This window comes from Symphalangus syndactylus, chromosome 10, assembly GCF_028878055.3.
Source record: "Symphalangus syndactylus isolate Jambi chromosome 10, NHGRI_mSymSyn1-v2.1_pri, whole genome shotgun sequence".
Classification (NCBI taxonomy): Eukaryota; Metazoa; Chordata; class Mammalia; order Primates; family Hylobatidae; genus Symphalangus; species Symphalangus syndactylus.
In genome coordinates this window covers 88738923-88841007 of record NC_072432.2, presented here as the reverse complement: position 1 = coordinate 88841007, position 102085 = coordinate 88738923, and the positions used below count along the sequence as shown (strand labels likewise).

General features: G+C 43.0%; 1 protein-coding gene, 1 non-coding gene and 1 pseudogene across 10 annotated transcripts; 1 reads left to right on the top strand and 2 right to left on the bottom strand.

Moving 5' to 3' along the window:
• Positions 1-8968: 8968 nt before the first annotated feature.
• TFCP2 (transcription factor CP2) lies at positions 8969-88063 on the bottom strand. 9 transcript variants are annotated; one of them, XM_063610584.1, is made up of 16 exons: positions 87233-88046; positions 61620-61664; positions 34129-34280; positions 33176-33252; positions 31198-31303; positions 25802-25908; positions 24043-24195; positions 22187-22297; positions 21393-21481; positions 18430-18478; positions 17944-18037; positions 15902-15992; positions 14859-14983; positions 13980-14122; positions 11191-11242; positions 8969-10480 (listed from the first exon to the last, which is right to left on the bottom strand). In XM_063610584.1, the coding sequence occupies exons 1-16, from the start codon at positions 87352-87354 to the stop codon at positions 10446-10448; spliced, it is 1551 nt and encodes a 516-aa protein (XP_063466654.1). In that variant the 5' UTR covers positions 87355-88046; the 3' UTR covers positions 8969-10445. The 9 variants fall into 9 exon arrangements, with proteins under 9 accessions (XP_063466654.1, XP_063466653.1, XP_055150823.1 ...); XM_063610583.1 differs by having other exon boundaries at positions 8969-10483; positions 87233-88041; XM_055294848.2 differs by lacking the exon at positions 61620-61664 and having other exon boundaries at positions 8969-10483; positions 87233-88063.
• Positions 37853-41532, bottom strand: LOC129491080 (prohibitin 1-like; annotated as a pseudogene).
• Positions 78350-78456, top strand: LOC129492343 (U6 spliceosomal RNA). Its single transcript, XR_008660805.1, has one exon. It is a non-coding gene; the product is annotated as a U6 spliceosomal RNA (small nuclear RNA).
• Positions 88064-102085: the final 14022 nt, after the last annotated feature.

Sequence of the window (102085 nt, the reverse complement as noted above, 5' to 3'; positions counted from 1 at the left end):
TTGAGACCAGCTGGGCAACATGGAGGGAGACTCTGTCTCACAAGAAATTTTTAAAAATTAGCCAGGTGCAGTGGCATGCACCTGTGATCCCAGTTACTTGGGAGGCTGAGGTGGGAGAATCACTTGAGCACAGGAGGTCAAGGCTGCAGTGACAGCTGTGTTCATGCCACTGCACTCCAGCCTGAGGGACAGAACAAGACCCTCTCTCTCTCTTTTTTTTAATTAAAAAAATAATAAAATAGAGATGGGGGGTTCTCCCTGTGTTGCCCAGGCTGGTCTCGAACTCCTGTGCTCAAGCAATCCACCAGCCTTAGCCTCCCCAAGTGCTGGGATTACAGGCCTGAGCCACCACACCCAGCAGAGACTCTGTCTCTAAAAATAAAAATAATAGGCTGGGTGCGGTGGCTCAGGCCTGTAATCCCAGCACTTGGGGAGGCCAAGGTGGGTGGATCACTTGACGCCAGGAGTTCAAGACCAGCCCGGCCAACATGGCAAAACCCCGTCTCTACTAAAAATAGCTGGGAATGGTGGCACGAGCCTGTAATCCCAGCTACTTGGAAGGTTGAGGCATGAGAATCGCTTGAACCCAGGAAGGCGGAGGTTGCAGTGAGCCGAGATCACGTGACTGAACTCCAGCCTGGACAACAGAACAAGACTCTGTCTAAAACAAAAAACAACAACAACAACAACAACGAAAAAAACCATGTCCTGAGCAGTGTTTTCTTTTCTTTCTTTCTTTTTTTTTTCTTTTCTAATAGAGACAGGGGTCTCATGTTGCCCAGGCTGGCCTTGGACTCCTGGGTTCAAACAATCCTCCTGCCTTTGCCTCCCAAAGTGCAAGGATTACAGGCATGAGGCACCACACCTGGCCTTGGGAAGTGTTTTATACTTTGGTCTTGCAGTTATGTCTGTGTGTGAAGGTGACCTTATAATCAGTAGTATCCTTAGATTATTGAGCTAATGAACAGGTGTATAGTATTCAGTATGAACTGTTTTACACTCATAATCCCTTTAAAACTCTCAAATAACTCTATGAATTAAGTATTACCTCCTTTTTAATACTTAATTCATAGGGTTAAGATGATAAAATTGAGGCTTGAAACATTACTCTGTCCAAAGTCATATCCAGGAAGAGAAGGATCTGGGATTTGAATGCAGGCCTATCTGACACCAAAATATATACTGTATCAGCTACCTCTTACCACCAAAAGATAAATAAGAACACACTCCCCAGAGAGGTGAAAATAGGACAGAGGATATAATATGTTGAAATTCTTAGAGAAAAAGAGTTAAAAATCTAAGGCATTGTGTTTGTTTTTCTGAAAAGGAATCTGTAGACTTAGCCCTAAAGTTGTTATGTTACTTCACTAATTTACATTTAATTATATTCCAGATCTAGAGAGACAGGCACCTCTTTGTGACTAATTCCACGCTAACAAAAAGAGAACAGTATGTGTAAATCTGAGAAAAAGAGTGCCACAGCAAACTGAAAGCACAAACACCAAAGAAGTCATATGCGCCATTGCACTCCAGCCCGGACGACAAAAGTGAAACTCTGTCCTCCCCCCACACAAAAAAAGGAAAAGAAAACAAGAATCTACATTAATTAAAATGCGCACCTCATCTTAAACAAATCTAATATATGAAAACAGAGATTCGCATAATAGGTAAACCAGTTATAACTCATGTCCCAAAATATCATATCAGTAAAAAACAGTACAGTAAGACAACAAATAATACAATAATATTAGTTTAAATAGCAAGTTCCCTTATAATTTATATTAATCCAATTGAAAACTTTAATTCATATAAACTTTTCAGTGTCTGAATTTGAAAATGCAAATGCTAGACTTACTTGAAATTTTTTTTTTTTGGTCGGGCGCGGTGGCTCACGCCTGTAATCCCAGCACTTTGGGAGGCCGAGGCGGGCGGATCATGAGGTCAGGAGATCGAGACCATCCTGGTTAACACGGTGAAACCCCGTCTCTACTAAAAAAATACACAAAATTAGCCGGGCGCAGTGGCGGGCGCCTGTAGTCCCAGCTACTCGGGGGGCTGAGGCAGGAGAATGGCGTGAACCCGGGAGGCGGAGCTTGCAGTGAGCCGAGATTGCGCCACTGCACTCCGGGCTGGGCGAAAGAGCGAGACCCCGTCTCAAAAAAAAAAAAAAAAAAAAAAAAGAAATTTTTGGCCGGGCGCAGTGGTCACGCCTGTAATCCCAGCACTTTGGGAGGCTGAGGTGGGTGGATCACAAGGTCAGGAGTTGGAGACCAGCCTGGCCAATATGGTGAAACCCCGTCTCTACTAAAAATACAAAAATTAGCTGGGCATGGTGGCAGGCACCTGTAATCTCAGTTACTTGGGAATCTGAGGCAGGAGAATCACTTGAACTCGGGAGGCGGAGCTTGCAGTGAGCCGAGATATCGCCACTGCACTCCAGTCTGAGCGACAGAGCAAGACCCCGTCTCAAGAAAAAAATAAATAAATTTTCAAGCAAGATAGATTTTAGCTTAGGCCTATGTTGACAAGGAATGCTACAGGGGAAATGCTGTAGAGAATGTGTGAAGAAAGACGTGAAAAGAAGAAGGAAGAAGTGGAAATAGATGAAAATTCAAGGTTGAAGATAAAATACAAGGTCACTAAAAGAACCAAGAAGGAGAAATAAAGCATGCAGAAAAAACAGTGCTGGTGGCATTACTCCCATGTCACAAAGGGCAGCTTTCCCAACTCGCTCCATTTTGCAGTGGTAGGATATTCTTCCTCATTTAAGTTTTGGAGTTGGTATAATCAAACCAAAATTAATTACAAACTAAAAGTAAGCATTCTAGCAGGGAAAGCCTTAACTCACAACTAAGAAAATAGAGCATTTACAGGAGAAGCAGAATGATGTAGGATTACTCCTAATGAAATAGTATATAGGCTGGGTGTGGTGGCTCACGCCTATAATCCCAGCACTTTGGAAGGCTAAGGTGGGAGGCTCGCTTGAAGCCAGGAGTTCAGATCAGCAAGGACCACATGGCAAGATCCTGTCTCTACGAAAAATAAAAATTAGGGCTGGGCACAGTGGCACATACCTGTAATCCCAGCACTTTGGATGGCTGAGGTGGGAGAATCGCTTGAGCCCAGGAGGTCAAGGCTGCAGTGAGCTGTGATGGTGCCACTGCCCTCCAGCCTAGGCAACAAAGTGAGATCCTGCCTCAAACAAAACAAATTTGCTGGGTGTGGTGGCACGTGCCTGTAGTCCTACCTACTCGGGAGACTGAGGCGAGAGGATCACTTGAGCCTAGTTCAAGGCTACAGTGTGCTATGATCACACCACAGCCTGGGCAACAGAGCAGGACCCTGTCTCTTAAAAACAAAAAAAGAGGCTGGGCGCGGTGGCTCACGCTTGTAATCCCAGCACTTTGGGAGGCCAAGGCGGGCGGATCATGAGGTCAGGAGATCGAGACCACGGTGAAACCCCGTCTCTACTAAAAATATAAAAAAATTAGCCGGGCTTGGTGGCGGGCGCCTGCAGTCCCAGCTACTCGGAGAGGCTGAGGCAGGAGAATGGCGTGAACCCAGGAGGCAGAGCTTGCAGTGAGCCGAGATCGCGCCACTGCACTCCAGCCTGGGCGAGAGCGAGACTCTGTCTCAAAAAAAAAAACAAAAAAAAAACAAAAAAAAAACACAAAAAAACAAACAAACAAAAAAAGAAGCTAAGAAAGAAAGAAATAGGCTGGGCGCAGTGGCTCATGCCTGTAATCCCAACACTTTGGGAGGTCAAGACTGGTGGATCACTTGAGGTCGGAAGTTTGAGACCAGCTTGGCCAACCCAGTGAAACCCCGTCTGTACTAAAAATATAAAAATTAGCCGGGTGTGGTGGCACATACCTGTAATCCCAGCTACTGAGGAGGCTGAGGCAGGAGGTTCGCTTGAACCCAGGAGGCAGAGGTTGCAGTGAGCGGAGGTCATGCCACTGCACTCCAGCCTGGGTGACAGAGACTTCTCAAAAAAAAAAAAAAGGAAAAAAAGAAAAAAAAAGAAATATATATAAATGAGGCAGCTAGGTGGGACAATTGTGCCACTCCTACTGAGACTGGAGTTCTCATAAGACCCATGGGGGCCATAACAGATCAAATTCCTGTAGAGGAACCGTCCGTGACCAATGATTCAGTAAAATGATTAAATGGTTATTTCAGTTCTCCAGTCCCCCCAAATCTGGAATTGTTAGGTTTGGCCAGAGAAAAAAGCTACAAGAGGAAGAAGCTCAATCCTGACTTCAAATATTTGGACTCTAAATTGCTTTCAAGACTGAATACCGAAGCTCTGTTCAGCCCTTCATGGTGATTTGCAAGACAGTTCAAATCTCTGCAGTAACCCTATACAAAACACTTTCTCAGAATATGTGGGGATACACAGGGTTTTGAGAACACTCCTCCATTATGCATACATTAGAAATGGTTGGTGCCATTACCCCACACCTTCTTGACTTGCCAAGCTTCCCCCGAAACCTCCAGCTCAGAGATCATACTGTGCCCTCACAACATACCCAGTACCTGGACTTCCAGGAATCAGAACTTCAGCCCCTTCATGTGGACCTTACTTTTTTGTCATGTCTTGGGTTGTCTTTTTAAATATTTTTTTTTTTTAGATAGAGTCAGTTTCTTTCTCTCTCTTTCTCTCTCTTCTCTTTTCTCTCTCTCTCTCATACAGGCTGGAGTGCAGTGGTGCAACCTCGGCTCATTGCAACCTCCACCTCCTAGGTTCAAGCAATTCTTGTGCCTCAGCCTCCAGAGTAGCTGGGATTACAGGCACCCACCACCATGCCCGGCTAATTTTTTTTTTTTTTTTTTTTTTTTTTTTTTTTTTTTTAGCAGAGACGGAGTTTCACCATGTTGTCCAGGCTGACCTCAAACTCCTGACCTCAGGTGATCTGTCCGCCTCAGCCTCCCAAAGCGCTAGGATTACAGGCATGAGCCACCATGCCGAGCCCCGTTTCCTCCCTTTATATGGCTTCTTAAATAAATCATTTACGTGGGCAAACATTCTCATTAGGCCATAACATTGAACAATCTTATTACTCAACAGCCACATTTCACGTACTGACTACTCAATCCTTAGAGTCCTACAATGACTTCCCTCCCCTTTTATTAATATTTCCCAATAACTCCCTTTTAATTATCAAGTCTTTATACAGCAGATTTTTCTACATGGAACCTATTATACTTCAAGGGAGTACAGGCAATGGTAAGTGAAATAGGATGCTATGTCTCTTCTCTAAAGGGCCTAGGCCAGTATGGTGGGTGGCTCACATTTGTAATCCCAGCATTTTGGGAGGCTGAGGCAGGAGGATGCTTGAGCCCAGGAGGTCAAGACCAGTATGGGCAATATAGGGAGACCCTGTCTCTACAAAAAAATACAAAATTAGCCAAGTGTGGTGGCACACACCTGTAGCCCCAGCTACTTGGGAGGCTGAGGTGGGAGGATTGCTTGAGCCTGGGAGGCAGAGGCTGCAGTGAGCTGAGATGGTGCCACTGCGCTCCAGCCTGGGTGACACGCACACACAAAAAAAGATGCATGTTCAAATATATGTGACCTAAATGGCATCCATACAGAATAACCAGTTTTTTTGTTTTGTTTTGTTTTGAGACGGAGTTTTGCTCTTGTTGCCCAGGCTGGAGTGCAATGGCACGATCTCGGCTCACCGCAACCTCCGGCTCCCGGGTTCAAGCGATTCTCCTGCCTCAACCCCCGGAGAAGCTGGGATTACAGGCACGCACCACCACGCCCGGCTAATTTTGTATTTTTAGTAGAGATGAGGTTTCTCCATGTTAGTCAGGCTGGTCTCGAACTCCCAACCTCGGGTGATCCGCCCACCTCAGCCTCCCAAAGTGCTGGGATTACAGGCGTGAGCCACTGCGCCCGGCCAGAATAACCAGTTTTTAAAAAGAATGATGTAGAACTAAAAATTCTAATATAGTAAGATATTCAAGATACACTAAATACAAAAATCAAATTGCAGGTCATTGGTATAATATGAGCCCATCTGAGTGCGTGTGTGTGTGTGTGTGCGCATGTGTGATGGGGGAAATTCTTTGCAATGATTACCTCTACAGAGTGGGACTAAGAGGTAAGGGGAAAAGTTACATGATACCATTCTTTATTGTTTGAGTTTATCATTTTGTGTATTACTTTCATAATGAAAAAGCTAGTATAGCTGACTCTCTTTTCGGACTCAGCCCGCCTGCACCCAGGTGAAATAAACAGCCATGTTGCTCACACAAAGCCTGCTTGGTGGTCTCTTCACAGGGACGAGCATGAAATTTGGTGCCGAGACTCGGATCGGGGGACCTCCCTTGGGAGATCAATCCCCTGTCCTCCTGTTCTTTGCTCCGTGAAAAAGATCCACCTACGACCTCAGGTCCTCAGACCCACCAGCCCAAGGAACATCTCACCAATTTTAAATCGGGACCCCACTGGAAATCGGACTGTCCAACTCACCTGGCAGCCACTCCCAGAGCCCCTGGAACTCTGGCCCAAGGCTCTCTGACTGCTTCCCAGATCTTCTTGGCTTAACGGCTGAAGACTAATGCTGCCCAATCACCTCGGAAGCCCCCTAGACCATCACGGACGCCAATGCCAAGCTTCGCGTAACTCTCACAGTGGAAGGTACACATCCAGATGGCCGGTTCCTGCCTTAACTGATGATATTCCACCACAAAAGAAGTGAAAATGGCCTGTTCCTGCCTTAACTGATGACATTGTCTTGTGAAATTCCTTCTCCTGGCTCATCCTGGCTCAAAAACTCCCCCACTGAGCACATTGCGACCCCCACTCTGCCCGCCAGATAACAACCCCCCTTTGACTGTAATTTTCCTTTACCTACCCAAATCCTATAAAACGGCCCCACCCCTATCTCCCTTCGCTGACTCTCTTTTTGGACTCAGCCCGCCTGCACCCAGGTGATTAAAAGCTTTTTGCTCACAAAAAAAAAAAAAAGAAAAAGCTAGTATAAAATTTTCACTTAATTGAAAGGATTATTAGTGAACATATGCAAGGTTTTAAAGCAAACTGAATAATTACAGTGTTCTATCACTATGCCAGTTCCTACCAATTATACATCACTGGCACAATACAAATTTTTCGTAGCTAAAGAAGCCTAAGAGAGTTTCTGGTAAATTTAAGGATCTATAATTTCAAAGTTGTATAAGTTCATTTCCATAAATTTGAAGACTACTCTAAAAAACCCTGACTTCAGGTAAAAATAGTTAAGTGTAATTTATAGTCAATATATTAATAAAGGCCAGGCATGGTGGCTCATGCCTGTCATCCCAACACTTTGGGAGGCAAAGGCAGGAGGACTGCTTGAGGCCAGGAGTTCAAGACCAGCTTTGGCAACATGGTAAGATCCTGTCTCTACAAAAAAACATTAGCAGGGCTTCGTGGTGTGTGCCTGTAGTCCTAGCTACTTGGGAGGCTGAGGCAGGAGGATCACTTGAGCCTGGGAGTTTGAGGCTGCAGTGAGCTATAACTGTGGCACTGCACTCAAGCCTGGGTGACAGAGGGAGATATAATTCTTGTTTTGTTTTCTTTGAGATGGGGGTCTCACTTAGTCACTTAAGATACAGTGCAGTGGCATGATCACAGCTCACTGCAGCCTCCAACCCTGGGCTCAAGTAATCACTGCCATGCCTGGCTAATTATTTTAACTTTTTGTAGAGATGGAGGGGGGGGGTCTCACTTTGTTGCCCAGGCTGGTCTTGAACTCCCGACCTGGCCTAAAGTGATCCTCCCATTTTGGCCTCCTGAAGTGCTGGGCATACAGGCATGAGCCACTGTGCCTCGTCTATATATATAATTTTATGCATCATTTGCAGTAAGAGTCACAAATGCATAGATTTGGAAGAAACCTTAAAAGTCACCTAGCCTTGGGCCAGGTATGGTGGCTCACGCCTGTAATCCCAGCACTTTGGGAGGCCAAGGTGGGTGGATCACGAAGTCAGGAGTTCAAGACCAGCCTGGCCAACATAGTAAAACCCCATCTCTACTAAAAATAGAAAAATTAGCATGGCATGGTGGTCCGCACCTGTAGTTCCAGCTACTCAGGAGGCTGAGGCAGGAGAATCGCTTGAACCCGGGAGGCGGAGGTTGCAGTGAGCCGAGATCAGGCCATTTAACTCCAGCCTGGGCAACAGAGTGAGACTCCGTCTCAAAACCAAAAAGGCACCTAGTCTTGGCCAGGCACAGTGGCTCACACCTGCATTCCCAGCACTTTGGTAGATGAGATAGGAGGATCACTTGAGCCCAGGAGTTCAAGACCAGCCTGGCAGGCAACATAGTGAGACCTCATTTCTATATTTTATTAAAAAAAATTTTTTTTGAGACAGTCTTGCTCTGTCACCCAGGCTGGAATGCAGCAGCCTGATCTCAGTTCATTGCAACCCCGCCTCCCAGGTTTAAGCAATTCTCATGTCTTAGACTCTCAAGTAGCTGGGATTACAGGTGTGTGCCACCACGCCCAGCTAATTTTGTATTTTTAGTAGAGATGGGGTTTCACCATGTTGGCCAGGCTGGTCTCAATCTCCTGGCCTCAAATGATCTGCTTGCCTCAGCCTCCCAAATTGTTGGGATTACAGGCGTGAGCCACCATGCCCAGACTCATTTCTATATTAAAAAAAAAAAAAAAAAAAAAAGGCATCTAGTCCAACTTTCCTACCCAAACACCTAGACATTAAAAAAAAAAAAAAAAAAAAAATCCAAACCAATAGCAGCCTGCTGAGGAAAGAACTGAAGTTAAGAACCAGTACTAGGAATATAAGACAACCAGAAATGTCTCCTCCTCAAAATGGAGACATCTGGTAATCATTCACTAAAAAGCATTTTGGTGTAATAGAAAAAGTTGCTCAGGTCAGTTTTAAACAAGTCATTGACTTAATTTTCTGGTTTCAAAGTTTTCAATTTGTTTCAAACCAAGAGAAATTAGACCATGATGCAGATTGAGTTTAATGAACAAAAATCTCTGTATAAAAAACATTTAAACCTTATCAAATGCTTTAAACACACACACACACACACACACACAGACACACATCCAAATCCAATACACAATCTTAGAACATTATCTTTGTGTACCTCAACATAACCTGTAAAAGTATTTCTAGATAAAACTTTACAAGTGAAGAAAGAAAATCCATGATGTTACACTTACACACACACACACACACACACACATTCTTAAGGAAGAACAAAAACATGGTAAGAGTGTGAACAGGAAGGGAATGCATCTTTTTTTGTAAAGCTTATATTAAAAAACACAGCATGAGTAAAATAACTTCCTATACCAAGAGAAGATGCAGAGAGAGGAAACAGAAAGCAGGGATGAGACTAACTCATTAATTAATAGTTTGAGAATGTCATTCAAGAACAGTAAATTTGGGGAGTTACAGATAATCCCCAGTTGTCACCACCTCAAATTCTTTGATTCCGGTAACTAATGACACCTAAAAAGCATCTATGTGTTCATTTTTTGTAGGTCTTGATTTGCTCATCATTATTTAGGTGTGCTTTGTCTCTTTCAGTGGTTAATTCCTCAGTTCATACTCAGTGTTATGTCGTAGCCACAGAAGGGCCACAGTAATAAGTGAAGTGAACACAGGTTATGATGGGTGGCACTGGTGGTATGAGAGGGTGAATAAGGAGGGCCAGATTGCCTGGTTTGGATTTCAGCATCACTGCCTGCCAGCTCCTGGCACCTAGCAAGCTACTTAGCCACTGTGTGTCTCCATTTCCTCATCTTCGGTTGGGGGTCACTATAGCACCTACTTCAGATAGTGTGATTAGGGGGTTAAACAAGATAGTCATTCAAAAAGTTTATCACACTGCCTGGTCAATAAATGTTAGCTGAAAATACTATTAGTCGTGGTATTACAGGGGAACCAAAAGGAAAATTCTGTCTCTGTATTTCTCCTCACTGATAAAGTTTTCAGGGACAAACTGTGGCAAAAAGCAGAGATACCAGTACATTTGAGACCAGTACAAAGAGATTGAAGATCTAGTCTTATGAATATAGATACCCATTTTTATGTAAGAAAAAAATTACAGGGCTCCATATCACAAAGTTTAAGATCTTCCTGTTAAACATCACACAATTCCCATCATCATTATGCCCTACATACACTCTAAATTATGTAGAGTTTCTACTAATATTCAACAACAACAAGGTCCAGAAATTTTAACTAAAACAGTTGCAGAACTGCATGTTGGGCAGTAATCTGTGTGTGCCACAAGAGCTTGGGCCAACAAGGAGGGCCAGGATTCTGCCTCCATGGCCTGGACTCCTCCACACACAGTCAGATGAGTCAGGTTCTTGCAGACCTTCAAATCTCCATTCATATCCCCCTTCAAGAGGGCCGTTTTCAGAGGTGAAGGAAGCAGCAGCCACTAGGCATGAAACGCCGCACTCCTACTTCAGTATGATATGATAGCTATCATTGGTTTCTGCTGTTAAAAAAAGAGAGCGAGAGAGAGAATCACCTTTAGTCACCTCTAAAACACAGCAGGAGAAACAAAGTATAGTAAGATTCTCATGAGAAGGGGAAAAAAGGGAGGTGGAGGTTGCAGTGAGCTGAGATCACGCCACTGGACTCCAGCTTGGGCAACAAGAGCGAAATTCTGTCTCAAAAAAAAAAAAATGCATTATAAAAACAACATGCCTCAATTTCCTCATCTGTAATGGAAGATGGAAGAGAATGGCAAAAAGCCGGGGTGGGCACGGTGGCTCATGTCCGTAATCCCAGCACTTTGGGAGGCCGAGGTGGGTGGATCACTTGAGGTCAGGAGTTCGAGACCAGCCTGGCCAACAAGGTGAAACCCGTCTCTACTAAAAATACAAAAATTAGCTGGACATGGTGGCACGTGTGTGTAATCCCATCTACTTGGGAGGCTGAGGGAGAAGAATCACTTGAACTTGGGAGGCGAAGGTTGCAGTGAGCCGAGATCATGCCACTGCATTCCAGCCTGGGCAACAGATCGAGACTCTGTCTCCAAAATAAAAAGCCGACTTAAAAAAAGGAACAATCTCTAATATTGTCACTTTCTTTACCCAAATATGGTTACTTTTCCTATCTCTCCTCAAAGAAGTATGTACTTTGCCTAGTAGTAGTAAAGCTGTTAAACTGCTTAGAGAAAGATGTTTGTCTTACTATTACCTTTCATTGTGTCCAGAATAAAACATGCTTCTTCCTGAAAGTTCTGTATCATCTGAAAAAAGCAAGAAAATTTGCGATTATTTAAATGAAAAATAACCCCTTTATATTCCTGTGTCCCTAAGGACTACCCCACATCCAGAGAGATTTAGGTGGGAGGCTTTACAGGTCACAAATAATGTATTTCTTGAATATCTAGGATCATAAAAGTTTTTTCCTCCCCTCCCGTTTGGTTTTTAAATATTAAAAAACTAAGCAGATTAGAAGAGTTGTCTTAAAGCCTGGTATGCATTTCCCTGGGTTAACCCCAAGACTCTCCAAGGAGCACACGGACACTAATATGTGCATACAGGAGAACTGACTTCCATGTCTTCAACTCCCATATGTGCTCTTTCCTAAAACCTCTTTAATTTTCCTTCCCCACTTTCCCTTCTCAAACTCCCTTCTCCCATTTTACAAGATAAAGGCATGAGTTTCACCCTCCCAGGATCCTAATAAGGTGGCCCATGATGTGAAAGCTTCAGGTGGCAAAGTGGAACGGCAAAGGTGAACTCTAATAACTGGGCAACAGACCCTTTTATGAGCCACATGGTTTCTAATGCTTTCCTTTCACCAGAATTAAAGAGCAACCTAATCACAAATTGTCATAAGATAGAGGATTCAAAATGATTTTTTGATAATATCACTATGTAATTTCTGGTATATAATTCTGAAGTATAATCTAATGACATTGTCATTACAAAATTCCATCCATTCCTATCAATTTATGGGAATCAAGTCCCTCAGCATTTATATCTAGAGAAAAAAACAGAATGGAATTGATGCTGAAATACTATGTCATTCTAGCAATCAATAGGCAGTATTCATCTACAAAGGAAATAATTATGTGCAAGGGTACGGATAGTGAATGAAACAATTTCATCGAACTCATTCATAGATATACCTGTAATAATTTTTTTCTTAATTTTTTTTTTTTTTTCTGAGACGGAGTTTTGCTCTTGTTGCCCAGGCTGGAGTGCAATGCCCCCATCTCGGCTCACCACAACCTCCACCTCCTGGGTTCAAGGGATTCTTCTGCCTCAGCCTCCTGGGTAGGTGGGATTACAGGCATGTGCCACCACACCTGGCTAATTTTGTATTTTTAATAGAGACAGGGTTTCTCCATGTTGGTCAGGCTGGTCTCAAACTCCCGACCTCAGGTGATCCACCTGCCTGCCTCGGCCTCCCAAAGTGCTGGGATTACAGGTGTGAGCCACTGCGCCTGGCCTTTTTTTTTTTTTGGATGGAGTCTCGCTCTGTCGCCTAGGCTGGAGTGTGGTGGCGCAATCTCGGCTCACTGCAACCTCTGCCTCTCGGGTTCAAGCAATTCTCTGCCTCAGCCTCCCAAGTAGCTGGGATTATAGGCACCTGCCATCATGCCCAGCTAATTTTTGTATTTTTAGTAGAGATGGGGTTTCACCATCTTGGCCAGGCTGGTCTTGAACTTCTGACCTCGTGATCCACCTGTCTCAGCCTCCCAAAGTGCTGGGATTACAGGCATGAGCCATTGTGCCTGGCCAGCCTTCTTAATCTTTAATAATTACTTATTAAAACGTGGCATATTTACATTATTTTAATCAATTGTATAATTATGATAATTCCATTCAAAATAATTTTTAAATTTTTATTTAAAAACTTTGTTTCAAACAAATATAGTAGGATAATCAATGAAAGATGTTTGTGCATAAAAATATGTTACGGTAAGATGGCCAGGCGTGGTGGTTCACATCTGTAATCCCAGCACTTTGGGAGGCTGAGGCGGGTTGATCATTTGAGGCCAGGAGTTCGAGACCAGACTGGCCACATGGTGAAACCCAGCCTCTACTAAAAATACAAAAATTAGCCGGGCATGGTGGTGGGCGCCTGTAATACCAGCTACTTGGGAGGCTGAGGCAGGAGAAAGGCTTGAACCTAGGAGGCAGAGGTTGCAGTGAGCCGAGATCACACCACCGTACAACAGCCTGGGCAACAGAGTGAGACTCCGTCTCAAAAAAAAAAGTTACAGTAAGATAAAATTCAATGGGGGAAGTAAATGAAAATAAGAGTTCAAGGAAACAGAGGAATAGTATAAGAATTCTCACTGTTAAAGAAAAGCACAATCGTGTTTTTTTTTTAATGGATGGTGGTGGTATTAAATCATTTTTGTATTAAGGTTACATGGGATGCAATTAGAATAATGATGTAACCATTTCACTTAAAAATGTCATTATATATGCCCAGAAGTGACATCTTTTACAACTATTTAAACTTTAACAAAAAATTTTAAGTCAACCTAAAAATGTGCATGGGAATATGTGGTTTTTAAAATATTTTAGGACCAGGTGCAGTGGCTCACATCTGTAATCCCACCACTTTGGGAGGCCAAGGTGGGTGGATCACTTGAGGCCAGGAATTTGAGACCAACCTGGCCAACATGGCAAAACCCCATCTCTACTAAAAATACAAAAATTAGCCAGGCGTGGTGGCGAACGCCTGTAATTCCCACTATTCGGGAGGCTGAGGCAGGAGAATCACTTGAACCCAGGAGGAGGAGGTTGCAGTGAGCTGAGATTGGGCCACTGCACTCTGGCCTGGGCAACAGAGACTGTTTCAAAAAAAAAAAAAAAAAAAAAAAATTAGGAGGAAAGCAAGCAAAAAAGTATGAAACCCTCTGATCTAGAAAACAGAACACTCTGCCCCAGGAGAACTGCTCTTGCTCCATGCACTGACAAATTAATCATCATCTGGTAATTCAACCGTACTGAAAAATCTACCTCATCACTGATGAGCACATGAATTCCTGTTGGCCCCTGCTTATAAATCTGGCTGATCTGGCAAGGGGAAATGCTGAAAAGCTGAGCAATTTTTTCTGTCAATTCAACAGCTGTCAGTTCTTCTAGATAGATAGCATGGTAAACTGCAAAAGGGAGAGAGCAACAGCAGTCAGTACAAAGCTTGTCCACTCTTACAGGTAACTTGATCACTAGGAATGCCCACTTCTCTGAAGGACTGAGAAATCACACTGCCTGTTCAAATCCTGGCTCAACCACTTGCAGCTGTGTGACCTAGCGCAAGTTATTTAACATCCCTAGGCCTCATTTTTCTCGCATAAATACTGGAGATAACGGTAAAATCCTCCGCAAAGAGGAGATATTCGTTGTAAATATTAAAGCATATAAAAAGTGTTAAGAATAGCACCTGGCTGGGCGTGGTGGTTTACACCTATAGTCCCAGCAATTTGGGAGGCTGAGGCAGGGAGATCGCTTGAGCCCAGGAGTTCAAGACCAGCCTGGGCAACATAGGGAGATCCCATCTCTACAATAAATAAAACCATTAGGCAAACGTGGGGTGCACACCTATAGTTCTAGCTACTCGGGAGGCTGAGGGGAGAGACTCACTTGAGCCCAGGTGGTCAAGGCTGCAAATGAGTCATGATTGCGCCACTGTACTTCAGCCTGGGTAACTGAGTGAGCCTCTGTCTCAAAAAAAAAAAAGAATAGCACCTACCATGTATTAGGAACTTAAATGCTAGTGATTATTGTTACTTCTAGCAAATACTAAATCTGCTGTTTGATAGTTTCCCATCACACATGCCCGTAAGTTATCTCTTCACCTTTCTTCATATCTGTCCTGGTGTGTCCAGAACAACCTACCGAAGAAAGTACCATTTGAGTCTCCATCCTCATGCTTCTGCTGCTGTTGCTGCTGCTGTTGTTGCTGCTCCCTCAACTGCAGTGATTCCTGACAAACATAAATGGTTAACCTTGGACGCACCATCCTAAGGGGAGGAAAAAGGCTAATTAGTCTTACATTCTTTATGGTAAGCACAATAAAAAGGGAGAAATTGTGTTTCTACATTAATCATATAGAGCAGATGAAAATTGGAAGCTCATTGGCCAAATGCAATTAATTTGCTGTTTTATTAGTTCCCCAGTAGTAGGGTTTTTTTTTCCTTAAGTGGAATTAGTTCCAATATGAGACATCATATAAACCTCTGAACTTTTGGCTTTTCCTGAAGACTCAGATCTAGCAATCTTAGGCCCGCATTCTCACATGAAAACAATCAGCTGCTCTTCTTACATGATGCATATATTCTTCACTATATCCCAGTCTTGACTGCCATTCATTTACATTACCTGTATGTACTCCATAGTCATTTGAGTTTGTGGCCTTTGGTGTAAAAGTTAGAAACAGTCAAAATATAAAAGCCACTGTCTAATGGGTCAGGTTCAAGATATACTTTTTACTAAAAAATGCCTACACAGTAAGCTAGATCAAAACACCTTGTTTTTTGCTTATTTGTTTTGTTTTCCTTCAAAGCTCTTATCACTATCCACAATATTTATTTGTCTTACTCCCCATTAGAAAGTAAACTCCCTAACAATGGGCACCCTGTTTTGCTCACCAATATATTAATATTCCCAGAGCCTACAATAGTACCTGGCTCATGAAAAGGATAATGAATTTTCATTGGAAAATTCATTCACCTGGAAATGAAAAATGGAATATCATGGGGAATTCCTTGGACAAAGTGCAAGAAAACATTTTTTTTAAATCTTTATTTGGTACATAGCTGACATTTAAAAGAAATGTTTTGAGAAGGTGTATTTAGCTGTGTAGAGTATTGTGAAGAATTCCTGAATCCAAATCCATTTGGAATCCCAACCTCACTGATATTTTAACGCTAATTACATACCGGCCTTTTAATGCATTAAAAAGTCTGATTCCATCTGCAGGGCCACAGATTTGGATCACATCATCTCTAGTTAATTTCAATAAATCTGCCCCTAGAATAAATATAAGAAAATGGATGATAAAGGCAAAGATTCTCTTTTTTAATGACTATTAAAATGGGCTCTATTATAAGGACACCTCATTACCAGAATGTTACAATCCATAATTTTCTTCATGGCATATAAGGCCCTTCATGACCTGGCTCCTACCTCCTCTCCCATCTCAATTCCCCCCAATTAACCTCCCCACTTAACCCTATGCTTTCATCATACTGATGATGTCTAATGAGCAAGTTGTTCTTTCTGCCTGAAATAACCTTCCACTATCTAAGCTGGGCACAACATGCCTGTAGTCCCAGCTACTTGAGAAGCTGAGGTAGGAGGATTGCTAGAGGCCAATCGACTGTTAGGAGTTCAAGACTGTTAGGCGTGGGCAACATAGCAAGACCCCATCTCTTAAAAAAAAAAAATCCTGGGCCAGGAGCAGTGACTCACGCCTATAATCCCAGCACTTTGGGACGTCGAGGAGGGTGGATCATTTGAGGTCAGGAGTTCAAGACCAGCCTGGCCAACATGGTGAGACCCTGTCTCCACTAAAAATACAAAAATTAGCCGGGCGTGGTGGTGGGTGACTGTTATCCCAGCTACTCGGGGGCTGAGGCAGGAGAATCGCTTGAACCCAGGAGGCAGAGGTTGCAGTGAGCTAAGATTGTGCTTCTGCACTCCAGCCTGGGTGACAGCGAGACTCCGTCTCAAAAAAATAAATAAATAAAAAAAACCTCGATTCACCTCATGTGTCACACATGTTCCCTAACACCAGATCCTCCCATGAACATCTTACTGTCACTATCAGAACACTTATCTACAGCATCATAACTATTTATCGTTTTTTCAGTTTTATTTTGATTTGATTAGTTGTGTTTTGTTTCAGTGCTTTTTTTTTTTTTTTTGGATACCAGATGATTAATGGGCTATTTGATCAGGAAGTATGCCTCATCCATTTGTGTATTCCTACCACATCAAAAAGTGCCAAATAGGCCAGGTGCTGCAGCTCACACCTGTAATCCCAGCACTTTGGGAGGCCAAGAAGGGTGGATCACTTGAGGTCAAGAGTTCGAGACCAGCCTGGCCAATATGGTGAAACCCTGTCTCTACTAAAAACACATAAATTAGCTGGGTGTGATGGTAGGCACCTATAATCCCAGCTAATCAGGAGGCTAAGGCAGGAGAATCGCTTGAACCTGGGAGGCGGAGGTTGCAGTGAGCCGAGATCATGCAACTGCGCTCCAGCCTGGGTAACAGAGTGAGACTCCATCTCAAAGAAAAAGAAAAAAAATGCTAAATTAAAGTGTATTGTGTAAATGAATTATAGTGATATTAAGGGGAAAATTTCAGACTACCTGCAAATGCCCCCTTGATAAAACTCTACAAAATATACATTTTTTAAAGTGTTGTATGAAATAAGCATTTTTTTTTTTTTTTTTTTTTTGAGACGGAGTCTTGCTCTGTCTCCCGGACTGGACTGCAGTGGCGCGATCTCGGCTCACTGCAAGCTCCGCCTCCCGGGTTCACGCCATTCTCCTGCCTCAGCCTCCCGAGTAGCTGGGACTACAGACGCCCACCACCACGCCAGGCTAATTTTTTGTATTTTTTTTAGTAGAGACGGGGTTTCACCGTGGTCTCGATCTCCTGACCTCGTGATCCGCCCGCCTAGGCCTCCCAAAGTGCTGGGATTACAAGCGTGAGCCACCGCGCCTGGCCTGAAATAAGCATTTTTAAATTAAATTGAATTTAAACTAAAAGGTGTTTGTTTATAAGTATTTCACAGCACAGCTGCAGCTAGTGAGAAAGTCTTAAGGGTTCTGTGAAATTCATTTCATCAGAAAAATGCAGTAAGATCTCTCATACACATATATACACGCAACTCTCCCATGGATACCAGGAGGCCCTAGAATGCAAAGGAAAATCTCATGCTAGGGAAAACAAAAGAAAAAGAAAATTTAACCTGAGAAGTTTGTGAAAAGCCTTGTGAATGTAGAAAAACGATTTCGATGCAACCACTGCTGAGCTTCCTGAGGTGTGGTTGTTGGTAAGAGGTTCTGAAAGGGAGAGCGCATTTTTTAGGTAACCAAATAGATTTGTCTGTTACCCCATTAGGTAACACAAAGCCAAACACACCCACACAACCTCATACTCAGACCTAGTTTGTGAAAGTTGTTTTCTCTTTCTCCAACCATGCAAGATGCTCAAGGAGTTCCATTCTTTTCTTCCCCACTAGACTGTAAGCTGCTCAAATGGAAGGGTCCTGCATTACTTGTTTCATATCTTTAGTCCCTAGCACAGTATCTGGTTCATAGTCAAAATTCAATAAATGTTTGTTTAATGAATGAATGAATAATACTCCCTAAAAGTTGGGCATTTCTACTGAATTGGACAGTCATCAAAGTATTACCAGACATTGCAAGTAACTGACATGCAACTTTAGACTTACATCTGTGACTGGAGGGGGTGGCTCTGGCTGGTGGTTTGGTGAACCATTTCTAAAGAAACATTTAAAATGAAAGGATGAGTCCATGACACATGCTGGGGCTCATTATTTCATTCCTCATCTTCACAATAAATCTTATGCTAGAGATTAAAAAAAAAAAAATCTGTGCTCTCTCATAAAACATTCTTATTCTTTGACCCAATACTTTAATTTTCTATTAGTTTAACCTAAAGACATTACGGGGAGAGGGAAAAACTATATCATTAGCAACATTTTCTTATTATTGAGGAAACTGAAGAAAATATCAACATTTCAATAAATTGGGACTGATGAGATAAATTGTGGCATAAAAAATATTTAACCGGCTGGGCGCAGTGGCTGACGCCTGTAATCCCAGCACTTTGGGAGGCTGAGGCGGGTGGATCACAAGGTCAGGAGATCGAGACCATCCCGGCTAACACGGTGAAACCCTGTCTCTACTAAAAAATACAAAAAATTAGCCGGGCGTGGTGGCAGGCGCCTGTAGTCCCAGCTACTTGGGAGGCTGAGGCAGGAGAACGGCGTGAACTTGGGAGGCAGAGCTTGCAGTGAGCCGAGATCGTGCCACTGCACTCCAGCCTGGGCAACAGAGTGAGACTCCGTCTCAAAAAAAAAAAAAAAAAATTTTAACCACAAATTTACTAAGATGAAAAATTATGAAATAATTATCAAGATAAAAATTTAAAAATAAAATGAAAAATATCAGGATAAAAATTTTTATCAATACGTTACTACTGTAGGAAATACATAAATATGCACACATATACAAGAAAAATATTAGAAGAAAATTTATGCAATGCAATATCATCACCCACATTTAGAATTTTTTTGAGACGGAGTCTCGCTCTCTCGCCCAGGCTGGAGTGCAGTGGCGCGATCTCGGCTCACTGCAAGATCTGCCTCCCGGGTTCATGCCATTCTCCTGCCTCAGCCTCCCGAGTAGCTGGGACTACAAGCACCCGCCACTACACCTGATTAATTTTTTTGTATTTTTAGTAGAGACAGGGTTTCACTGTGTTAGCCAGGATGGTCTTGATCTCCTGACCTCATGATCTGCCCGCCTCCACCTCCGAAAGTGCTGGAATTACAGGCGTGAGCCACTGCGCCTGGCAAAAAAAATTATTTTTAAAGCAGCCTCAAAAATTAGTGCTGCCTAATTTATGATCCAAAGGTTATCTCCACACTCCAGTTTTTCTTTTTCTTTTTCTTTTTTTTTGAGACAGAGTTTCGCTCCTTTGCCCAGGCTGGAGTGCAGTGGCATGACGTCAGCTCACTGCAACTTCTGCCCTCTGGTTTCAAGCGATTCTCCTGCCTCAGCCTCCCAAGTAGCTGGGATTACAGGCGCCCGCCGCCACACCTGGCTAATTTTTTTATTTTTAGTAGAGAAACATGGGGTTTCATCATGTTGGCCAGGCTGGTCTCAAACTCCTGACATCGTCATCTGCCCACCTCGGCCTCCCAAAGTGCTGGGACTGCAGGTGTGAGCCACCGCGCCCAGCCTGTTTTTCTTTATACGTTCTTTGTCTATGAATTGTCCCTCTTCCCTAATGCCTACTTTTTTTTTTTTTTTTTTTTGAGACAGAGTCTCGCTCTGTCGCCCAGGCTGGAGTGCAGTGGCGCAATCTCGGCTCACTGCAAGCTCCGCCTCCCGGGTTCACGCCATTCTCCTGCCTCAGCCTCTCCGAGTAGCTGGGACTACAGGTGCCCGCCACCGCGCCCGGCTAATTTTTTGTATTTTTTAGTAGAGACGGGGTTTCACCGTGGTCTCGATCTCCTGACCTTGTGATCCGCCCGCCTCGGCCTCCCAAAGTGCTGGGATTACAAGCGTGAGCCACCGCGCCCGGCCCTAATGCCTACTTTTAAGGAAGAAAAAGTTTAACTAGTATGAAGTACATGACAAAGAGAAGAGAAAAATTTTTAAACACAGCTCTTAAACCCTATATCATATTTGGAATTACCTATAAGTAGAATGTATCATCTATGTGGATGTTAAGATTTTTTTTTCTTTTAAAAAAAAGATCTTTTTCCTTTTTTAGCCTTAGCTGCAAAATTCAAATTTGGTATTCGAACTTAGTAATTATCTTAGGGCCCTAGTTATATGTATTCCTTCTACAACTAATACCTACTTTTATTCTTAATTGTTACGTTTTAAATATTTAAGCTACCTTAATTAAATCCTTTAAAAAGTAGGTCAGACATAGAGCCTAAATAAATCCAAAAACACAAACATTGCAACCAAACAATATGCTCACACATTTGGTAGCCTAACTATTTCAAGTTTCAATATAGTTATGTGAAATACATGTTAAATGCTCGGACTATAATACAGCTACTTTTTAAAATTGGAGTAGGCGTCTGTACCAACTTTCAATTATCTCTTATGGTAAAAGATAATAAGCCAAGATTAAATGTATCCCATAAATAATTCCAAAACTTCATTTTAGCCATCATCTTCAAACTTATTTCCTCAATTATCAAAGATTCATGATAATTAGGTGTTAGAAGTATTCCTAACAAGTAACAAAACAAATTTTAGTGTTTGTACAATTGCTTCCACTTCCCAAAGACCACTGTCTGGTGCAAGTACGATCAGGAAGTGAAATAACCACAAGATGTGCAGTAATAGGGAGAGGCAAAAAGCCCAGATCATCAGTCCCTGAACCACTAAAAATTGACCATAAATGCTACTTTCTAGTGGGGGGAAAAAAGAAGAGGAGGGAGAGGGGAGATCACAAAGAGAAGAAAGGGCTATATAAAACTCTTTCAATCTCTTTTGAAGCTACTCCAAATCTCAGTTAATATATAAATCCATCAAAGCACGACCAAATAGATGGACTTATTGATTTAAAAAGATCTTGTTTATGAACAGGTAATGAAAGAATATATACTTTGGACAAATACAAGCCAATTTTATTTCCCAGACTTACCCTTCCCCAAGAGAAAAACTGCTATGGGAACTGTTGAAGCCAGGTGATGGGGAGTTATTGACATACGTGATCTCGGGCCATGGAGAACACTAAAAACAAAGGATAAGTTAGATAATGAACAAGCACATTTGACCCTAGGATTTGACTAAAACATTGTTACTTGAATAGCACATCTTGATTAGTAAATCTTAACTCCTCAGAGACTCCCATAAGCAATAGAGAACACTGCTTCTCTTTCCGCCATCTTGGAGCCTGTGGAGGCCTGCTGAGAATAGGACTTCTAAAAGGAAATATGTCTAGAAAACTGTGGTCCCGGGCCATTTTTGTTGGTTATAAGTGGGTTCTCCAGAACCAAAGGCAGCACACAGCTCTTCTTAAAATTGAAGGTGGTTTATGCCCAAGATGAAACTGAATTCTATTTGGGCAAGAGATGTGCTTATGTATACAAAGCGAGGAACACCACAGTAGCTCCTGCAGCAAACCAAACAAAACCAGAGTAATTTGGGGAAAGATAACTTGGACACAGAGACAGTGGCATGGTTCGTGCCAAATTCTAAAGCAATCTTCCTGTTAAGGCCACTGGACACAGGATCCATGTGATACTGTGTCCCTCAAGGATTTAAACTAATGAAAAATAAATAAAAGTAGACTTGTGCTCTGGTTTAAAAAAAAAAAAGAGTGAGACAGAGAAAGAATATTGCTTAGGAGAAGTAAATTCTGACCAGTTTGGAAGTGATGAAATTTTAAGATTAAAAATTATGAACTGAAATTGTCACCAAAAGAAATCTTTTTACCTCTGTGAGTATGGTCGTCTCATAGGAAGGTTGATATTTCTCCTTTTCATGAGGTGTTCGTTTCTCCATTTTTTCCCTATCCGTTTTTTGCTTTCTGTCTGCACCTTTGGGCTGAAATGAGAAATATTTTGTTTTAAATTCAGGTACTCACCTTTTAACCCAAAACATTGCTTCCAAAAACTTAAATATTCACGTATGAAACAAAATTGCATGTGCAGTGATGTAAAGGCAAGACATATCACTTTAAGTTTGAGAATAGGAAATTTAAATGTTTATGTTTGATGGAGTTGAAAAGAATCAGATCTATAGCTACTGACACGGAAAGATCTCTAAAGCACATAGTTCACTGAAAAAAACCAAGTCTCAAAACATTTCTTTTTTTTTTTTTTTTTTTCGAGACGGAGTCTCACCCTGTCACCCAGGCTGGAATTCAGTGGCGTGATCTCGGCTCACTGCAACCTCCGCCTCCCAGGTTCAAATGATTCTCCTGCCTCAGCCTCCCCAGTAGCTGGGACTACAGGCGCCCGCCACCATACCCAGCTGATTTTTTATCTTTAGTAGAGACAGGGTTTCACCATGTTGGCCAGGCTGGTTTCAAACTCCTGACCTTGTGATCTGCCTACCTCGGCCTCCCAAAGTGCTGGGATTATAGGCATGAGCCACCGCGCCTAGCCTCAAAACATTTCAAATAGTAAAATCTCATTTATGTGTCAAAGAAAATATGTATATAGCTATGTATGTGTGTGTATAAAAGCATAGAAAGGAACTAGAAGAGCTGGGCACAGTGGCTCACACCTGTAATCCCAGCACTTTGGAAGGCCGAGGCAGGTAGATTGCCTGAGGTCAGGAGTTCAAGACCAGCCTGGCCAACATGGCGAAACCCTGTCTCTACTAAAAAAAAAATTAGCTGGGCATGGTGGTGTGTGCCTGTAGTCCTAGGTACTGGGGAGGCTGAGGCATGAGAACAGCTTGAACCCAGGAGACGCAGGTTGCAGTGAGTTGAGACTGCACCACTGCACTCCAGCCTGGGTGACAGAGTGAAACTCCGACTCAAAAAAAAAAAGAAAAGAGAACTAGAAGAACACATACGAAATTATGAAATTATGACAGTGGTTTCCTCTGGGAAGAGGTTGTGGAGGGGTCGCTGTAAGAATAGGAAAGGGAGAATTTCAGTGTTGCTCTGAATAGTTCTGTATTATTCAGTCTCTTACAGTAAGAACATATTTATTCATGTGATAAAAATAAACAGGACCCTGGCTGGGGCACAGTGGCTCACACGTGTAATCCCAGTACTTTGGGAGGCCAAGGAGGGCAGATAACTTAAGCCTGGGAGTTCAAGGCCAGCCTGGGCAACATGGCAAGCAAAAAATACAAAAATTAGCCCGGTGTAGTGGCACATGCCTGTAGTCCCACTTACTGGGGAAGCTGAGGCAGGAAGATCGATTGAGCCCAGGAGGTTGAACTATGATTGCGCCACTGCACTCCAGTCTGGGTGACAAAATGAGACCCAGTCTCAAAAATAAATAAATAAACAAGACCAAATAAGAAAAGATCAAGTATGAAAATAACCAAAACTAGTCAATTTTTGTGAGCTTTAATAGTCTTTAAGAGCTTTCAATGAGAATCCATGTTCTTGCCTCTAGCCCTCTTTTCCAAGTTCCTATTATCCTATGACCATGTAAATTTCTTTACCAGGCATCTTGGTAATTATTTCAATGACTCTAGCTTAGACTTTTTTTTGTGTGTGTGAGTTTTCAAAAAAATAAGACAAGTTGATTTTCTGACTTGGTAACTAATGTTAAAATAGAATGATGAGGTAAAAGAATCCAAAGGGCCAGCACACTGCCCAGGAATACCTTGAAAACTTTGATCTGGCAGCTGGCCGAGTGTAAGTGCTCAGTATATTCCCCGTTTTCATTCTCCTTGAAGGTATCTATTTGTACTCGGAATGGCACCCCCTTTTCTCCACCATGTTTCCTCATAGTGAACTCTGTACTAATACAGTGCACCTGAAAAGAATACAACAGCAAGGCTTCAGTACCGCTAGCTAGCCAAACCAGTTGGCAGTATTTTTTTTAGCAACTATTAACAGCAAAACCTTTACCAGGCATTATGAATACCTACAAAAAACACTTTTCCTCTTTTTGATCTTGAGGAACTTACAATCTGATAGAGAAAATAGAAAAACTTAAATGCTTTACAAATGCAAACAAAATAAAAGTACAGATCTAATGCTAACAAAAGCTAGTGTGAGGAACTAAATTCATTAACTGCTTCAAAGAACACAGAGCCAGCAAAAGAGAAATGATTTATGTTAGTTAAAGTTTCCTCAATTTTAAGGAAGATTTTAGAAAGAGGAGTCACTATCCAGTCTGGGAACATAGTAAATATGAAAGTTCACAGCAATAGTGGAGAAAAAGGTTTGCTTGGCTACTGCATAAAGTCTAAGAGTGGTGAATTTTTTTTTTTTTTTTTTTTGAGACTAAGTTTCACTGTTGTTGCCCAGGCTGGAATGCAATGGCACAATCTCGGCTCACTGCAACTTCCACCTCCCTGGTTCAAGCAATTCTCCTGCCTCAGCCTCCCAAGTAGCTGGGATTACAGGCACGCACCATCACGCCCTGCTAATTTTTGCATTTTTAGCAGAGACAAGTTTTTGCCATGTTGGCCAGGTTGGTCTCGAACTCCTGACCTCAGGTGATCTGCCTGCCTCGGCCTCCCAAAGTGCTGGGATTACAGGTGTGAGCCACGGCACCCGGCCTGGTGAATCTTAATAGAAGAACCTTGTCTGATTGACTACTCCACAAGATTATAGCTGAAAGTCTTAAAATCATATATATAAAGTGTTTACTTAACATAGTGACTATCTCATGTGAAGTACTCAATAAACTAGTGGTTATTATAATTACTACAAATAAAGATTTTCAAGGACTCTACCCAAAGAACATAATCAGATACGCAAATCAAATTTTAAGTATAAAGATGTTCAAAATAACATCACAGATAATAGTAAAAGATCAGGCCAATCAAGGCCAGGCATGGTGGCTCACACCTATAATCTCAGCACTTTGGGAGGCCAAGGTGGGCGGATCACCTGAGGTCAGGAGTTCAAGACCAGCCTGGTCAGCATGGCGAAACCCCACCTCTACCAAAAATACAAAAATTAGCCGGGCATGGTGACATGCGCCTCTAATCCTAGCTACTGGTGAGGCTGAGGCAAGAAAATCGCTTGAACTGGGAGGCGGAGGTTGTAGTGGGCCGAGATTGCACCACTGCACTCCAGATTGGGAGACAAAGCCAAGACCCTATCCCCCCCAAAAAATTATGCCAATCTAAATGCCAAATAATTGTTATGTAAATTATGGTAAAACCAAGGAATGAAATATTATGCAGCCATTACCAAGCAATTTCGGGAGACACAAATAAATAAACTGGGGTATTAGAAGAGCAATTCAGAAACTCCTCAATGCTGTCAGGCACAAGTTAAAGATCCTGGGCTTGACAGGCTAGAATCCTGTAAAGATTTCAAAGTTAACATGTTTTATCCTTTAAGAAATAAACTGGTAGTAAGAGATGCTCTTCAAAACTGGAACCCTATCTGCAACGCCTTATTACCTGAATAAACACAGATGTCCTCTTTGCAGGGTCCCACAGGAACTCCACTGTATTTAGTTGAGTTGGATTAGCCCTAGGATCGATTATACCCACAGACATTGGGATATCTGAGAAACAAAATGGTAATCATTGAACAATTCTGAGGGCTACTCAGTTTTAAATAAGAAAGCATTGATTCTTATATTACTCAGTGTAGCTACCAAGATTTTTGTGCATCACATCCTAAATTTCTTTTTTTTTTGTTTTTTTCTTTTTTTTTTTTTTTTTTTTTTTATGGAGTCTTGTTCTGTTGCCCAAGCTGGAGTGAAGTGGTAACAGGGCTGGAGCACGGTGGCACCATCTCAGCTCACTGCAACCTCCGCCTCCAGGGTTCAAGCGATCCTCCTGCCTCTGCCTCCTCAGTAGCTGGGATTACAGGCCCGTGCCACCACGCCCGGCTAATTTTTTTGTATCTTTAGTAGAGATGGGGTTTCACCATGTTGGCCATGCTGCTCTCAAACTCCTGACCTCAGGTGATCCACCCACCTTGGCCTCCTAAAGTGCTGGGATTACAGGCTTGAGCCACTGTGCCCAGCCCACACCTTAAATTTCTTTTTTGTCAATGAAAATATTTGATTAGAGTAAAATTGATTTAAGTACTTTGCTTCTGAGCATCTTTTTTCCTCTTTAAAAAGTTTTTAAAATACGGCAATTAAAAAAATTATTTGGCCAGGCACGGTAGCTCACACCTGTAATCCCAGCACTTTGGGAGCCCAAGGCAGGTGGATCACGACGTCAGGAGTTCGAGACCAGCCTGACCAACATGATGAAACCTCATCTCTACTAAAAATACAAAAATTAGCCGGCTGTGGTGGCACACGCCTGTAATCTCAGCTACTCAGGAGGCTGAAGCAGGAGAATTGCTTGAACCCGGGAGATGGAGGTTGCAGTGAGCCGAGATCGAGCCACTGCACTCCAGCCTGGGTGACAAAGCAAGACTTCATCTCAAAAAAAAAAAAAAAATTTTTTTAGGCCAGGTGTGGTGGCTTACACCTGTTTCCCAACACTTTGGGAGGCCAAGGTGGGCGGATCACCTGAAGTCAAGAGTTCAAGACCAGCCTGGCCAACATGGCGACACCCCGTCTCTACTAAAAAATACAAAAATTAGCCAGGCATGGTAGTGGGCATCTGTAATCCCAGCTACTTGAGAGGCTGAGGCAGAGAGAACTGCTTGAACCAGGGAGGTGGAGGTTGCAGTGAGCCAAGATTGTGCCATTGCACTCCAGCCTGGGTGACAGAGCAAGACTGTCTCAAAAAACAAAAAATCATTTTTAAATTGACAAATAATAATTGTACACATTCATGGGCTATATAGTGATGTTTCAATACATATAATGCATAGTGATCAGATCAGGGTAATCAGCATACTCATTGTCTCAAGCATCTGTCATTTCTTTGTGTTGGGAATGTTCAGTATCCTCCTTCTAGCTTAAAATATGGCAATTTAAAGGCAGTTTCCTTTTAATTTGCTAAAATCCTATATAAGGTGGATTAAGTCTACACTATCATGAAAACTGTAACTTATAATCTATTTCAACTACAGTTTTAAAATTAGTTTCATTGCCAAAAGCACATTAAGAGGATTGCTATTGAAGGGGTGCAGCAGAGTGTCTATATGAAGGTAGAAAGCATTATATCACGAATGGAAGTGGGAAAATTTTAACATAAAGATTGATGCAGGCCAAGCATGGTGGCTCACGCCTGCAATCCCAGTACTTTGGGAGGCCAAGGCGGGTGGATCATTTGAGGTCAGGAGTTCGAGACCAGCCTGGCCAACATGGTGAAAACTTGTCTCTACTAAAAATATAAAAATTAGCCGGGCGTGGTGGCAGATGCCTAGAATCACAGCTACTCAGGAGTCTGAGGCATGAGAATGGCTTGAACCCGGGAGACAGAGGTTGCAGTGAGCCGAGATCGTGCCATTGCACTCCAGCCTGGATGACAGAGTGAGACTCTTTGCCTCAAAAAAAAAAAAGATGGTTGATGCTGACTTACCAAGTCATCAAATAATCCTATAACAGAGTGACAAATCTTTACTCAAAAGGGAAGCAAAAATTAATGGGTTTGAGTAGAACTTTTCTTTCCATTCCACACAGCAGGTATTCAAATAGCATTCCCTGATTTCTCCTATTAATGATCAAACTGGGGAGTTACGGCCAGGTAATATGTATTATCAGAACTGTGGTATAACTATAGTACTGTTTTGGTATCAATGATTTAAACAATAAAGCATCAAGTGGGTCCCACTCCACAATATTAGTTGTGTTAGATTCATCTTAAGGTCAATTTATCATACAGATTATCAGGATCACTGCATGAGAACCAATGTTTTCTCAGGTAAAATTAGTAGCAGTTAAATTTTTTTTAACAACTATATTTACCAAAAGGAAATTTTAACCAGTTAGAAATCAGAGATGCAGATACTAGGAAAAGTGACTGCATGTGTATTTGTGAAGATCTTTCCTTTATACCCTATGACTTAAGAAAAACAAATTCTACTCTGTGTAGCAACGTGGGAAGACAAAACTTAACTGCAAACAAAGTGACATAGCTTCTAATACCAGAACTCCCACTTTAGTGCCTGGTTCTCAGGCACTAGTAAAATGAAGGAACTTTCAGCATGCTGGGGAAAAACGTCTGCCCCTCTTTACAAACACAAAACAAAATATCAGATCCTGAGCAGCCAAAACAATCGTGAAAAAGAACAAAGTTGGAGGTCTCATGCTTCATGACTTCCAAACTGACTATAAAGCTACACTTAGCAAAATAGTGAGGTATAGGCATAAAGACAGACATTTAAACAAATGGAATAGCATAGAGAGCCTAGAAATAAGTCTTCAATTATATGGTCAAATGAGTTTTCACAAGGGCGCAAGACCATTCAGTGGGGGAAAGAACAGTCTTTTCAACAAATGGTGTGGAGAAAACTGGGTATCCACATGCAAAAGAATGAAGTTGGGCCCTTACCTTGTACCATATACAAACATGAACTCAAAATGGATCTGTGACCTGAATATAAGACCTAAAACTATAAAACTCTTAGGAGAAAACATATGGGAAAAGCTTCTTGGCAATGAATTTGGCAATGATTTCTTGGATGTGGCACCAAAAGCACAGGCAATTAAAAAACTTAGATAAATTGGACCACCTCAATGTAAAACTTTACTGCATGAAAGGACAGTATCAACATAGTAAAAAAGCAACCCACAGAATAAGAGAAAATATTCGCATGTGATACATCTGCTATGGGGTTAATATCAGAATATTTTAAAAATTCCTTCAACTCAATAACAACAAAAAAAAAAAATCCAATTCGATAATGGGCAAAAGACTTGAATAGACATTTCTCCAAAGAAAATACATAAATGGCAGGCCGGGAGCCCTGGCTCACACCTGTAATCCCAGCGCTTTGGGAGGACAAGGCAGGTGGATCACCTGAGGTGAGGAGTTCAAGACCAGTAGAGACGAAACCCCGTCTCTACTAAAACACAAAAATTAGCTGGGTGTGGTGGCGGGCACCTGTAATCCCAGCTACTCGGGAGGCTGAGGCAGGAAAATCGCTTGAACCTGGGAGGTGGAAGTTGTAGTAAGCCAAGATCATGCCACTGCACTCCAGCCTGGGCGACAGAGGGAGACTCCATCTCAAAAATAAATAAATAAATAAATAAAAATAAATAAATAAATAAATAAAATACATAAATGGCCAATAAGCACATGCAAAGATGCTTGACATCACTAATCACCAGGGAAATGCAAATCAAAACCACAATGAGATCCTACTTCACAACCATCAGGATGGATATTATCAAAAAATAGAAAGCAACAGGCCAGGTGCGGTGGCTCACGCTTCTAATCCCAGCACTTTGGGAGGCCGAGGCGGGCAGATCAAGAGGTCAAGAGATTGAGACTACCCTGACCAACATGGTGAAACCCCGTCTCTACCAAAAATACAAAAAAGCTGGGCATGGTGGCGCATGCCTGTAATCCCAGCTACTCGGAGGCTGAGGCAGGAGAATCACTTGAACCTGGGAGGCAGAGGTTGTGGTGAGTTGATATCGCACCATTGCACTCTGGCCTGGGCAACAAGAGTGAAACTCTGTCTCAGGAGAAAAAAAAAAAAAGGAAAGCAACAAGTGTTGTTAAGGATTGGAGAAACTGGAACCTTTTTTTTTTTTTTTTTGAGACAGAGTCTCGCTCTGTCACCCAGGCTGGAGTGCAGTGGCGTGGTCTTGGCTCACTGCAAGCTCTGCCTCCTGGGTTCACACCATTCTCCTGCTTCCGCCTCCCAGGTAGCTGGGACTACAGGTGCCCGCCACCATGCCCGGCTAATTTTTTTGTATTTTTAGTGGAGACGGGGTTTCACCGTGTTAGCCAGGATGGTCTCGATTTCCTGACCTCATGTTCTGCCCACCTTGGCCTCCCAAAGTTTTGGGATTACAGGCGTGAGCCATAGGGCCCGGCTGAAATTGGAACCTTTCAGTACTGCTGGTAGAAATGTAAAATGTGTAGTCACTGTGGAAAACAATACAGTGGTTTCTAAAAAAAATTTAAGATAGAGTTACCATATGACCCAGCAATTCCATTTCTGGATATCTATCCAAAAGAATTAAAAGCAGAGACTCAAACACATATTTGTACATCCATGTTCATAGCAGCGTTATTCACAATAGCCAAAAAATGGAATCAAATTAAATGCCTATCATGGGATGAATGGATAAACAAAGTGTGATATATACACACAATGGAATATTATTCAGCCTTACATGGGAAGGAAATGCTAATGTATGCTACACAATGAACCTTGAAAACATTATGCTAAGTGAAAAATGCCAGTCACAAAAGGACAAATACTGTATGATTTCATTTATGCAGTACTTAGTAGTCCAATTCATAGAGACAGAAAGGAGAATAGTGGTTACCAGGGGCTGTGAAAAAGGGAGAATGGGGAGTTGTTGTTTAACAGGTACAGACTTCCAGTTTTGCAGATGAGAAAAGTTCTGGAGATGGATGATAGTGATGGTTACACAATAATGTGAATGTACTTAATGTTACTGAACTATCCACTTAAAAATGGTTAAAATGATAACTTTTATGTAACGTATATTTTACCACAACTTAAAAAACAACAAAATCAACCTGTAGTTGCTATGGAACTAAAGTGTTTACACTTCCGACTTCAATTTTGATATCATTTTAACTTGTATTTCTTAAAATTTTTTATGCTTAGTAAATAATTTCAAGGTTTATGCTAATTGAGCCTCTCAAGCATATGAATCAAGGTAAATGTCAAATAAAGAAAACCAACTCTGGGTCCATAGCTAAAGGCATTTCCTAGGCAATAGACTCTCTTAACTCACCTATGTCAAGAATTCTGTCTCCAGGTCGGTTCCATCTCCAGCCCTCTAGCTGCTGATGCTCAGTGTACTGAAGCCTTCTGTCATGGAACACCACACGGAATATACTCTAAAAGGATACAACAAAATCAGATGATAACAAGACCTCTTGAAAATCAGTGCTGACAAAGAAAAACTAGCAGGACTCACTGCCAGTTGGTTTCTAAACACAATCTAAAATTATTTTTCTTAAGATCTGTTTCACTCTAAAACCAATATCATACTAAGTGCTATTTCAGGATAAAATTTTATAATTTCTCAGATATAATCTTTTATTTTTATTTTATTTTATTTATTTTTTTTTTGAGATGGAGTCTCGCTCTGTCACCCACGGAGTCTTGCTCTGTCACCCAGGCTGGAGTGCGGTGGCGCAATCTCGGCTCACTGCATGCTCCACCTCCCGGGTTCACGCCATTCTCCTGCCTCAGCCTCTCCGAGTAGCTGAGACTACAGGCGCCCGCCACCATGCCCGGCTAATTTTTTTGTATTTTTAGTAGAGACAGGGTTTCACCGTGGTCTCGATCTCCTGACCTCGTGATCTGCCTGCCTTGGCCTCCCAAAGTGCTGGGATTACAAGCATGAGCCACCGTGCCCAGCTCTTTTATTTTTTTTTTTTGAAACAGATTTCGCTCTTGTTGCCCAGGCTGGAATGCAATGGTGTGATCTCGGCTCACCGCAACCTCCGCCTCCTGGGTTCAAGGAATTCTCCTGCCTCAGCCTCCTGAGTAGCTGGGATTACAGGCATGTGCTACCACACCTGACTAATTTTGTATTTTTTGTAGAGACAGGGTTTCTCCATGTTGGTCAGGCTGGTCTCAAACTCCCAACCTCAGGCGATCCGCCCGCCTCAGCCTCTTAAAGTGCTGGGACTACAGGTGTGAGCCACCGTGCCCAGCCAATTTCTCAGACAGAATCTTTATAGTTAACTGGTACCATATTTAAAACTTGGCTTAAACTTCAGTCCGATGGTAACTAGGAATAAAGTACTCCTGTCTGAAGTATTTCTGCACGCCTCTTCTGTTATACCACGGCCTATCTGGCTTAGCTCTTCAGATGCATATGAAAAACTCACCAAGTCCCCTGCTTGCTAACCCACCATACAACCTGTAAACACTGAGGGTAGGTAAAGCCTGTTTCCATCAACTTTCATTTTGTTACTCTTACTTTGTAGAAGTGCCTATTAATTCCTCCCACCACCTTTTGACAAAACTCCTCTGTTTCAATTGTGCTGTGAATTATCAAAATCCAAACTGTTAATCTAGACTAAGAGAACTGCTCTTCATCAAAGTAGCTTCTGTTTTCCTCACTATAAGACTAAGTATCGGCCGGGCACGGTGGCTCACGCTTGTAATCCCAGCACTTTCGGAGGCCGAGGCAGGCGGATCACGAGGTCAGGAGATCGAGACCACGGTGAAACCCTGTCTCTACTAAAAATACAAAAAATTAGCCGGGCGTGGTGGCGGGTGCCTGTAGTCCCAGCTACTCGGAGAGGCTGAGGCAGGAGAATGGCGTGAACCCGGGAGGCGGAGCTTGCAGTGAGCCGAGATCGCGCCACTGCACTCCAGCCTGGGTGACAGAGCGAGACTCCGTCTCCAAAAAAAAAAGACTAAGTATAAAAAAGACACTGAGGCTTCTCTAAAGATCTCAAGGAGGTTACTTTACTCCACCCAAAAGAACTTCACTGAGCCAGGGGTGATTACCCTGGATGGGGAGTGGTAAGTGTCCTATTTCTGCAGCTCTGAAAAATTCATGTGAATAGTGGGGCTTACTCTGACCCCAAAGAAATAACACATCAGCTTACTACTCTGCCAACAAATTACTGCAGGCAAGAGATACCATTAAGCCATTGGAAGCAAAAGAACATTAACAACAACAACAAAATTTAAAATCCCAAAAGGATTAGTCAAAAATATTGTACAGAAGAATGATTTATTCGTTTTACCTTCACCAATTTGCCATTAATTTCTGGAAGTTCTCCAAGTTTCCTATTGTCTAGCATTCGAATTTCATAAGACTGTCCTAGAAGAAAAAGTAATTACATATTATATTCATCACAAATTAACTTTGCTAGATTCAGAAAGAATAAAATTCAGTTGGTTGAATATACAACAGTATAATAATATTATTAGTATTAGTAACAACAACTAGAAGCCTTTACTAGATGCTCAGCACTGTGCTAAGTATTGTCACACATTATCTCATTTAACTGATATACTTTTCTAAGGTATTATCAATCCCATTTTACAGACAAAGAAATTGAAACTTAAAAGAGTTTTAGCAACTTGTCCAAGGCCACACAACTGGTAAATAATAGAGCCAGGTAGACTAATACTTCTCAGACAGTAACCAATGGGAGTGTCTAGGGAACATGATGAGGAAGAGGAAGCTGGACACTAAAAATGGATAGCTAAGCAAAAGAAGCTAGTAATAGATATCAAGTATGACATTAGAACTCAAATCTCTGAAGTAGGACTTCTAGTTTGATAGGCCACACTAGAAAGATCTAAGTTTTTACATGTAAGTGTACCTAATAAAACATCATAAATGGCCAGGCACGGTGGCTCACGCCTGTAATCCCAGCACTTTGGGAGGCCGAGGCAGGCAAACCATGAGGTCAGGAGATCGAGATCATCCTGGCTAACACAGTGAAACCCTGTCTCTACTAAAAATACAAAAAAATTAGCTGGGTGTGGTGGCGGGTGCCTGTGGTCCCAGCTACTCGGGAGGCTGAGGCAGGAGAATGGTGTGAACCCGGGAGGCGGAGCTTGCAGTGAGCCAAGATGGCACCACTACACTCCAGCCTGGGCGACTCCGTCTCAAAAAAAAAAAAAAAAAAAAAAAATTCATAAATACAGTAGGCCTGCAACAGTACTAATGAATGAGGAAGCATCTAACCTTGATTGAGATATGTTAGGGTTTCATCATGGAGTTTCACTGCTGGAGAGGTAGCAGCACAAAGCACATATTGAAAAGGCAGGATTTTATTCTCATTATCAGGAGGCAAACTCGACTCTTCTTGCTTAAAAATGGGCAATGCGAGGACATCACTAAAATAAAACAAATGACTCACATTAATACCTGGCAGTGGTGCAAGGGCAGGTTTATTGCTGAATAATTTAACTGCAATGCTTTGGAAAGTCATAAACATTACTCACCTTGGTGGAGTTTCATCCCAACAATTCCATTTAGATTACCTGCTGTGATATCCCCCTGACCACAACAGTGTGGGTGATGACAGATATTCACTGCTAAAACCACTAAGTGTTAAAGAGAATATTTCTAGGAATCATAGACAGGGGTTCCTAAAAGGACTCTGGAAATTATAAACAGAGTTCTAAAATGTATAAATCTAGGACACTCAGTAATGTCTTCATTCTCAGAAAGGCAACAACTATACTATCTATATAATCATATCAGCTGATTTACTATAAGGACTAAAATAACTTCTACAATTCCTTAGAAGCCACATGAAAAGGACAAATCAATAACGAGTATGTATTTCAAGGTCATCTTACATTCTGTGGAATAACAACTAATATTGAGATGTTCCTACAAACCATTTCCTCTAAGAAAAAGCTTTTTGTATCTATCAGTTTATCTAAACTTGCAAACCAAAGACACACACCCATCCTTTGTCAGTGGGAATATAAAACCACACTCTCATCCTTTTGTCAGTAGGAATGTACAATGACATAAAACACTTTAGGAAAAGGTTTGGCAGTTTTTTATAAAATTAAACATGCAGCCAGGCACAGTGGCTCACGCCTGTAATCCCAGTAATTTGGGAGGCCGAGGTGGGCGGATCACCTAAGGTCCAGAGGTGGAAACCCGCCTGACCAATGTGGCAAAACCCTGCCTCTACTAAAAATACAAAATTAGCTGGGAGTGGTGGCGCATGCCTGTAATCCCAGCTACTCGAGAGGCTGAGGCAGGAGAATTGCTTGAACCCAGGAGGTGGAGGTTGCAGTGAGCCGAGATGGTGCCATTGCACTCCAGCCTGGGCAACAAAGGCGAAACTCTGTCTCAAAAAAAAAAATTAATTAAAAAAATTAAATTAAATTAACTATGCATCTATTGACCCAGCAATTCCACCCATTGGTACTTATCCAAGAAAAATGAAAATGTAAGTCCACTCAAGACTTGTTATAAATGTTCCCAGCATAAAAGCAAAAACTAGGCCAGGTGCTCACGCCTGTAATCCCAGCACTTTGGGAGGCCGAGGCAGGTGAATCACCTGAGGTCAGGAGTTTGAGACCAGCCTGGCCAACATGGTGAAACCCCGTCTCTACCAAAAATACAAAAATTAGCTGGGTGTGGTGGCGCACGCCTGTGGTCCCAGATACTTGGGAGGCTGAGGCAGGAGAATCACTTGACCTCAGGAGGCAGAGGTGCAGTGAGCCGAGATCGCGGCACTGCACTCCAGCCTGGGCAACAAAGCAAGACTCTATATCAAAAAAAAAAAAAAAAAAAAAAAGAACAACAACAATAAAAAAAAATAAAAACTGGAAAGAACCTAAATGTTCATGAGTAAGAGAACGGATGTACAAACCATGGTATATCCATACAATGGACTACTCAGTGAAACAAGGAATGCAACACGAATGAATCTCACAGATATAATGCTCGACAAAAAAAGCCGGACACAAAGAATGCATAATGCATGGTTCTGATGACAGCCTAAAACAGGCAGAGCCAAAGAGAACAATGGTTTCCTGATGGGGCAGGGGATGACTTGGAAGGTATATAAGGGAACTTTGTAGGGAGATAAAAATGTTTTATACTATGATAGGTCTGCTACACAGTTGTAACTGTAACAGCTTATTTTTGCATCTCATTGTATATGAATTTTACCTAAAAAAAAAAATTTTTGAGTAGAGGATGGGGAATAGGTAGAAGTAAAAATAAAAGAGGGCTAGGTGTGGTGGCTCATGGCTGTAATTCCAGCACTTTGGGAGGCCAAGGCAGGTGGATCACTTGAGGCCAGGAGTTCAAGACCAGCCTGGCCAACATGGTGAAACCCCATCTCTACTATTAATAAAAATACAAAAATTAGATGGGTGTGGAGACACACACCTGTAATCCCAGCTATGTAGGAGGCTGAGGACGAGAATCGCTTGAGCCGAGATTGTGCCACTGTACTCCAGCCTGGGTGACAGAGTGAGACTGTGTCTCCAAAAAAAAAAAAAAAAAAAAAAAAGGTAAAAAGAGTAGTAACATGTTAATGACTTTTAAAGCAAGGTGATGAGTACAAGAGGGTTCATCATATTATTCTGTTTACTTTATATATGTTTGAAATTTTCCACAGTAAAGTTTTTTTAAAAAAATAAAAAATATATATAGGCCACAGAGTACTTCTGGGTACAAAAGAAAAGGAACAGGGTACATGAAATAAAAGAAATAATTAAGATTATTATTTAGGCACGGTATGGCTCATGCCTGTAATCTCAGCACTTTGGGAGGCCAACGGGGGCAGATCACTTGAGGTCAGGAGTTTGAGACCAGCCTGGCTAACATGGTAAAACCCCGTCTCCACTAAAAGTACAAAAATTAGCCAGGCGTGTTGGCACGCGCCTAGTCCCAGCTACTTGGGCGGCTGAGGCAGGAGAATCGCTTGAACCTGGGAGGTGGAGGTTGCAGTGAGCCGAGATCGTACCACTGCAGTGAAGCCCGGGAGACAGAGTGAGACTCCATCTCAAAAGAAAAAAAAAATATTCTCCCAAAAGATCAGAAGTCAGGAATCCAGTTATTTATTTATTTTTTTTAGATGGTCTCGCTCTGTCTCCCAGGCTTGAGTGCAGTGGCACGATCTCGGCTCACTGCAACCTCCACCTCCCAGGTTCAAGTGATTCTCCTGCCTCAGCCTCCCAAGTAGCTGAGACTACAGGCGGCCGCCACCACACCCAGCTGACTTTTGTATTTTTAGTAGAGATGAGGTTTCACCATGTTGGCCAAGCTGGTCTCAAACTCCTGACCTCAAGTGATCTGCCCACCTCAGCCTCCCAAAGTGCTATGATTATAGGCATGAGCCACCACACCCAGCCCAGTGATTCTTGTTAACATTCCCCATGTTCAAAATGGAATACATTGAAACCTTTACCTAAAATTTAAATATTAAGCTTCTAAAGAGACAAAAATGCTTTTTTTTTTTTAACCATTCACAGATGAAAAAGCAATTCTTTATATGTACCTATATCCTTCACCTGTATACACATTTTCCCCAATACATCAGATTACAGGGTCACTACCTTCAGGCAAAGACACTATTGACAGAAAGTTGACTACACTCTTGTGAATTTTACAGACAATATTATAAATTATTACTGGAAAATAAAACAAGTAGCAAATGTTCTGATTATTGACTTCACACACAGGTATAATACAAATTTACTGGCATGAACACTAAAAAATGGAGGGGTGGAAGAGAAGAAAATTTTTCTTTCTGTTGATGTCTGAATATAAATGTTATTATTTGAATCCAGAAAGACTAGATGCAAACCAGTTTTCATGAAACAGTTTTCTTTTTTTTCTTTTTTTTTGAGACAGAGTCTCCCTCTGTCACCCAGGCTGGAGTGCAGTGACACCATCTCGGCTCATTGCAACCTCTGCCTCCTGGGTTCAAGTGATTCTCCTGCCGCAGCTTCCCGGGTAGCTGGGATTACAGGCACCTGCTACCATGCTCAGCTAATTTGTATATTTTTAGTAGAGACGGAGTTTCACCACATTGGCCATGCTGGTCTCGAACTCCTGACCTCAGGTAATCTGCCCACCTCGGCCTCCCAAAGTACTGGGATTACAGATGTGAGCCACCACACCCAGCCTATGAAACAATTTTCTAATCGTTAAAAAATATTTCAAAGGCCAGAAACACAAAAGGCACTTTCTTTTGCTTAGGCTTTGCTCACATGAGTTAAGAGTGGAGAATGTTGAGGGAATCCTTCTTCCTGTCCATATTAATTTTTTTCCACATGAAACATATTATTGTTCCCTTGAGACTATTTACAACTGTAGAAACATAGAGTTTTCTAAAAAATTACTCTGTTCTAATTATTTTATTTCTCAAGATCAGGAAGTTACCAGTGCTCTCATAACAAAAAGTATAGAAAATAAAGTAAAACACCACAAAACTTAACACAATGTTGGCACTTCTAAGCCTTTACTACCTTATCATTCTCAAATATATCACATCTGATGATTCCTTAAAAAGATTAGTAAACGATTACCAGATTTCAAGGCAAACAGGATTTTGAAACATAGCAATAGTTCAACCTTTATGAATGTAGGGTGGTTATTTTTTCTTCTCAAGTATCACTACCAACCAAGGTTAATAAACAGCAACCATTCCTAGTCTTCTCAGGATCATGTGGCATTACACCTAACCCATGACTAAGCAAAGGACTGTCATCTGGGGCTGGAATTCTAAAACTGATTGTCAAAGTTACCCCTAAAATTAACTCAAAACAGTACAGCCAAACCAAATACACAAGACTGTATTTCCTCATCAAACAGTTTAAGATCTATAAACCCCAAACATATTTCAGTTATTCATATTCTTGCTACACTGCATTTCTTTCAGTCTGCTGCGGGAGCAAACGTACCATTCAGTTCCACATTCCTGGAGATAGAGGTTAAAGGTCACTGTAAATATAATTCTAGGCCCCTATTTATACCAAAACAAAAACAAGTGCATCTAGAAAGAAACAACTTTGGAAATACAAAAGTCTGCTCTTCCTCAGAGGCGAGTTTAGAAAAGGAAAACCCAAACCCATTCTGGTAGATTCTAAGTAGTTGCTGCCAATGTACAATTTAACATTTTATTATATTTTCTGATTGCTTTATGTATTTAATTCATTTCTTTTTAATTTTTATTTTTTGTAGAAATGGAGGTCTTGCTATGCTGCCCAGAGTGGTCTCAAACTCCAAGCCTCAAGTAGTCCTCCCACCTCTTCTCCCAAAGTGTTGGGATCACAGGCATGGGCCACTGTGCCTGGATTAATTCATTTCAATGAACCATAAGCTATTTGAAAGGAAGACTTCTCTTTCCTGTTCTTAGTGAATATTCACTGGTATGATGTATACTTTTGTTCTGTGAAATAAAAATTATAGGAGGTCACTAAACTCCTATACTAGGCCCCAACAAGGCAGACTAAAAATAAAAATGGAGTCATTCACCTTAAGGTCTACATCGCTAAACCTAAATTAAGCTGTGTTATCTTCTAAGAAATCAGGAGAGAGAGAACACCTAATTTCCCAAACAGGACAGTTTAAATCTTCAAACAGCATGACAATGAAGTTCCCTCTGCTTTAATCCTCACACAAAAACAGTAGCCTGAAGTAACCTGATGTTAACCAACGAGCTACTTTTTTTTTTTCTTTTTTGAGGGGGTCTCACTCTGTCACCCAGGATGGAGTACAGTGGCATGATCAAAGCTCACTGCTGCCTTCAACTCCTGGGTTCAAGGGATCCTCCAGCCTCAGCCTCCCAAGTAGCTGGGACTACAGGTGTGCACCACCGTGTCTGGCTAATTCTTAAATTTTTTATAGAGATGGGGTCTCATCATGTTGCTCAGACTGGTCTTGAACTCCCGAGCTCAAGCTCTTCTCCCTTAGCCTCCCAAAGTGCTAGAAATTGCAGGCATGAGCCACCTGGCCCAACTAATCGGTTATTTTTTTCTTTTCTTCTTTTTTTTTTTTTTTAAGAGTTCTGAAGTGATTTTACTTTTATTTCCTTCACTTTAAGCCAATTACAAAATTTCAGTGATTTCTGGGGTGGGGGGATAAGGCAGTGTTAAGAATCATTGGGGCTGTGGCCCAGTCAGCCTGCGGAGGTGCAGGCAGGGTGGGCCCTCATGGGGCAGCCGGAGGAGCACGGACTGCCCCGCCGGCAGGGAGGTCATATTCCGAGAGCGTGAGGGCTGTTATGCAATGTCCTCTGCGGCTTCCAACTTGCACAGCTCGATCAGGCCGTCCCCTGCGGCGGCCAGTGAGTTGGCCATCAGCTCAGCTGCCTTGGAGTCGCCCTCAGCAGAGATCATGGCCGCCTCTTTCCGCTGCTCAGCCTTTTCCATCACAAATCTGGCCCTCTCTGCTTCCTGCTGAGCCACCTGTTTGGCTTCCACTGCTTCTGTGAACTCCTTCCCAAAGGTCAGATATGTCAAGGACACGTCGTCCAGGATGAGCCCAAAGGTGGCTGCTCGCTCCGTAAGGTCGTTGCTCACCTGCCTGGAGACCAGCTCTCTCTGGGTGATTACTTCTCCAGCATCGAAGCGAGCCAACACTGACTTGAGGATCTTGGTCGTGATGGACGTCAGCACAGGCTCATCATAGTCCTCTCTGATGCTGGTGAAGATGCGAGGAAGCTGGCTAGCAACAGGCTGGAAGATGATGTGCAGTGTGATGCTGACATTCTGTAAATCTTTGCTACCAGTGATGACTAGTACATTACGTGGTGGAGAAAGGCAGTCAAAGATAATTGGTTTCTGTACCCATGGGATGAGAAAGTGAGTCCCCTACCACAATGTCCTGTCATTTTTGTCCTGGAATCAGTCAAAGATGACAGCTATGTGCCCAACATCCACATTATATAAGGCAGAGTTCACAGGCCTCCTGCGACAGCTAAGGCCAAGCCAAACTTACCATGGACTCAAACACTTTGGCTGCCGTGTTTTCTTCTGCGGGACCCTCTCACACTTGCTTTCCACTCTGACCTCCATATGAATCAATCAGTTATTTTTCTATTGTTCTGTCTCCCTCTCCCAGCCTTATAAGAAAAAGTAACTTTGAAAAGTAACTAATATACTCTGTTCTTTGCTTCTGCTTTCTTTAGCCCTTCTGTCTAACCTCTTCTGCTCAGCTCACTGGAACAATTACTGTATTTTATGGAATGATGTCTTGCTCAATTCTAGAATCACAAAGAAAGCCAATTGAGATCTTTTAAATTTGCTGTAATTCTGTCCTTTGACAGGTTGTTTGCATTCACCAGAATACTCAGCACTATATACACTATGATCATTTTGGAATTTTTGATGTTACCCTATCTCTGATCAAAATATAAAGATATAGAAATCACAGGCTGGGCGTGATGGCTCACGCCTGTAATCCCAGCACTTTGGGAGGCTGAGGTGGGTGGATCACGAGGTCAGGAGATCGAGACCATCCTGGCTAACATGGTAAAACCCCATCTCTACTAAAAAAGACAACAAAAATTAGCCGGGTGTGGTGTTGGGCACCTGTAGTCCCAGCTACTCGGGAAGCTGAGGCAGGAGAATGGCGTGAACCTGGGAAGCGGAGCTTGTAGTGAGCCGAGATTGCCCTACTGCACTCCAGCCTGGGCGACAGAGCGAGACTCCGTCTCAAAAAAAAAAAAAAAAGAAAGAAAAGAAAAGATATAGAAATCATACCTATTAAAAGGATAAGTTGAGTATATGTTAAAAATGTATACCCCTAAATGGAAATCCACACCTGAGCATGGAGGCATAGCGGAAAGCAATTGAGTGAAAGTAAGAGGAATAGAAGCAATATCAGGAGTGATCTTTCTGGAATGTAACTAGGATTCCACAAAGAGCTGCTTCATGGTCCCCTGAGGTATAAATTACCCTTTTGAGAAAAGGCAGCCCTGAATGGTCTCTACTAATTCATAACTGTGGTTTAGCTTTCCTCCTTCAGGCCTACCAGCTGCTTGAGATGCTCTGTTTTAGAAAGAGTCTAGAAAAGGGAGAAGGAGAGGGTTGAAGAGTGTTACCTTGAGTAAGAAAGGCAGTAGATAGCATCTAAGGAACTTAGAAACTAACTTGGAACAATAAGATGTCATGAACTTCAACTTTCCTATTTGTAACCCTCATTTAGCCTCCACTAAATGAGAATAAGGCATTTGAAACAAAAGCATGCTAACATCCCTATGTTAGCTACAGCACGAAAGGGCAACAGCTGAAGAGACTACACTCTACTCTGAGGCCAGCTTCAAAAGAAAAAAAATCTCCAACAACAAACAATTGGCCATAACAACTTTAAGAAAATAGATAGATTTTCTGGGATTTGTGGGAAGGATGTCAGGTCAGATCAGGGAGGAGACCTGGCAAGAAGAGATGGCCCTGTGGTTTTACCATAAAGCCAGTGATGATAAAAGATCTCTGCTACTGAAAAATCTCATTCAACTAAAAAGCAGCACATATGATTTTTAAAATTTGCCTTGCTAATTATTCTATCATCCAGAAGGTAGAAGAAACGAGTAGAATTATAATTTGGAACCTAATCTGAATAAGAAGAAATAGATCAGAAAAGAAGTAATGGATGCCTCAAAAGAAAACCACCAAGACAGACAGGCAGAAGGGCAAGGGGCACAGCTAGAGGTAGCAACTAGACTCTGAACAGGCTTCAACCAGTCAAGGAGGCAGGACCTAAGGCTGAGGCGCTAAAGACAGGACCTAAGGCTGAGGTGCTCAAAGGGAAGACAACAGGATTGAGGTTCTCAAAAATGAAATTCTGGCAATCTCACATTATTTAAGTTAGAGGGGGAAAAAAGAGGGGGCTTATCTAAAGAGACTAGCTGGAAAGCTCACCGATCAACTCAGAATTAGACAGACATACACAATATATATAAAAAGAAAGAAACTATTTTTTAAAATTGCACTGATGTGTCATCAAGAAGGAAGCTGAAGCTGAAGCCCAGACTGTGCTGAGACTTGCAAAAAAGGTAAGGAAGGCACAGGCCCACTCTATGATGTAAAAGGCATGTTACTAATTAATATAAAGCAGAGAAAGAACATCTCAATTCTTGTTTTTCTTCTATCTTTTCTGTCAAGAAAAATCATCTTGAAAGTAGAAAGAAAAGAAGAAATATTAGGAAAAGTGGATTAGTGACCAAGATAAATAAGGAGACTGTCAAAGGGTGTCTATCTCTCTAAATGAATAAAAAATTCCTGGATGAATTCTACACCAGAGAACTTGAAGAATCTGCAGATGAGACCCATGAGTGACACTTTGGAAACCCAGACAAATCTCATGATTCTAATAATCCCAAATATCACATTAGCTTTGTGTGTCTGCAGAAGCAATTTTCTTTTCTTTTCTTCTTTTTTTTTTTTTGAGACGGAGTTTCACTCTGTTGTCCAGGTGAGAGTGCAGTGGTGCGATCTCGGCTCACCGCAACCTCTGCCTCCCGAGTTCAAGCAATTCTCATGCCTCAGCCTCCTGAGTAGCTGGGATTACGTGTGTGCACCACCATGCCCAGCTAATTTTTGTATTTTAGTAGAGATGGGGTTTCACCATGTTGGCCAGGCTGGTCTCGAACTCCTGACCTCAAGTGATCCACCCAACTCAGCCTCCCAAAGTGCTGGGATTACAGGCATGAGCCACCGTGCCCAGCCTGCAGAAATAATTTTCAAAAAGAAGGGAGAATATATTCCCCGTACCTTATACCAGAGTTGATGTGACGTGCAGGACAAGCAAGACTGAAGAATAGGTTACTAAAAGAATAGTTCATTAATAAAAACTAGTATCGGGAACATCTAGAAACCATAACCAAACTCCATTTTCCTTTTTTTATATGGTTAGGCCAGCAAACGCTATAGGCATAAATATAGTATCTGGATTTCAGCAAGGCATAAAATAAAGTCTCTCTTGATATCACTGTGCAAGGTGAAAAAATATGAATTTTTTAACTTAAAAGTTAAGTGGCTTCACAGACAACTATACAACTGTACCTAAAGAGTGCAGATAAATCTGGAAGAAGGCTCAATAGTATGCAACAGGGGCCCAGAGCAACCTGTCCTTTGTAACATTTTTTATAAATGACTTGGATGAGAATACGAAAGGAGGACGATCAAATGTGAAAATGACAGGAATCTGGGATGGGAAAGTAAATACCCTGTATGACATAATCAACTTTTTAAGTAATTCTAAGTGGCTGGAACAGGAGGCTAAATTTAAGGGGATCATATTTAATAAGGATAAATATAAAGTCATAAGCTTAGAACAAAAAAATCAACAATAACAACAAAATGGCACAGGACAGTGAGAAATGACTAGGCTTTTAAAAAAGTCTATTTCAAAGAGACAAACAGTGTGTTACAGCTGCCAAAATCACTGATATCAGGTTTCATTAAAAACAAAGTCTGAATGAAGAAAATGTCATTCTCTATGCAAATCAGACATTTGAATATACTTAGCTCTGAGTGTACAAATTTGAGAGGACTTAAAAAATCTAAGGAGAGGCCAGCCATGGTAGCTCACGCCTGTAATCCCAGCACTTTGGGAGGTTGAGGTGGGCGGATCACGAGGTCAGGAGTTCGAGACCAGCCTGGCCAACATGGTGAAACCCCATCTCTACTAAAAATACAAAAAATTAGCTGGTCATTGTGGCAGGCGCCTGTAATCCCAGCTACTCGGAAGGCTCAGGCAGGAGAATCTCTTGAACCCGGGAGGCGGAGGTTGCAGTGAGCCGAGATCATGCCACTGCACTCCAGCTTGGGCAACAGTGCAAGACTGTCTCAAAAAAAAAAAAAAAAAAATCTAAGGAGAGAGATAAGAATAAGTGAGGTGACCTAAAGTCATGTCACATGTAGAGTAACTGAAGGGAAAGAGGATCACTGAAGCAAATAAGTCTTTTTAGTTCTGTTCTGTAAAGAGATTTCAATAGCTCAGGGTTGGATGAGTTGACCTCTTTAAAAGGGCCTCCCAATCAGTTCTATGATTTTATTATTCTAAAAAGACTAAATGTTGTGAGACTGTTCAGGTATTAGAAGCTGCACTGGAAGGAAAATGGGCACAAGGAATCTTTTTGGCAGGATAAAAATGTTCTAAAACTGGGGGAAAAAAAAAAAGCAGCAGCAGCTTCATTGGGGCCAGGCACAGTGGCTCACACCTATAATCCCAGCATTTTGGGAGGCTGAGGCAGGAGGACTGCTTGAGACCAGTAGTTTGAGACCACCCTGGGTAAAAAATAAGACCCCATCTCTACAAAAAAAATTTTTTAATTAGCTGGGCATGGTTCTGTGCATCTGTAATCCCAGTTAATTGGGAGGCTGAGGTAGGAGGACTGCTTGAGCCTGGGAGGTCACAGTGAGCCATGACTGTGCCACTGCACTCCAGCCTGGGCAACAGAATGAGACCCTATCACAAAAAACCTATAAACACAAAAATAACATTAAAAAAAGAAGCTGTTGGCCGGGCGCAGTGGCTCACGCCTGTAATCCCAGCACTTTGGGAGAACGAGGCAGGTGGATCACCTGAGGTCAGGAGTTCAAGTCCAGCTTGGACAACATGGTGAAACCCTGTCTCTACTAAAAATACAAAAATTAGCTGGGCATAGTGGTGTGTGTCTGTGATCTCAGCTACTCAGGAGGCTGAGGCAGGAGAATCACTTGAACCTGGGAGGCAGAGGCTGCAGCAAGCCAAGATCATGCTACTACACTCCAGCCTGGGTGATAGAGCAAGACTCCATCTCAAAAAAAAAGAAGCTGCATTGGTCTGTGTTTAGGGATCCTATTTATTACTAGAAAATGCGAACTGGCATATAGCGTCCTCTGATAGGAAATATCACTAGTTCACTGCTATTACAAAGTCCAAAGCATATTTTCCATCTGCTATAGAAGGCAGAGCCAAATGATAACTATAAAAGCCTATATACTGGCTAAACTAACTGGCTTATAAATCTGTCTATACTTAAAAAAAAAAAAAAAAAACTGGCCAGGCACGATGGCTCACGCCTGTATTCCTAGTACTTTGGGAGGCCGAAGCAGGTGAATCACCTGAGGTCAGAAGTTTAAGACCATCCTGGCCAATACGGCGAAACCCTGTCTCTACTGAAAATATAAAAACTAGCTGGGCATGGTGGCAGGTGCCTGTAATCCCAGCTACTCGAGAGGCTGAGGTAGGAGAATCATTTGAACCAGGGAGGCAGGGGTTGCAGTGAGCCAAGATCGCGCCACTGCACTCCAGCCTGGGTGACAGAGTGAGACTCCATCTCAAAAAAGAAAATAATTATTTGTATGTTTGTGTACTTGCCATGACAAAACAAGGACTAGATGTAGGCCGGGCGTGGTGGCTCACACCTGTAATCCCAGCACTTTGAGAGGCCGAGGCGGGCAGACCACGAGGTCAGGAGATCGAGACCAGCCTGGCCAACATGGTGAAACCCCATCTCTACTAAAAAACTTACAAAAAATTAGCTGGGCGTGGTGGCGGGCACCTGTAGTCCCAGCTACTCGGGAGGCTGAGGCAGGAGAATGGCGTGAATCCGGGAGGCGGAGCTTGCAGTGAGCCGAGATCGCGCCACTGCACTCCAGCCTGGGTGACAGAGCAAGACTCTGTCTCAAAAAAAAAAAACAAAGACTAGACAAATTAGACAAATTATAATAAAGGTATAGACAACATCTAGGCATACTAAATCTTCTGTATACCAAACATAACAGGCCCATCGGTATAGTTTTTTTCTATCACAAACAATTCCTAAAAATGGTATTCTTGGTTAAAGTTAAGATATAAAAGGTTTTCAGTTTTCAGAGAATGTCTACATCTTATGAACATCCACTTGGCCAAAGATGAACTATGCTCTCAGTATAATGAATGAACTCTCAGATCTTCTAAACTGTCTATGAACAAGCTGAGTAAAATATGTATTTCCTGAAATACCAATAACTTCCCTTTAAAAATAATTTTTTTCACTCAAGGTGGCCTTGAATAACTCCTCTTTTGAAAAGAAAACTTCAGTCATTCAAATATTTATTACCTACTAAGTACCAGCTACTATTCTAAAAGTTTGAAAAACCACACACTGATTTTTAAAAATAAAATTATTTTATTTTCCTTCTTTCCTCTCCTTTTTCTGTTCTTTTGGTCTTCAGTGTTTCAGCAGCAGTAAATAATTGGTATATCTTTTTAAGTTCTTACTACTTATTTAAACACAAAGTTTATGACATCATCTATTCTCTATTTTGTACTCACTTCTCCCTAACCAATTTACAACTAAGTTCTTTTTCATTTATGCCTAACTTTCAGCTAAACACTTGCTAGACAGTTCCTATCTAACTGTAATAGAACAAATGCTAAAACAGAGGAACAACTGGTTGGGGGGGAAATGAATATAAATGAAGTCTAAATAATCCAAATGTAGTCTTAAGTTTTAAACATCATAAAAACCACCCGAGATTTCATCACTAGGCTGCTAAATGTGCCTTTGGGAGCTAATCTCCAAAGATGGTCTCAGATGACCCACAGTTCTTTGTATTCACCACCCTTTCGCAGCACTCCTTCCACACTGGATCTGGGCTGTAATTTGCTTTAACAACAAGAATGTGGAAGAATTAGCAGTGTGCAAGCTCTGGTTTAGGGATTAGTCTTTTTTTTTTTTTTTTTTTTTTTTTTTTTTTTTTTTTTTTTAAGACAGAGTCTCGCTCTATCGCCCAGGCTAGAGTGCAGTGGTGCCATCTCGGCTCACTGCAACCTCCATCTCCTGGGTTCAAGTGATTCTCCTGCCTCAGTCTCCCGAGTAGCTGGGATTACAGGCATGTACCACCATGTCCGGCTAATCTTTTGTATTTTTAGTAGAGATGGGGGCTTCACCATGCTGGCCAGGCTGCTCTCGAACTCCTGACCTCGTGATCCACCTGCCTCTGCCTCCCAAAGTGCTGGGATTATAGGCATGAGCCACCGTGCCCGGCCGGGTCTAGTCTTTAAGAAGGATTTCTAGCTTTTACCTTTGCACTTTTGGGAACCCTGAACTGCTAGTAAGAAGTCTGGCTACTCTGTTGAAGCAACCACATGGAGTGGCTCAGTGGAGAGGGGGAGACCCTGAGGCTACATGGAAAGAGAGCAAGCTCCAGCCAACCCAGTGTCCCAGCAGAGCCCAGCATCAAACATGTAAGTGAGCCATCTTGAATGTCCCAGCCTAGGCCTCAGAATGACTGCAGCCTCAGCCTGCTGATACCACATGAAGGAGAACTGCACAGTCAGTCCACAGATTCATGAGATGTCGTTGTTTGAGCCACTAAGTTTTTGTGTGTGGTTTGTTATGCAATAAGATAACAAAGCTTCTAAAAAATTTGTTTGTTCTAAAACAAAACTTAATAGTAATGGTGAATATGTAAAGGAAAATATTAAGTCAACCTTACTTAGAACAGTTCTACTAAAAAAAAAAAAGGTACATTCCGAAAGCCACTGTATGACATTTAAGAAAAAATAACAAAGCACAAAACCATCTCAGATTACAATATAACTCATCTGAACTTAAATTACCTTTTAGAACAAGTTAATGCTATAAAACCTTGAACTACACTGCCAATAAAATATACCTATTTTCACTCTCTCTCTTTTTTTTTTTTTTTTTTTTTTTTTTTGAGACGGTCTTGCTCTGTTGCCCAGGTGGGGTACAGTGGCGCAATCACCACTCACTATAGCCTCAGCCTCTTGGGCTCAAGCCATCCTCCCACCTCAGCCTCCCGAAAAGCTGGAACTAAAGGTGTGTGCCACCATGCCCAGCTAATTTTTGTATTTTTTGTAGAGATGAGGCTTTGCGATGGTGCCCAGACTGAGACTGGTCTCAAATTCCTGGGCTCAAGCAATCTACCGCCTTGGCCCCACAAAGTGCTGGGATTACAGGCGTGAGTCATCATGCCCGGCCTTTGTTTTCACTCTTTGGGTAAAGAAACAGTGTTGGCTGGGCACAGTGGCTCACGCCTGTAATCCCAGCACTTTGGGACACTGAGGCGGGCAGATCACTTGAGGTCAGGAGTTTGAGACCAGCCTGGCCAACATGGTGAAACCCTGTCTCTACTAAAAACACAAAAATTAGCCAGGCGTGGTGGCAAGTGCCTGTAGTCCCAGTTACTTGGGAGGCTGAGGCACGAGAATCACTTGAACTCGGGAGGTGGAGGTTGCAGTGGTGACCTGTGATTGCACCACTGCACTCCAGCCTAGGCGACAGAGCGAGACCCTGTCTCAAAAAAAAAAGAAAGAAAGAAAGAAACAGTGTTAAAGAATTTGAACGATATGGCCAGATCTAAAAATTAAGCAACTGGATAAGAAAACAAACAAAAAATGTATAAGAAACAGAGAAAAAAGGAGAAAATAAATGTGTGTAACAATCAGTGTAGCCCCGTTAAAGGAATGATGGGATGACTATCTTCTTTCCTCCATCTTGTCACATATTCTTTAGTTTTGTGGTTTTCAACATCTTGAAATACCATTCGTATTAGGTAAGCCATTTTATATTCAGACCCAGTACACACGTACATATGTTTGTGCGTCTACAGAACTGAAAAGTTTCATGAAACAATACTTACTAATTTTGGTATTTTTTCTTTTTTTCTTTTTTGAGACAAGATCTGGCTCTATTGCCCAGGCTGGAGTCCAGTGGTGCGATCTTGGCTGACTGCAACCTTCACCTCCCAGGCTGAAGCCATTCTCCCACCTCAGCCTCCTGAGTAGCTGGGACTACAGGCATGCACCACCATGCTCACCTATTTTTTTGTATTTTTAGTAGAAATGGGGTCTCACCATGTTGCCCAAGCTGGTCTTAAACTTGTGAGCTTCAGCAATCCGCCAGCCTCAGCCTCCCAAACTCCTGGAATTACAGGCATAAGCCACCCCGCCTGGCCTTGGTATTTTCTATTTGACTTCATTTTAAATTTTTACCACAACCTGAAGTTTGGAAAAAATACTGCTCTGCTCTTTTGTGCCCCTTAGAACTTTGTACCAAATTAAATCAAATTTATTTACAGTTCCTTTAACAGTATTTTAAAAACAAACATAATAAAAGATAAGTCTAAAAGATCATACTGTAATTCAGCTACTTAAGTACAGGAATAATATCTACTTAAATAGATAATCAAACAAATACAGGTTGGGCACTATGCCTCATGCCTATAATCCCAGCACTTGGGAGGCCAAGGCAGGAGGATCACTTGAGCCCCGGGGTTCAAAACCAGCCTGGGCAACATAGTGGGATCTTGTCTCTAAAAAAAAAATTTTTTTTAATTAGCCAGGCGTAGTGGTGTGCACCTGTAGTCCCAGCTACTCAGGAGGCTGAGGTGGGAGGATCACTTGAGCCCTGGAAGTTGAGGCTGCAATGAGCCGTGACTGTGCCACGGCATTCCAGCCTGGGCAACAGAGCAAGACTCTGTCTCAAAAAGAAAAAAAAAAAACCTACAATTCAGAGCCAGGTGCAGTGGCTCACACCTGTAATCCCAGCACTTTGGGAGGCCGAGGCGGGCGGATCACTTGAGGCCAGGAGTTCGAGACCAGCCTGACCAACATAGTGAAACCCCATCTCTACTAAAAACACAAAAATTAGCCAGGGGTTGTGATGGGCGCCTGCAATCCCAGCTACTCGGGAGGCTGAAGCAGGAGAATTGCTTGAACCTGGGAGGCAGAGGTTGCAGTGAACCGAGATCGTGCCACTGTACTCCAGCCTGGGCGACAGAGCCAGACTGTCACACATACACACAAAAAAAACTACAATCAGATCCTGCTTTTTAAGTCAGAAAGTATTTAGAAATAAAATAGTTTTCAAGTCATCTTCTACTGTATTTGTATATTACATTACTAAATTCAAGTCAGGTCTGTATGAAAGGCATATAAATAGCAGTGGCTCTCAATCTTAGCAGCTACACATTAGAATCACCTGGGGAGCTTTAAAAAATCCGTTCCAGGCCATATCCCACGTCAACTAAATCCAAATGGGGAGGAGGGATTGGTGAGCTTGATTACTCAGTGCTATGTATTAATAAACTAAGACAACGCATGGGTTTGATCTCTATGTCATCTAGGATGACCATCTTTTTAAAGCAAGACTTGACTTTACAGAGGTCCTCAGTGAGCTATCTTGAAACATTACCACAAAGGGTGAGGGAATTTGTTCAGGTCTATACATACTCATCACCACTACTGGGGTGAAAACACTCAGTCTGACACTGTCACAGTAAATCCCTTCAAAACCTTTTTTTATTTTTTGAATTCATCGAATAGTCTTTGAGCACTTGCTATGTTCTATGTTCTAGGCCCTGTTTTAGGTGGCAGGAATATAACAATAAACAAGTTAAAGAAGGTTCCCTGGCTGGGCGCAGTGGCTCATGCCTGTAATCCCAACACTCTGGGAGGCCGAGGTGGGCAGATCACGTGGTCAGGAGTTCGAGACCAGCCCGGCCAACATAGTGAAACCCCGTCTCTACTAAAAATACAAAAAAAAATTAGCCAGGTGTGGCGGCAGGTGCCTGTAGTCCCAGCTACTAGGAAGGCTGAGGCAGGAGAATCTCTTGAACCTGGGAGGTGGAGGTTGCAGTGAGCTGAGATCGCACCATTGCACTCCAGCCCAGACAACAGTGCGAGACTCTAAAAAAAAAAAAAAAGGAAAAGAAAAAGAAGGTTCCCTGACAGAGCATAACATCACTGTCATCTAAATTTCTATCTCTTCACAGCAATACCATACTAAATTATTCTGCAAGCCCCTCATGTTTTCTTCCTCTCCAGTTCACTGTCTTTACAGTATGAATGATAATAAAGGAAGCAGTATTACTGATAATAAAGGAATTATTTTAAAATATATAGTAAAAATGATGTAACTTGAAAGGGCCTAGTATGTTTACAGCAGGTGTTTTATGCAACTGCCCTGAGTAGCTTACCTCTATTCCCGTCCAGTTTCAAAGCAGGAACATGGAAACACAAGTGAGCAGTAGATAAAAACTACACCATAGGCTGGGCACAGTGGTTCATGCCTATAATCCCAGCACTTCGGGAGGCCAAGGCAAGTCGATCACTTGAGATCAGGAGTTTGAAACTAGCCTAGCTAACATGGTGAAACCCCATCTCTACTAAAAGTATAAAAAATAATTAGCTGGCATGGTGGCACACGCCTATAGCCCATAGTCCCAGCTAGTTGAGAGGCTGAGGCAGGAGAATTGCTTGAACCCGGGAGAGGAGGTTGCAGTGAGCTGACACTGTGCCACTGCATTTCAGCCTGGAAGACAGAGGAGACTCTGTGTCAAAAACAAACAGCAACAAAAAAAACTACACCACATCTCGATTTTATGCTGTCCCTGAGAGAGATACCTGTCATTTGATAGTCTTTCTCTGGGAATACTTGTTCTGGAACTGTTTCCCAGATGTCAAAACTGGGCTTAATGTTCTTTAAGCACTTTAAGAAATGCTTCTGGAGTACAAATCTTTCTATTTCTTCAGCATGATTTATGAGATCAGTTTAGATCACTTGTGAGATACCAGATGTACATTTCATTATGTACACCTCAAAGTTTACCAAAAAATGGAGCTGATTTCCCTTTTTTGCCTCAAGTCTTTCAGTCTCTCACATTTCTACTCTGCTGAATTATTTGCCAACTACCAATTATTTATACCTGCCAGAAATGTGCTTTTATTTTCCTTTAGCTTAGAAAGTCACTAAACACATCTAATTTTTGCTAACCTTATTTATTTTGGAAGCTGAAAAGTATCTGTGTCAGATACAAATTTACTTCCAGGGAGCTTGTAAGGTATTCAAAGTTTAATCAAAGAAAGCTGAATCAGCAAAGCCCTCCCTCAGGAGATTGATCAGATATAGACCCACCTTCTTAGTTTTTTTCCATACATTATAGGATTAGCATTTCCCAGCCTACAAATCTCATTAAAACACTGCTAATTGAAAACATCACCTGTGGCATCATTAGTACTAGGCTCTTTTATTAAATTTCTGAAATCACTGACTCTTTCCAGTTAGGCAAAAAATGGCAACTCGCAGCAATATTCATAGGTTATATGTTGAAGGGAATCTGACTATTTTGATATAGAAAATAGAACTCCCATTTCAGTATTCAAAGATCAAATGTGTATCATCATAGTATGGCATAACTGGGAAAACACCAACAGTTTTTTTTGTTTTGTTTTCTTGTGACTAAGGGAATCCACACTTAGCCCTTTATAGTGTTGAGCCTCAAAGCTTCTTTTCCGATCCAAAATGTCTACCAGCTCATGCTTTTCTTCCCCCTTGCAGTTAGGCTTCCATCTTCACTGGCAAGCATCACTATTACCTCTCTACACTTGAGAGTTCTTATGTCTTGCTCATCCTGTACTCCCTACCATGCCTGGCTTCAAAGTAGGACAATCTCTCTAGTCCCTCATTCCTCCCCATACTGAAAGGCAAGCACAGACACTTTTCTGTGTATTTATTTATTTTCAATTTCTCTGTGTGTGTGTGTGGTGTGTGTGTGTTTTGTTTGTTTGTTTGTTTTTTGAGATGGAGTAGCACTCTGTCGCCCAGGCTGTAGTGCAGTGGCGCTATCTTGGCTCACTACAACCTACGCCTTCCACGTTCAAGTGATTCTCCCACCTCAGCCTGCCAAGTAGCTGGGACTACAGGTGCACTCCTATAATCCCATGTAAACCATGCCTGGCTAATTTTTGTATTTTTAGTAGAGATGGGGTTTCACCACATTGGCCAAGCTGGTCTCAAACTCCTGGTCTTAAGTGATCCAAACGCCTCAGCCTCCCAAAGTGTTGGGATTACAATTGCTGATGACTATCAGGAAAATCCTGAAAGTACCAGAATAGTTAGTCCTATGAAATGGTAAATAGGCTCTAACCATCTCTTCTCTTTTATGCTAAAAGTGATAGGATTTATGAACATTTCTCCTCCTTCAGACCACATTTCTTTTTTCTTTTGAGACCAAGTTTCGCTCTTGTTGTCCAGGCTGGAGTGCAATGGTGAGAGGCTGGAGTGCAATGGTGTGATCTTGGCTCACCACAACCTCCACCTCCTGGGTTCAAGCGATTCTCCCACCTCAGCCTCCTGAGTAGCTGGGATTACAGGTGTGTGCCACCACACTTGGCTAACTTTCTATTTTCACTAGAGACGGGGTTTCTCCATGTTGGTCAGGCTGGTCTCGAACTCCCAACCTCAGGTGATCCACCAGCCTCAGCCTCCCAAAGTGCTGGGATTACAGGTGTGACCCACTGTGCCCGGCCAGACCACATTTCTGATGAAGGAAAGCCTTTTCTTCTAAAATGGCCAGCAAATTCCCTAGAGATGTAACCAGTTAGACCTGATGATGCAATCAAAGCAGAAATGTTATTTGCCCCTTGTTTTTTATAGATAGAGAGTAAATTTGTATTTCTAAGGATATGCAGAGCAGAAGACACCCAGTTTACCAAGCTTCAACCCTCCTCAGGCATGATAACTAGCTTTTTATCATTATCCTCCAATCTGCAGCCAGAGTACCTTTTTAAAAATGTAAATCTAGAAATGTCCCTTCTCTGTTCATAAAGCTTCAGTGGTTTCCCAACGCAATAATGATAAAGTGCTAACTCTTCAACATGGCTCCCAAAACCCTTCAAAACTGGGCCCAGTTTACCTTTTCAGTCTCATCTCTCACCATACTTCCCATCTCTCTTTTCCCTTTATCTACATATGCATAGTGAGACGGCGTCTTGCTCTGTTGCCCAGGCTGGAGAGCAGTGGCGTGATCATAGCTCACTGCAAGCCTCAAACTCCTGGGCCCAATCAATCCAACCACCTCAGCCTCAGCCTCCCAAGTAGCTAGGACTAAAGGCACGTGCCACCTCACTATGTTGCCCAGACTGGTGTTGAACTCCTGGCCTCTCGGGATCCTCCTGCCTCAGCCTCGTAAAGTGCTGACATTACAGACAGGAGACACTGCACCTGGCCTCTTTGCCCTTTTTAACAGATTCAGCAGACAAACTGCAGTTCCTTCCCTTGCCCCCAGGCCTTGGGGTCCATCTGCTCTCTTCTACCTCAACTCAACTGCTATGATTCATTTTTCGTACATAAATTTCCATTTAATTCGTACAATAATGCTGTGAGGTGGGAGGAATTGTCTCCTCCTCACCATTTTCCAACTGAAGGAACTGAGGCTACAGTAATTAGAAACGTTAAATGATGTGCCCAAGGTTACACAGCTATTAAATACTGGATTTACAAATGAGTTTATTCATTCATTCAATAAATACATTATGAACACTGACATGCCTGGAACTATTTCAGGCAGTAGGGAAATAGTAAGCAAATAAACTCATTTTATTATCTAAGTTTTATCCTTGTTTATCAACACTCAATGCCTCATATTAAGTAGCAACTGTTCAAAACATTCCTGAGGGGAAAAATATATTATCAAAAGCTCCCACTGAGTGCGCCAAAGATATTTCTAAAGGTGTTGCACTCTAACACTTATGCATGGATACTTGCACAACTCATACTAATGAAATGATAGTATCAATTAACTATGATTTCACTAAAAGAACCTGAAAAGGACTCAAAGGCCAGGCATGGTGGCTCCCATTTATAATCCCAATACTTTGGGAGGTTGAGGCAGAGGATCGCTTGAGCCCAGGAATTCAATACCAGCCTGAGTAATATAGTGAGACTGTCTTTCTTCCTTTTGTCTTCTTTCCTTCTTTTCTATCTTTCTTTACTTTTCTTTTTTTTTTTTTTTTTTTTTTTTGGTAGAGATGGGGTCTCAAAATGTTGCCCAGGCTAGTCTCAAAATCCTGGGCTCAAGTGATCCTCCCACCTCAGCCTCCCAAAGTGCTGGGATTATAGGCGCGAGCCACTGCACCTGGGCCCTCCCTTCTTTCCTTCATTTTTTAGAGACAGGGTCTCACACTGTCACCCAGGCTGGAGTGTAGTGGTGCTATCATATCTCACTGCCGCCTCAAACTCCTAGGCTCAAGGGATCCTCCTGCTGTAGCCTCCTGAATAGCTGGGACCACAGAGGCACACTACTGCAACCATCTAATTTTTAAAGTTTTTGGTTGGGCGTGGTGGCTCACACCTGTAATCGCAGCATTTTGGGAGGCCAAGGCAGCTGAATCATCTGAGGTCAGGAGTTTGAGACCAGCCTGGCCAGCATGGTCTCTACTAAAAATACAAAAATCAGCCAGGCGTGGTGGCAGGTGCCTGTAATCCCAGCTACTTGGGAGGCTGAAGCAGGTGAATCGCTTGAACCTGGGAGGCAGAGGTTGCAGTGAGCTGAGATCACACCACTGGACTCCATCCTGGGCGACAGAGTGACACTCTGTCTAAAAAATATAAATAATAATAACAATAATAATAATTAAATAATATTTTTTACATTTTTTTTTTTTGTAGAGATGGGGTCTCACCATCTTGCCCAGGATGGTCTTGAACTTCTGGGTCTAAGCAATCCTCTCACCTCAGCCTCCTGAGTAGCTGGGACCAAAAAAAAATAAAAATAAAAAAAATTTAAAAAAGCAGGGGGAAGTGGAGGAAGAACTAAAAGATTCTGCAATATAGCTGATCTTTCTGCCCAGAAGGCTAAATAAATTTCCAGATTTCTGTATGGTTCTTTTTATTATTTAGGTCTGCGTTCAAGTATGTACCTCTGCAGAGAGACATTCACTGGTCATTCTACCTAAAGAAGACTCCATATATTTTCATTATGGCACTTCTTTCTGAAATTTCCTTATCTTTCTGTTTACAATTTCTTCTCTGTACTTCTCCCGTAGGAATGCAAGCTCTATTCTTGCAAGGATCTTCTTTGTCTTGTCACTCTATTATCAACAAGACCTGGCCATCCTAGGTACTCAATAAACACTATTTTTTAAAAGACTAAAATACTAAGAATATGCCCATATAAAAAATAGGGGTCTTTAGCTGAGCAGGGTGGCTCACACTTGTAATCCCAGCACTTTGGAAGGCCGATGTGGGCAGATCACTTGAGGCCAGGAGCTAGAGACAAGCTTGGACAACATAGTGAAACCTCATCTCTACTAAAAATACAAAAAAAAAAAAAAAAATAGCTGGGCATGGTGGCGCACGCCTGTAATCACACCTAGTCAGGTGGCTGAGGTACAAGAATCGTTTGAACCTGGGAGGCAGAGGTTGCAGTGAGCCGAGATGGTGCCACTGCACTCCAGCCTAAGTGACAGAGAAAGACTCTGTCCCAAAAAAAAAAAAAAAAAGGCCAGGTGCTGTGGCTCACGCCTGTAATCCCAGCAGTTTGGGAGGCCGAGGCGGGTGGATCACGAGGTCAGGAGTTTGAGACCAGCCTGCCCGACACAGTGAAACCCCGTCTCTACTAAAAATACAAAAATTAGCCGGGCGTGGTGGCACACACCTGTAATCCTAGCTACTCAGGAGGCTGAAGCAGAAGAACTGCTTGAATCCCCGAGGTGGAGATTGCAGGGAGCCGAGATTGCGCCACGCACTCCAGCCTGGGTGAAGAGCAAGACTCTGCCACAAAAAAAAAAAAAAGTCTTTATAATTAGGCTACTCAGCAAACATGATTGGGTTATACGGTGGATGAATAGTCAAGACAATGCTGCTACCATTTATTATCAAATCTGTATTGAGTACCTGGCTGTCTACGATCCCTGTGAAGATCTCCTGAATATTCTTCTTTACGGGTCTGCATGTTACTGCAATTACTTCTTCATGTACAATTTAATTAATTAAATATCTCATACATTTTTAAGCATCTTCTTTCCCTATCAAACCTACAAACCTATCTGCCCTTGAAACCATCTTCTCTTTTGCTCCTGATGCAATGAGGGCTAAGTTCCTCCTCCTGGGAAAGGCTAATCCTTACCCACAGACTTGGATCCCATCCCTTCTCAAGTCTCAAGAATCTTTTTCCTCTGATTATCCCAATACATGTACCATCAATCTTCCTCCATGGATCATTTCTATTAGCATACCATGACATTTGAGTATTTCCCATCTTTTAAAAAGAAAGTCTTCCTACATCCGCCTTCAACTACTGCTATACTTCTCCGTACCTTTCCTAACTAAAAGTCTTTATACACAGAATCTCTATTTCCTCACCTCCAATTCATTCCTTCAACCAAGACAGTTCGGCTTTCACTACAACACACCATGGCAAGTACTTGTCATGGTCACCAATGACTTCCATGTAGCCAAACTCAATGGTCAATTCTCAGGGCTCAGCTTACTTCTGTTTTCAGGAGCACTCAACACAACTGTAACTCCTAAATTTACCACTCTCTTCTCTGGATCCTGAATACTCTTACCTAATTTTCTTCCTACCTCACTGGCAACATCTTCTCAACTCCTTTGTGGCAACCCTCCTCCTCTACAAAATCTCTGGACTTGATTTTTGGCTCTTCTCTTTCTACACTTTCAGAAGGTCTCATTAACTCCCATACATTTAAGTATCTCTTTATTCTGATGACTCCCAAATGTGTCTACTAGGGCTAGACTTATATATTGATTTGCATATTTAATACCTACCTAACACTGCCTTTTTGATGTCTCTCAGAGATACCAAATGGACCAAGTCCAATATAAAAACTCTTGATCTTATTCCAAACATACCCAGCCTATCCCCCTTTCTCAGCAAATGGCAACACCATCCAACAAAATATTCAAACCAGAACTCTTGAAGGCATCCTAGATTGATCCTTTCCTCTTATCCTCATGTCCATTAGCAAGTCCTATACATTTTTATCTATAAAATATATCTTGAATTGACATTCTCTTCAGTAGAGGATAGAAATTTAGAGGACAGGCTCTGGAGGTAAGCTACTAGAATTTATATGACAGTAATAATTGCTAGCATTTATTGAGCACTTACTAGTTACCTGACACTACCCTAATTATTTTACATATATTTAATCTTCATAACAATCTCACAAGGTAAGTACTATTATTATTACCTCCATTTTAAAGAGAAGCATGGAGATGTTAAGTAATTTGCCCAATCCTGGTGGGGCCAGAATTCAAACCCCTAAGTTTGGTTTCAGATGTCACTATGCTAGGCTGTCTCTTGGAAAAAATAGACCAAAGATGGGGAGTTGAAAGCTATTCAACAGTCCAGGTAAGAAACAATGAGAATTTGACCCAGCAACGAAAATACAGATCCAAAGCAGACAAATTCAAGAAATATTTAGATAAGACCTAAATAGAGAGTTACATTATGTTCAAGGATTGAAAGGCTGGATACATATGCCAATGATGTCAATTTATCCCAAATTCATCTATAGGTTCAATTCCAATAAATATCGCAATAGATTCAACTTGACAAGATGATTCTAAAAAAAAAAAATTTTTTTTGAGACAGGGTCTCATTGTTGCCCAGGCCAAGTGCAGTGGCATAATCATGGCTCACTGCAGCTTCAACTGCCGAGGATCAAGCAATCCTCCCCCAACCTCAGCCTCTTGAGTAGCTGGGACTACAGGTGTGCACCACCACACCTGGCTAATTTTTCAATTTTTTTGTAGAGATAGGGTCTGTCTATGTTGCCCAGGCTGGTCTCAAACTCCTGGGCTCAAGCAATCCTTCCACCTTAGCCTTCCAAAATGCTGAGATTACAGGTGTGTGCCACTGCACCCAGCCATTCTAAAGTTTCTATCAATAAGCAGAACCAAGAAAAGCCAAATACTCCTGAAAAAGAATAAGATGAGGGCTATGCCCTGCCAGATACCAACAATTACTTAAAAACTTTAGTAATAGGACAGCATGGTATTGACACAGATAGACAAATTAACTTATAGAAGAGAATACAGAACCCATAAACCGACCCCACATATATAGAAATTTGATTTATGACAGCTGGTATAGTTGATCAGTGGCAAAAGATGGACTTTTCAATAAATTATGCTGGAAAAATTAGACATTTGTAGGTGAAAAAAACGGAATTGGAGCCTTAGCAACACCCAATACAAAATCAACTTTAAGTAGATTAAAGACTAAAGTGTGAAAAGCAAACACAGAAAACTTTAAAAAGACAATACAGGAGAATATCTTTACGGCCTCAGCATAAGCAAGAATTTCTTAGACAACACTGGACACGGTGGCTCATGCCCGCAATCCCAACACTTTGGGAGGCTGAGGCGGGAGGATCACTTGAGGTCAAGTGTTTGAGACCAGCCTGGCCAACATGGCAAAATGCCGTCTGTACTAAAAATGCATAAATTAGGCCAGGTGCAGTGGCTCACGCCTATAATAATCCCAACATTTTGGGAGGCTGAGGCGGGTGGATCACTTGAGGTCAGGAGTTCGAGACCAGCCTGGCTAACATGGTGAAACCCTGTCTCTACTAAAAATACAAAAATTAGCTGGGCATGGTGGCGGGTGCCTGTATTCCTAGCTACTTGGGAGGCTGAGGCAGGAGAATCGCTTGAACCCAGGAGGCAGAGGTTGTAGTGAGCCAAGATCGCACCACTGCACTCCAGCCTTGGGGACAGAGTGAGACTTTGTCTCAAAAAAAAAACACTAAATACAAAAATTAGCTGGGTATGGTGGTGCACACCTGTAATTCCAGCTACCTGGGGGGCTGAAGCAGGCGAATCGCTTGAACCTGGGGGGGTGGAGGTTGCAGTGAGCTGAGATCACATCACTGGACTCCAGCCTGGGGGACAGAGTGAGACTCTGTCTCAGAAAAAAAAAAATACAAATACAAATACAAAAATTAGCCAGGTGTGGTGGTACACACCTGTAATTCCAGCTACTTGGGAGGCTGAGGCAGGAGAATTGCTTGAACCCAGGAGGTGAAGGTTGCAGTGAGCCAAGATCACACCACTCACTGCACTCCAGCCTAGGTGATGGAGTGAGACTAACTCAAAAAAAAAAAAAAAAAAAGAAAAGATTTTCTTAGACAAGACTCAAAAATCATATACCATAAAAGATTCATAAATTATACTAAGTTAAGAACTTTAGGCCAGGCATGGTGGCTAATGCCTGTAATCCCAACACTTTGAGGTAGGTCAAGGTAGGAGAACTGCCTGAGCCCAGGAGTTTGAGACTAGCCTCAGCAACATAGGGAGACCCTCGTCTCCACAAAAAATACAAAAAATTAGCCAGGCATGGTGGTGCATGCCTGTGGTCCCAGCTCCTTGACAGGCAGAGGCAGGAGGATCACTTGAGCCCAGGAGTTTGAGGCTGCAGTGAGCTGTGATTGCGCCACTGCACTCCAGCCTGGTCGACAGAGCGAGACCCTGTCCCTTCCCCCTCCCCACCAAAAAAGGAACCTTAGAACCAAAGACACACAAAGAGAGGGAAATGACAAGCCACAAACCGGCAGAATATACTGACTACATACAAAACTGACAAAAGATGAGTATCTAAAATATATTTGAGACTGGCCACAATGGCTCACACCTGTAATCTCAACACTTTTGTAGATTACTCCGTCTCTACAAAACTAAAAAATTAGCAAGGCATGGTGGCATGCCCAGCTGTTGTCTCAGCTACTCGGGAGGATAAGGTAGGAGGATTGCCTGAGCCCGGTAGTTTGAGGCCGCAGTGAGTCAAGCTTGTGCCACTACACTCCAGCCTGGGTGACACGGCGAGATCCTATCTCAAAAAAAAAAACAAAATTAATAAAATCTATTTAAGGTTCATATAAATTAATATGAAAAGGGCCAAACCTCCCTCCCCCACCCCGTACCCCCAAAAAACTCAAATACTTACTTCTTAGGAGAAAACATCAGTGGCCCACAAACATATGAAAAGGTGCTGGCCTCATAAGAAATTAGGAAAATATAAATTAAAACCACAATAAAATACTACTCCACACAAAAATTACAACAGTGAACAATGAAAATAATGGCTAGGATGCAGAACTGAAACATCTGAACTCTAAGTATACTAGAACAATAATTTAGCATTATCTTGTAGGAAGATATAGCAAGCTCATAATCCAACAATTCCATTGTTCCTATAATCCCTCTGCCTGGAATATCTTTCTCCTCCACCTTTGCATGGCCAAATCTTACCCTTCTTTCAGATACCACCTTAGGAGGTAGAAGTAGTATTTCTATGTTCTTAATTCCTATAGCACTTCAAGTGCTTTTAGCATATTTATTTCCAGCCTGTATCACATTTATTTATATACATGTCTTATCTTCTCCATCAAATTGTAAGCAAATGAAAGACAGAAACCTGTTCATTTAGATTCAGCACCTGCATATGGGAGCATATGGTGAAGACAAAGCTACAGAATCAAGCTGTACAAAACCAAGTACATAGTAGGCACTCAAATGTTTGCTGAATGATAGAGTAAAAATGTGCTTAGTGACTGAGGGAATAAACCAGGATTCGCTGTGCATATAAAACATTAGGCCGGGCACAGTGGCTCACGCCTGTAATGCCAGCACTTTGGGAGCCCAAAGCAGGCAGACCACCTGAGGTCAGGAGTTCGAGACCAGCCTGGCCAATATAGTGAAACTCCATCTCCACCAAAAATACAAAAATTAGCCGGGTGTGGTGACACGCGCCTGTAATCCCAGCTACTCGGGAGGCTGAGGCAGGAGAATCGCTTGGACCCAGGAGGCAGAGGTTGCAGTGAGCCGAGATTGCACTACTGCAGTCCAGCCTCAGCAACAGAGTGAGACTTCATCTCAAAAAAAAAAAAAGAAAGAAAGAAAATTAAACCATTGGTTAAAGGAAAACCAGAACGCCAATTTGTGTACCCAAAGTCCCAAGTTTATTCTGTTAGGTTCTACTTGAGGCGTAGTAAGAGTTGACTATCAGCAACAAATGGAAACTACTATGAACAAGGCAGATAAAGGAGACCAAGATAGGAAGAGGTGGGGGGGAAAAAAGAGAGAAGGTGACAAAGTAGAGGGAAGGCTGGGATAACTGGCAAGCCACATGTAGGAGAATGAAACTGGATCCTCATCTCTCACCTTATACAAAAATCAACTCAAGGTGGAGCAAAGACTTAAATCTAAGACTTGAAACCATAAAAATTCTAGAAGATAACATTGGAAAAAGCCTTCTAGACACTGGCTTAGGCAAAGACCTCATGACCAAGAACCCAAAAGCAAACGCGACAAAAACAAAGATAAACAGATGAGACTTAATTAAACTAAAAAGCTTCTGCACAGCAGAAGAAATAATCAGCAGAGTAAACAGACAACCCACAGAGTGGGAGAAAATCACGATCTATACATCCGACAAAGGACTAATATCCAGTATCCAAACAAATCAGCAAGAAAGAAACAAACAATCCCATCAAAAACTGGCTAAGGACATGAATAGACAATTCTCAAAAGAAGACATACAAATGGCCAAAAAGCATATGGAAAAATGCTCTACATCACTAACTATCAAGGAAACGAAAATCAAAACCACCATGCAATACCACCTTACTTCTGCAAGAATAGCCACAATCAAAAAATTTAAAAAAAATAGATGTTGGCATGGATGTGGTGAAAAGGGAACACTTTTATACTGTTGGTGGGAATGTAAATAGTACAACCACTATGAAAAACAGTGTGGAGATTCCTTAAAAAACTAAAAATTTATCTACCGTTTGATCCAGCAATCCCACTGCTGGGTATCTACCCAGAGGAAAAAGATACTTGCACACGCATGTTTATAGCAGGACAATTTGCAATTGCAAAAATATGGAACCAGCCCAAATGCCCATCAACAAGTGGATGAAGAAAATGTGGTGGCCAGGCATGGTGGCCCACACCTGTAATCCAAGCACTTTGGGAGGCGAGGCGGGCGGATCACAAGGTCAGGAGTTCAAGACCAGCCTAGCCAATATGGTGAAACTTCATCTCTACTAAAAATACAAAAATTAGCCAGGCATGGTGGCGGGCGCTTGTAGTCCAGGCTACTTGGGAGGCTGAGGCAGGAGAATCACTTGAACCCGGCAGGAAGAGGTTGCAGTGAGCCGAGATTGCACCACTGCACTCCAGCCTGGGCAACAGAGTGGGACTCTGTCTCAAAAAAAAAAAAAAAAGAAAAAGAAAAAGAAAAAGAAAAGAAAATGTGGCATACAGGCCAGGTGCAGTGGCTCACATCTGTAACCCCAGCACTTTGGGAAGCCGAGGTGGGCGGATCATCTGAGGTCAGGACTTCAAGGCCAGCCTGACCAATATGGTGAAACCCTGTCTCTACTAAAAATACAAAAATTAGCCTGGCGTGATGTCAGGCGCCTATAATTCCAGCTACTCAGGAGGCTGAGGCAGGAGAATCTCTTGGACCCAGGAGGTGACGGTTGCAGTGTGCCAAGACTGCGCTGCTGCACTCCAGCCTGAGCAACAGAGCAAGACTCCATCTCAAAAAAAAAAAAAAAAAAAACAGAAAGAAAGAAAATGTGGTATATATACACCATAGAATATTACTCAGCCATAAAAAGAATGAAACAATGGCATTTGCAGCAACCTGGATGGAACTAGAGCCCATTACTCTAAGTGAAGTAACTCAGGAATGGAAAACCAAACATCGTATGTTTTCACTCATAAGTGGCAGCTAAGCTATGAGGTCACAAATGTTTAAGTATAATACAATGGACTTTGGGGACTCGAAGGGAAAGGATGGGAAGAGGTGAGGGATAAAAGACTATACATTGGGTACACTGTACACTGCTCAGGTGATGGGTGCACCACAATCTCAGAAATCACCACTGAAGAACTTATTAATGTAACCAAACACCACCTGTTCCCCAAAAACCTTAAAAAAAAAAAAGTAGAAGGAAGGAATGGCAGCACTGTTGCTTTGTAGGCTGTTTTCCATAATAAGAGGAGGGCAAGAAAAACGTAGGAAAGGAAATTTATGAACTTACAGTAAAAAGGAGTAACGGCATAACTTAAAAGAATGAAGAAATAGATTACGTGTTAGATAAATTTTTTCTTACTTTTTTTTCTTTTTTTTCGAGATGGAGGCTCGCTCTGTCACCCAGGCTGGAGTGCAGTGGCACGATCTTTGCTCACTGCAATCTCCGCTTCCCAGGTTCAAGTGATTCTCGTGCCACATCCTCCTGAGTAGCTGGGGCTACAGGCATGCATTACCACACTCAGCTAATTTTTTGCATTTTTAGTAGAGACGGGGTTTCGCCATGTTGGCCAGGCTGGTCCAAAACTCCTGGCCTCAGGTGATCCACCTGCCTCAGCTTCCCAAAGTGCTGGGGTTACAGGGTGAGCCACCGTGCCTAGCCTTTAATTTGTTATAAGGTATTTTAGACATAAAAAAGATAAAACAGGCCGGGCGCGGTGGCTCACACTTGTAATCCCAGCACTTTGGGAGGCCAAGGCGGGCGGATCACGAGGTCAGGAGATCGAGACCATGGTGAAACCCCATCTCTTCTAAAAATACAAAAAATTAGCCGGGCCCGAGTGGCGGGCGCCTGTAGTCCCAGCTACTCAGAGAGGCTGAGGCAGGAGAATGGCATGAACCCGGGAGGCAGAGTTTGCAGTGAGCCAAGATTGCACCACTGCACTCCAGCCTGGGCCACAGAGCGAGACTCCGTCTCAAAAAAAAAAAAAAGAAGAAAAAAAAAAAGATAAAACAGTAGAACAAATGACTGTGTACACTCTAGGCAGCTTAAGATACAGCATTAACCGTTGAAGCCCCCTTTATTTTTCCTCAGTTATATCCCCTCCAACTCCCAGAGGCAACATTATCCTGAATTTGCACTTAATCATTCTTAGCATGTCTTTATATTTTTACAGCAGTGCCATCTTTTAAAAAGTAGTGAAGTATGGCTGAGTGCAGTGGCTCACGCCTGTAATCCCAGCACTTTGAGAGGCCAAGGCAGGCGGATCACCTGAGGTCAGGAGTTTGAGACCAGCCTGGCCAACATGGTGAAACCCCTTCTCTACTGAAAATACAAAAATTAGCTGGGCATGGTGGCAGGCGCCTGGAATCCCAGCTACTTGGGAGGCTGAGGCATGAGAATCGCTTGAACTCGGGAGGCGGAGGCTGCAGTGAGCCGAGATTGCGCCACTGCACTCCAGCCTGGGCAACAGAGCAAGCCACTATCTCGAAAAAAAAGAAAAAAAAAATTAAAAAAAAATAGTAATGAATGGGCCGGGCGCGGTGGCTCACGCTTGTAATCCCAGCACTTTGGGAGGCCGAGGTGGGTGGATCACGAGGTCAGGAGATCGAGACCACAGTGAAACCCCGTCTCTACTAAAAAAATACAAAAAAAATTAGCCGGGCGTGGTGGCGGGCGCCTGTAGTCCCAGCTACTCGGAGAGGCTGAGGCAGGAGAATGGCGTGAACCCGGGAGGCGGAGCTTGCAGTGAGCCGAGATCGGGCCACTGCACTCCAGCCTGGGTGATAGAGCAAGACTCCGTCTCAAAAAAAAAAAAAAAAAAAAAAAAAAATAGTAATGAATTAAAAATTCTTTTTAATTTTAAAATTTAAAAAGTAATGGATAACCTTTGCAGCAAAACAGGGCGAATCTCATCTAAATACACTGTCCATCATAAGAGACTTAGAATGAAAGGGAAAGTAAAGAACAGTAACAACTGACCAACTCTGAGACAAAGAGAGAAGATTTGGAAGATAGACAGGTGATAATTGAAGTGGGGAGAAATGAAGAAAAAAAGTACTGAAAAAGCACAGCAAACAACAACAACAAAAGGGCAAAAATCAGTCTCAAGAAAGAGACTTAGGTCTCAATGAAGAGAGATTGTTGCCTCAGGAACTGCTATAGTACTTGCCTTTTTTAACAAAATGGAGAGATAGTGAATTCATTCATTCAACAAATCAGCGCAAACTACTTATTAGGCACTATTCTAACAGTAGGCAGAGGACAGAGAACAAAAGAAAATCCCTTCTTTTATGAAGCATGAAGTTGGGGAGAGAAGCCAACAAATGATTTACACATCAGATGTTAGGGAAGAAATAAAGCAGAGAGGGTAAAGAAAGCAAGGAGTGCTGGTGAGGGGCAGGAGGCTCTTGCTATTTTACGTGAAGGACATTAGAAGGCCTCTCTGATAAAACGACATGTGAGCAGAAACCTAAAGGAAGTAAGGAACATACAGGAATGTTTCAGGAAGAGTAACTCCAAATGCAAAGACACTGAGGTGAGACTGGAGCCCTAAGACCAAGTGCGGCTGCAGCAGAGCAAGCCAGGGGAAGAGTATATTAAATGGCTGGAGGAGCAGACCGTATGGATCCTTGCCAGACCTGTGGCTTTTATTCAAAGTGAGATGTGAAACCACTGGACAGTTTTCGGGAGAAAAGTAGCACGATCTGATGAACACTTTAAAGAAAGTGATCACATAATTTATCACTAAAACAGGGACACCTTAGTGAGTGAAGAAGGGTAATATTAATAGTTACCTTAGGACAGTATTAATAAGACCTAATTTTAAAAGGCTTCTCTGTGTGCAAGTCATTTTGAAGGGATTCCTCCTGGCCAAACCTGGAACACTGTCATCAAAATATATAGTGATAGAAGATTGCATTGTATTCAATAAAGTAAGAATCTATGAGTCTACATTGATTAAAAATAATAGGAACAGAAAGCTCTTTCTTACAGTAGAAAGCCAACTAATAAATGTAGAGGGAAGGTAAAAAGAGAAAATCACTTGGCAACGATCATAAAGATAACTGATTAGGGCAAGAATCATCTGAATGCTAAAATTAACAGGTGAAAGTTTGAGAACAGGGTATTTACATAGTCTCAAAACATCTCCCAAGACTTTATTACAAAAGGCAAATGAATAACTTTATGATGGAGAAAACTGGACCCTACCACTCAAGTAACACTGCCAGTAATAGGAGCAATAAATAGCATGTGCATCCTAATATGATACACAGAGAACTCAGCATCACTTCTTAGGTATTAATGCCCAACATGCATAACCTGAATCTAACCATGAGGAAACAATAGACAAAAACAAATTGAAGGATGCTCTACAAAATAACTACCCTGCACTTACCAAATTGTCAGTGTCATAAAAACACAAAGACTCAAGAACTGTTCCAGATTAAAGAAGATGAAGGAGACAAGGTCACTGAATCAACACATGATATTGGATATTCTTTTACTATAATGGATATTATTAGGACAACTGACAAAATCTGAATAAGGTCTCTAGATTACAGCATTGTGTCAGCGTTAAGTTCCCGATTTTGATCATTATACCATAGTTACGTAAGAGAATTTCTTGTTTTTAAAAAATACAAACTGAAGTATTTAGGTGTTTGGGGCATCACATCTGCCTTTTACCTTTAAATCATTCAGAAAAAAATAATTTTGAGTGTGTGAGAAATTCTGAGAAAGAGAAGGATAAAGCAAATATATTAAAATATCCTTTGGGGAATCTAGGTGAAGAGTTTTCACAAATTCTTTGTAGCATTCATGCAAATATTATACAAGTCTGAAATTATTTTTTCCCAACTGCTTTTTATCGTGATAAAATACACATAACGAAATTTACTATCTTAATCACTTTTAAGTGGACAGTTCAGTGGTATTAACTACAATCATGTTGTTGTACAACCATCACCATCATCCATCTCCAGAACTCCTTTCATCTTGCAAGGCTGAAACTCTTCTAGCCACTGAACAGTAACTAGCCCCTGGCAACCATCATCGGTGGTGATACTTTCGCAGCTAGCTGAGGGATCAGGACTTGGGCAAAGGAGAACTATTTGCATTCTTTTTTCCATTTTTAAAATCTGTAGTAAAATATACATAATACAATGTTGGCTGGGCACAGCAGCTCATGTTTGTAATTCCAGCACTTTGGCAGGCCAAGGCAGGCGGATGGCTTGAGGCCAGCTCTAGACCAGCCTGGGCAACATAGCAAGAACCCATCTCCCCAAAATTTTTAAAAAATTAGCTAGGTGTGGTGGTGTACACCTGTAGTCCCAGCTACTCAGGAGGCTAAGGCAGGGGAATAACTTGGGCCCAGGAGTTTGAGGTTGCAGTGAACTGTGATTGCGCCACCGCACTGCAGCCTGGATGACAAAGCAAGATCCTGTCTCAAAAAAAAAAAAAAAGTTATCATTTAACCTTTTTTTTGTTGTTGTTGTCTATATCAATGCTTCAATCTGTAATATTTTAACCATTTTTAAGTGTACACATCAGTGCTATTAAGTACGTTCACAGTGTACTTAACCATCACCACTATCCATTTTCAGAACTTTTCATCATCCCAATCTAAAATTCTGTGCCCATTAAACAAGAACTACTCACTCTCCCCTCTCCTGGTTAACCACTGTTTAACATTCTATCATTATGAATTTGACTACCTGAGGAATTTCATGGCAGTGGAATCATATATTTATCATTTTGTGTCTGACATTTCACACACCATAATGTCCCAAAGTTTATCCATATTATATTACACATCAGAATCTCCTTCCTTTTCAAGCCTGAATAATCTTCCATATTCTATACATTTTGTTTATCTAGGTTGCTTCCACCTTTTGGCTGTTGTGAATAATGTTGCTAAACATGGGTGTACAAATAGCTGCTCAAGTCGCTGCTTTCAATTGTCTTAAATATATACTCAGAAGTGAAATAGCTGTATCATAATTCTACATTTAATTTTTTTGAGGAACCACCATACTGTTTTCCACAGTGAATGCACTTGACATTGCCACCAGCAATACATAAAGGTTCCAATTCCTCTACATTCTTGCCAACACCTGTTACTTTTTTTTACCAGCAGCCATCCTAAAGGCTGAATAATATTCCATTTTATGTACTTACAACATTTTGCTTATCCATTCATCCCTTGATCAATGGGCTATACTTATGAACATTAAGTACACAAATATCTCTTAGAGACCCTGCTTTCAATTATTTTGAGTATACATTAGGTCATCCTTATCTGATGGGAGGATCCAAGACTCCCACGGATGTCTGAAACCAGGGAGAGTATCAAACCCCACGTATAGGGTGTTTTTTCCTATACATATATATCCATGGTAAAGTTAATTTATAAATTAGGCAGAGTAAGAGATTAACAACTAATAATAAAATAAAATAACAATATATGGTAATAAACTATATAAGTGTGGCTAGGCACAGTGGCTTACGCCGGTAATCCCAGCATTTTGGGAGGCCGAGGCGGGTGGATCACTTGAGATCAGGAGTTCGAGACCAGCCTGGCCAATATGGTAAAATCTCGTCTCTATTAAAAATATAAAAATTAGCCAGGCATGGTGGCAGGTGCCTGAGGCACAAAATTGCTTGAGCCTGGGAGGTGGAGGTTGCAGTGAGCTGAGATGGTGCCACTGCACTCCAGCCTAGGTGACACAGTGAGAGTCCATCTCTAAATAAATAAATAAAAGTGGTCTCTCTCTTTCTCTCAAAGTATCTTATTGCACTATACTCACCTATTTTCTTATAGGCCACAGTTGACCTTGGGTAACTGATATCTCAGAAAGTGAAACCTAGGATAAGGGGGAACTACCAAACCTCCACAAGCAGAATTACAGGATCATAAGATGTGAGGAATTTTAGGTGTCAACTTGACCGGATTAAAGGATACTTAAAAAGCGGGTAAAGCATGATTTCTGACTGTATCTGTGAGGGTGTTTCCAGAGGAGACTGGTGTGTGAGTAGGTTGACTGAGGGAATAAGATCCATCCTCAGTGTGGGAGGGCAACATCCAAAGGGCTGGGTGCCCACCCAGACAGAACAAAAAGGCAGAGTAAAGGTAAATTCATTTTCTCTCCTGGGGCTGGGACATCCTTCTCCTGCCCTTTGATATCAGTATTCCAAGTTCTCCAGCCTTTGGACCCCAGGACTTACACCAGTAGCCTCTCAGGTTTTCAGGCCTTCAGCCTTGGTCTGAGAGTTATGCCATCGGTTTCCCTGGTCCTGAGGCTTTGAGACTTAGATTGAGCCATGCTACTGGCATCCCTGGTTCTCTAGTTTGCAGATGGCCTATCACAGCCTTCTTAGTTTCCATAATTGAGTAAGCCAATTCCCCTAATAAATCCCCTCTCATTCACCCATCCATCCATCTATAATCCTATTGGTTTTGTCTCTCTGGAAAATCCTGATATATATGGTAATTTTATTTTTAATTTTTGGAAGAACCACCAGTTTTTCACGTAGGCTATGCCATTTGACACGACTACCAACAGTGTACAATGGTTCCAATTTTTCCATGTCCTTCCCAACAATTATTTTCTGCTGTTCTTGATAGCAGCCATCCTAATGGGTGTGAGGTAGTATCCTGGAGTTTTGACTTGCATTTCCCTAATGAGCAATGTTGAGTATCTTTTCATGTGCTTATTGGTCATGGTGTATAATCCTTTTAATATGCTGCTAAATCTGGTTTGCTAATATTTTGTTGATGATTTTTACATCAAAGTTCCTAAGAAATGTTAGTCTATAGGCCAGGTGCAGTGGCTCACGCCTGTAAAGCCAGCACTTTGGGAGGCCAAGGAGGGTGGACCACTTGAGGCCAGGAGTTTGAGACCAGCCTGGCCAACATGGCAAAGCCCTGTCTCTACTAAAAATTTAAAAATTAGCTGGGCGTGGTGGCACATGCCTGTATCCCAGCTACTTGGGAGGCTTTGGCACGAGATTCATTTGAACCCAAGAGGCCCAGGCTGCAGTGAGCCAAGATTGCACCACTGCACTCCAGCCTCAGTGATAAAGTGGGACTCTTTTTTGTCTCAAAAAAATAAAAATAAAAAGAAAGAATTATTAGTCTATAGATTTCTTATAGCATCTTTGTAGGGCTTTGGCATCAAGACTATTCATCCATTTTGCATTGCTATAAAGGAATACCTGAGGCTGGGTAATTTATAAAGTAAAGAGGTTTATTTGGCTTATGGTTCTGCAGGCTGTACAAGAAGCATGGTGCCAGTATCTGCTTCTGATAAGTACCTCAGGAAACTTTCAATCATGGCAGAAGGTGAAGGAAGAGCAGGTATGTCACATGGCAAGAGAGGAAGCAAGAGAGAGGGGGGAAGTGCCACACTTAAACAACCAGCTCTTGAGTAAACTAATAGAGCAAAAATGCACTCATTACCATAGGGACCACACCAAGCCATTCCTGAGGGATAAACCCCCATGACCCAAACACTTCCCACTAGGCCCCACCCACCTCCAACACTGCAGATCAAATCTCAACTTGAGATTTGGAGGGACACATATCCAAACTATGTCAAAGATAATACTGACTTCACAGAATGAATTAGTGAGTGTTCTTTCCTCTTCAATGTTTTGAAAAGTCTGAGATGGATTGGTGTCAGTTCTTCTTGAAATGTTGATAGAATTCACCAGCGAAGTCATCAGGTCCAGAGATTTCTTTGTTGGGACATTTTCGATTACAAATGCAATCTCCCTATGAGTTATGAGACTATTTACATTTTCTATTTCTTAGTAGTCTTGGTAGGTTTTGTGTTTCTAGGATGTGACCATTTCATCTAGGTTACCCAATTTGTTGGCGTACAATTGGTTTATTAATCTTTTTCCCCAAAAAACTAGTCAAGTGCAGTAGTAAGGATGGGGGAAAGAGTAGAACAAGTTCTATCTGTCAACAATCAATTAAGACAATTCACTATCTCCAGATCAGCCTACAATTGCTTATCGTACTCTATTATAATCTCTCTTTTTTTTTCTTTTTTTTTTTTTGAGATAGAGTTTTACTCTTGTTGCCCAGGCTGGAGTGTAATGGTGCAATCTCAGCTCACTACAACCTCTACCTCCCAGGTTCAAGTGATTCTCCTGCCTCAGCCTCCTAAGTAGCTGGGATTACAGGCATGTGCCACTACGGCTGGCTAATTTTCTTGTTTGTATTTTTAGTAGAGATGGGGTTTCACTATGTTGGCCAGGCTGGTCTCAAACTCCTGACCTCAAGTGATCCGCCCACCTCAGCCTCCCAAAGTGCTGGGATTACAGGAGTGAGCCACTGCGCCCGGCTCATGATCTCTCTTTTTAAGAGAAAGGCTCTGTCACCCTAGCTAGAATGCCATGGAACAATCATGGTTAACTGCAGCCTTGAATTCCTGGACTAAAGCAATCCTTCTGCCTCAGCCTTCTGAGTAGCTAGGACTACAGGCATATGTTATTTTTTTGTATATACAGGGTCTCAGTATGTTGTCCAGGCTGGTTTGAGCTCCTGGGCTCAAGTGATACTCCCATTCCGGCCTTCAAAAGCATAGAGATTACACATGTGAGCTGCCATGCTCAGCCTACCCTTTCCATTTCTGTGGAATTGAGGGTAATATTCCCACTTTCATTTTTATCTTTAGTATTTCAGTAATTTGAGTTTTTCTTTTTTTTCTTTTCTTTTTTTTTTTTGAGACAGAGTCTTGCTCTATTGCCCAGGCTGGAGGACAGTGGCGTGATCTTGGCTCACTGCAACCACTGCCTGCCTCCTGGGTTCAGGCGATTCTCCTGCCTCAGCCTCCAGAGTAGCTGGGATCATAGGCATGCACTAATTTTTGTATTTTTAGTACAGACAATATTTTGCCATGTTGGCCACGTTGGTCTCGAACTCCTGACCTCAGGTGATCCTCCCACTTTGAACTCCCAAAGTGCTGGGATTATAGGCATAAACCACTGCACCCGACCCATTTTAATTTTTTTTCCACTATAATCTTAATTTTTTTTTAGAAACAGAGTCTTGTTCTGTCACCAAGGCTGGAGTGATGTGGCATGATCATAGCTCACTGCAGCCTCAAGCAATCCACTCACTTCAGCCTCCTGAGTAGCTAGGACTACAGGCATATACCACCATGCCCAGCTAATTTTTCTTCTTTTATTATTTTTTGTAGAGACGAGGTCTTGCTATGTTGCCCAGGCCAGTCTTGAACTCCTGATCTCAAGAGAGCCCCCCATTCCTAAAGCACTGGTATTACAGGTATAAGCCACCATGCCTGGCCTCCATTATAATCTTATAGGACCACTGTTATCTATGCGGTCTGTCACTGACCAAAATATCATTTTGCAGTACGTGACTTTACTGAGCCTTCTGCCCACCCCGGGCATGCACAATGACTTCTTAATTTCTCCCATCTATTTGGTTCCTTTTGATCATCCTAGTCATCAGTATCTGTTTTTTTGTTTGTTTGTTTTTTAAGATAGAGTCTTGCTCTGTTGCCCAGGCTGGAGTGCAGTGGCATGATCTCGGCTCACTGCAACCTCTGCCTCCCAGGTTCATGTGATTCTCCCGCCTCTGCCTCCGGAGTAGCTGGGACTACAGGTATGAGCCACCATGCCCAGCTAATTTTTATATTTTTAGTAAAGACAGGGTCTCACCATGTTAGCCAGGCTGGTCTCAAACTCCTGACCTCAAATGATCTGCCAGCCTTGGCCTCCCAAAGTGCTGAGATTACAGGCGTGAGCCACCACACCCAGCCCCTAGTCATCAATATCTGGCTCTCAAAAGGGAAAAAAGAAAAAAAAATGGAGACGGGGAGTATGGTGCCAGCGCTTTAAATCTCCTGGACATCGGCCAGGTGCAGTGGCTCAAGCCTGTAATCACAGCACTTTGGGAGGCCAAGGCGGGCGAATCACAAGGTCAGTTCGAGACCAGCCTGGCCAACATGGTGAAACCCCATCTCTACTAAAAATACAAAAAAAAAAAAAAAATTAGCCAGGCATGGTGGTGGGCGCCTGTAATCCCAGCTACTCGGGAGGCTGAGGCAGGGGAACCGCTTGAACTCAGGAGGCAGAGGTTGAAGTGAGCCAAGATCACGCCACTGCACTCCAGCCTGGGCATCATTGTGAGACTCTCAAAAAAAAAAAAAAAAAGAAATCTACTGGACATCACTTCAGTGGTGGTAATGCGGGGACTTGTAACAAAGTGGTGAGATGCAACAATAACCATTGCCTCTTTGCAACTCTGTGATCAAAACCAGCAATTCTTTCTTTTATTTTTAATTTATTTTTTATTTTTTTTGAGACGGAGTCTCTCTCTGTCACCCAGGCTGGAGTGCAATGGCATGATCTTGGCTCACTGCAAACTCCGCCTCCCAGGTTCAAGCGATTCTCATGCCTCAGCCTCCCAAGTAGCTGGGATTACAGGCGCCCACCACCATGCCCAGCTAATTTTTGTGATTTAATAGAGACGGAGTTTCACCACATTGGCCAGGCTGGTCTCGAACTCCTGATCTCAGGTGATCCACCCACGTCAGCCTCCCAAAGCGCTGGGATTACAGGCATGAGCCACCGCGCCTGGCCAGAAGCAGCAATTCTGATTGCAGCACAGATTTCTGAAATTTGGGTTTTTGTTTTTAGAGACGGGGTATCACCATGTTGCCCAGGCTGGTCTCAAACTCCCAGGCTCAAGCAATCCTCTCACCTCAGCCTCCCAAAGTGCTGGGATTACAGGCACCAGCCACTGCACTTGATCCAGATTCCTGATATTTGGAAGAGATGGTCCTTTCTGCCCACCTTAGGTTCCACCAACTACGTGCAAGCTGCTCCAGGAACATGTGCACAGCTGCCTGCCGTGGGGCTCAGGGATGTGGATGGGCAGCTGCTATTGTGCTAAGCGCTGAAACTGACTGAAATTAACCAAAATTTACCATCCAGGATTGGATGGTAAATTGCAGTTAATTCCTCACAGTTGTAAGATTTCAATAAACTCCAGAGTTCCAAAGGAGATGCATCAGACAGATTCTGCCAGAGCAACTGTTATCTTGGTGGTGGGGAGACAAATTTCTGGTACCTCCTACTTTATCAACTTCCCAGAATCCTCTCTGAATTTTTTTTTTTTTTTTTTTTTTTTTGAGACGGAGTCTCGCCCTGTCACCCAGGCTAGAGTGCATTGGCACAATTTACGCTCACTGCAACCTCCGCCTCCAGGGTTCAAGCGATTCTCCTGCCTCAGCCTCCTGAGTGCCTGGGATTACAGGTGCCCACCACCATGCCCAGCTAATTTTTTGTATCTTTAGCAGAGACAAGGTTTCACCCTGTTGGCCAGGCTAGTTTCAAACTCCTGACCTGGTGATCCATCTGCCTTGGCCTCCCAAAGTGCTGGGATTAAAGGCGTGAGCCACCGCGCCCGGCTGTGAATTTTTTTTTTACTCTGCTTTTTCCATGTTGAGAATGAAATTATCTTTTAAGTGAAAAAAACATAGGCACTGGCACTTACAAAGGGTTCTTTCTGTGTAGAGAACAGATTGGATGAGTGTGTGTGTGCGCATACACTGAGTCAGAAGGAGGGGTGGATCAACTAAATGGGTGCTGAAAATCAGGGACATCGGTCATGGAAGATGACAGAGCAGGAACTCCAGGAGTTAGTACCTTCACCAAAATAACTATTGAGATGGCAAGAACTGCTTGAGGTGACTATTTTAGGACTCTGGGGTCTAATGAAACACTTGCAGTGTCCAGAAGAGTGCTTGATGAAGAAAAAAGTTGGTAAATTTTAGTGAATTTTGGCATTTGGAATAGCATCTATCATTCTCTAACTCCCATCCCTGTGGTACGCAACTGTTGGGATGGCAGTTCCTGTTGCAGCTTGCTGGTGCTAAGGTGGGAAATAGGGGCTTTGTCCTCCAAAAATTGAAGTTAAGTGTTTCGTTCACTACCTTTGATTGCTGAGGAGCTGCCAGAGCGCTGGCCACTGTTTCACACATGCACACCCCCAACTGAAGTTGCCTCCCTAGTGGCACTAGACAAGTGAACTTAAAGAGAGAGAACACTCTTTTTTTCTTTCTGTTTTCTTTTCTTATTGGAGCTAAGCATTTAAGGAAATCTCTGTCAAGTCACTGAAAGACCACAGAGATAAAAGAACAGAGACTTCAGTGACCGCATGCAACCAGATATACACTCTTTGCAAAGACAGTTTGGAAAAGTCACTAAACAAATGCAGCTTTCATAAACAACAACAGTAATCCCTAGGGAGGCAGTGGAATCTGACTTTCAGAGTTACCGTATTACAACACACAAAATGTCCACTTTCCAACAAAAATTTGTAAAGCAAACAAAGAAACAGGACTATATGGCCCATTCACAGGAAAAAAAAAAAAAAGAAATTGGCTGGGCACAGTGGCTCACGCCTGTAATCCCAGCAATTTGGGAGGCCAAGGCGGGCAGATCACGAGGTCAGGAGATCGAGACCATCCTGGTTAACACGGTGAAACCCCATCTCTACTAAAAATACAAAAAATTAGCTGGGCGTGGTGGTGCATGCCTGTAATCCCAGCTATTCAGGAGGCTGAGGCAGGAGAATAGCTTGAACCCGGGAGGCAGAGGTTTCGGTGAGCCAAGATCATGCCACTGTACTCCAGCCCAGGCAACACAGTGAGACTCTGTCTCAAAAAATAAATAAATATTAATACTTTTTTTTATTTGCACCACTGCACTCCAGCCTGGGAGACAGCAAGACTCTGTATCAAAAAAAAAAAAAAAAAGAAATTGACAGAAACCACCCCATAGCAAGCCCAGACAATGGACCTACTAGACAAAGACTTTAACTGTCTTGAATATGCTCAGAGAGTTGAAGGAAACCATGAAAAACAAAAACAAAACAAAACAAAAAACTAAAGGAAATCAGGAGAACAATGTATAAACAAGTAAGGAATATCAATAAAAATATTTTAAAAATATAAAAATGAATGAAATAGCAATTCTGGACATAAAGATACAAGAGCCAAAATAAATATTTCACTAAAGGATTCAATAGCAGAGTTGAACAGGCAGAAGAAAGAATCAATGAACATGAAGATAGAATTGAAATTACTTAAGCTAAGGAGCAGGAAAAAAAGATGAACAAAGAAAAAGGAACAGAGGCTGGGCACAGTGGCTCACACCTGTAATCCCAGCACTTTGGGAGGCTGAGGTGGGTGGATCACCTGAGGTCAGGAGTTCAAGACCAGCCTGGCCAACATGGTAAATCCTCATTTGTACGAAAAATACAAAAATTAGCCGGGTGTGGTAGCCCATGGCTGTAGTCCCCACTACACAGGAGGCTGACGCAGGAGACTCGCCTGAACCCAGGAGGTGGAGGTTGCAGTGAGCCAAAATGGCGCCACTGCACTCGAACCTGGGTGACAGAGCTAGACTCCATCTCAAAAAAAAAAAAAAAAAGAAAAAGGAAAGAGCCATGGGGTCTACTAGGGTACCATCAAATGTATCAATGGCTAAACCAACCTAATTAATACATGCATTACCTCATATGCTTCTCTTTTTTGTGGTGAAAAACACTTAAAATCAATTCTACTCTCTTAGCAATGTTCAAATATACAATATATTGTATTAACTATAGTCCTCATGATGTAAAAGAGCTCTTGAACTAAATCCTGATTTTTTTTGTGGTTGGGTCTCATTCTGTCACCCAGGCTGGAGTGCAGTGGCACAATCACAGTTCACTGACACATTTACAACCCTAAATTTCCCTCTGAGTTTTTACTACATCCCATAAGTTTTGGTATGTATGTTTTCCTTTTAATTTGTCTCAATGTATTTTCTTATCTCCCTAATGATTTCCTCTTTTTATTCATTTGGTGTTTAAGTGTATTGTTTAATGCTCACTTCAGCAACACATATACTAAAGTTGGAATGATTCAGAGAAGATTAGCATGGCCTCTGAGCAAGGATGACATGCAAATTTGTGAAGCATTCCATATTTTAAACATTTCAGGGCTGGGTATGGTGGCTCATGCTTGTAATCTCAGCACTTTGAGAGGCCAAGGCAGGAGGATCACTTGATCCCAGGAGTTTGAGACCAGCCTGAGCAACATGATGAAACCCTGTCTCTTCAAAAAATACAAAAATTAGCCAGGCATGGTGGCACGAGCCTATGGTCCCAGCTACTTGGGAGACTGAGGTGGGAGGATTGCCTGAATCTGGAAAGTTGAGGCTACAGTGAGCTGTGATGGTGCCATTGCACCCCAGCCTGAGCAACAGAGCAAGACCCTGTCTCAAAAAATAATAGTAATAAGGCCAGGCGCGGTGGCTCACGCCTATAATCCCAGCACTTTGGGAGGCCAAGGCGGACAGATGACCTGAAGTTGGGAATTCAAGACCAGCCTGACCAACGTGGCAAAACCCTGTCTCTACTAAAAATACAAAAATTAGCTGGGCGTGGTGGTGTATGTCTGTAATCCCAGCTACTTGGGAGGCTGAGGCAGGAGAATCGCTTGAACCCGGGAGGCAGAGGTTGCAGTGAGCCAAGATCATGCCACTGTACTCCAGCCCAGGCAACAGAGCGAGACTCTGTCTCAAAAAATTAAAAAGAGAGATTAAAATAAGAAAGACTTTAAGTCAATACTTTAACTTCAGACCTTAAGGAACTAGAAAAAGAAGCACAAACTGGACCCAACCAAAAGGAGGGCATAATAATGTTTAGAGCAGAGATAAGTGAAATAAAGAATAAAAATAAGGCAGGTGCAGTACCTCACACCTGTAATCCCAGCACTTTGGGAGGCTGAGGCAGGAGGATCGCTTGAGGCCAGGAGTTCAAGGCCTAGGCAAGACAGTGAGAACCCATCTCTATGAAATTAAAAAAAAAATTAGCTGGGTTTGGTGATGCATGCCTGTAGTCTCAGTTACTCAGGAGGCTGAGGTAGGAGGATCACTTGAGCACAGCAGTTTGAGGTTGCAGTGCATATGATCACACCACCGCATCATTCCAGCCTGGGTAACAGAGCACGACCCCATCTCTCAAAAACAAACAACAACAACAAAAACCAAGAAGAATAAAAATAGCAGAATCAACAAAACCAAAAATCTGTTATTTAAAAAGATCAACAGAATTTACAAACTCTTGGCCGGGCATGGTGGCTCACACCTGTAATCCCAGCACTTTGGGAGGCCGAGGCGGGCAGATCACGAGGTCAGAAGTTCAAGACCAGCCTGGTCAACATGGTGAAACCCTGTCTCTACTAAAAATACAAAAATTAGCTGGGCACGGTGGCAGGCACCTGTAATCCCAGCTACTGGAGAGGCTGAGTCAGGAGAATTGCTTGAACCTGGGAGGCGGAGGTTGCAGTGAGCTGAGATCATGCCACTGCACTCCAGCCTGGGTGACACAGCAAGACTCCATCTCAAAAAAAAAAAAAAAAAAAAAAAAAGAATTTACAAACTCTTGCTAGACTGACTGGCAGAAAAAGAAAGAAGATGAAAATAAATAAAATCAGAAATGAAACTGGGGATATTACTACTAATTTTACATAAATGAAAGGATTATAAGAGAATACTGTGAATGACTATAAACCAGCATATTAGATAATTTAGATAAAACAGACAAATTTTTAGAAACATTAAAGTACCAAAACTGCCTCAGAAAAAAATTAAAAGTCTCAACAAACCTATAACAAGAGATTGAATTGATAAACAAAAACCTCCCAACAAAGAAAAGTCCAGTATCACATGGCTGCATTGGCAAATTCTACCAAATATTCAAAGAATTAACACCAATCCTACTCGAACTCCTTCAAAAAACAGAAAAGAACGGAACACTTCCCAATGTTCTATGAGGCCAACATCACCCTGACACCAAAGCCAGAAAAAGATACGATAAAATTCAGGCTGGGCATGGTGGCTCACACCTGTAATCCTAGCACTTTGGGAGGCTGAGGCAGGAGGATTCCTTGAGTCCAGGAGTTCAAGACCAGCCTGGGCAACATAGGGAGACTTGGTCTCTTAAAAAAAAAGATGATAAGAAAACTATAAACCAATATCCCGTAAGAATATAGAAACAAAAATCCTCAAGAAAATAACAGCAAACTGCAAACTGGATCCAACAGTACATTAAAAAGATTATATACCATGACCAACATTTATCCCAGGAACGCAAGAGTGGTTCAACATAAGGAAATCAATCAATGTGATGCACCACATTATAATCTCAATAGACACAGCAAAGATATTTGAAAAAATTCAATACCCTTTTATGATTTAAAAAAAAAACAATCAGTAAAAGTTCAAAGACATTATGCTAAGTGAATAAGTCAGTCACAAAAGGACAAATCTATGATCCCACATATATGAGGTTCTTAGAGTAGTCAAATTCATAGACACAGAAAGTAGAATGGTGGTTGCCAGAGGCTGGAGTGAGGGGAGATGGGAGGTTAGTGTTTAATAGGTACAGTTTTTCACTTTGGGATGAAAAAGTTCTGGAGACAGATCACGGTGACGGTTGTACAACAACGTGAATGTACTTAATTACACTGATCTGGACATTTTTAAAGGGTTAAAATGATAGAATTTTATGTTATGTGTATTTTACCACAATAAACACACACATACACACATATTCAGCAAACTAGGAATAGAAGGAAACTTGTTTAACACTAAAACGGCATTTATGAAAAACTCTGAGTAGGGCATGGTGGCACATGCCTGTAGTCCCAGCTACTCAGGAGGCTGAGGCGGGACTGCTTGAGCCCCAGGAGTTCGAAGCTGCAGTAAGCCATGAACATGCCACTGCACTCCAGCCCGGGCAACAGAGTGAGACCCTATCTCAAAAAAAAAAAAAAAAAAAAAAAAAAAGTTGGCCGGGCATGGTGGCTCACACCTGTAATCCCCAGCACTTTGGGAGGCCGAGGCAGGTGGATCACCTGAGGTCAGGAGTTTGAGACCAGCCTGGCTAACACGGCGAAACCCCATCTCTACTAAAAATACAAAAATTAGCTGGGCATGGTGGTATGTGCCTGTAATCCCAGCTACTTGGGAGGCTGAGGCAGGAGAATCGCTTGAAGCCAGGAGGCGGAGTTGCAGTGAGCCGAGACCATGCCATTGCACTCCAGCCTGGGCAACAAGACCGAAAACTCCATCTCAAAAAATAATAATAATAATAAATAATAAATAAATAAAAGTTAACATCTGTGAACAGCCTGGGCAACATAGCATGACCCTGCCTCAAAAGAAAAAAAAAAGAAAGAAAAAAAAAGATAACATCTCTGACTGTGGGTCACTATATTAATCGATGCTTAAAGTTGTTTTTCAGGAATTAGGGGACAGCTCTTACCCAGTTGAGACCACGAATCCTTCAACTGGACCTGCATGAGTGCCCAAAAAGTGACCTTTTCATGTCAGAGGGACAAAAACTCCACACTTAGATCATGTTAACACTGCCATTTTCTGCACATGTCCTATGAAGAGCAATGTAGCTCAATTATGCTAGTGCAGAAACCTTGATTACCTCACCTTTCCTACCTGCCAATCACCTTTCCCCAGGCTTTAGACCACCCTGCATCCTACCCCACAAATACTGCCAAGCCCTATTTTCAGGGTGCCAGATTTGAGATTTGCTCTCCTGTCTCCTCATTCAGCAGCCCTATGAATAAAATCTTGTCTCTTTTGCAAAACCCATCATCATAGTGATTGGCTTGCTGCACGTGGGCAGGATGACCTAGTTTGATATCACAACCATCATCACAAGCAATTTTAGAACATTTTTAACACCCTGAAAAGAAACTCCATTCCCACTAGTAGTCCCTCTCCATTCCCTCCTCCTCCACAGTTCTAGTCAACCACTAATCTATTTTCTCTACAGATCTGCCCATTCTAGAAATGTCATAGAAATGGAATCATATGTTATGTGGTCTTTTGTGACTGACTCCTTCACTTATCATGTATTCACAATGAATCTCCTTTCCTTTTAGTATAAAGTTTGTGCCACAATAAAAATGTAAGAAAAAAAGAATAATAAAAGTACCACTGATAAGGATTAAATAAATCCAATTAAGATGACTCTTTATAAAATACAAATTAATAGATTTGAAGATGAAATCATTATAAGATGCAACAGAAAATAAACTAGGGTAAAACAAATGTGTCAGAGAAGATATTTTATAAAACAAATTGCTTGTCAAAGAGAGTATTTTCCCTAAGAAAGATGTAGAAAGTCAGACTGCTTGATTTTTTTTTTTTTTTTTTTTTTGAGAGTCTCACTCTTGTCCCCTAGGCTGGAATGCAGTGGCTCGATCTTGGCTCACTGCAACCTCCGCCTCCCAGGTTCAAGTCATTCTCCTGCCTCAGCCTCCCGAGTAGCTGAGATTACAGGCGTGCGCCATCATGCCCAGCTAATTTTTGTATTTTCAGTAGAGACAGGGTTTTACCATGTTGGCCAGGCTGGTCTTGAACCCCTGACCTCAAGGTGATCCGCCCACCTCAGCCTCCCAAACTGCTGGGATTATAGGTGTGCACCACCGTGCCTGGCCTGATTGACTCTTAGAACCAGTTGGCAAAGATTATTGCTGGAGGGTGGCACACTAAGGTCCAAGGTCTTATTAAAAGGAGAAATAGGCCTGGGAACTGTGGCTGACATGTGTAATTACAGCAGTTTGGGAGGCCAAGGTGGGAGGATCTCTTAAGGTCGGGAGTTAGAGATCAGCCTGAGCAATACAGCAAGACCTAGTCTCTACAAAAAGTAGAAAAACTGGCCGGGTGCGGTGGCTCACGCTTGTAATCCCAGCACTTTGGGAGGCCGAGGCGGGCGGATCACGAGGTCAGGAGATCGAGACCAAGGTGAAACCCCGTCTCTACTAAAAATACAAAAAATTAGCCGGGCGTGGTGGCGGACGCCTGTAGTCCCAGCTACTCGGAGAGGCTGAGGCAGGAGAATGGCGTGAACCCGGGAGGCGGAGCTTGCAGTGAGCGGAGATCGCGCCACTGCACTCCAGCCTGGGTGAAACAGCGAGACTCCGTCTCAAAAAAAAAAAAAAAAAAAGTAGAAAAACTGGCTAGGTGTGGTGGTGTGACCCTGTAGTCCTAGCTAGTCAGGAGGCTGCAGCAGGAAGATCACTTGAGCCCAGGAGTTTGAGGCTGCAAGGAGCTACAATCACGCCACTGCACTCTAGCTTGGGTGACAAGAGTGAGATGTTGCCTCTAAAAACATAAATAATAAGACAAAATTAAAATTTAAAAAATAAAAATCAGGGCTGGGCACAGTGGCTCACACCTATAATCCCGGCACTTTGGGAGGCCAAGGGGGAAGGACTGCTTGAGCCCAGGAGTTCCAGAACAGCCTGGTCAACACAGGGAGACCCTGTCTCTGCAAAAAATTTTAAAATCAGCCAGACATGGTATCTCGTGACTGCACCCCCAGCTGCACTCCAGCCTAGGGGACAGCTACTTGGGAGGACTGCTTGAGCTCAGGAATTCCAGGCAGCAGTGAGCTGTGATTGAGCCACTATACTCCAGCCTTGGCGACAAAGCAGGACCCCAACTCTAATGAATAAATAATCAGATTTCTAGTCTGTGCCCCAATCACTGGAGATGGGACCCTGTAAACTGGTGTTTTGTTTTGGTTTGGTTTTTGTTTTTTTGAGACAGGGTCTCACCCTGTCACCCAAGCTGGAGTGCAGAGGCACAATCACAGCTCACTGCAGCCTTGACCTCCTGGGCTCAAATGATCCTCCCATCTCAGCCTCTGGAGTAGCTGGGACTAGGGGCAGGCACCACCATACTCAGCTAATTTTTTTATTTTTAGTAGAGAGAGGGTCTCCCTATGTTGCCCAGGCTGATGAAAACTCCTGAGCTCAAGCAGTCCTCCCACCTTGGCCTCCCAAAGTGCTAGGATTACAGGCATGAGCCACCATGCCTATCCCCAACTGTATTTTTATTTTTATTTCATTTTTTTTTTGAGATGGAGTCTGGCTCTGTTGCCGAGGCTGTAGTGCAGTGGCACAGTCTCGGCTTACTGCAACCTCCGCCTCCCGGGTTCATGCAAGTCTCCTGCCTCAGCCTCTCAAGTAGCTGGGATTACAGGCATGCGCCACCACACCTGACTAATTTTTGTATTGTTAGTAGAGACAGGGTTTCACCATGTTGGCCAGGCTGGTCTCAAACTCCTGAACTCAGGTGATCCACCTGCCTCAGTCTCCCAAAGTGTTTGGATTACAGACGTGAGCCACTGCACCCGGCCCCCAAGTGTATTTTTAATAAGCTGTCCAGGTGACTCTTATGAATACTAAAATTTGAAGACCAATATCTAATTAACACAAATTAATAGAATAGATTAAATGTGTATAAGATTCAAGACAGCTGGGTGCAGTGGCTCACGCCTGTAATCCCAGCACTTTGGGAGGCCAAGACGGGTGGATCACCTGAGGTCAGCAGTTCGAGACCAGCCTGGCCAATATGGTGAAACCCCATCTCTACTAAAATTACAAAAATTAGCCAGGCATGATGGCATGCGCCTGTAGTCCCAGCTACTCGGGAGGCTGAGGCAGGAGAATCACTTGAGCCTGAGAGACAGAGGTTGCAGTGAGCTGAGATTGCACCACTGAACTCCAGCCTGGGCAACAGAGCGAGACTCCATCTCAAAAAAAAAAAAAAAAAAAGTCAAGAGAATAGTGACAAGTACCTAACACATGAAAAAAAGGGTGAAAAAAACAAAAAAGCCGGGCGTAGCATTATATGCCTGTAGTCTCAGCTACTTGGAAGGCTGAAGTGAGAGGATCACTTGAGCCTGGGAGATGGAAGTTGTACTGAGCCGAGATGGTGCCACTGCACCCCAGCCTGGGTGACAGAACAGGACCTGTCTCAAAAAAAGAAAAGAAAAGAAAACAAAAGAAGAAAGTACTTAAAATGTTAGCACACTATGCTCTCAAGAACTCAAAGTGATGTTTGAAAACTTGGGCATTTGATTTTGATGTTGAAAAAAACTAAATGTGTAAATATGCAAGCCATTCTAATGTCTGTGAAAACCACACAGGGCATGATTTGTAAAGCACTCTTAATTAAATGTAAGATGGCATAGTATCAAGAGCATATGGTATTGCACCTAGTAGATTAACAAATGTTTGCTGGTGATGTTAACTATTTTTATAATGAGTACAGTTATATTTAATTATTTCCAGCCTAACCTCTGGTAACCTAAACAAAATCAAACTTTTTGCTGTGAGTATCTTTACACACATAACAGCATAAAAAATTGTCAAATATTATGTCAGATGCTCATGTGTAAGTTCAGGGTCAGGGCACTTACTTTCAGACCAAATTAACCTCTATTTTTATGCTCAGACTTATAGAAACAAGGACAGGTGAAACCAAAGTTAAATTTCTCATGACTAAGAGCACTGCATGATAGAACATATAGAACTCAAGTTTCCCTGAAAATCACTAAAATATTTATATAATGATAGCCTTTTTTTCCAATTTTTCTTAATTTTTCAAAACTTTTTTTTTTTTTTTTTTTTAAGTTTAAGAGATGAGGTGTCACTCTGTCACCAGGCTGGAGTACAGTGGTGCAATCACAACTCACTGCAGACTCAAACTCCTGGGCTCAAGCAATCCTCCCACCTCAGTCTCGTGAGTAGCTGGAGCTACAGGAACATGCCACCAGGCCTGGGTAATTTATCTGTTGATTTATTTGTGGAGAGCGGGTCTTCAACTCCTGGCTTCAAGAGATCCTCCAGTCTCCACCCCCAAAGTGCTGGGATTACAGGCATGATTATTATTTAAAATAATAGTCTTCATTATTCTAGGTAAAGATTCCTGAAGATGCTGAAGTATTAAATTATCTCCTCTTTTTTTTTTTTTTTTTTTTGAGACAGAGTTTTGCTCTTGTTGCCTAAGCTGGAGTGCAATGGTGCAATCTCTGCTCACTGCAACCTCTGCCTCCCGGGTTCAAGCGATTCCTGCCTCAGCCTCCCAAGTGGCAGGGATTACAGGCCCGCGCCACCACACTCCGCTAATCTTTATATTTTTAGTAGAGACGGGGTTTCACCACGTTGGCCACGATGGTCTCGAACTCCTGAGCTCAAGTGATCCGCCCGCCTCAGCCTCCCAAAGCGTTGGGATTACAGGCGTGAGCCACCGCAGCCGGCCGAAAGGAGATTTTTCATCTGTTATCAACAACTGGCTTGATACATAAAGATCCAGAAGCATCTTAAGTTTTCTTCGTCACTTTTTCATTTCACACCTTATGTTTTAAAAGTCAGAAATCCCAGAATTAAGTAAAGTCTTAAAGCAAGCTAGTGGTAAGATACAGCTGTGTGGACTTCTTCATCAAGGACTTCCATATCTTTCCAACAAGAAACGAACCAATATTCATCATTAAGCACCAGCTCCCAATTTCCCAACTTCCTAGATACCCTTCCTACGCTATATGTAACCCTTCTTCACACAACGTCAGATTTACCCACACATACACCATCAGTCCCCAAGTCTCCCACATTGGCACGAAAGCCTCTCAACATTCATCTGGTTGCTAATCAGGGACCACCACTCTTCCTTCTTCCACTGATCCTGCACAGGCTTCATATCGCCTACAATCGCTTTTTCCATTTCTTCCACAACACTAACTACCCAAAGCGACAAAAGAACAAGTCCCTTTTCCCCAATCGTAAACAGCTTTTTAAAACTCTATACACCTCCTTCTCACTCAACCCCTTTTCTTAGCGTCTATCCGCCTTTGTTAATCAGAAGGTGTAGGGTCTGGGAAAATCTCACTCACCTCATGCTATAGGCACCAGCACCCAGTTCCTGGCCGATCCCGGACAGGCTAGCATCAAAGTCCTGCACCAACCCGGATTCAATCACTTCGTCGGCCAGAGGCAGCTTCAGAGCCCAGGCCATCCTGGCTCCTTTCTTGCCCCAGGAGACACCGTGTCTTGTACAAAGGCGCGGAGGGTAATTCTACCCAACAGGAGTAACACAAACCAAGAAAACTACAAACCAGGGTTTCCCACGCAGTGCCCACCAGCCACCCCCAAGCCCGACCAGCACTGCTCGTACAACTAATCTCCCGTACCCTTGGCTGCTCGTTCTTGGCTGCCCCAGGTTCCAAAATCCCCCCTGCCCAGCTCTCAGGAACGTGAGGACCCCTTTGCCCAACTACTGCAGACTTCCCAGAGGCAGCTCTGGACTCCCGCACTCCCACTCCTCTTGAGAGTTCGTAGTGGTGGCTCGCTGCTTCCCAGTCAGACCAGCAGCAGCCGCAGGAAGCCAGCCCGGCGCTCCCACGCTGCTTTCGCACCTTTTCCCCCGCCCCTTTCTGCTGGAGGCCCCCTCCCTCCCAGGGCTCGCTCTCTTTCCCCTCCAGGCCTCGCTTCCGGTCAGTCCCACGATCACTTCCGGTCACCCCTTCTCAACCCCGCGGCTTAGAACCAAATCCAGGTTTCCGCTGAGCCGACTCCTCGCCCTCTGTAGCCCTCCACTGCCTGGAAACATGGAAGGAGAAAGTCCAGCACAGGTGTGAAACCTAGACTCGCCAGGCCCTTCCACCGCCCGCCGCCCCGGCGCCAACCAATCATGGCGTCCTCTTTCTTCGCCTGCCCGGCGAACATGACGTCACGCTGTCGTTAGCCTATAAAGAAGAGACCTCGTCAGTCTCGGCAGCGATGATAGGCGGGCTGCGCCACGGCTCTGCCCCCGAGGTGGGCTGGGCGGTCACGGGGAGGACCCGGCGTGCAAGTGTCCGGGTTTAAACGTCTATCCGTGTAGTTACCAGAGTTCTGGTATCTGCTACCCATCAAGTCGTCACCCTGAGCCATGGAAGGAGCCCTTCTTCTAGCCTTATGAACCCACTCCACCCCTGGCGGACTCTTGACGGCTTCCCAAACGCTCCTTACGTGTGCGCGCTTGCTCCTGCCCATCCTCCTGTCTCCTTAAACTCACCTCTCCGGAGGTCAAGACCCTGCATAAGTCTCACTTCCCTGTATATTCATTTTATCTTCGGCATCCTCTCTAATGCATTTGAACAGAAAAGCATGAGATCAGTAAAAATGTGGTTTTTAGGCCGGGCGCGGTGGCTCATGCCCGTAATCCCAGCACTTTGGGAGGCGGATCACCTGAGGTCGGGAGTTCAAGACCAGCCTGACCAACATAGAGAAACCCCGTCTCTACTAAAAATACAAAAATTAGCCAGGTGTGGTGGCGCGGGCCTGTAATCCCAGCTACTCAGGAGGCTGAGGCAGGAGAATCTCTTGAACCCAGGAGGCAGAGGTTGCAGTGAGCCAAGATCGCGCCATTGTACTCCAGCCTGGGCAACAAGAGTGAAACTCCATCTCAAAAAAAAAAAAAAAAAAGTGGTTTTTAAAAGGTTGTTGTGCTGGTATGGGGTGTTGAAATTTAAAAGATCTGAAAATCAGAGTTTAGGCTGACGTCTTCATTTACTACTTCGGTGTCTTCAGAATAATTGCTTAATCTCACAGATTTAGCTTCCTCATTTGTAAACGGGAGTGGGAGTAACTTTATCTGCTCCACCTTCCTCCTTTGAGGATTGAGTAATAATGGCCATTGTTTATTAAGTATCAACTATTGCTAGAAACTTTATTACACTATGAATAGTCCTCAAAGCAATCTTGGAATTAGAATTATAAAGCTAAGTATAATGACTCTTATTTTATCAGTAAGAAACCAAGGCTAAGCGCTTAAATTGGCCAGAGCTAAATTGACATGCCAGCTTCAGAGCTGATTCCAAAGCCTGGCATTTTTCGTTACAAGACATTGCCTTTATGTGAAAGTATTGGTTCATTATTGTATTCCATTGCTGAATTTTTTAAAATCTGCCTTGACTTATTGTTTTGTATATACCTGCCTCTCTCACTAGATTGATCTAAAGAATAAGGAATAGGTCTTTTTCAGGCTTGCGTTCTAAATATCTCCTCCTATAGTTCCTGCATTCAACAGGACTTTTGAACATGTTCATTGAATTTAAAAAGGAATGAAAAAGGAATAAGAGAATCAAGAAAAAGAGAGAAGTTGACATGAAGATGGCAACATGTTGTGCTGGTATGGGGCGTTTCAGCCATAGGCATCTCTCTGAGGGCTCCAGGCTTAAACCTGCTGTCTTACCTTGGTAAGCCCTAGGATCCAAGTCTTAGCTCATTCTGGAGATATTCAGTATCTCTTTAAGCCATCTTTTCTTCCCATGAGCCAGTTCCATCTCAAAATGTGTGACTGTGGGTAAAGGAATGGGTCCTGGGCTCATAGACAAAAAGAGAGATGTCACATGGAGATCTGAGGGCTCTAAGTTTTTGGGTTTTGTTTTTGTTTTTGAGACAGAGTCTTGGTCTCTCGAACAGGCTGGAGTGCAGTGGCGCAATCTCAGCTCACTGCAACCTCCGCCTCCCAGGTTCAAGCAATTCTCTTGCCTCAGCCTCCCAAGTAGCTGGGATTACAGGTGTGTACCACCACACCCGGCTAATTTTTGTATTTTTAGTAGCGACGGGGTTTCACCATGTTGGCCAGGCTGGTCTCGAACTCCTGACCTCAAATGATCCACCTGGCTTGGCCTCCCAAAGTGCTGGGATTACAGGCGTGAGCCACTGTGCCTGGTGGTCAAAATCCTTTGTAAAGCAGCATTGTACTTAGGGTATTTTAAACCTCTCTTAGATACAGCCATGCCTTGTTTGACCAACAGCTCCACCTCTAGCTGTATAATCTCAGGCAAGTAACTTTACATCTCTGAGCCTCAGTATTTTAATGCATAAATTAGTGAAAATAATACTTCCCCCTAAAATTGTTGTGAGTATTAAATAAGGTACCAAAATGTCACAAAAATAGTAATGATTCAATAAATGTTAGCTCCAGTCCCCCACTAGTAGCACACTTCTGTTTCTCTGTTAGGATTGGGTTGATTTTGTTATCCTATTTTAATAACATTAATTTACATTGTATAGTATGTTATGGGCTTGGGATTTTTTTGTTTCTTTTAGAGACAGGGTCTCACTCTGTCACCCAGACTGGAGTGCAGTGGCCTGATCATAGCTCACTGTAACCTTAAACTCCTGGGCTCAAGCAATCCTCTTGCCTCTGCCTCCCAAGTAGCTGGGACTACAGGTGCACACCACTATGCCCTTTGAGACGGAGTCACCCTCTGTTGCCAGGCTGTAGTGCGGTGGTGCAATCTCGGCTCACTGCAACCTCTGCCTCCTGGGTTCAAGCGATTCTCATGCCTCAGCCTCCCAAGTAGCTGGGACTACAGGCGCGTGCCACCATGCCCAGCTAATTTTTGTATTTTTAGTTGAGACGGGGTTTCACCATGTTGGCCAGGCTGGTCTTGAACTCCTGACCTCATGTGATCTGCCTGCCTCTGCCTCTCAAAGTGCTGGAATTACAGGTGTGAGCCACCATGTCAGCCACCATGTCCGGCCTTAATAGCACTTTAAAATACATTGTCTTGGCCTGGCACCATGGCTCATACCTGTAATCTCAGCACTTTGGGAGGCTGAGGCAGGAGGATCACTTGAGCCCAGGAGTTAAAGATCAGCCTAGGCAATATAGTGAGACCCCTTCTCTACAAGAAATTTAAAAATTAGGCATGGTGGTGTGCACCTGTAGTCCCAGCTACTCAGGAGGCTGAGGTGGGAGGATAGTTTGAGCCCAGAAGTTCGAGGATACAGTGAGCCGTGATTGGGCCATTGCACCCAGCCTGGACAACAGAGCAAGACACTGTCTCTATTAAAAATAAATAAATAAAATACATCATATCATTTAATCTTCATAGGACTTTTTGTTTTGTTTTTCAATATGAGGAAACTGAGACTCAGGACAGAGTGGTCAGGATCAAGCAGAACTCTTTAAAAATTATCCTGAAAATTATTTTGTGATTCAGCAACTCCTTTCTACATGTATACCCTAGAGAAACTCTTCTACATACATAACAGGAGACTTGTATGAGAATGTTGATGGCAGCACTGTTTATGGTAACAAAATGGAATAAAACAATTGTCCACCAGCAAAAGAATGGATAAATTAGACTGGAATATGATGTTATTGAGCAGTGAAAATGAATAAAGCTATACTAAGCTGCATGAATAAATCAATGTTAGAATTGAGGGGGAAATTCAGAAATCCTCATACTGTGTAATATCACCTCATAAAGCTCAAAAGCCAGTAAAATTAAGCAATTATCATTTAGGAAAGTATACAGTTGACCTTTCAACAACACAGGTTTGAACTGCACAGGTCTACTTATTTGTGGATTTTTTTTAATTTTTCATTTTTTGTTGTTTCTTTGTATCTTCTAATATTCATGGATTGTCTTTCACCTCTGACACTCCTAAGACATTAAGACCAACCCCTCCTTTTCCTCCTCCTCCTCAGCCTACTCAATGTGAAGATGAGGAGGAAAGACCTTTATGATGATCCATTTCTATTTAATGAATAGTTAATATATTTTCTTTTCCTTGTGATTTTTAAAATATTTTCTTTAGCCTACTTTATTGTAAGAATACAATATATAACACATAAAACATAAAATATATGTCCATTGACTATGTATGTTATCAGTAAGGTTTCAGATCAATAGTAGGCTGTTAGTAATTAAGTTTTAGGTGAGTCAGAAGTTACACTTGAATCTTCAACTGTGTGGGGATCACCCTCACATTGTTTAAGGGTCAACTTTACATGCAGTCCTTTCAAAAGGAATGAAATAAATACAATTATAGTGATGGTCACATCTAAGGAGAGGCAGGGGAATAGGTGAGGGAAGGAACTAAAAATAGGTTCAGCGTGGCCGGGCACGGTGGCTTACACCTGTAATCCCAGCACTTTGGGAGGCTGAGGTGGGCAGATCACATGAGGTCAGAAGTTTGAGACCAGCCTGACCAACATGGAGAAACCCAGTCTGTACTAAAAATATAAAACTTAGCCGGGAGTGGTGGTGCACGCTTATAATCCCAGCTACTTGGGAGGCTGAGGCAGGAGAATCTCTTGAACCAAGCAGGCAGAGGTCACAGTGAGCTGAGATCAGGCCACTGCACTCCAGCCTGGAAGACAGAGTGAGATTCTGTAACAAAGAAAAAAAAAAGAAAAGAAAATAGCTTCAGGCTAGGCATGGTGGCTCACACCTGTAATCCCAGCACTTTGGGAGGTCAAGGAGGGCAGATCACCTGAGGTCGGGAGTTTGAGACCAGCCTGACCAACATGGAGAAACCCCATCTCTATTAAAAATACAAAATTAGCCGGGTGTGGTGGAATGTGGCTGTAATCCCAGCTACTCGGGAGGCTGAGGCAGGAGAATAGCTTAAACCCAGGAAGCAGAGGTTGCAATGAGCCGAGATGATGCCATTGCACTTCTGCCTGGATAACAAGAGGAGCGATATTCCATCTCAAAAAAAAAAAAAAACAGATAAAAAGAAAAAGAAAAAAGATAGCTTCAACAGTTCTTTTTTTTTTTTTTTTTTTTTTTTTTTTTTTGAGACAGAGTCTCACTCTGTTGCCCAGGCTGGAGTGCAGTGGCGCAATCTTGGCTCACTGCAAGCTTTTACTCCTGGGTTCACACCATTCTCCTGCCTCAGCCTCCCCAGTAGCTGGGACTACAGGCACCCGCCACCATGCCCGGCTAATTTTTTGTATTTTTAGTAGAGACAGGGTTTCACCATGTTAGCCAGGATGGTCTCGATCTCCTGACCTTATGATCCGCCCACCTTGGCCTCCCAAAGTGCTGGGATTACAGGTGTGAGCCAGCGCACCTGGCCTCAACAGTTCTTAATAGTTTACGTAAGTGGAGTAGTGGGTGCATGAGTGATTGTTTCATCATTATGCTTCATAAATTACCAAAAAATTGTACTCTTGAATAAGTAACAAATATATATAAATTGGCAGCTGGTTCCTGATTCTCTTAGCTGGGATTTGCCTGTAGTGATGCCTCCCTGCCAATGGAAACTGCACACACACACAGCAAAATATAATAGCCAATATGGCTGGATGTGGTGGCTTACGCCTCTACTCCTGACACTCTGGGAAGCTGAGGCAAGTGGATTGCTTGAGCTGAGGAGTTCAAGACCAACCTGGGCAACATGGCAAAATCTCATCTCTACAAAAAAATTAGCTGACTGTAGTGGTGTGCCCCTGTAGTCCCAGCTACTGGGGAGGCTGAGGCAAGAGGATCCATTGAGCCTAGAAGGTACAGGATGCAGTAAGCCAAGATTGCATCACTGCACTCCAACCTGGGCAATAGAGTGAGACCCTGTTTCAATAAATAAATAAATAAATAAATAAAAATTAATAATAACAATAGGCTCACATTTACTGGGCTCTTCCTAAGTGCCAGGGCCTGACTAGGTGCATTAGGTTTATTATCTCATTTCATCTTCACTCACCCCTACAAGAAAGGTATCCTTATTCGATTCATCTCACAGATAAGGAAACTGAGGCTTAGAAAAATTAAATGGCTTGTCCAGGGTCACCCAGCATGAGAGCGGTAACCCCACAGTCTAGGCATCTAACCTTCATGTTACACTCTCTCTGTGAGTGGTTATAACTTTAAAAAGGGCCAGGTGCGATGGCTCATGCCTGCAATCCCAGCACTTGGGGAGACGGAGGTGGGTGGATCACCTGAGGTCAGGAGTTTGAGACCAGCCTGGCTGACATGGCGAAAGTCTATCTCTACTAAAAATACAAAAATTAGTCGGGTGTGGTGGTGGGCACCTGTAGTCCTAGCTACTTGGGAGGCTGAGGCAGGAGAACCGCTTGAACCTGGGAGGCAGAGGTTTCAGTGAGCCGAGATTATGCCACTGCACTCCAGCCTGGGCCATAGAGTGAGGCTCCATCTCAAAAATAAATAAATATATAGCCAGGCGCGGTGGCTTACGCCTGTAATCCCAGCACTTTGGGAGACCGAGATGGGTGGATCACTTGAGGTCAGGAGTTCGAGACCAGCCTGGCCAACATGGTGAAACGCCGTCTCTACTAAAAATACAAAAATTAGCTGAGTATGGTGGCTGATGCCTATAATCCCAGCTACTTGGGAGGCTGAGGCAGGAGAATTGCTTGAACCCAGAAGGTGGAGGTTGTAGCGAGCCAAGATCGTGCCATTGCACTACAGCCTAGGCGACAAGAGCGAAACTCCGTCTCAAAATAATAATAATAATAAATTAAATAAATAAATAAATAAACTTTAAAAAGATCTGCTTTGCCGGGCGCAGTGGGTAACGCCTGTAATCCCAGCACTTTGGGAGGCCTAGGCGGGTGGATCACCTGAGGCCAGGAGTTCAAGACCAGCCTGGCCAACATGGTAAAACCCCATCTCTACTGAAAATACAAAAATTAGCCAGGCATGGTGGCAGGTGCCTATAATCCCAGCTACTCAGGAGGCTAAGGCAGGAGAATCCCTTGAACCCGGGAGGCGGAGGTTGCAGTGAGCCAAGATCACACCATTGCACTCCAGCTTGGGTGACAGAGAGAGATTCTATCTCAAAAAAAAAAATTAAAAATTAAAAATAAATAAATAAATAAAAAGATCTGCTTCTTACCTATTTTTTCTTTCAGAGATGAGTTTTGAAACTTGTGGAGGTGAGAATATTGAATTTTTAGAACATTGTGCCCATGAAGGAATATTGGATGAAGCATGTTTTCTCATTCACGGAAGAATAGTTCAAAGAGAATGGACTTTAAAAAAAACAAAGAGTAATCATATTAGATGTTTCAAAGAGATGACTGTGCCACATCCAGGAATATCAGGGAGCCCTGTGCCCTGGAAAATATTTAGGAAAAGACACACATGTACTTCTTGGAAATGTTTGAGACTATGTTTAATATCTGAACCAAAATAAACACTGCACAGACGTCCTCCTTGCCACTTATTAATTCTAAAACACACTGAGGTGAAATAAGAGGAGACTCCTAAGCCTCAGCCCCTCCCAAGTGGAGCGTAGGTCAGCCTGGAAAATTATGCCCTTGACTCCAGTTCCCCCTTGGGAAAGAAGACTTTACACACTATTTACCCCTGGAATTCTGTGACTCGGAAAGTGAACTTTTCCCAAACTCTCCCTTCCCCAACGTAACTAAGAATGAAATTGGAGTGCCAGGATGCGAGAGATTCCAGGAGCAGCCCAGAAGGCTCTGCCTCCAAGAAAAGACCACTAGATGTTCCCTTAGAAATCCGGCAACACTGGGTTGGGTGAGGTGGTTCACGCCTGTAATCCCAGCACTTTGGGAGGCAGAGGCAGGTGGATCACCTGAGGTCAAGAGTTCGAGACCAGCCGAGCCAACATGGTGAAACCACATCTGTACTAAAAAGACAAAAATTAGGTGGGCCTGGTGGCGTGCATCTGTAATCCCAGCTACTTGGGAGGCTGAGAGAGGGGAATCACTTGAACCTGGGAGGTGGAGGTTGCAATGAGCCAAGATCGTGCCATTGCACTCCAGCCTGGGGCAACAAGAGCGAAACTCCTTTTCAAAGGAGAATAGAGAAATCCAGCAACACCTATCAATAGATCAAATTTTTGTACCCATAAATTAGTCCCGCAATAAAAATCCTGGCTTCTATTACACATAATAAATCAGAGTACCAGGCAGGCGCAGTGCCTCAAGCCTGTAATGCCAGCACTTTGGGTGGCCGAGGTGCGCGGATCATGAGGTCAGGAGATCAAGACCATCCTGGCTAACACGGTGAAACCCTGTCTCTACTAAAAAGATTTTAAAAATTAGCCAGACGTGGTGGCAGGCACCTGTAGTTCCAGCTACTTGGGAGGCTGAGGCAGGAGAATGGCGTGAACCCAGGAGGTGGAGATTGCAGTGAGCCAAGATCGAGCCACTGCACTCCCACCTGGGTGACAGAGCAAGACTCTGTCTCAAAATAAAAATAAAAATAAAAATAAATCAAAGTACCTGTGGCACAGAGCTCCAAATTCAGTGTTCTGGATTGTGTAAGTTAAAGCTAATCATGGAGGGTTCATTTCTCAAGATTGGATCCTAAAACTGGACACCATCAATATGGGACATATCAGGGTCTACCCTGGTAGGTAGAAACATGTGGAAACTACCAAAAAGATCAGTTTGGGCGCAGTGGTTCACACCTGTAATCCCAGCACTTTGGGAGGCCAAGGTGGGCAGATCATGAGGTCAGGAGTTTGAGACCAGCCTGGCCAACATAGTGAACCCCCATCTCTACCACAAATACAAAAAATTAGCTGGATGTGGTGGCGGGCACCTGTAATCCCAGCTACCTGGGAGGCTGAGGCAGGAGAATCACTTGAACCTGGGAGACAAAGGTTGCAGTGAGCCGAGATTGTGCCACTGTACTCCTGCCTGGGTGACAGTGTGAGACTCCATCTCAAAAAAAAAAAAAAAAAATCAGAACACACAAACACACTGCAACCTCAAGTTCCCACCCACCTCTCAGAGCCTGTATGAGGTAAAGTTAAGTACAAAAGCTTTACAGACAGCCTACCTGGGTTCAAATCCTGATTTTGCTGTTCACAAAGCAGCCCTGAGTAGATTCCTCATGCTCCGAGTACCTCAATTCCCTATCTACAAAGTGGACATAATAATATTTCTTACTTTATGGAATTATTGTGAGAATTAACTGAGACGGTGCATGTTAAGTGCTTACAAGAGTGCCTAGCACTGTGACTAGTGATCAGTAAAGGCTAGCTATTATTATTATCGACAAGGAGGGCACCCTAGCAGCTGTCTTGCCTATCTCTTAAGACAAATCAGTTCTCTCAGAGGCTTGAGGGTTTGCATGCCTTGGGTCAGTACCCATTCATCCCCTAGCCTTCCCTTTTCACTCGAGTACTCAAGTCAGTCAATGTCATTGGGTTTCCCAGTTAATCAGTGGACATTTTCCTCCAGGTACAAGAAGAAACCATTCCCCAGGCAGGCTTTTTTAGGGACTGACCATCTCGTTTTAACTCTTCACCTCTTCCCGCCACCCACCTGTGAGACCTAGTGTGGCTTCTCTGAAGGACCCTGCAGTTGAAAGGAAAGGAAATCAGAAGTTTTCACAGCCCCACAGTTCCACCTCAGGCTCTTCTCCTCTAGAGAAGACTAGAGAAGTCCAGAAACCAGCCCATATCCATAAAACATCAGTTGCCCCGTCAGAGCCATCCACAACACAACAGACTTCCCAGGCCTGGGAGTAAAGACTGCAGTCCCTTCATCCTCTAAAGCCTTCCTGGGCCAAATGCCAAGAGCCACCCTCAACTGGTCTGAGCCAGAGCTACCAGCTCCAACCGACCTTGCTGGTGGGAGCTGCTGGGAGCTGTCTCTCTCAGGTCACAGCCAGCTGCTGCCCAGATTCTGTTCACTCTCACATTTCACACACCCAACCCGGCATAGCTAAGCTGAATCTCATAGTCCTGCTTTCTCCCAGGAACCTGAAGTCAGAGACTCAGCTGTCATTATTTCCATGAAGGAGAAGGTATGAAATGCATTCAGTCAATCATCTGCCATTTATCAAGCACCTACTGTAGGCCCCTAGCCTGTGTAATGAGGAGTCACAGCCCAGCGTGGATAACTAACATCTATGTAAGATCTATGTAATATCTCTGTAAGATCTATACAAAAGGTAAGTGCTCGTTTCTGTTTGAGTTTTTGCCCCATTATTTCAGAGTACTGTAAAGCTCCTCTGATCCCTAAGCTTTAGCATCAGAGGCTTAGACATTCATCATCTCCCTGGGTAGGGGTGGAGAGGTGGGGCATGCTCCAGAATTCAGCACAGTGCCCGGCTCAGGAATGTTGGTTGGGTAGAATCAAAGGTGATGTCTTGCTCTCACCGGTTTATTTTATTTTTATTTATTTGTTTGTTTATTTTTTTTGAGACAGGGTCTCACTCTGTCATCCAGGCTGGAGTGCAGTGGCTCGATCTTGGCTCACTGTAGCCTCTGCTTCCCAGGCTCAAGCGATTCTCATGCCTCAGCCACCCAAGTAGTTGGGATTACAGGCATGTGGCCCCACGCCTGGCCAATTTTTGTATTTTTAGTAGAGACAGGGTTTTGCCACGTTGACTAGGCTGGTCTCAAACTCCTGACCTCAGGTGAACCACCCGCCTCGGCCTCCCAAAGTGCTGGGATTACAGGCATGAGCCACTGCTCCCGGCTGCTCTCACCAGTTTAGATTAGGTAGCCCAGACCTCATCAATACCAGCTGAGTGTCAGGGGAGAGGAACCTGAGAGACAGATGTCATGAACCCTGCTCCTAGGAAGTAGACAAGCCAAGAGAGACCCTCATGACAGGTGTGCTCTCAGCTCTAAGCTCAGGTGACAGTCCTGGGAAATAATACAAAGTCTTGCTTACCATATAGTCACCTTTTTGTAAAGTATAAGTCAAACTAATTATTAATGTTCTGGCTTCCTATCCTGATAAGTGTACCTTTATAGTGACCTGGAAGGCCAGGTTTGGATTTAGAACTCCTCGAAGTGCCATGCTAGAATGTGCCCCAGTCCTGGCCTTCAGCCCATTGGCTGCCTTCTCTTCCCTCTCCCCATCTTGCACTGCAAAGAGCCTGACGTACATGTGTCTACATATCCAAGCTCTGTCACCCTACTGTCTGACAAACAGCTGCCCTTTGGCCACGGCTGGGCTGAATGTTTGTGTTTCCCAAAAATTCCTATAATGAAACTGAATCCCCAATGTGATAGTACAGTTGTCCTTCTATATCTGTCGGGGATTGGTTTCAGGATGCCTGAGGATACTGAAATCCACAGGTGCTCAAGTCTCTCATATAAAATGGTGTACTCCAGCCTGGGCAACATAGTGAGACCCCATCTCTAAAAATAAAAATAAAAAAATTAGCCAGGTGTGGTGGCACATGCCTGTAGTCCCAGCCATTCGGGAGGCTGAGGTGGAAGGATCACTTGAGCCAGGAAATCTAGTGAGCTGTGATCGCGCCGCTGCACTCCAGCCTGGGCCAACAAGTGAGACTCTGTGTCTAGAAACAAAACAAAAACCACCAAAAACAGTGTAGTATTTCCACATAACCTCCTATGCACATCCTCTTGCATAAAATTATCTCTAGGTTACTTGTAATACCTACTAATATAATGTAAATGCTATGTAAATAGTTGTTATACAATATTGACATTTTTTGTTTTGTTTTTTCTTGTTGTATTAGGGAGGTTGGGTTGTTTGTTTGGAGGCAGAGTTTTGCTCTGTTACCCAGGCTGGAGTGCAGTGGTACGATCTTGGCTCACTGCAGCCTCCATCTTCTGGGTTCAAGCAATTCTTGTGCCTCAGTCTCCCGAATAGCTGGGATTACAGGCATGTACCACCACACCTGGTTAATTTTTGTATTTTCAGTAGAGACGGAGTTTCACCATGTTGCCCAAGCTGGTTGCGAACTCCTGAGCTCAGGCAATCCGCCTGCCTTGGCCTCCCAAAGTGCTGGGATTACAGGCAATAGCCACCACACCCAGCCTGTTGTTGTTTTTGAATATTGTAGTTTCCATCTGAGGTTGTATCTGAGGACACAGACCCCAGGGATATGGAGGGCTGACTGGAATAAGGTGGGGCCTTTTGGGGTGTGATTAGTCAAGTAAGATTAGTGGGATTAGCTCACTTATAAAAGTGGCCAAGGGAGCTTGCTTGCCCTTCCACCATGTGAGGTTACAGTGAAAAGATACCTGTCTATGAGGAAGAGGGCTCTCATCAGACATCGACCTTGATCTTGACCTTGATCTTGGACTTTCCAGTCTGCAAAACTGTGCGCAATAAATTTCTCTTGTCTGTAAGCCACTGAGTCTAAGGTACTTTGTTGTAGCAACCAGAGCAGACTAAGGCAGCCACCTCTTAGACCTACAAGTGTGCACACCAACGGCACAGCTCCTGGAACCCAGAGAGGAGGGGTCCAGGAAGTGAGTTTGGCAGAGAATTCCGGGGCTCTAGGTATAAGAAGGGTGGTCTAAAAGAAGACCCTGTGCCCTGTAGGGAGGGTCGTGGTGGCAGGAGGGTCCAAGCAGGGACTTCTGAAGTGGGAATCCAGAGTACTGACCCCTGCTTTCTTGCAATGGGATTTTCCAGGCTGCAAGCTGACAGCAAAGACTGTCACTTCCCTGTCCTCTGACACTGTTTCACTAATATTTCTACCCTGAAGAGTGAATAGGAAAAAAGCAGACCAGTACAAAAGAAAAAATACTGTTGATCCAAACAACTACATCAAGTGCTTCTTCCCCATTCTCCTCTCCCCTTGCTGCCCCTCCAGCCCTCAGGAAGCTTTGTCTGTGTTGGGAACAGTGAGAACCTCAGTGCCAGAGCCTGGTCCATGAGGCAGGAAGGAAATCTGGGCATGGGAAGGTAACTGGATTTCCAAGAACACAAAAATGTCAAGGTCTCGCATTCCAAACTCATGTGTTCCTTGGTCCATTTGGCTGAGTTCTTTCCCTGGACTTCACCTGGATAAAATGCCATGGTTAGTGCAGGGTCAAAGGCCCTAGCTGATCCACCAGGAAAGTTTTGGTCTTTCTTCCATTTAAAACAAAACAAACAAAACTCCACACAGTTAAACCATTTCTGTCCATTCTCCTGTCTTTCAATAGTAAAGAAGACACTAAGCTCTGGTGTAAGTCCAGAAGATGTTTTCTTTTTTTTTTTTTTTTTTGAGATGGAGTCTTGCTCTGTCGCCGTGCAGTGGCGCAATCTCGGCTCACTGCAAGCTCCGCCTCCCGGGTTCACGCCATTATCCTGCCTCAGCCTCTCCGAGTAGCTGGGACTACAGGCGCCCGCCACCACGCCTGGCTAATGTTTTTGTATTTTTAGTAGAGACGGGGTTTCACTGTGGTCTCGATCTCCTGACCTCGTGATCCACCCGCCTGGGCCTCCCAAAGTGCTGGGATTACAAGTGTGAGCCACTGCGCCCGGCCAGAAGATGTTTTCAAAACAAAATGTATACCAACTCCTTTCAGAGCCTGATGCTAACAAAAAATAAAATAAACCTACCTCCCAGGTGAGAGGTTCAGGCCCTAGCTGCCTCCTGGGGGGTCTTACACTGTGGGAGCAAAGGCAGAGGTCACAGGCCAGCGAGCTGTGCTTTGGGTAAATTTCAGGGACACCCTGCACCCCCATACCTGGGGAACTCAGCCTGCAAACCTCCCACCCCTGGTATTGTTCCTCTGAATGACCAATCCATCATTCCAGCAGAGGAGAAATGGTTTAGTTTTAGCTCAGCTTTGGGAAGACAGATTTAAATGAGGGAGGGGCTGAGAAAGCATGGCCAGGCCTAATTTAGACCAGTGGTTCATGATTGTTTTCCCATCATGACACAGGACAGATGGTGTCCTCCTGCACGTCCACCACCACAGACACACCCTGGCTTATGTGCTATTCCCAGGATGCCAGCTGTGACCCATTTGTCTCTCTCAAAAAAGAAAGCATACCTGAATGCAAGCGTCTGAGCATGAAAACCTGCATCGCTGTAAGTTTTTGTTTGTTTGTTTGAGACAGAGTCTTGCTCTGTCACCCAGGCTGCAGTGAAGTAGTGTGACCTCAGCTCATTGCAACCTCCCAGGTTCAAGCAATTCTCCTGCCTCCGCCTCCCAAGTAGCTGGGATTACAGGTGTGTGCCACCACACCTGGCTAATTTTTGTATTTTTAGTAGAGATGGGGTTTCACTGACCTCAAATGATCCGCCCACCTTGGCCTC

Bases quoted from the DNA above. Each gene is read 5' to 3' on its own strand.
- TFCP2 (XM_063610583.1), bottom strand. From the start codon at position 87,354: ATGGCCTGGGCTCTGAAGCTGCCTCTGGCCGACGAAGTGATTGAATCC. The intron at 25,909-31,197 runs GTGAGTTAAGAG...TTTGTTTCTCAG, and splicing joins AGACAGAATTCTTGACATAG to ATATCCCAATGTCTGTGGGT. The intron at 22,298-24,042 runs GTATTCCTGGGC...TTCTCATTTCAG, and splicing joins GCCAGATCAAAGTTTTCAAG to CCCAAAGGTGCAGACAGAAA.